This window comes from Pristis pectinata, chromosome 19, assembly GCF_009764475.1.
Source record: "Pristis pectinata isolate sPriPec2 chromosome 19, sPriPec2.1.pri, whole genome shotgun sequence".
Classification (NCBI taxonomy): Eukaryota; Metazoa; Chordata; class Chondrichthyes; order Rhinopristiformes; family Pristidae; genus Pristis; species Pristis pectinata.
Window position 1 is genome coordinate 10881148 of NC_067423.1, and position 144179 is coordinate 11025326.

General features: G+C 43.1%; 1 long non-coding RNA gene across 3 annotated transcripts; it reads right to left on the bottom strand.

The window, feature by feature from the left end:
• Positions 1 to 26063: 26063 nt before the first annotated feature.
• Positions 26064 to 108737, bottom strand: LOC127580514 (uncharacterized). Of its 3 annotated transcripts, XR_007957831.1 has the most exons (5): positions 108648 to 108737; positions 97553 to 97660; positions 78897 to 79067; positions 43548 to 43621; positions 26064 to 26348 (listed from the first exon to the last, which is right to left on the bottom strand). It is a non-coding gene; the product is annotated as an uncharacterized LOC127580514 (long non-coding RNA). The 3 variants fall into 3 exon arrangements; XR_007957832.1 differs by lacking the exon at positions 78897 to 79067; XR_007957830.1 differs by lacking the exons at positions 26064 to 26348; positions 43548 to 43621 and adding an exon at positions 72346 to 72645.
• Positions 108738 to 144179: the final 35442 nt, after the last annotated feature.

The following is a 144179-nucleotide window of genomic DNA, read 5'->3' on the forward strand; positions in this document are numbered from 1 at the left end:
ACTTGGCTGCTGACATTCGGGACTTGGTGGCTAAAATTCAAAAAACAAAGGACCAGCTCCTCCAGCACCACCTCATGGGGAAACTGGAGGGTGTTTGGGTCTTTTGGTGTGGGTGGGGGGGGGGGGGGGGTGTGGAAGAGAGATGGTGGGCCACTATCATCCACTGGGCAACTGCTCTCGTTATTATTGTGGTCTGTATATTATGCTGTGCTTGCCAGGTTATCAGGAACCCATCTGCCTTCCACTAGTACTGTATACTGACATAGTTTTAGGCTTAGAAGTGCGTGTGCGTGTGTTTTACCCCATTGCGATTTTCCCACACTATCAACTGCGCGCACGTTATCCCCATTACCCTTTCCCTGCGTTTGTCTTTTGTAAATAAGTCATTTATCTCTAAGACTCTATTCAGTCCTTGCCTCAGACCTTGAATCTGTTTTGCCAACCTTTATGCCCTGTTCAAATGGTTCACATTGCCATTCACTCCAAACTACGAATGTCAGGGTCAAGACTGGTCTATTATTTTTAGTAAATTCATGAATGACTGTTTTGCAATTTTGCAAAGTGATATTGGTTCTTTATACACATTCATGAAGCAAAATATTTCCAACAGCCATGGGCATTCCTGATGTGCACTTTGCCAATTCCTTTATGAAATAGGTACGACAATTAATGTGCAAGTTCCCCAGTAATATACCAGTCCCACACTGCTCATCAACTGCTATCAGGATCTTGCTAAACAAAGCAAGATGCTAGAGTCTGACATGCAAAATAACATTTCTCTTTTGTTTATATATGGGGGCTGCTTTGCTTCACTTATACTGCAAAATAGAACTTGGTAGTAAACACTACTGCACAGCTTCCTACCAGAATATTAGCAGCATTTTACTGCCACAATTGCACACCTTTCAATATGCCACTTGATCGCACCCAATGCAAATAAATGCTTGTGCCTTTGTCAATAATGCAAGGCAAGTGCAAGTTGCCACAAAGCACCACCAATTATTCCTGTAGCTGTGTTTTGGTTTATGTTTTGGTTACAGAGGCAGAGTAGCGAGGAAATAAATAACCCACAAACTCTGCACCTAATTTCCTTCCAAGTCAACGTGCTACATTTTCCAATAGACTCTTCGTCACAATCCTATCAGGATCCACTTCCTGCAGGAACTTACTTCACATAGACCACAGTGAAGCTTACAAGATCCTGTCCACTTGAAAGAAAAAGCAATACTCTGCAGCTAGACAGAGCCATTTTGATCTTGGTTAAGTTATTAGACTAGCAGCCAGAAACAACAACACTGACCCAGAGAGACAGATTCAAAATCCTGCACGACAGTTGGGGAATTTAAATTTAGAAACTGGTATTTAAACATAATATTCATGAAGCTATCAGATTGTTGGAAGACCTATTTTGATTCATCGCTACCTTTCAGGAAATAAAATCATTCAACCTTGCCCATTATGGCCTGATGGGACTCCTACCCCACCAATGTTGCCGTCTCTTCATGGCTTCAGTGAGGGAACAATTGGAGCTGGAAAATAAATGCTGGCACTGCCCATGGCATCCACATCCTGTCAAGGAATAGATAAGTCCTAGGCTGGCATCACCGTGCTAGGATTAAGATTTGGTCTGTTCTTGCTGACTAATGAAAGGTATACTTGAAGGGACTTCAATGAAGTTCACCAAATTGATTCATAATATGGCAGGTCTGGTGTGCAAGGAGTGATGAAGGAGACTAAAGACCATCTCCAACCAGGGGACACAAGCCTCCAATTAAGTTGGACATTCAGGACTGATAAAGAAAAATTTTTTCCACTCAGGTGGTGAATCTTTGAAATTCTGCACTTAAGGCCAGTGGAGGCTCTTTGAAACAGGAATTTGGTTACAATGCAATCATTGTGTAAACAATGCAGTCATGATTTGTAAACAGCCCAGTCTGCTAAAGCAACAACATTACTGTCATATTAAATGGCACCAATTGACAAACCAATGTTGATCTGGGCACCAGATGTGCAACTCTTCATACAAGATCCTTTCACCTCCAACAATGCAGCATCCCCTTCGCACTGTGGCATCGGTTGTGTCTCTAATAGAGCACGACAGCACAGTACAGGCCCTTTGGCCCAATGTTTATCCTGCTTTAAGATCTATCTAACCCCTCCCTCCCACAGAGCCCCCTATTTTTCTATCATTCATGTGTCTAACAGTCTCTTATTAAATGGCACCAATTGACAAACCAATGTTGATCTGGGCACCAGATGTGCAACTCTTCATACAAGATCCTTTCACCTCCAACAATGCAGCATCCCCTTCGCACTGTGGCATCGGTTGTGTCTCTAATAGAGCACGACAGCACAGTACAGGCCCTTTGGCCCAATGTTTATCCTGCTTTAAGATCTATCTAACCCCTCCCTCCCACAGAGCCCCCTATTTTTCTATCATTCATGTGTCTAACAGTCTCTTAAATGTCCCTAATGTATCTGCTCCCACAACCTCTGCAGGAAGTGCATTCCACACACCCACCACTCTGTGTAAAAAACTTACCTGACATCCCCCTTATACCTTCCTCCAATCACCTTAAAATTATCCTCATGTTAGCCATTTTTACCCTGGGAAAAAGTCTGACTGTCCACTCGATCTATGCCTCTTATCATCTTGTACACCTCTACCAAGTCACCTCTCATCCTCCTTCTCTCCAAAGAGAAAAGCCCTAGCTCACTCAACCTTTCCTCGTAAGACACGCTCTCCAATGCAGGCAACATCCTGGTAAATCTCCTCTGCACCCTCTCTAAAGCTTCCACATCCTTCCTGTAATGAGGCGACCAGAACTGAACACAATGCCCGTGGTAAGGTTTGAACCCACAATCCTGAGGGAAGAAAGAATGCCCCCAATGAGCCAAGAACTGCAGACAACAATGTGCACGCTTGTACAAAATTGTTTAATAGTATTAAACATCTTACATTTGTTAGTTCTGTTGAATTCCATTGGTACATGTAATGATCAGTCTAATTCCCAGAAGTAATGGGAAGGGAAAAACAATGCGGCTATTCTGGGAGGCATTCTTCTTCAAGATATGTATCACTGCTTTCAGACTGAAGACGCTGTGTTTCCCCAATCATTATAACCGATTTCAAATGGTGCTAGATAAATATATAGACTCTGAACACCAAGAGAAATCGGTCATCTTCTAAAAGGGGAGATGGAAGTCGGATGGGGGCAGCACATCCAGGTGGGAGATGGGGCCTTGGCCCAAAAACAAACAGATTTCAAGCAACAATAAGCATACACGTCAAAGTCCGAGTATAAGCAACATTTAATGTCACCGAGTACACTGGCCACCAGATACTCCATTCACCTGAGAGCAGATACACCTCAATAATTACCAACACACCACAACAGGGGAAAAGAAGTCTGGAAGCTGCTCCAATTAAACTTCCCGTTTTACGTACCTGAATTTACTTTCATCCTTTGGCCAATGGATTGATGCCTCACCCAGGACACAACCAACACTGATGAGAATCAGTGCAAGTTCCCCCACATATCCCCGCCCTTTTTAGATGGAGTCTAGAGGCTCCTAGCAACACAGCCAGCCAGTAAGGTTGCCACTACAGTGCTCCCAGCTTGTTGAAGTAGATTCATGAAATACAACTCCCTGACAGCATGTGTCCCTTAAACATCCAGGAATGTATGTGGGAATTTGTCAAAGTATTCCAAGCAGAAACAGGAGTAAAGATGAAAGATGAAGCAGGTTTTATGAGTGAATAAAAAGCAGGCAGATTCCCCAAAGAGCTGCTCAGTCCATCTGCCAAGTAAAAGTAGGTCAAATTCTTTACTGCACAAAACATGCTTTCCCTTCACCACAATGTAGTTAAAAATTAATAAAACACAGAAGCGTAAAAAAATAAGCTGTTCCCAATGTTCAAGTGAAATTAGCTGTTGAAGTGCACAGAGAATGGAAATCTATGGCAAGATCAACAGGAAAATATGCAGCTCCATCTATAGGACAGTACATCACAAATCTCTGTATTTGCAGCCCTGCAAATGCCTCAAATCAGCGGCCAAAAACATAACTAATTCAACCTGTCGGTACTGCAGTTCTGCTCCACAGACTTCAGCTCTGCACCGCAGCAGGAAGCCGCTCAACCGTCCCTTCAACGCACTGAGTGTGGCACTCTTGGGACCTGTGCCTTAGCCTATGAATGCATGCAAGGATGTGGGCCACAAACATGCAGACATACGACTCCCAGACGTCCACAACACAGGCTTTGTATGAACCTGCCACTTCCACCCTATCAGTTTTTGATTCTTGTTCATCTATCTTCTTAACTGGGCACCTCAGCTGCCTCCATTTGGACTGCCTCAGATCAGACAAGAGTAAGGATGTGACAGTGAAAATGGGAGGGAAAGGGGGCAAGAGTATGCAAAGGCAGTTCAAGCTTGGAAGGAAAGAATTACTGGCACAGTTCATTCATGCAAGCTTGTCCAACACTTTGTTTGGGTTACAATGAGTGCAGCAGGACATGCAGCAGTGAAGCTTTCCTACTGCTACAGGAATCCTTTCATTGTGAATCCAATGCCATGCAGAAGGTGGAGTGTCATAGAGTCAAATAGCACTGAAACAGGCCCTATCGGTCCATGCTAACCAAGATGCCCATCTAAACTAGTCCCATTTCCTTGTGCTTTGCATATCCCTTTAAACCTTTCCTATAAATGTACCTGTCCAAGTGCCTTTTAAATGTTGTTACTGCACTTGCCTTAACCACTTTCTCTGGCAGCTTGTTCCATATATGACCACCCTCTGGGTGAAAACGTTGCCCCTTAGGTTCCTATGAAATCACTCTCCTCTTCCTTAAACTTATGCCCTCTAGTTCTCAATTCCCCTTGCTGGGTGATTGTCCCCATGCTTGGGTGTGGGCAGGGGTTGAGTAAAGGTGAAAATAAGCCTATTGCCTGAATTCTGCAGCAGTAACAACTGCAGAACTGCAAGTGTTTACCACCACAACATGGTAAAACTGACATCACCTATGAGACTTGTGCATTAAGGCGTAGAAATATATGGTCCTAATGTGAGCAAATGGGATTAGCAAAGGTTGGCATGAACATGTTGGGCCAAAGGGCCCCACTTCTGTGCTACGACTCCATGATGTGTAGCTTAACATGAACACCAACACCATGTCAGCAACACAAACAGGTACAATTATTCAACCTCTCTTCTACAGACTGCATGATCTTGAAGCCTTATCCAGCGCAATCGAGAAATATTTTTCAAGGTGTTTAGTACTTCAGTCTACTTCAATTTTGTTTGGAAAAAAATTGTGTTCTGTAAAATACTTAAAACATTAGCTGAAAGTTGTGTTCTTGCCATCCAGTTTAATGCCTGTGAGAATTCTTCAATGTGATTGGCTGCTCAGCCAGCTTCATGACGTCACAGTCACTGGGTGCCAAGAATCATTATGAACTGCCCACCGACACCAGGCTTTGGAGAGAAGTTTAAGCCAGAGATCACGGAGGCAGTTTTCTTTGAGGTCAGCGATGACTTGCTCCATCGCAAAATCTAAGCCAGGCTCTCAAAAATCACCCCACTTTATTCCCTCCATTTTGACAGTTCTGAGAGTTTCAGCACAGACGAGTTTAAACAGCAGCAAAAGTGCAGAGTTAGTTAATAACCCCTCCATTGACGACCATACGTTTCTCCGGTGCATTATTTCATTTTGGCCTTCAGGTAGAGCTCTCACAAGAGTGATGAACATCTTTCTCCAAGAACACTGATTTCAAATGGTGCTAGACACTGATCAGTTAAATCTAAACCACCATATGGAACCAGTTTCCTGGAGAAATTTTGCTGTTGTTGAGCACCTTCCAAGATAAAAAAAACACTTCGTTACATAACACTAATGGTCATCCCTAGAAAAGCAAAGCACCAAAAAAGATCCAACATTAGTGAAAAAAAAACTAAGAAATGGCACACAGCAGAAAGCAGCAACTGGCTTCAATGAGGAATAAACATGCGAACTTGGAACAGAGCTGGAGGGCGGGACAAATTATTCACTCCCCCCTCTATATACTCAGCACATTTCTTCAAGTGGGTGAGGACAACAGGCCCCAAACTGCTTCTGTGCTACATTCAAATCCACAATGCCGACTTAAAGTAGGGTTTCCTGATCAGCTGCTGACAACCCTGGATCAGTGCACTGTTTCAACACATCATGGGAGTCTGTGGAGCTTCTTTAAAAAAAATAGAAGTTAGTTGTGATTTCTTTTTACAAACTGCACTGTTCTGCTTTGTGTAGTTGCTCACCTGTCAGGTAGTCATAGGGCTTCAAGCTTCAGACAGCTGTAGAAAGGATCCTGTCATGGAGAAAGGTGTGCTGCAAAAGGTGTCTTCATATGACAGAGTGGAGAGAGATGGGGTCATATTGAAGAGCCACCCAGGAAGGAAGGCTTGCCTACAAGTGGACCCATGTGGCTGCTTGAAGTTCGTACAGAATGAACTACAAAATAGCTGTCAGCACACAATTAAACACAGTTACTTCAAATGGAGGAAAGATATTCCTTTATAAATTATACACATTCTAATAATCAGTTGAATTATTAAGTCTCAAGAACAGCATTAATAAATTCAGTCATTTAAAACAAATTATTTAATACAAGATATAAAGGATTGAAACTAGATTCCACTTTAATGGCATTTAACAATTACATCCAATGTTAACTTTCCGTTTACCTTCAGAGTTAACTGGACCAGGAAGGGTCCCCAAACCCAGGAAAGGTGAGGAGTGGGTTGGCTTTAATCCACTCTGGGTCAGGTCTGGCACAGTAAAGCACTCAGACCAGAGTTGTGTCAGTGAACAATGGAACTTGTCACTGCGCCCAGGGAATAGCCAGCGGCCACTGACAATCGGCACTAGAGCTCAGCAGAGACCAAGGGAACACAAAACCAACTGGCAGAATTGCCCATGTGACTTTATAACAAGGAAGAATATTGGGAATTCATGCCAGATAAGAATGGATTGAAGGCTCCCTTGCTTCCAAGGCATGATATGTAGGCGATATGTTGTGACCAGTGCCAGATATTGGCAATAGTGGGAGTACTACCATATTAGATACAAACTTAAAAGTGGAGGACAAAAACACCATCTTTTCTGCTTGTACTTTTCTGATGCTATTCATTCACATCGACTCTTGAGCAAAAAACTGCTGGAGAAACTCAGTGGGTCAAGTTTCTGTGGAGGCAAAGGGATAGTCAATGTTTCGGGTTGAGACCCTGCATGACAGAGTGGAGAGAGGAGACAGCCAGGAAGAGGTGAGAGGGAGGGATGAATGAGACAGGGGCTGGCAGGTGATAGGTGGAACCGGTGAGGAGGGAGATGTTGGGCAGATGGGGAGGGGTAGAGTCGGGCTGGTGGATGATAGGTAGAGGCATAAGGAGAGAGAAAAAACAGTAGATGGAGCCAGGAGGGGGAGGTACATGGAAAGAGGAGGATAGAGGTAGATACAGAGGCTAGAAGGTGATTAATAGCAATACAAGAGGCTGCAGATGCTGGAATCTGATAAGTGATGTGCAACCAGGTAAGGGAGTGATAATGGGAGGATTGAATCAGTTGGGGGAATGGATGGGAGATGCTGGTGTAACGGGTGGGTGAGAGGCAGATGAAACCAGGTAGGGGAGGGAAATAAAACTGGGTGATGATGAGGGGAGGAGGGAGTGCCTGAAATTGGAAAATTTACCGTTCGCACCATTTGAAGACAACCCAAGCAGAACATGAGGTGCTTCTAGTTTGCATTTTGCCTCCCCATGGCAGTGGAGGAGACCAAGGACTGACAAGGTCAGTGTGGGAGTGGGAAGGGGAGTTGAAACGACATGCAACCAGGTCAGGATGGCCACTGGACATGGCATAGGTGTTCTGCAAAACAGTCGACACTTGGTCTTGATGTGGAGGAGGGTCTACATAGTAGTAGAATTGGGACTTCCTCCTGATTTCTAGAAAGACTGATCTGTTTTGTCCTCTTGGAGGCCAACTGGTTTGCAATGGATTTGCAGAATATCCTTCAATATGGTATAAACCTTCATCTTCAGAAGTGACACAGCGGCAGGGCTAACAGAACTGCCGCCTCAACTCCAGTCAACTGGGTTCAGTCCTGACCTCTAGAGTTGCCTGTGGGGACATTCTCCTGGTGAGTCCATGGGCTTCCTTTGGATGCTCCACTTCCCAAAAAATACATAGGTTGGCAGGTTAATTGGTCACTGTAAATGGTCTGTAATGTGCAGATGAATGGTGGAATCTGGGTAGTAGCTGACAGGAATGGGGGAAGGGAGGGAGAGAATAAATTGTTAGGTAGGACTAGTGTAAAAATGAATACTTGATGCTTAGTGTGGACTTTATGGGCCAAAAGGCATGTTTCTGTGCTGCACCTCTATGTGACTATGAGAAGGAACCTTGGTCCCGATTAACAATGGATGTTTGTGGATCTTCAAGATTCCAACGTTAACCGCAAAAGAAAATAAAAGAATGTTAGGACTTTGAACCTGTGTGGGAGTATTGGCATAAGAATGTTTAACTTGCATTCAGGCACTCCCTTTGTCCGCAAATTTTAATGGCGTCATTAAACCATTCAGTAAAAACATGTTGATACCTGCTAGGATGGCCTACAGACCAACCACATGCAACTGCTCATACGCTCATACTCAAATAAAGCAGCAATGAGTACGTAAACTACGCTCTACAAACAGATGAAAGAAATAAAATAACGAAGGATGTGCAACGGTCTTACATTAGACTTCATCTTATAAAGAACATTTGAGAGTTATTGCAGCTTCATTTGTTCCCCTCTTCCCTCCCAATGTCCAACACTCGGACTTTTAAACAACATTTTATTAATTTGTGAACTGCATTCAAGAGTTTTATTTTTGGCTAGAGCTGGGGGAGAAAAACAAGAGCAACAGTTTCAATTAAAAGGGAAGCATAGATTAAAAGAATGGGGTACAAGAAAAAACCTGGAGCAGGAGTAGACCATGGACTCTCAAGGCTGCTCCAACTTTCCATCTCATGGCTGCTCTACCTCAAGACACCTCTTTGGTGCCAGTTCCCCACTGCCCTCAATTCCCTGATCTTTCAAAAATTTATTTACTTCCTCTTCAAATACCCCCAGTGATATAACTGATAGGGTGAGATAAAATAAGTTAGAATTATGGAGAAGTAAAGCACAGGTAGAGACTATTCAGGCCATTGCACCTATGCTGGGGATAATAAAAACAATTTAAAATAATCCCTCTTTGCAGCACATTGCTCAAGTGCTCATCCAGCAGCTTCTTAAAAGAAATTCAGTTCAAGATTTCTACCTCTGCTATCTTTTTGGGAATTGAACTAAATTTGGACACAACCTGCCTACTTCTCCATGGAAGAGTCTGCCAAATGGAGCTTCCCTATGGAGAAGAGGAGATCCGTGTAGGAAAACAGAATGGAGGGATATGGGTCACGTGCAGGCAGAAGGGATTAGTTTCATTTGGCATCATGGTCAGCACAGACAGTGGGCTGAAGGGCCTGTTCTTGTGCTATTCTATGTAACAAAACAGTCTTCGGATGGATTAGCCCACCTCTGAACCGTCAACTAGGGGAGAGATAGAGAGTGTCTGCGAACAAGCTGTCTCCGGATGTTTTGTTTGCATTGTACAGTAGTTAATTCCAGCATATTATTGAAGCCAGGTAGTACTGCTGATTTGTCTCCCCTCAATTTGATCTTGGAATTTGGGACAAGTTGTAACAGCCCTGTGCATAACATACAAATCCTGTCTTAAATGAAATCATTTTTCTGAAAATGTGTGAACAGTGACAGTTGAGGGCAGAAGCACAGTGAAAGCAGTTCACAGCAAACACTTTCACTGATAGTACCCGATCCATGCAATTACCATGGGCAAGTGATTTTAGTTCTGGGAAAATGCACAATTGGAAAATGCAAGGAATGTCTTGAGATTGTTTTGTATTTCCAAATTCCATTTTGCTTCCTAAAAAAAGCAGATGGAAAATATTTTTGTTAATAAAATTAAAGAGATACCTACATTCAATGTTTTTATTGTTCGTATCCCAAGAGACAGAAAAAGTTCTTTGCGGTTGTATTTCTAAAGCCAATCCTTGTAGCCAAGCCTCAGACCCACAAACTTAAAAATGAGGGCTCACTCACGACACAGCTGACAGACAATTTCCACACAACACACAAAGTGACCCTTTCAACATGAATAGCAAGCATCATTTCCTCGCATGATATAACTTCTGATGTTCCCCCACCATTCTCTTGATACTATTTGCAAACTGTCTCATCATGCCAAATGGCAGCACCTGTTATCAAAGCAAGGTGAAGCCTTCACACTCCTAAAGTCAGGACGTCTGATGAGACAATGCAAGCTGTCTATGAAATGCACCCATGCTCGCTCTCTTGCTTATAGATCTAACTGACAGATCAAACAATCCTCACTAATGTTTTTGAAGAATTTTCAAAGGAATTTCAAGTATGAAGTGACAGTCCATTTGACTTTCACTCCACAGAAAAATAAAATTCACCTCAGGAAGGAAAGATCTGATGCATGACCTCTGTATGGAGAAGGTTACTTCAAACTGCCTTCTTCGTGGAAACCTAAGATATAAAACAGGAAAAAAAAGTCAACACAATATTCCAGAGCAGTTGATTTGCCAATTACCATGAAGCACCTGAAGATCTCTTGAGATTTGCATGTAAATAAATCCAAAAATATTGCAGGGGAAAAAAATTACTTTGAAGGAGGAGGTTGATTTATGCTATTCATTCTGTCCCCAGAGGCTTAATCGAGTGTGTGCTTAACAGGGTGAATACACGTGTAAAGATATGCAGAAAAACATCATTCTGTGCCATGGTTGGCAGAGGGAGGTACTGATACAAGCCTTGGCAACAGAAGCTTCACTCTGCCAACAGGTAATGAACTCCTGCTAACATAACAACGGTGCACTAAATATTAAACGGGGGAGGGGAGGGGGAGCCTTCTACATTGACCTTTATAAATTAAGCTTCTAGGATTAGGAACAGAGCAACTCTAGTTACAACTCTGCCTGAGGAGGCAGACTCACTTTGAAAAGCAACGGCCAAAAATGGAAAAGTGTTGGAAAATAATGAAGTCAGGTAGAGTGCACTCTCTCTAGAGAAAGACCAAGCTTATTTTTCAGGTGGGTGACTTGCCAGAATCTGAAAAGATGGCGTTGTGACCACGCAAGCACAGGTTGAAAGACAACATGTTAAGCATTCTATCATCATGACTAAAGTCTGTCATAACTTTCATTTTCCTCTGCTATTTTGGGTAGGAGTGTGGAATTTTCTCCCCCTGAAAAGGGGTTTTAATACAATCTCAGAGTTTTAGGGTCACCGCTACTAATATACATTTAAGCTTCATTTAACTCACTTGAATTTCAATTGCCTAGCTGCCAGAGAGAATTCAAATAGTCCAAACTTCTGAATACCAGCCCATAATTTAACCTCAGTGCCATACAGATGTTGCTTGACCCACTGAACATTCACAATATCACATTTCCAGCACCCACAGTATTTACAACACAACTAGGAACAGGATTAGCCTATTGGGTCCATCATATCTACTCTGCTATTCAGTAAGATCATGGATGACCTTTTACCTCAGCAGCATTTTCCTGCACTTTTAACTTCATTTATTAAACTTCACATCCCTCAATTCCCTTAATATCCAAAAGTCTCAGTTTTAAAATATAAATCAGCAACAAAACCCTCCTGGGTCAGGAATTTTGACCGTTCACCGCCCTTTGGGTGATGAAGTCTCTTCTCATCTCTGTCCTGACTTGCCGACTCATTGAAACTGTGACCCCTAGTTCTGGACACCCCACCCTGAATCAAACTTCAGGTACTGTAAGAAATACCAGCTTCACAGCAGCATGTATTAGAGATCTTGCATTTATCCAAATCTCTGACCTCAACGCATTCAAACTGGTTGTGTAACAGAGTACGATTTATTTTTAAGCAAACAGAGCAACTGGCCTGAACCAACAATAACAGTGGCTGATTAATCAGCTCACTTATTCTTTGGTGACATTACCTGAGGAAACAGCTTTGGTTGGAACACCTGTTCTTCCTCAATAGCACCTTGGAATCAGAGACCCATCACATGGAAAAGGATGAAATGGCAGTGTCAGGCCAATACAATGTTTCTTCAGCACTGTTCTCGGCTTGCATTTCGTTCTGAAAGTCAATTTGAAACTTGACCCAGAAGTCAGAATGGGACCAACCAAACTTAGCTAGCAGATGGTTACTTGCCTCGAGAGTTGGGGACAAAGAAACAAAGCACTAGTTGACCATTTAGACCATCAAGCCCTTTTTTTAAATAAAAGGATGTTGTTCATGGGAATGCTCGTGTCACCGGCAAGGCCAGCTTAGAATGGCCACTCTTAATTGCCCCTGAATTAAGCAATGATGGGAGAGTGGATACAAGAAAATGCAGATGCTGGAATCAAACTACAAAGAACAGTACAGCACAGGAACAAGCCTTTCTGCCAATGTCTGTGCCAACCATGCCAAGTAAAACTAAATCTCATCTGCCTGCATTTCTTTCACGTCCCTGTGTCTCGATGCATCTTAAACACCACTAACATATCTGCTTCCACCACCATCTCTTTCAGTGTGTTCCAGGCATCTACCACTGTGTTTAAAAAAAAAACTTGCTTCACACATCACCCTTAAATTTTCCCCTTCTCACCTTAAAGCTAAGCCCTCTCGTATTTGCCATTGGTACCCTGGAAAGACACCGACTATCTGCAAAAATAGCAGCATCTGTGGGAAAGGAACGGTCAACATTTTGGGTCTAAAGTCTGCATTGACTTCTTCCAATGAAGGGAGATTTACTCCTCTGAAAGTCATTAGTGAACCAAATAGGCTTTTACGGCAATCCAGTGTCCCTAATCCAAGCCTTTTCTTCCAGTTTTTATATTCTGTTAACAGCTTAGGTTTAGTCCACAGTGGGAATTGAATCTGTCTTCAGGACATTTATACAGCCTTAGGGATGAGGTGTCCAATTAGATAACCAGTATGCCACCCACTCAGAGAGACCTTGGCTGATCTGTGACCCAATTTCATGCTACTTTACCATGTTTTACAAAACATCTTTCCAAAAAATGTTTGAGGGGGGATAAAAAAAAGTTACGGGTGGGGAAGGCTATGAAATGCAAATGAAAGCAGGGTTTTGGAGTGAGCATTTAGAAGGATTTTGCAGAAAGGAGTGTAACCATTGGAGTATGGAGCTGAAAGCTCAGCATCTCAATATGGTGCAAAGGAGGGTTCAAGATGACACATTAGCCTGCAGGACAAGATTTCAGAGGGATGTAGAATTCAGAGTCAGATGCCTTGGAGGACAGCTAATGGACATCGGCAGGCTAGGGTTTCACAAGGAATATTAACTGGAAAGCAGAGGTCTGGATGCATTCATAAGAGGTGGAATTGTAGTGGGCAAGGAAAGGGGCTTTGGAGTAAATGGACTGGAGTGAGGGGAGGGAGGAAGTGGGTTTCAATGGCAGGGCTGACACTGGAATGGAAGAGAGTGAGGTGGACACAGCATAGAGCATGGGTCTTGAAACTCTGATATCCATGGATAACATCCGCTGCTGAGTCAGGCCCAAGCCAGCAGCTAGAATGGGAGAGGAAAAGACACTGGATGCAGAGCTTTGGATGGGAGTCAGCATTGCCACTATTTTGTTTGAGAATATTCTTGATAAGACGTGAATGGCAGATAAGCTGTCAGTGTGGGCACACTAACCACAGAGGTGCCTCCTAGGTATGCACACACCAAGTCCCAACTGGCCAAGAACAACAATGATTGATTAATCAGATTATTTAACTCTGTGATATGGGCAGAGGCAAGAACTCTGTTTGCAATGTCAACTTCTTATATGATAGCACAAGCAGTTGCCACATGTAAAAGAGTGAAAACGCCATCGAAAACCCCATGCAATAGGCTGCAAAACTAGCTGAGCAAGAGTAGCTCTCCCAATGCTGGGAAGATTCAATGGAGTACAAATCCAGCAGCAGGCCAAATAGTTAAGCAATAAATAGTTTGCACCACCCCTATGTCAACGCAATTGGTCCATTCATTCAAGCCACTGATTGTCTGAAGGTTTGCTCCATTTGAAAGCACCTCCTTTTGTTCACAGGCTGCAATGCGGGCTGCCTGCCGACATGGTGTGGCACCTTTCATTCCTCACTGACGCAAGGATGTATTGATTCCAGTGTCCTTGTGAGATGACATGTCACAGCACTGCCTGCAGACACATAAAACCTCCCTTCTGCGAACTTACATTTCCCTTCAGTATTCAAAACCGCCTTCAAAAGAAAGACGATGAACCAACAATCCATTGAAAACATTTCTAAACACCTACTCTCCACCCCCAGGCTAACAGCTATCAGACTGCCTGATCCATTCGCTGTGATCCACAAGATGCCAAAAAGGAATGTGCAACGTCTCAGCACTCAACTACACCCAGAACAACATTTCGCCTTGAGATACAGCTTTCGTATAACATTTGCGTGCAATACAAATACAAAGCCAACATTAATCATCGACAATTTTCTTTGAATTGCAATGCCATCAGATAATACATGGAACTGTCCTTCCAATGGAATGGAACTAGAATGCAAAGCAAGATCCCACATTGTCAACTTTGTCCCTTCCAACCAAAATGGATTAAGGTAAAAGGAGCAACACACACAAAATGCTGGAGGAACTTAGGTCAGGCAGCATCTGTGGAGGGAAATAATGAGTCAGCATTTTGGGTCGAGACCCTTTCCCCACCTGAAACACAGACTGTTTATTTCCCTCCACCGATGCTACCTGACCGGCCAAGTTCCTCCAGCATTTTGTGCATTTTGCTCCAGGTTCCAGAATCTCTTGCGTCTGAAGGTAAAATGAGCCAATTTCAATACAAAACAATTAGTCCTAGACTCATACAGCACAGAAATGGGCTTTTTTAGTTCACTGGGTCCACGCTAATCAATCAACCCTTTACACTAATCCCATTTTATTCTGCCCATCTTCCCATCAACTCCACCCAAATTCTACCGCACACCTACACACCAGGGGCAACTTAGTGGCCAATTAACTTACCAACCTGCGCACTTTTGGGATGTGGGAGGAAGCCAGAGCACCTGGGGAGACATCTGTGGTCACAGAGACAATGTGAAAACTCCACACAGACAGTGGCAGAGGTCAGGATTGAACCCAGGTCACAGGAGCTGAGGTATCAGCACTACCAGCTGCACCACTGCCCCAAATTTTTCTCTAAACCATGTGTTAATTCCACAAAACATTAAGGTGACAAAGGAGCAAGATTTTCAAACTTTGTGCTAGTGATCTCATCATATGATCATGATCTCATTTTTAAACTCATTAGAACAGGCCAGATTAAAAGTGACAGAACAAAAGGGAGAGAGAGAGAACAAGAGGGAGAGAGAGAACAGGGGAGAGGGAGGGCACGGAGGGGGGGGGTGGTAAGAAAGGGGAAGGGGAGAAGAGCACGAGATCATGGATGCTGGGGTATTTCAGGTAACTTGCATCCCCCTCTGTTCCTTGCTCTCTGATCTACCCAAATCCTCTCACACACGCTCTTCTTTCCAACACTCCACCAAACACAGCCCCGTTTCTTTCTCCACCCGGTTCCATCGACCAACTCTCCCCTATCCCCTCTCCGCACTGTTCCCTTCCACCCAGCATCCCTCTCTCATCTGGTTCCACTCGCCACCTTTCTCGTCAGATCCCACAGTCTACAACCCTTGCTCATCTCCACCCCTCCCTCCCCCAACCCGCCCATCAACCCTTCCTCACCTGGACCCACCTATTGCTTGCCAGCTCCCGCCTCACCCCTTTATACTGGCCATCTCCCCTCTTCACCGAGCCCTGATGCACGGTCTCCACCCAAAACGTTGACTATCCCCTCTGCCCCCACAGATGCTGCCTGACCCGCTGGAATTTCTCCAACAGCTTGTTCTTATTTTTGGATCAAGGAACCTTCATTCGCCCAGCCTGGCGTTGCACCAAATGTATTCATTAATGGTGCTTTCACTTCACTCAGTGTCAGATCAGAGATGAAATCTCATTCAGAACTGACCACTGCATTCACAACTCCAAATGACCTTGAGATCAACTGCTGGACGGACAACTGGACAAACCACCTACCTGCTCCTTGTTTACTCTCTGTACATCTTCAAATGGATGGCACTGCGGCAGTTGTTTTTTTTTGGGGGGGGGGGGGGGGAGGAGGGTGGTGGTGGAAGAGTGGGAGAAAGATTCATTTCCAACACCCTTTACGTGGCATCCAAGTCACTTCACAGGAAATGAAGTACTTCTTTAGTGGAGTTACCATTTTGATGTAGAAAATGTTGCCTTTATACACAGCACGCTCCCATAAAGTTACAAAGACCAGATACTCCACTTGTTGAGGGGCAGGACCTGAAGAGTAGCTTCTTGTGTTTCCCTCACAAGTAGTGCTGTAGGGTCTTCACATCCACCTGACCATGTCTTGGTTTAACACATCTACTTATGTTAGCACCCTCGCAGTGCCACACTGCAGTTCAAGTCTCCAGAACTGGACTTGAAGTTGGAACCTCCCAGCTCAGAAGAAAACAGCGTTACCTTCTGAGCCAAAGTTGAACCCCAGTACTGACATACAAGGAACAATAAAGCCAAAATATTGAAAGGTAAGCAGTGGAACTGCCAAATCTATTAAACAATCAGGACATTCCTACCTTAAAGGCCACATTTCCCATGGTTTTCCTGTTACTATTCAGGCTCAGAAGGGGCTGCATGTTACAATAAACAAATGAGTTCACTACCTTGGAACAACAGATCGAGGGGAGAGAGATCTTTCTCATCCCCATTTCCATTTGTGTGACAAACACAATCCGGTTTTGTTTTCAACAAGTTCATCTGACAGTGAGTCCGGAGTTAGTCATATCCCCAAGGAGTTGGGACATGTTGCTGAGGATATTGCTCATCTTTCCATTACCTCAAAAATTCTTTGTAATTTATCCAAGCCGTTAGTTATTTGTTTTAACAGCCGAACATTTAACTCAAAGTCAAAGGAAGGTTAGCTATGCTCTTTGTCGAAGGGTGGGTACACATTGCCACTGGGACAGTGCATCACCACAACACCGTCAACAAATCAGAAATTTTGGTTTCAAATGAATTGTAATCCATTGTTCTGGGCATTGCTCCAACCCCATCAGGGACTGGTATTTTGAAAGAAAACATGAAACTTGCTAAGAAAAGAATCCCACCCTAGCTGCCTCTTTCTCTTCACATACCAGTTGGGATCTGGTGTTTCCACCAGTGCTTCTGCAGATCTGTATCAATGGCTTGAATTTGGTAACACATTGCAAAGGGAATCAGATGTGCAGTGAAGCCGAGGGGCAACTGGATTGAAGGAGGCAGCTTATTCACAAAAATAAAGTTTGACAAAGTACGCTGGTAGGCAGAAAATTAGTAAATGAAATTTAATGCATTCAAGAGTTAAGTATAGGAAAAAGTAGCAGCAACATGCACACACCATTAAGGTGAAGTAGAAAAGGATAAATGACCAAGGGGTCTGAGCCCAATTTATAATGTAATATACCCAATATAAATCAGCAACCGAGGCACCCGACAGAAAAGTCAAGTGAGAAGCAGCATTAAGTGCTGGTCATGTGATCACAAGGGAGGGAAGACAAGAGCCACACGATGAGTCAGTGCCATAGCATTCTGGAACAAAAGGCACAAGGAACAAGATTTTCAGCCTGTAAACACAATATGTTAAGGCAAGGATGTGGCAAATTATTATTCCACAGTAATGTGTATGACTAGGACTGGGAATGAGAGTTCAAAATAAAACAGGAAGTTTAGGAATACTATCTCAGAAGTTCTCTCAGCATGGTGTTCAACATGTAGATTGAGATATGGGAAGTGGAATAGGACAGAATAGAAACACTTCAAAAGCAGGCTGCTTTCCATCGCGGCTACTCTGACATTCTGCACGATCATAGCTGATTCCTCCAGCTCACCCCTCCCTGCCTTTTGTGTTTTGAAATCTCCTTCAATATATCCAGCCATTTGGTTTTCACTGCCTTAGAACACACAATATCACAGCACAGTGCAGACTCTTTGGCCCATGATGTTCCTACCTTGTGCTAGAAACTTCCACAGGTTCACTACCTCGGAATGAAGCCCTCTCTCACCTTAGTCCTAAATGCACCAGCTTCTACCTCAAGTGTGAGCCCTGGTTCAAGAACCCATAGCGAGGGGAAATGTTCTTCCTGCACCCAGCCTGTCAAGCCTGGTCAGAATTTTGTGCATTTCAATGAGGATCCTACTTTTCCTTCTAACCTCTTGTGAACACAAGCCACATCAACCCAGTCCTTGCTCATACAACACTCCCACAGTCCCAGGAATCAGTCAGGTGAACATTCTCTGCATTCCCTCAATGGCATGTGTACCTTTTCCTTGGTAAGCAGATTAAAATTGCACACAATATTCAGGTATGGCCTCACTGAGGTCCTGTATAATAAGATTTCCCTGTTCCTCTGATTAAAAACCTCGGTGTGAAAGCCAACATACAATTTGTCTTAACCATTAAAGCAGTTCCATTGACTTAACTTTGGAAGGGTCTGCAGAGTCACTCTGAGAAGCTGAATTGGGACAACCTGAACAAAGGTCCCAATCTATAATTAACTTGTGAACACAAACCTGCTGCACCTTTCTGAGAAATATTTCCTTTCGATAAGTGATGAAGTTATTACAATACAGATATGCAGGCACTATCTGATGGTAAAACTCTGGAATGCAGGTTGCCAGTGCCAAGACAGTCCCGGCTTTTAAAATAGATTTCATATTTTCTGAATCTCTGGAAGATCTTGGAAATTTATGTGGATGAGGACATGGTGACAGATGCTGGTTTGGAATGCACATTGTGAAAGTGGTTCCCCCCCCCCACCCCCATAGGATCTGATAATAACCAGCAAGACACCTCTTTGGAATTCCTTCTGCCCTGCATGGAGTCTGTGTGGCCTGCCCACACTGAGCTGTTCCTCAAGAAAAGCAGCTGGGAGAACATCCCCAGAGGTTGTAGGATTTCGAATTTTATCCTTGAATTAGCAGATGACGATGAGTATTTACGCCTTAATTTAAGCCCCTTCACTAAACTCCAATATTACATCACTGACAAAACCATTCTGAAAGAAAACTTCAGTACAAATGCAGCAATATAGCAGTTTGTATCATGTGCACAATTCACATCTCTGCCTGAACTTGCCATCCTAAGCCTTATCCACACCTGCACCAAACTGGAACAGAAGCTGCCTAACCCTGCTGGATATCTCTAACATGTTTGGTTGAGGTTTCCAGCATCTGCAGCTTTTGACTTTTCAAACACTGGGCCTTCTTTTGTGAAACTTAAGCCTTCCAATAATGCCTAATACTTTGAAATTTCCATCAGATGGATTATTAAAAATATTAAAATACATCTTGATAGGTCAGGTTTAGAACATAGAACACTACAGCACAGTACAGGCCCTTCGGCCCACAATGTTGAGCCAACATTTTATCCTGCTCTAAGATCTACCTAACCCTTCCCTCCCACATAGCCCTCCATTTCTCTATCATTCATGTGTCTAAGTCTCTTCAATGTCCCTAATGTATCTGCCTCCACCACCTCTGCCGGCAGTGTGTTCCACGCACCCACCACTCAAACAAAAACTTACCTCTGACATCCCCTTTATACCTTCCTCCAATCACCTTAAAATTATTTCTCCTTGTGTTAGCCACTTTCGCACTGGGAAAAAGTCTCTGACTGCCCACTTGATCTATGCCTCTTAATTTGTATGGCTCTATCAAGTCACCTCTTATCCTCCTCCTCTCCAAAGAGGAAAGCCCTAGCTCACTCAACCTATCCTCATAAGATATGCTCTCCAATTCAAGCAGCATCCTGGTAAATCTCCTCTGCACCCTCTCTAAAGCTTCCACATCCTTCCTATAATGAGGCGACCAGAACTGAACACAATACTCCAAGTGTGGTCTAAACAGAGTTTTATAGAACTGCAACATTACCTCACTACTCTTGAACTTAATACCCCGACTAATGAAGGCCAACACACCATATACCTTCTTAACAACCCTATCAACCTGTGTGGCAAACTTGAGGGATCTATGGACTTGGACCCCAAGATCCCCCTGTTCCTCCACACTAAGAGTCTTGCCATTAACCTTGTATTCTGCCTTCAAATTCAAATCTTCCAAAATGTATCACCTCACACTTTACCGGGCTGAACTCCATCTGCCACTTCTCTGCCCAGCTCTACATCCTATCAATGTCCTGTTGTAACCTACAGCAACCTTCTACACTATCCACAATACCACCAACCTTCGTGTCACCTGCAAACTTATTGACCCACCCTTCCACATCCTCATCCAAGTCATTTATAAAAATCACAAAGAGCAGGGGTCCCAGAACAGATCCCTGCGGAACACTACGGGTCACCGACCTCCAGGCAGAATACGCTCCATCTGCAACCACCCTCTGCCTTCTACGGGCGAACCAATTCTGAATCCACACAGCCAAGTTTTCCTGGTTCCCATGCCGCCTGACTTTCTGAATGAGCCATGAGGAGCCTGATCAAATGCCTTACTAAAATCCATGTTCACCACATCCACTGCTCTGCCTTCAATATGCCTCGGCACATGCTCAAAGAATTCAATCAGGCTCGTGAGGCACGACCTGCCCCTCACAAAGCCGTGCTGACTGTCCCTAATCAGCCTATGCTTCTCCAAGTACCCATAAATCCTGTCTCTAAGAATCTTCTCCACTAATTTGCCCACCACTGAAGAAAGACTCACGTCTGTAATTCCCAGCATTATCCCTACTCCCTTTCTTGAACAAAGGAAGGACACTTACCACCCTCCAATCATCTGGCACTACTCCTGTGGCCAGTGAAGACACAAAGATTATCGTCAAAGGCTCAGCAATCTCTTCCCTCATTTCCTGTAGTAACCTTGGATATATTCTGTCCTGCCCCGGTGACTTATTTATCCTGTTTTTCAAAAGTACCAGCACATCCTCTTTCTTCACGTCAACATGCTCTAATGTATCAGCCTGTTGTACACCATCCTCAAAAATGTCAAGGTCTTTCTCACTGGTGAATACTGAAGCAAAGTATTCATTAAGGACCTCCCCTACCTCTTCCAACTCCAGGCACATTTCCTCTTATCCCTGATCGGTCCTACCCTCACTCAAGTCATCCTCCTATTCTTCACATACAGGTAGAATGCTTTGGGGTTTTCCTTAATCCTACTCGCCAACCCCTTCTCACGCCCCCTTCTAGCTCTCCTACGTTTACTTTGGTCAGAGCTAGTATTTGAGCAAGGATTAATGCTACTAATTTACAGTCTTTTGTAGATAAAGTCACATTACTTCATGAACAGTTATTGCAAAAGCTTCACCTTTTTCTTGGATCTCTCACCTCCACTTGCTAAGTTCATAACACTGTACTACACCTACCAGACATAATGGAAGAGGAAGAGAAAGTCCTGCATGCCTCATTCAATATAAAAAAAGACATATGATAGCGAGTCACTTACATGATTTGAATCCAAGTTAACCATATTAGTAATTCCTTCCTGTGGAAAATTAAGCAAAACCACACCAATTGCAAATATCCAAGTCAGTGAATATTTTTATGATGAATCGCTTCCTAAAGATACAACTTTCCAGGAAACAAATTTCCATCCCTCTTTTGCCAAAAATAAATCCAACCTGAATCAAACTTGAGCAACACTGCGCTGCAACAGTTAGTGTTGTTGCCTCATAGCTCCAGGGACCCATGTTCTACTGTGAGGCTTCAAGACAAGTGAGATATAGAGTGGGCAAAACTTGGCAGGTGCAGCGTTACGAGGATAAATGTGAAGTTCAGACTGATACATTATATGGACGAGCAGATCAGCTGGGCAGACAAGTGGAAAATGGAATCTAATCCAGAAACAAGTGAGGCAATCCCTTTGGGAGATACAGCAAAGCAATGGGATAAATGAGAGGATATTAATGACATGGTGTTTGTCCATAGAAATAGCACAATAGATCAATAAGGTGGTTTAAAAAACTCATATGGGATGCTTTCCTTTATATGACCAAGGCACAGAACACAAGAGCAGGGAGGTTATGCGAGAACTGTAGTTACACCACAGCTTGAGTACCAGAAGGATGTGACAGCACTGGAGATCAGAGTCAGTTGTACAGCATGGAAACAGGCCCTTCAGCCCACCACATCTATGCTGACCTGTTTGCCCAACTGCATTAATCCCACTTACTCGCAACAGGTCTGTATCCTCCTGCGCTTTGCCTATTCAAATTCCTGTCTAAATAGGTCTTTAATTTAGTGCTTGTAGCTGATTCCATCACTGACTCTGGGAGCATGTTCCAGATACCAGCCACTTAAAAAAAAAATCCCCCTCAAATCCCCTGTAAAACTTCTCACCTTAAACGTATGTCCTCATTTTTGATATTGGAAAAACTAAATCTTGTAGACTTCTATCCAGTCACTCCTGCAGCCTACTTTACTCCAGGATAAATAAGCACAGCCTATCCAATCTCTCCCCACAATTACAGTCCCCCAATCCAGGCAACATCCTGGTAAAACTCCTCTGCCCTCTCTCCAAAGCAACCACATCCTTCCCATAGTGTGGTGGGCAGAACTATATGATCCAACTAGGGTTTTGTAAAGTTGCAACATAAATTTCCAACTTTTATATTCAATGCCCTGATCTACGGAGACAAGCATGCCATACACCTTCAACACCACTAAACCCACTTACAGGGAACAATGGACTTGAACCCAAAGGTGTCTCCGTTCATCAACATTCCTTAGCGCTCTAATTACCATAGATGTTCTATCCCTATTTGACTTGCTAAAATGCATCACCTTGCACTAGTCAAGATTAACTTCCATCTACCAATACTGAACCCAAATTTCCAACTGATTTATACCCTCAGAAAACCTTTCTCCAATACTCTCTCTACCCTGATACAAGGCTCATTAGCTTGTAGTTACATGGCTTATCCCTGCTGCCCTTAAATAATGGAACTACATTAACTATCCTCCACTCTTCTGGTAGAGCTGAGAAAAGATTGTTGAAGCTGTTTTATTTTTCTTTGAAGTGGCCAAGGGGAGACTGAGTATAATCAAAGTTGCATGGGATAGAAACTGGCCCTTCAGCCCACCATGTCTGTTCTAACCTTTTTGCCCATGTACACTAATCACACTTGCCCACGTTAGGACAACGTTCTTTAATGCCCTGCCTATTTAAGTACCTGTCTGAATGCCTCCGAGGTGATTGCATCTAATTCCACCACAATGAGGACACTGAGGAGTGATCTTATAGAGGTGTATCGTGAGGGGCATAGATTCACCCTTGTCTTTTTCCCCCAGGGTTGGGGAATCAAGAGGGTAGAAGGTGAGAGGGGAGAGATTTAACAGGATCCTGAGAGGCAACTTTTTCCACCCAGAGTGGTCAGTATACGGAATGAGCTGCCAGAGGAAGTGGTTGAAGCAGGTACATTAACAACATTTAAAGAAGGTACTTGGACAGGTACATCATCAGGAAAGTTTAGCGAGGGCTATGGGCCAAATAGGACCAGCTTAGTAGGGAATCTTAGTCGGCATGGACCAGTTGGGCCGAAGGGCCTGTTTCTGTGCTGCACGACTCTATGACTTCTGGCAGATAATTGACCACAAATTAAGGTGTATAAAATTATGAAGGACTGAGAAACAGTAAACAGGAAGTATCTACTTCCCTTGGTAGAAGAATAAAAAACTGTTGTGACACAGATTTAAAACAAATGATAGGATTAGAAGGGAGCATTCATGTTATTTCATATTTCATAACATAAAGGGCCACTTAGCTCACGAAATCTATGCCAGTGCTCAGTAATCAAAGCAAATCTGTTCCCATCATTTATTCTCTCTCACATGCCCACCAACTTAACCCCGATTCTCAGTCACTCACCCACAGAGCCCACTCCATTTCCCTTTGCAAACTGTGCCCTCGGATCTGCATCTTAACTCCATCACCTTGCTGTGATATCTCAAAGCTTTAATGCGATGGCTGAACAAGTTTATCTGCACTGTACTTTCAGATGACCTAAGCAATGCCATGGTCTGCGTCCTACTGCTCATCAACCTCATCCTGATTTTAGTGTCACCCGCTGACACTAAGGGACAATTCGCAGTAGCCAATCAGTACATCTTTGGGATATGCAAAAACATAGAAAACTCCACACAGACAGCACCCAATGTCACGATCGAACCTGGGTCCCTGGAGCTGAGGCAGCAGCACTACTGCTCAGACTTGCACCACCTCAGCCTCATCATTTGTACAAAACTGACTAGGTGGTTCAATTGCCCTCCAGAGGCAGTCTGTAGCTGGTCTCTTTACAGAAATGTCTCTCTCCATTGGAACTAACCTGAGTAGGCCAGTGCTGTCCTTGTGCCGATCACCCAGGTTGCAGAGCTTCAGCTTCTTGGCAAGACACACACAAATTGCAACAATGAGGTTCCAAACAAAAATTTCTGACTTCTGTCACCTTCCATTCAACCTGACAAACAGCAGGCACAGCCTCTGTTGGCTTAACACTCCTTCCTTTCCAAGAACCTGATGGGCCTTGGTGCTCCACTTCCCTTGGCACATTAGTTCATCTCACGTATGAGTAGTCTGACAAATCTGATATAAATTTTTACCACCCCACCCACCACTTCAAAATGCAGTGATCAACATATCTAAACAATACCTTGAAGACCTGCAGGACCATGGACCCAGTGCTGGAAGACAGGATGAGAGCGGGCTCCTTTTTTGGACAGGAATGGACACGATAGGCTGAATGGTCTCCTATTGCAACATAATATTTCTGTGACTAAAGCGCATTTTGTGCTAACAGGTTCCACACTTGGTCAGCCTCTTATTAAAGAACTTGTTTGGTAAAGCAGCTATTTGTACTAGAGCACAGCACACACTCTGATCCCAAAATTATCTTCCCCATTCCTAGCTGTTTGGACTACAGTTCAACTGGGAGCAGAAGTGACCAGTTAGCACCAGAGGGGCATTTCAATTTCAGACTAGAACATTTACGATGCAGAAAGGAGGTTGTTCACTGAGAGTGCAGGTTGAGAAAGAACTGCCCAGCCCAATTCAGCCTTCCAGTCCAAAACCCTGCGAGTTGTGCCTCAAGTACACATCCAAGCATTATTTGAATATGATCTGAGATAGAAAGGAAAATAGAACTAGTGGACAAGGCAAAAGCCCACCTCCATTTAAGCATAAGAGAGACTGGCAATAAATTTCGCCTTTCCCAAAAACTCCCATAATTTGAAGCAGATAGATGTCCATCTCAGGATGACACTTAGAGATGAGACTCACTGATGGAGAAAGACGAGTCTGCTGTGTTTCTGAAGAACCAAGTTAATACCTCCCACAAAAGGCAGCAGTGCACTGCTCAACAGCAGTTTATTGTCAAGCTGGCAAGTGTTAAATACAACACATAAATTGCACATCTAATTGTGCACAAAATGATTCACTGAAGAAATCTAATCTTCCAGCCACCCACACTATGAGCTTGGTCAAACATAACACAAGTTTCTTGCTCGAATAAACATCGGTGAGGGGTATTGTTTGAAGCCAAGATGACTTAGTAGCAGCTAAATTTCCAATCAAACAGGCAAAACCTTAATCCAGAAAAGATTTACAGGCACTTTCCACAACAGTAACCATTGTAAAATAGTATGCCTATTTGGAAATGGGACACCAGTGTGTTTATAATTTGGAATTGTATCGATTTCACCATCAACAAATGAGGCATGCCATCACTTGACATTCTCAGAAGATCCACACTGCCATTCCGGTACCTCAAATCAGAAGAGAAAATTCTGTGGTTTCACTGGAGAGGTTTCAGCATCAGGCCCTAACCCAATTTCATTCATTCAGAACAAATCTGCTTTCCAACACAGCACTGCCTCTAATAAGAGCAACACATCTAACATGCATGGGACTTAGAAGAAAGACAAACTAATTTCTGCAATGCTGAGAGATCAAAGTACCCCAAGGAGCTTTCAAAGACAAGTTAAATTATGGTGGATTCAGAAAAATGCTGTCTCTTCCTGGCATACCTCCTAATCCTTCTTCCTGTGATGATAGCACATTCCAGCATCCACGATAATTAAGGACAGTGCGCATTTTAGACCCAGACTGAGGGATGCCTATTGCCAAGATCCAGCTGTGTCACCTTGTGGTTCAGTACCAGAGATCTGTTGAGAGAACCAGCAAGAGTAATTATATTTCTTTTTGAACACAGCACCCTCCTATATTGCCTTTCGTCTCTTATTCTTAAGCTCAGAACAGAGGGAGTGCTGCTTTCATCAACAAGAAAGCACACACCCAAGTGGGAAAAACAAAATTCTAGCCATGCATGCGTAGCAGTGGGGTTTCTCCATTTAAGGCAGTGCCATACATCCACTTAGAGCAAGGAAATTTTTCTTCTGCATTAGATTTCTTCCCCTTTCCCACCCAAGGACTGTGGTTCATTCTTGGATTCAGCCTCCCAAAAGCTAGCAGTCATTCAATAACTTCCCAAAATTCACACACCGATCTCCAAGTGCTGACCAAACACTGGTTCATGCAGGTGGTGAGGGGCTTTGGTTGGGATGAAGAGGATGCTTGGTGAAAAGATGCTAAAAGCTGGCTTAAATGCTGCCATTTTCTGCCACCCAGAAGCACATTTCCAAGGAGGAACTAGGAAGTATTCACAGGCTAGAAATGCAACCTTCGTGTTTAATCTTTTCTATAGTCTACAGAACAACAACTTGAACTCGAATGTCGAGGCCACAAGAATCACACAGCACAGAAATGGGACCTTCAACCCAATTGGTCTACGCTGGCCAAGATCCCCATCTAAGCTAGTCCCATTTGCCCACAGCCCTCCAAATCTCTCCTATCCATGTACCTTTTAAATGTTGTTAATGTACCTGCCTCAACCACTTCCTCTGGCAGTTCATTCCATATACACACACCCCCTGCGTGAAGTAGCCCCTCAAGTTCTTATTAAATCTCTCCACTTTCACCATAAAGCTATGCTCTCTAGTTCTGGATTCCCTTTCCCTGGGATAAAGACTTGTGCATTGACCCTAATCTACTCCCCTCAATTTTTATACACTTGCACAAGATCACCCCTCATTCTCCAATGCTCCCATGAGAAAAGTCCCAACCTGCTCAACCTCTCTCCACAACTCAGCCTGACAACATCCTCAGATTGGCTCTGCACTCTTTCCAGCTTAATGACATCTTTACAATAGGTAAAACTGAACAATATTCCAAAAGCAGCCTCACTAATGCCTTGTACAACTGCAATGTAATTCTTGAACCGGCTATGTGGCCACGATTAAACAGTTTGCAGATGACATGAAAATTGCTGAAGAATATTTTCAGGTTACATAAAGATAGCAGTGGATAAGACAGGCAAGCAGAAAAGAGGAAAATGTAATTCAATCCACAGAGGGTGTAGGGAGAGAAAGTCTGAAGATATCACCAGGATTCGAGATACTTTTTTGGGGAAGGGAGAAAGAAATAGGTTTGTTGAGGTAGGGGACATTTTCCTTGGAAGGATAAAGAGAGAGGAGATTTAAACAAGGTTTAAGTTAAGGAGGCTTAGACATGGTCAACAGGAAAGACAATTCCCTTGGCAGGAGAGGTCAATGACAAGGTGGCACAGGTTTAATTATCTGGTAGGAACACTGGAGGGAAGTTGGAGTGTTTGCTCCCTGCTCCCACAAAGAGGGGGGCTTTCCAACTCTCTCCCTGCAAGGATGGTGCAAATATAAACAAATCACATTCATAAAGTATTTGAAGATCCATACTCAAGAAGGCCATGGACCAAGATCCAGGAAGTGGTAATAACCCATATAGCTCCATCTTTGGCCAGCAGGACACTAATGGGCTAAATGAAGTCCACAGCCCAGACAGGAACAAGTGTGAGGTAATGTATTAGGACACAGGTATATATAAGTGGTAAGATATTGAAGCATAGAGGAACAGAGACCCTTTGGATTGCATGCCCACAGTCCTTGAAGGTGCTAGGTCAAGTCACTAAGATGACTTCAGCGGCAGAGGGGATATTTAACTTTGTTGGCCACAGCACAGAAATAAATAGATGAAAAAGTCACACCAGGATGCGTACAAAACAAGTTGGGCTACAGTTGCAGTACTCTAAGCTCTATTCATCACATTTCAGGAAGTACATTAACACCAGAGCGGGTACAAGGGAGATTTATGAGGCCATTGTCAGGGTTGAAGGAGGTTTATGAGGAGAAATTGTCTTTGTTGCAGCAGCCGTCTTTAGAACAAAAGAAGTCTGAGCAAAAATTTAATCAAGGCATTTTAAATTGAGAGAGACTAACACAGGGCAAATAGGAATTACCTGCATCCCTTAGCAGAGGTCAGTAATCATGAGAGAGAGAGAGAGATTTACAACAGTTGGAAAGATTAAAAGGAGAAATCTTCTCGCCCGAAGAGAGATGGGGAACTGGAGATCCCTGCCTGAAGGGGTGGTGGCAAATGGAATGTCAACATATTTTTAAGGCAGCAAACCCAACGGTTGCTTTGCATAGAAAGCACCCAGAAGAAAAATCCTTTCATTGGATTATTTCTCTTATGAATGAACTAACTCCTCACTGGAGTTTGGTGTACAGGTCCAATATTACCCACAATGACAGCTGCATTCCCTACATTGCAACACTAACTCAACACTACTACAGCGACTGTTAAATGCTTTGCGATATCCTGGGGTCATTAAAAACAATGTGGAAACTTAAAATACAGCAGCTCAGTTAAAAGCTTCCTTACAAGAACGAGATGCCATCCCTAATTGGGCACAACATGGAAGTTCAAATCAGAAATGTAGTCCGCAGGTAAACAGTTCAGAGGAAAAATGAAGTCCAACGTAACAAGGATCTAAAACATATTATTGATCACAATGAATAAATCGACGAGACTGATGACATAAGAGTGCTTTAGCACAGCTACTGCATAGAAAAGCTTCATTGTTCAGAGACGTGCACGAGGAGGTTTCAACACCAGAGCACTACAGATGAATTTGTTGCAGTTTTTTCCATCCTCCTTCAGTTGATGCAAGAGATTGGGTGACTATGTCTGGGGGTAGGGAGGGAGACGGAGAGGGAGATTAATCAAGTGTCCATGAGTAGCTCTCACAATGTAGTCTAAATAACTGCTTGGGATGAAATTGCTGCTTTCAAAGAGAAACAGTTAACATTTCAGTTCTGATCAAAGACTTGACCCAAGATGTTAACTCTGCTTTTGTTCCCACAGATGCAGCCTCACCTGCTGAGTTATTTCATCCATAACAATGCCAGCTCGCTCTCCAAACAGCTCTGCTACTTTTTGAACCAACTTAGCAACAATACTAAAGCTGTCTTCACTGCGTAACATTAAATTGAGAGCAATTCTTTTGAACATTATTGAAAGTCCAGTTTCCAAGTGAAGTCTGGCAGTTATACCACTAATCTTGGCGAGATGCTTCAACTGACTTCAATACTTTGTACAAGGCTGAATTAGATTGCTTGAGGAAGACAGATGGGTAACACTGTGTTCTGCTCTCCCCACTGAAGCTTTAGAAGCAACATTCCATCTTACAAACTAAATACGTGTTTAAAACCTCCAAAAGAACTTGCAGTTGGTTCCATGCCTTAAGTGGCTCACACAACCATCACCTACCCAATTAAAGCCAGTGGAGTAAAGAAAGGGGCAATGGCAGTGCAGGTGAGAAAATGCCTTAGGGAGAGGAGTTCTGGTGTACAGTTACCTTATATGATAGAAGAGCACACAGCGAAGCACCCATGGATTGGTTCCAGTATCTTTGCTTTCCTTGAGATATATTAATGATTGGAATGTGGATGTGCAGGCCAACAGTGCAAAACTTTACTTAATTGTTGCCATCCCTTGGACAGCTGTTACTGAAATAATTCTTAGTAGAAAACTCCTTTTCCTTTACTGGGACTACGGAGGGTTGCTGAACTACATAATAAATTGCAGATGAAGTATTTTTGTGTGTGCAATACTTCTCAACATTAGAGGACATGCTAAGCACGTTAATTATATTCTCAGACAACAATGATTTGATATAGATTTAGTTGAGAGAGAGACCTTCCCTTAAGGATGGAAAACATTATTCAAGTGTCGTATATTTCACACTGAAGAGGTTCCATAACTATTTTTGTCATGAGGTCTCAGTTTTTTGTAGTAATAATAAACCTTCAAAATTTGACATAAAATGGCCCAAAAATACCATCCAATGCCAAGCGCCATCTTCCATAGGCCTTCAACACACGCATTCATAGGCTCTGCCAAGCTAAAAATTCCATGCAAGGCTTCATCATATAATTCTTTAGAGGCTTTCTATACAACCTGCATGCGATTTCAGTATCTTGCCAGAGCTGAGATTGCCCAATTCACCCCCAAACACAAAACTGAGCAGCAAACCAACCTGCCTTCCATATCTTCTCCTGGGTCATCTGTTCATAATATTTTGTAAATTCATTTTTCAGAGTGCACACACTGCTAACAAAGCCAATATTAACTGCCCACATCTCAATGTATTTTATACCTAGGTCAATAAAGGGCAGCAATGACTGATCCCTACATCAAGGCTGCATTTGACAGGTGTGACATCAAGGAGCCCTGGTGAAAGTGAAGTCAATGGGTACCAAGGGGATAACGTCCCCAATGTTTGTAACCGTACCTCACATAATGGAAGATGGTTGTTGGAGGCTAAGACTCTCAGCCCCAAGGCATTACCGCAGGAGTTCCTCAGGGCTGTGTCCTTGGCCCAACCATCTTTAGCTGCTTCATTACGATTTTCATTCCAACACAAGAACACAAGTGAGGATGTTTCATTCCATTCGCAAATCCTCAGCAAATGAAGCTGTCCATGACTGCATGTAGAGACAACAGACAACATTCAGGCAGAGGCTGATAAGTGGCAAGCAACAGTTCCACCTTAAAAGGTCCAAGCAATGACAATCTCCATCAAGAGTCTAATCATATATCCTTAATATTCAATTGCTTTACCACCAACAGTCCCCCATGCTCAACATACTGGCGGGGGGGGGGTAGTCACCACTGACCAGAAACTCAAATGATTCTAACATAAATACAGTGGCTACAATAGCAGGTCAGAGCATGGGCATCCTTCTGCCGACATCTGAAAGCTTTTCCACCATCTACATAAAGGGCACTAGTTAGAAGTGTGATGGAACACTTGCCATTTGCTTGCAGCTCCACCAATTCTAAGCTTGACATTACCCAGACAAAAAGCAGCTTACTTGCCTGACACCTCATCCACCCCAAATATTCATTACCCTTCCTGTCCCTCACCACTACTGCAGAGGCTACCATGAGTACACTCTATAAAGTGCAGGACAGTTACTCATCTAGACTATTCCAACACCACCTCCCAAATTCTCACCTCCACCATCGAGGGCGGCAGCAGGTACTCTGGACCACCACCACGTACAGCTTCCCTTCCAAGTAGGGACACAATCCTGACTTAGAAATGCATCACCACCTCACCAAAACCAAGTGTGCACCATCACCAGAACTGCTGCAATGGTTTTAGGATGTGGGTTATCACCAATCACCTTGGGGACAATTAGGGACATGCAACAAATTTGAGCCTCGCCAGCAATGCCCAGATCCCAAAAGTGAATTGAGTGTTTAAAAAAAAAATAAGCCTACTGCTGGAGTTCTGGTCAATCATACTACAGGAGAGATATAAATGCACTGGAGAGGCTGCAAAGAGCAATGAGGATATTGACAGGCCTGGAGAAAGTCAAGTCAAAAGGTAGGGCCCTGGGTGTTGTAGAACAGAGGGACCCAAGAGTACATGGTTCCCTGAAAGAGGCATCACAGGTAGATAGTGTGGCGAAGGCAGCTTTTGGCACTCTGACCTTCATCAGTCAAAACACTCAGTATAGAAGCGGGGAGGTTATGTTGCAGATGTACAAGACATTGGCGAGGCTGCATTTGGAGTATTATGTTCAGTTTCCGTCATCCTGCTGTAGGAAAGATGCCAGTCAGCAGAGAGTGCAGAAGAGATTTATGAGGAGGTTACCAGGACTTGAGGAACTGAGTTAGAGAGAGAGGTTGAGCAGGCTAGGACTTCAGTCATTGAAGTGTAGGAACTGAGGGGTGAATGCGGGTGTATAAAATCATGAGGGGCATAGTTAGGGTTGGGGAATCAAGAACAAGAGAGCATTGGTTTAAGGCAAGAGGAGAGGTTTAATAGGAACCTAAGGGGCAACTTTTTCAGCCAGAGGGTGATCCATCTATGGAATCAGCTGCCATGGGAAGTGGTTGAGGCAGGTACAATGACAACATTCTAAAGACATTTGAACAGGTACATGGATAGCGAAGGTTGAGAGGGATATGGGCATCTTGGTCAGTCTGGATTGGTTGGGCTGAAGGGTGTTTCTGTGCAGTATGACTATGAGAAACCTTATCCTTGTAAGAAATTGAGGGGTGTGCTTCTTGGAGGATTTAACAGGTGTATGGAATTATGAGGAGCCTCGACAGGGAGAACATAAGGGAGCTATTTTTCTGAGCGGAGAGTCAATAATTAGATTTGGTCATCTGAAAAATGATTGGATGGCATTGAGAAAAATATTTCACTCAGTGTCTGGTCCAAAGGGGTAGAAGTAAAAACCCTGAGCACTTGAAGAGCCACAGCCTCAAGGACTGTGGGGCAAGAGCTGGAAAGTAGGATTAACCTAATGCCCACTTCTAGCCAGCTTGGACATAGTGGGTTGTGACTGAACTTCTCCAATTCAACAGCGTTCCCACAATGCTGATGTGACGGGAGCTCCAGGATTGAGACCCGGTGATAAATGAACCACAATGCAATTCTGAATGAGGTCGATGAGCAACTTGGAAGAGAACCCGCAAGTGGTGGTATTCCAATACAGCTGCTGCCCTTTCCCCAGACGGTAGAGTTCACAGGTTTGGGACGAGCTGTTGGAGTAGCCTGGGCGAGCAACCTTTGTGATATGACTCATTTAACAAACATCGCAGTCACCTGATATGGGGCCTAGTGGCCCACATCAGAAATTCAGGTAAGTCTCAGACTTACCCGATGACTCGGGGAGACTGTTTGGCACTTTAAATATCTGTTTCACACCTACATTAAATAACCCTGAAATTATTGAGTCATTCATGAATTTAAGGAACAGACATAAAAGGTGGGTAAAACCCTGCTTTAAGGAGGTAGTTCTTGACATCTCAGTGTAGATGATGCAAATAATTTCTGGACAGACCTTGGGGGAAAGAAGGACTCAAGTCCTTTCAAGCACCTATGAAGGAATGTGACAGAAGTAGTGAATGCAATTGGACAAGATATTTTCTATGGTCCAACACAACATCCTCCATGATCTCCAGTTAAATTTCTAGGAAGTGTTAAAACATGCAGTAACTTCTGAGGCTGAATTGTACTGTTAACATTGAACCTCCCAAGATCTGATAAAATGGTACCAGGGAGCTAAGAGCAGATTATAGAGCATGTCACTTGAGAGAAATGGAACTTATGAAGCAAGCTTCAGTTTAAGTCACAGAGGTGTTGGTAACAAATGCTTATAAATAACAGCCAATAAACCAGCCAATGACTACGAATCAAGCTAATACAATGGCATGGATTTAAACTAGAGTCATACAGCATTGAAATGAACCCTTCAACCCAAAGTCCATTTACACAGATGCCATTTTATTCTCGTCACATTTCCAGCCATTGACCCTATAATCTACCGTGGATTATAGGGTCCAGTGACTTGGGTTGAATCCTGACCTCCATTTACATTGGCCAATTAACCGATCACAGGGAGAACCTGGCAAACTCCACTGAGATGGAACCGGAGGTCAGGAGTCAACCCGAGTCACTGGACCAGCTGCACCGCTCTGTTGCCCGAAGGAACAAATGTGGTTCAGGGTTCAATACTCTGCTCAAATTTAAAGATGGATTAAGTTCAAGTGTCACCTTGGTTAAAGACATATATGCAATTTATAAATAATGTAACGTAATCTCCTTGTTCCAAAAGGCCTCAGCAATACAAGTCAGACAGGAGTTGATGTCCTCAGCCAAAAGCTCCCATTCCCTCAAAAATGTTCACTGGCTGGAAAGGAATTCAGTAAAACTGTCCGATGTATGCTCAAACAGCTATGATCTATTCCCTTGGTCAGCATATGCGGCGTCAAACCGTGAGTGGAGTCAATGAAAATTTGACTTGGATCACTACTGGCTCAGGAAAGTAATTGCAGCAACCAATCCTTTGGTTCAAAGACAGACCATTTCAATTACAGCATCACCCAAATTTTTAATGATCCCACTGCAATCTTGCCCCTCCTCATTGCCAACACCCTCTATTCCTGCAAAAAATCTGCAGTTCCTAATTGAGTTACTCCATTGCTTCCTTCACTCCACCTTCAACTACGGGGCCACAAACTATAGAATTCCTCCCCCTCCCTTTGGATGGATTTAAAAGGGATTTCTGTGGCCTTGCCTTTTTCTGCAATTTTATCAAGTGTTGTTCAATAAAGCTCCTGCATTAGGAGTACCAGCAACTTCCATGTATTATACTCTGTCTATGCTCAACTGGGATCCCACAAATGTACAGATCCCACTAATCATGAATTGGTATTTTGCTGGGACATGCAACGATAAGCATTGGTGTGAGGGCCCAGAGAGAGTGGAATTCAAGAGCTTCTGTGCATTCATTGGGATAAACCACATTTATCAATGTGCTGTGTCCTTGGCGCACAATTGCACTAGCTATTTTTAATGCAATTACTGCATTGTTTATGACAATCTGCAGCTGAATCCCATGAATCTTTGCCATCAGTGTTTACATGCCGCGTCAAATTAACAGATGGTGGTGTGTAGCACTAAGCAATTGCTCAGAAGTCAGTGAGAACTCTGCCTATTACAGACTTCTCATGCCTATTACATTCAGATTATCAGGTTGTCTGTGTCTCTCATGACGCTTGTCCCTCAAACCAGAGGATTCAGAAACTGAGGAGGAGGAAATGCTCTTGGAGTAACCTTTCCCCCAATTCCATCCATGTGTTGATGATTAACTAGATTCAGTCCCACCAAAACCATGAACCACAGTACGGCTGATCCTGAATTCCTAACAATCGAGTCAATAAGCACACAGGCATACCACTGAGGCAGTGGCTCCTTTCAAACCTGCCTGCGTTCCTCAAGGCTACTGTGAACAATGTGGCTTTGCAGATGACCCATTTACTGTCATCTAACTCGCTATGATATTGTGTTTAAAAAATGTTGCCAAACACCAGCACCACCTGCTACTCTCAGTAAACGATAGGCAGAAGTCTGGCAGTTCCTTAGGAATCTCTCTCATGTCTGTGGCAATTTTGTGCCATTCATTCTTTCACTGAGGTTTTTAAAAATCCTTGTCTTCATCTCAAAAGACCAAGCTCATTTGGAAAATATTAGCATTTTAATATACAAATTATATAATAATTCTTTAAAAGTGTGCACATAATTGGGGGTGGGGGGGTGGGGGGGGGGAAATCGAGATTTACTTAAACTGGTTGTCAATAGGTCTTACATCCATTTCAGAGGTTGTATGCAATTCATCTTCCATGAACAGATATGGTAATGGAGGTTAGTGTAGATGATGTTAAGGACATGGTGAGACAAAATGTCGTACAGCACAGGAAAAGGCCTTACGACTCTTGGTGTATTGCGTGGAAATTGTCTCAAACGTCCTCAAAATAATCACGGGACTAAGGACAGCACTAGAACCGGTATAGTCCGAGACCCTATGAAACAAAGCATCCCGCAGGGCACTAGTAAAATCAATCTTTACACAATGCTGCAAAAGCATGACCATCATAACAAAGATTAGGAGAAGGGGATAAGAGAGTTACGCTGATAGATCTAAATGAGGAGAGGTGAGAGAAGGCTTGGGTGGAGAACAAACTGATTGGGCCAAATAGACTTTGTGGCATATGTTCTCTGGAGTCCCACAATACCCATTAAAACAGAGCATTCATCAACAGGCTGGGTTTCCTTCCTTAAACACTTGCCTTGAAATTCATCCCTAATCAATCTCCAAGCATTTCCATAAATGGGAACAAATTTCAGAAACAAACATAAAGCTACTACCATGTAGTCCATTCATTGCTGTATTTCTATTTACAATTATACTCCAACATTGAAACTGTTCATGGAATCTGAAGCCATATTTTCTGGATCATGAGGCCAGTCCCACTGACTACCACTTCAGTAATGACGACCACAACACACCCACACAAATAATTCAGTAACCATTTCACTGCTAATTAACTCAAGTCAAATAAGTGTACAGGCAATTCAGCACCTTGGAAGGTTAGGCATTCCGTTGAAGTGCATGTAGCAGCACATGCTCAAGAAATTCTTGGCCATTTCCACAATCTGTCATTATAATTGGTGATATAGAACTATGAGATAAATAAGCTTTCACTGCTCTAAGTTATTAAACAGAATAAAATTACAAAATGTTGCAATACAAAAGGTTCTGGGAGCCCTCGTACATAAAACACAGGAGATCCAACAAGTAATTAGGAATGATAGGGAATGTTGGCCTTTATTGCAAGAGGTGTGGTGTATCAACATAGGGAAGTTTGATGCCTTTTTAACCAGCCACCAGTGGACCATATCTGAACTACTGAATATAGTTTTGATCACCACATTTAAGGATGTGCTTGCATTATAAACAGTGGAGAGGTAATTCATTAGGTTGATTCCTGGAATGAAAGGGATGACATATGAAACAAAGTTGAGCAGGTTAGACCTATAACTCACTAGAGTTTAGAAGAACAAGAGGTAGTCTTGTTGAAACAGAAGATTTTGAGGATTGACAGGGAGCATGATGAAAGCACGTTTTCCCTGACTTGATCAAGAACCAGGGTGCATAGTTCCGAAATAAGGGATTGCCCGTTTTAATACAGAGAATGAAGAACTTCAAGTTTGTGAATCTTTGGAATTCCCAGAGAGCAGTGGAAGAGGATTCAATGAATATATTCAAGGTGGAGATCAACAAAGATTTGAACTATAAAAGGGAGTCAAGTGGTATGGGAAGAGTGGTTAAGTGGAATTGAGGTCAAGACTGGACCTTACTCCATGCAGAGCAGCCATGAGGGGCCAACTCACCTATTCTTGTTGCTTATATTCTAAACCGATAAATGCTGCTGAAGCTGTAAACAAGTTATGTTTTCCAAGGAGTTATATACTTCATGCAAAATAGCACAAACTCCCACGAGATGCTTTTGCCCAAAACCACAGTGTTTTACCTACAAGTCCATTAGCCTCATTATTTGAGATGTTTGGCATATTGTTCCTGCAACTGGAGGTGCAAGGTGAGCCGCAGATTTTACACTTAAGTGTTTACAAGCACGATAGTTCCGAGCCAGTGCACAGATGCAAACAAACCTGTAATCACACAGCACTGATAATTCATGGCACTGGTAGAGGAAAAGCAGATCTGGGTCTGAGGGACAGGTGACTGGAGTAAGTAACCACAGGATCATCCAGCACAGTTGAGTGAACGTTCATCATCAAGAGGAACAAAATGAAAACCGATTTGGAACATCCAGGGTAGCAATTAAAGATAACGTTTATGGAATAATTAATGGTTCCTGTCGCAAACCCATTTGCCACCACTCTGTGGAGCTATGCTCCCAGGGCTGTGGGAATACAAATACTTGTATTTGTATACAATTTGTCAATGACATCATTGCTAAAATATAACAGCCTCTGCATCAGATGTTCTGCTGGGGATCAAGAGACAACAGAAAGGCCAATTATGACAGAAATGAAGTGTTCTTGGAAAATGAGTCTGATATCTCCTGGCCAAGTGCCCCAATCCTTCCTAATTCCCCACTCTCTTCCCATACCACTTGACTCCCTTTTATAGTTCAAATCTTTGTTAATCTCCACCTTGAATATATTCAGTGAATCATCTTTCATTGCTCTCTGGGAATTCCAAAGATTCACAAACTTGAAGTTCTTCATTCAACCTGGAACATAAACACTTCCTCACTCCACAAAGCTGCAGAGGATTTCTAACATTCATGGATTTAATTTCCAAGACCTCCTTTGTCTGATTAACGTTGCAGTGAAGTTCCCTGGGAGGTTCTTGCTACATTAGAGGTGCTACATTAATGGAGGCCGTTGCTGTAATTATTTTTTTTATATTAAACAGAGAGGAAAGCTGTAGGCACAGCGTGAGAGCACAAGGTGAGTCGCAGCTTCTGCACCAAGTATTCGGCAAACTTCCCATCTCCAAGCCTCTGCTCTTTTCTGCTGCTCAGGAGGTTACAGAAATACATTGGCACTCCGAGTGATCTGTATGTAGCAGTGCACGATCACTACATTAACACCACCAACTTAAATCTCTCAGAGGTGAATACGGTCAGGGGAGGGGTGGTTTGGTGCAAGAAAGGGGTGGCAGGGAAAGAGGTAAAAGTCACCCACTTCACAAGGCAATGTGCAGAGGTAGCTCCACTTATTTCAGTGGCTGCTTCCAGTCTGCAACAACACCTGCCTAGCAACGCTCTGCTCATCAGGCAAACTGTTCTGCTCCCATGCAGTGATTACATCTTCTCTTCAGCCAAATTACCCGACAGAAGTGAGAGAATATTTCCCTGCATGATATCACACCTATGCTTCACACCTCTCCCAGGGCTTGCTGTTACTGAGCATACTCAAGGACTTGTACCAAACAAAAAAAAACAGGTACTTCATAAATTAGGTAGTTGGAAAACTGGTTCAAACTTTACCAAGGCCAGCTAAGGAATGCGTATCAAAAAAAAAATCAGAAGTGAAGAGTTTGCATGTTAAAGAAAAAGCTACTTGTCATCAAAACAATTGGTTCAGCTCCAGTTCACAATTCCTCCAGCTCCTGTGCACGTTGCTCCAGATTTCCAGCATCTGCAGTCTCACATCTCCATCGGTTTAGTAACGTTCATTGTGGAAGAAATCCTGCCACTCTAACCAGTTCTGCTTGCACGTGATAGTCTCACACTGACTCCCTCAACGCCTTCAGTGAAATGGATGCACGAACAACTCAACTCCAAAGCAAGCTTCTCTGCACAATGAGGGAGGAGCAGGGAGGTTGGCTTTTCCAGCATATCCTGATAAAGAACAGTAATGACTTCACAGAAGAGAGAAATGAAGCTAAACATCACTGCCTTCGCTGTAAAATAACTACCACTGTAATATAGGCTTTCCCATGAAAAACATAATGGGATATTACTGCTCAGCCCCAGAGTTAGGAGAAGATGGGAGAAAATGAAAGAAAGGGTGAGCATTTACATATTTTATGATAAAAAAGCATTTATCAGCTTCACTAATGAGATACAGCAAGATACAGAGGTCAAAGCACTAATACAGTTACCACTATACCAACTTTCACTGGTTGATTAAGTTCTGCTCTCAGTCTGAGTCAAACCCTCAGAGCAGTTGTGTGGGATTAATCATGCAGTTTATAAATTGATCCTTTTCATTTAATTTTCTATTCCAGCAACTGAAGCTATTACAACGGGGAAATGATTCACTTCACAAAATCCATGATAAATTGTAACTCAATGCCACAAAGTCATGTGCTAAGCAAAGACCAATATCAGACCCTTGAATCATCAGCCCCAAAGATGACTCGAGGTCAAGGATTTCTTTTAGTCTATTCTAGTGGCAGACTTATTTCCTGTTAGAGGCTTTTCAAACTTTTCCTCAAATTGAATCATAACAAGAAGAACTTTGACCCACTTCATTCCCCTCTTCTTTAATACAGTACCTGTTCTCTCCATCACAAAGTCACACCTGTCAAACAGCATATTCAATGAAATGGCTCAAGATTTTACTCGCCTTAAAAGAAAATAATTTTGGAATTGTCAATGTCCTTTGACCACTGTTTATAAGAGACCCATTAATCAGGGTTGGATTTGGACAATTCACTGATGCTTGATAACCCATTGTCCTAATACACTGCAAATCATATGGCAACAATCAGCGGTCAATGATCCACTTAGGTTTTCTCAAGAGCACCTCAGTGTAGATCTAAATGGTTAGGATTCAACAGAACATTAATGCATTAACTCAACCAAAGAGAATCACACAAGCTAACTGCTGCAAGTTTCACAGGCTGCTGGACTTTTAAAAATGTGTTAAAGGGGAGTGTTGGAAACAGTGCAAAATAATCATCTCACTGGAATTTTGTTTGTTGTTTCTGTTGAAACATCAATTTCCACATCTGTGGGATAAAATTATGGGGGCACTTCTCCACCTGCTTGACCACATTACTTATGTCGTCACCATTTACAGAAAACCAGACATGACTTCAGAATGCCCTGGGAGCTGTCTGGGTCTGGGAAGTGGCCCATACGGTGAGATTTGCCAGGGTCTCCCCAGCTTCATGCCAGCTTACAGAGACATTCAAAGTCAAGGCCTCACATGCTATCACCACAGGAACTTAGATCTCAACTTGGGTCTTCTTCACTGATGGGACACCCAATAGGCTTGATAACATGAAAATACGAATCAGCAGTGGAAGGTCACTCAGCCCTCAAGGTGTGGCAGAGTGGCCCAGCTGTTAGAGTTGCTGTGTCACAGTTCCAGCAACCTGGGTTTGATCCTGACCTCGGATGTTGTGTGTGTGTGTGTGGAGTTGGCACATTCTCCCTGTGAGCACATGGATCTCCTCCAGGTTCTCTGGTTTCTTCCCACATCCTAAAGACAAGCGAGTTAATAGAGTAATCAGTCACTGTAAACTGCCGCCCAGTGTGTAAGCGAGTGGTAGAATATGGGGGGGGGGGGGGGAGTGAATGGGAACATAGGGCAAGTAAAATAAGGTTGGTGCAGGCAGATGCTGGTGGCCAGCATGGATTCAATGGGCCAAATGGCCTGCTTTTGTACTGTATGACCTGTATAATTCTATGACTCAAGCCTGCTCTGCTGTTCTAAAAGTTTTCAGTTCATTCGATTGTAACCTCAATCTTGCATTCTTATCTACCCTTAGGAATCTCGCACCCCATTGCTCATCAAGAACCTAATTCTGCCTTAAAAATATTCAAACACGTCAGATTCAGATAGCCGCATGAATGAGAGAAAAATGGAGGGCTATGTGGGAGGGAAGGTTTAGATTGATCTTAGAGCAGGATAAAATGTCGGCACAACATAGTGGGCTGAAGGGCCTGTACTGTGCTGTAATGTTCTATGTTCTCACTGCTTCAACCTCCATGAGGAAACAAGATCCAAAGACTCAAAGCTCGAGAGAGAAAAACAAAATCCCCTCATCTCTGCCTTAAATGAGTGACTTTTTTTTTTAAAAAGTGATTCCTTATTCTAGATGGTACCACAAGGGAAAACATCATCTCCACATCCACTGTGTCAAGAAACCTCAAGTTACAAGCAGTATGCTCAAACGTCTCCACAGGAAGTGTGTTGTTCCATTTTACCCAGCCATACCTGGTTGGCCACACAAACAGCACAAGGCTCAATTTCTGAAGCCTCGGCAGCTGAACGACGACAAAGCAAGAAACAAACTGCGGGAGGAACTCAGCAGGTCAGGTAGCATCCATTGTCTCTCATTGTCTTGGTGAAGCAGCCAGCATAATCAAAGACCCCACCCACCCGGGACATTCTCTCTTCTCTCCTCTTCCATCATGTAGAAGCTACAGGAGCCCGAGGGCACGTACCACCAGACTTAAGGACAGCTTCTACCCCACTGTGATAAGACTATTGAACAATTGTCTTATCCCTTATACAATGAGATGGACTATGACCTCACGATCTACCTTGTTGTGACCTTGCACCTTATTGCACTGCACTTTCTCTGCAGCTGTGACACTTTACTCTGTACTGTTATTGTTTTTACCTGTACTACATCAATGCACTTTGTACTAACTCAACTTAACTGCACTGTGTAATGAATTGACCTGTACAATCGGTTTGTAAGACAAGCTTTTCACTATACCTCAGTACAAGTGACAATAATAAACCAAAACCAATATTCACAGTGTTGCTATTTAGAGATGCACTGGACTATTGTTAGTGGTGCTGCTGAATGGACTAGTAATTTCAGGGTGTGGACCAAGACAAATGAAATGGTGACTTTACAAACTGGACAAAATTATGGCAATGTCATGCACTAAATAGAATAGAGAAGTATTTCTTTTAAAAAAAATTACCCTCACCCCTTCAGTTACCCATTGAAGGGAGTCACTAGTTGAGCAAAGTCTCGTTATTTTGGCAAGGAGGCTAGTTTAGGATTCAGTTTCTTCAAAATTGTGTCTTCCATCTGTCTTTTGAAAGGTACTTAATCAAGCCTCAAATCCTTGTGGTGTAGAGACACACGCCTCAGCTTCCGTCAGCCAAGACCTTGTGGCATCTTGATCCAGTTACCACAAATCCCTGTTGGAGGGCTGCAGGATGTTGATTTGAATGGCTCTTCTCCAAAGCAGTGCATACTCTAACACTGAGCTGATGCAGGAAACATCAACCAGACCAGTGGGTGTTGGAGAAGACGTTAATGAAATCAGACTGAGTTTTGCAACTAGTCCCAAATCTTTCAATCCCTCCAGCACTAGTGTTAGCCTGATCAGCATTCCTTTCCTTTCCAGACCATTAAATAACCAAACCCTTTAGGAGGACTCCAAAACCTCTCATACTACCCGAGTTCAAAGGCAGAAGTGATCTGTTTTACTCCTGTTCACCTCCTGCAGAAGCAAGCAGGAAAATGGGACTAATTAACTATCCCTTATTTCAAAATAAAACATTCTACTACAAAATAAGTGATAGAAACACCCCAAGTTAACTTTTCATTGCAAAGCATGCCAGCAAATTCCATATACAAATTAAATCCCTTAACCTGGAATTTGCAATGGATTGAATGGAGGTAGCTTTCCTTATTTCCCGAGGATCAATACAGCTTTGTGGTTAGGAGAACAACTATACATGGAGGACCACCAGGGACAGGACCACAATAGGGATCATCCCACATACCATTTTGAAACCAAGGACTTACTAAAGCATAGCTTATACTGGAGTTCAAACAATGCCTTTGCTTCTCCCACATACACTCTACTGAGATTCAAACAGCAGTGTACTTCAGCCTACCAGGTCTGCAGTCTGATAGGAATTCTCTCAGACCTGGCATTTGGAAGCCAAATGCAACCTACTTCAGGGTCACTGTGATTAAAAACCGCAATTCATCCTCCCTGTGCTAACTTGGATTAATTTTCAACCAGCGTTCAATCCACAAAGTCTGCAGGCAACTGCCGATTAAAAGTCAAGACAGGGGCATATTAATGGATGGCCATTTTCTACCATTACATGTGGGTCTCCAGCATGTTACAATTAATCTTTAGGACAGAAAATCAGAGCCACTCACCTGCCATGCATCACATTCCAGCCCAGTCATTTATCACATCTTCCCTTCCATTTCAGCACCGTGAATGGGACGGCCTAGAGTGAGAAAAGGATTCAGAGAATTCACTGACAAGTCCCCCAACATGTTTACGTTACAACTTCTGCAGATTGTTGGCAGCTCCAGATGAACAGCAAGCTGTGGAAACCTACAAACTTGCATTAACATTACTTCTGTTAAAACCTTTGCAGACTAGAGAATTATCCCAGACAGCATAAACTACAGTATGCTCAGCTTATGACATGCCCATTGATTGAACTAACATGGCATAATGCCCAAAATAATTAGGGGACGCCGATAGACTTCAGCAAACAAAACTGTTCAAATATGCAATAGTGAAATATTTTCCAAATTTGGCATAAAAATGTGCCAGAAATAAACGATGTACTGTCGTACAGAATTATGCAAATGGTAAATGCACTTCTGCCAAACATGTCAACACTTGGGCACCCAAGAAATCTTGACTCTAAACTTCTTAAGTGCAGCAACCATGACCCTGAAGCAAACAGAAACCAAGTTCTGTTAACTTGTAATAGAATAAAAATACACATGAATTATATAACCACTAGGTTCCCTGAAGGTTTCCAATGGCCAGCATTCAGAGTGCAAGGAAACATGTGACAGTGAGATTTATGTACAGCCATAAAGTGCAAGGGAAGGTTGGGTGGCAAATTTTATTTGAAGTACTCGAAGTCTACTCACTCAAACTAGCCCACACTAATGAAATGAGGCTCTGTGTAGCCCAATCTCTGATTGGGGATCAATGGATGGGCTCCCAAGCCAATGCAAGGACACAGGTGTGCAACATCCAATGGCAAGGGTGCTTCACCTCAGTTACTTTTGATCAAATAGCTCAGGAGATAGAGAGACAGCACTGAGGAGTCTCAATCACTTTCCAGTTGAACTTTGTCCAATTTCTTTGTCCTTAAGCTTTCGTTCAGCTTTGTCCATGCCTATCTAATGGCAATAAACTGGATTCTTGCAGCCTAGAGCATGCACAATTCTTTCACCAACAGACACCATCTACATTGTGTGATAGTATACTTGTTCCAGCAGTGAACTTCAGGTTCTGGAACTAAAATTCTCATTTCTAATGTTAAACAAGCACAATTGAACTCCCAGATTGAACGTTCTTTAAACAGTTTTGCTGTCCATCACAAAGTTTGCAGGATACACTAAACATTGTGTGTGCAATTATGTATTGAATTATGTGTGCAAATATGCTCATGATCTGATGATTATTGTTAAGAAACAAACAAACTTTGGAATGATGACGACGACATGCACATTGATAAGTAATATTCAATGGCTGACAAAGAAGCTACTGGTCACATTTGGTGCTCTCAATCTTACTTCTCAGTCAACTGAGTAGAAATTGCTCAGCACAGGTACAGGGAGAGCCAAGGTGGTTCTTACCAATGGCAAGACTTGTTGGAAGTTTCCTTTCTCACACCAGCTAAGCTACAAATACAACAACCTGCATGATTTTAACTCACACCATGTTAAAACCAAGATCAAACTACTTATGCCAACACATTCTTCACCGGAAGGCGGACAAAAAGTTGCTTGAGAGCTGAAGGAATCCAAATTGGTGAAGGTGCACCCAGCACAGCAGCAGCAGAGCCCGCTACCAGCCTCTTAGGGTAACTGTCATTCATAAAGGAGGTCCCATTGCCCAAGGTTTGCTGGAGAAACCAGCCCGATTTTAGTTTTACAGGAGGCATTGCTTGGTTTGGTTACATGTTCCACCCACTGTACTTCACCTGGAACAGATCGGAACCACTGGAAAGTGACACTAGGGAGCAAAATGCAGCTCATTTCACAGCTCTCAGGAAATGCAACAGAAGAACTCCAGCCTTGCTTATGAGACTTCTACAACAGGTGCACATCAAATTATACTATTTCATTGCCACAAGGCTTTTTGCGTTCACCTGAGAGTGGTGACGGGGCATTGCTTTAATGTCTCAAAGCCATATACTGGAATTGAGTCATAGGTCCAGAATGGATTAACTGAATCTAATATTCCAATGTTTGAAAATAGCTCTTATAGCTTTACAAATTTGCTCTCTTCACTGGAGAGATTAACCACCACAAGTTGACTGCCTGATACACTCTGAAGCTTTGGAGTACGAGGGTAATATAGTGCTGCATTTGTCTGACGCAATCTGGAAGCCTGATTCATCCCTCCGTCACTATAATGGCAACCAATTTGGAGCTAAAGACGCACATCCTGTACTGAAAAGATTGTGCATCTCAGTTCTAGGAAACATGCGTTACAACACCGATTAGTGTTATTTTTACAATAAGTGATGTCAAACTGAATACACAAATTAATCATAATCCACAAAGCAACATTCTCTTTTAGAACAACTGGAGCTTTGAGATGTGCAGGGGATTTCCCATTTGTGTGTTTTCCAATCTATAAGAAGACCTTTTCTGCATGTTCTTGGAATGAGATGAAATTGAAAGTTTAAGACCTGGGGGAAGAATAAACAGCTGCCACTCGCTCAACCTAGCCTCTGAAAACCAGACTCCACTCCTGACCCATAAACAATGAAAAATCAACATCAAGTAGAAAAGTCCCTCAGAGGAAGGAAAATGTAGTGGGAGTATTTTCTGATCAAAGTACTCCTCCAGCTCTAGAGTATCATATCGACTTCATTCTGAGAAATTGATGATCTGCTGCTAATTAGTTTCTGCTTGGCCATTTCAGAGGATGATCGCTCGTATCTCAGAGGAAATACCATTCACTATAAATCCCAAAATAACCCCAAGTTAGCAAGTACATGGCTAGCTCATCAGTGAAGGAAAATTGTATACATTTATATGGCACCTCCCGCCATCTTTCACTCGTCCCAAAGCATTTGGCAGCCAATGAATTACTTCCAACGGTAGGTGACTTGGTGTTATGCAGTAAATGCAGCAGGCAATTTCAGCAAGGTTCCATGAAGAGCAAAGCAAGATAATTTTTTTTTAAAATATGGACGCTGGTTGAACGATGAACAGTAATCAGGGGATTGGAGACCTCAAAACAACAATCTTCCACATCTTCCTGAGAATCCAACCAGGACCCAGAGATTTGCAATATTTTTAAAGAACGATGACACGTGAATCCTAGCTTGACGATAGCTTAAGCTACGACTGTTTCATTTGGAACAGGTGGTTATGATCATGTATCCAATTCTGAGGGGGCTGGAGGGAGAAAATAGCAAGGATTGATTTCCCAGTGGTCAAAGACCTGGGGGGCAGAGATTTGAAGTAACTGGCACAAGAAATAGAGGGAGCTGAGGAATTATCTTCTAAGATAGTGGGGATCTGGAACTCATTGCTTCTAAGAGTGTGGAGGCAGAAACCCTCGTCACATTTAGCAAGTAATTGGATGGGTGCATGAAGAGCTGTGACCCGCAGGACTATGAATCAACTGGTTTAAAATTGGCATTATGCTAGGTCATTCTTTTAACTAGCGTGGACAGAATGAGCCAAATGGCCTCCTGTGTCAAGGTTTCTTTCTCTGATAATCCAGCACTCCCTCAGCGCCAAGGATTCATCTGGATTCCTGTGCTCAAGTTGCCAGAAGAGCACTTGGATCCATATGTTCCAATTCAGGAGGCACAAAGGAAAACTGGAGGGAAGACTGCTGGAGAGGAATGGTTACAACTTCCCCACAACACCCAGGTGAGCAAAACCAGATTGAGGTTAAAAATAAAACTCTTCTGGGATGCAAGCAGCTCAGCCCACAACAGGCTGCAGAACAGGAAGGAAGAGACAATCCAATGGAGCAAATATTCAAACACTCACAAAATATTTCCTTAATACCCAATTTTAATCAAGGCTGCCTCAACAGCACAGAGATTTGCAAGGACCATTTCCTTGTGTGTTTGAGAACTAATGAGGGGCCCAGAACAAGACTCACCCAGTTAAGTACTTGCTTGCAATTAGCAGTGCGTCAGCAGCAAGGATCAGTTCCTATGTCAAAGCAAATATTCTAAAAGGTTTATACTGACAACCTTCACCTGAAGCTGCTGGCACACAGTTTGTGACCCAGATTAGATTCCAACCTCCAACGCCATCTGTGTGAAGTTTGCTTGTTGTCCCTATAATGGCATGGGTTTCCCATCAGACGCTCACCATTCCTCCCACATCCTAAGGTGCCGGCTAGTAGGTTAATTGGCCACTATCAGTTACCTCAAACGCTGGTGGGAGAATTAGGCGAATTGATGGGCATGCAAGGTAGAATGGATAACTGAAAGATAAGTGGAAAAATGTGGTTGGTCTGAGAGCCAGCATAGACTTGAATGGGCTGAATACCTCCTGAGTCGTAAGAAAATACAAAACACGAGGTATTACCAGGCAAACATACGTTTAGATGCACAGCCTCAATAAAGGGACATCCCTTTAAAACTGACACGAGGAATTTCTTCAGCCAGAGGTTGGTGGATTATCGCCACAGAGGGCTGTGTACTTAAGGCAGAAGTTGATAGGTTCTTGATCGGTAAGGGGGTTAAGGGTTACAGGGAGAAGGCAGGAGAATGGGGTTGGGGGGACAAAGAAAAATCAGCCATGACCAAATAGTGGGGCAGACTCGATGGGCCAAATGGTCTACTTCTGCTCCTCTATCTTGTGGTCTTATGGTCTCATTTCAAGCAATGATGTATATCAAATTAGGAGTACAATTTAACAGTGATCCCAGCACAATGCAGGTAGCTGTCTTTGAATTCCTGTTCAGTGAGCATAATATTCCAAGTTCCAGGTCTCAGTCTGTGATGTCAATTGAAGAATATAGGTGGAAAGTCAACTGCATCCCAAAGATACAAAAGGCCAAACAAATTTTATATTTTCAAAAAGAGTACAGCTCCGTTTCCCTGGTCAGATAATATGATGTGGAAGGAAATATAGACGTATTAATAAAATGTAACTCTAACAATACCAATTATAGTTACCATTACATCAGTTACCTCACTTGTTCCTTCTCATTCTATATGCAGACTGCCAAGTGCACACTTCTCATTAGATTACGATTGGACTATTCAAGACTGAGAACAACGTTTGCAAATGAGAGAGAGAGATGATACGGAATAGTTATATTTAATGAAGAACTGACCGTGCATTTAATCTGTCACATGCCACCATAATGTACCTGTTGGAGTGGAACTCTATTCAGAAAGGACAAGAGGTTCCAACTTGCAGGAACACCCAGCCCATGTTGTTAAATAGACATATTCATTTCACCATCTCATTGAGCATGTTAATCCCACACACCACGGTAACCGAATGGAGTAGGGCTTCTGTAGAAGTTTGAGATAATTCCATTCAAATATTGACAATACAACCTAAAAAAGGCATCTATTTGTTAGATAACAAGTGAACAAATCCCATTTGAAGATGGGAACATGAAGCAATCTTAGCTCAAGTAGTCATTGTTGACAATGATTTGCAATGAACGGAGTGTAGAAATGATAAGCCAGAGTACTGTTACACTTCACGTACACCAAACAACCACCAGACCTTTGATCTGTTGGCAAACAGTTGTGTACCAATAGCCACATTTCAAACTGACGTCTTTTTAACTCAACGCAACTTTTTAATCAGTTCAGCTAACCAGATCTCATTTACACCAAGACTGCCAAAAATTGGTGATAAATGTTGGGAAATTGAGAAAGACTTGCCAAGATAGGCCAAGGGAGACTGTTGAATTTGCAGCATTCTATACCCTTTGAGATGGGACTGTGCTTCGGAGCCATGGAGTGAAATTATTAAAGACAAGAATCAGAAAGTCCCTTCCTCATCAGAAAAGCTGTCCATTAGCAGAGGACTCAAAAAAAAATAGCCTCAGTAGCATTCAAACTCACTACAAAACTGCGCCCATGATATCCTGACCCCAGCGTGCATGCAAGAGTGATCTTGGACTGCAATTGGGGCCCTTGTGCCGGGAGTATCAGATGTGCATCAGACCAAGGGATTCCGCATACTCCACGGCTGCCAGAATCATAAAAATCAATCAAAATTTCCATGACATTTGCTTAGCAAATACTTTGCATTTCACCTTGATCAAACAAGCTAAATTAAGGCAGCTCAAGACAAAGGAGCCCTTGTACCCAGCTATAAATAACTAAACATACTGACATTAGTGCTGGCATCACTTTTCTATTAAGTCAATAGTTAGTCTTGCTCACATTCACACTGCCAGGGCAGATCAGCAAGTCCTATAGACACCACCTCCTGCATTGTTTCTTGCTGCGTCAAGATTAGATTACTTTGCTGAGTCACCTTCACTTTCAGCACAAAGCAACTTGCAACTGGACGACACCCCCTTCAAAAAAGGTCTGAAAGCAGAGGGTCTGTGTACAACTCCAAATGACAAGCCTACTTCCTGTTTGGCACCTGACTACAAAGTTCAAAGGGGAAAAAAAACAATCGTATTTGCAGAAACCTGCAGTCATCAATAAAGGCAGCTCAATCCAACTGGACACTGTCGAAGTACGAAGTGTTCCTATGGCACCCGCCCTCTATTCAAAGTCAGCCGAATGGATCATTATTTTTTTTGTACCTTTGCATGCAGTTCACAATTTACAGTGTTTAAAATGGATTAATGCACTACGTGTCATTTTTGGGCAGTCCAAAATAGACTCTGGATTAACAATGTGCATTCCTGTCCCTTTGTTAAACACATTACAGCATTTCAAGCTAATTCACAGCACCACAAACTGACACAGAGATACACGAGGGGGCTATCAGGACCAGTGGTGGTTTAAGCAAGAATCCAAAAATAAACGCAGATGCTGGGAATCTGAAATAAAAATGCTGGAAACACTCTGGTCAGGCAGCACCTGCAGAAGGAGCAAAAATTAAAGGTTTCAAGTCTGTGACCCACCTGCCTCAATCTGCCTCTAACCCCCCGAGGCAGATTTGGTCTCACTTCAGATTTCCCTTTGTACTATCCATCCCACCCATACACCACCTCCGCAACTTAAAATTTGCTTCCCAGTTCTGACGAAGGACCTTGGACCCGATACGTCAACTTTCCTTTCCACAGATCTGCCTGACCTGCTGAGAGTTTGTGTTTTTTTTACTTTGATAGCTCAAGATGTCAGTTTCACAAAAAGTCTTGTTGGAGGAGAGGGTAGAGAACGACAAAAGACTTGTATCCGTAGATCCTGAAGAGCAAACCACCTGCTAGTCTAGTTAAAATAGAAACAAAACCTCCCACACCACATTAGGTTTCCAACAAGGCCCACTTATGCAGAAATTAAGTGGGCAAGAAAAATGGTTGTTTCTCTAAAATAAAAAAATCAATCCCAGCAACAACCTCAAATTAGGAACTGCAGCATCAGCATGTGAAACCTAATGTGCATGCTGAAAATTGTGTTACCTACTTTAGCAGAAGCATTAACCTTTTAAAATGGTTTAGATGGTAACTCAGCGCTATGGAGTTTGAATGACAAAACTGCGCAGGTTCACATATTTTTGACAACGGCATGCAAGGTCGCACTCAACTCCAAGTAAAGCTTCAAGACAAAGTGCAGTGTTGACTCTGACAAACTTTTAAGAAGTTTCACTAGCCTGGGGAGGGCAGCACAGGGTAAAAATGCTCCTGTAATCAACACAATGTTAATTTATGGACTGACCACATCAGTGCAGTTCCCTTTTAATGAGATCTTGCTCTATGAGTAAACTGAAACTACAAATGTTCCATCTCTTGTCTTTTTTGATCACTGCTGCTTTTCCTGGAGCTTGCGGTCTCAAGAATCATGTTTCATTGAGTCAGTTGGCAAACTCCATCTGTTCCTGCCTGTAATGAGGGCGCCACTTCTAACTGCCCACACAGGCGTCAAACAAGGGGAAGCAGAGTCTGTGACTTCCCCAGTGTGGCTACGCTAACTACCAGTTACCAACACATCTGGTGACTTCCCTTCCTCTCGTATGGTGGGGGCCACAAACTATCCACCCCCCATCTCACCCCCCCCCCCCCCCAACTACCTGACTGACTGCATTCTCACAAGTTTCACTGTGGGACGTTACCACATGTGCAAGAGACTTTGCAAAACACCTACCATTAGCCACACAAGTGGCAAATGTTCACATGACCAGGCAGGGGCTGGACAAGCAGCAACATCCTATATAATCCTGTATGTCGTGTGAATTTTATGTCAGTTACTGGATCTGCCAAGGACCAATATTTACCATCCATATTCCCAATGATCTACAGAACTTAGTGACCACTTCACAGGGCAGTTACAAGTCAACTGCATTGCAGTGGGTTTGACCAGGGGAAAGGAAGGCAGATTTCTTTCTGAGTGGTCTCATTTCCATGGGTATCATCATTGTAACCAGCCATTTCTATTCCAAGTCATATTTAATTACTTAAATTTAAATTCCCCCACCAAGTTAAACCCATGCCTCCAGCTCACCAGTTCAATCACACTACATGGTGTGTGTGTGTGTGTGTATATAAAAACAAAAACAGAAAAATAAGAGGGTTCTTCAGCCTGCACGTCACCCCGTCAGAAAAATTAAACTGGATTCATTCAGTGACACAGCAGTTAGAGCTAGTGCCTAGGGTTCCACCTGATTATATGGAGTTTGCATGTTTTCCGTGATCCTGAGGGTTTCCCTTGGGTGTTCCAGCTTCCTCCCGTATCCCAAATGTGTTCATCAAATGGATAGTCTAGATTGTCTGCAGCGTAGGCATGCGGCAAAAAGACTGTTGAGTGGGTAGGGGATGCAAGAGAACAGATTGTAGGGAAATAAGTGGGGGAATGGAACAGATAAGGATTACTGAGAACCAGCAGAGACTCCACAGGCCAAATGACCTTCTCCTTCATGAGAATAATCTGAAAGTATGAAACATGGAAACTTAGTTGAAAATATTATGGACACTTAGCATCACAAGTTGCCTAATCCACTCAAAATTGTGAATGGACTCAAGTCCAAAGACATTCCTCATACAACATTGCACCAATTCTGGCTTTAACAAAGGTGAAAGCAAACTAGTATAATGCATAAGAGTTGCTGATGCAACCAGCGCAATTGATTAAAAACTGGCAACGTTAACTACGTTAACCAATCGATAGAGATTTACTTTCGCCCTTGGGTTTGAATGATTAAAAATTCCCAGCTCTCAGAGACTGTTCCACAAATGGGCTCACACAGAACTTGGTCCACAGCAAAAGAACATTGGAAACATACTTCCTTTATAATCACCTGTTAACACATAGGGTCAACTGAAGATGATACAGGCAGATAACGCAACCGACAATACATCAGCATCAATGCAAGTGTTTCGTGACAAACTTGCAGCACATTAATGTTATGCGGCACACGGTGAAAATATAACAGCCCTCTTCATTTATGTTGAGTTTCACTCTGATTGTCTAGCATGTCAAATGTGCTCAAGAAGTGACTTTGCTATTCCTTAATTCTTATTACCAAGTAATTCAATCATTCCCAAAAATCAGCATTTTCGCACTTAGACCTCGGTTCCCAGAACTAGTGCAGTGAAATAGCAATCAACGGCTAACGTACGACAACCCTTGGACAGCAGCAACATGAGCAATACTCCTATCATTCTTTACAACACTGGCACCAACAGTACACACAAAATAAAGAGGACAATTTCTGTTGAATGTGCATTGAGAAGATGCAAAGTTACCTTTAATAGGAAGTTTGTCATTTCAACCCTGAGCATGTTCTGCCATTCAGAAAGGTTGGGGCTGATCAAGAGGAAATTGAATTAGTGCTGGGTTGCAGATCCTGTTCCAGATTTACAAGCTCTCATTATTTCATCAAATTCTTCAATTCCGTCAGGTGCCCAGCAAACAGTGTAGATTTGGTGCAGGCTATTCCCCAGTTATGCACTTAGTATCCATAAGGGCACGCATCCTGGATTCCACCTCGAATAATCGAAGGAGAAACCACCTCTTGATCCTGTTGCAGCCACTTGTAGTCCTAGTATGCAATGTTTAAACTCTGAGATGGAACAGCTGCCCATCTCCCAGGTCATCCTTCCCCAACCAAACTTTGTCCCAGTGGCTTTGGCAAACGGTTTCCAAGCCAAACTATACGAGAACGTTTGGCACGGAACAGGATTCAAGTCTCGAATCAGTCTCCCAAGTCTTGGCTGTCACGATGCAACTACAATTCAAAATTTTAAACAGTGCGGCTGATCTTCTTTCAGAATGAATTAACAAGAGACAATACAGCAAGCGAAACCCAGGCTCTCAAATGTTCACCGCCAAATTGTGTATTAAAGGCGTAGCCTCCATTACTAACCCTCGATAACTTCTCAGACACCTAGAGGTGCGACTCAGGTTCAGCACTCTTCTATTCTGCCTGGTGAGTAAGTGCCAGCTTATCACTTGCGGCTTCCCACTTTGAAACAGCTACAATCGTAATATCAACAGGCGGGAGACACTGGGACCTTTGCTCTATCTCCAGTTTTGATCTTCTCAACCTCAACAAATGGGAACTGTTGCTTTTATTGTATCTTGGATTTTTATGCAACAGCAAGCAACTTTTAAGTTTGAAGTTTAACTCCCATCAAATCATGAGGGGACTCCTTTACTTTAAGGAAGATACGTCAAGCCCTTGCATAAATGCCCAAGATACCTGGGCATAGAAATGAACTGATTAAATCTATGCAAATACACAACTTTCTTCATCATATGCAGTTTAAAAAACCTTGCTGTTGCACATTGACCTTCATTTTCAACATTTTAAAACAACGAGCTTGAAAGTATCTTGCGACTAGTAGGAAACACTTTACTCGATGCCTCTCCACTACGGTAATTTTGATATTTAAAAGTTGAGAGAAGAAATGAGTTCTACATCTGGTCAATGCATGGTAATGTTGGACTTCAGTCCACTACTATGAGTCCTTTTTCATGAATGGAGCTAGATCAGAAGGAAGTCGTTCGCTCGTCAGTTCACCATCACATTTCATCCAGCCCTGCCGCTTCTCACCCAGCTTCCTGCACACTCGTGAGGGGTCCCGCAATTAAACTCCAGCAACTCTCTCCCAATCTGATGTTTCCAAATATTTGGCTTTTGGCTGAAACACTGCCTTATGCTGCAGACCCACTGATGCGGTTAGTCAAACACTTAGCACTGCATTCCTGAGCATTCGATTGAGGTTCAAGTCCAAGCTAAACATACACACATGCGACACTTTTTAAACTTTATTTTGATAGCCATTAGGAACAAAATCCCATCAATTGTAAAAATCATATTCAAAGTACACAAGGACTCTTTGCCACTCCTCCTCCCACTTGGCAGATCATTTTATTGAAATTAAAGTTTATAATCTTTTCCTCCTTCTGGAGAGCCTGTATTCTGAAACAGGAGACTATTTAATTTGACAGGAAATAAGAATCTGATTTCCTAAATTTGCATAACTCCCTTGTAACTGCATCTTGTGTAATGTTTCCACCACAGAGTTAGCCTCCTAGTTCAAGCAGATTGCAACAGCTTACAGCAAACTAAGTAACACAAGCAACATTTGAGTATTGTACCAAGTTCAAACAAACAGGCTCATACAGCGAACAGCCACGCCAGGAGTTCTGCTCTGCCTGCAAGCTCACTTTGATTTAAGTAAACCTGACCGTAATGCAATGGTGCTGAGAGAGAGCTTGTGTGGCAGTCCTTTTAAGAAAACCTTTAAAAGTGAAACTGTGGTGTGAAGTAGCACGACAAAACAGGGAGAGGAAAAACAATTCCAGAACGCTGGCGTGCTTACCTTATTGTTTGGATCGTTCCAGCAAGCAGTTTAATTCACACGGAACACTTGATTTTGGCTGTTTTGATGCTTCAGGAGGTCCTGCACTTCTTAAGACTGAAACCAGACTGTGACTCATCCTCCCTCTAAATGGCTGCAAGATAAACCCTACTGCTTTCGCTGTTGCTTCCAAACTCTATTCACCAAACAAGAAAACTGAAGCTGACTTGATGCACATAATAAATATATTAGCCTCAACCCTCTGACAGAACATCCTGAAAAAGGAGCTGACAACGTGGTGAGTAACTGTAGTCCCAATGTGAAACTAAAATGAAATTATTGTATTACAGGCAATGATTCATCACCACACTGTACATTGTGCAATCTCAAGACCTCGTGGTTGAGTCAAGCTTTGCCAAGGTGCTGGAAAGAGAAACAACCAGTTTGCTGAATTCATCTGAAGGGCAAGTGCGCACAGCTTCTGACAGAAAGGATTTCCCATGCGCACTGGGAGCAGGCAAGGGTGGGAGGGGAGCTATGGCTTACGAAACACCACTTCATCTATTACGAGGCACTAGATTCCCCGCCAAAACCCAGGAAGCCAAATTGGGAGGGCGCTAGAACATCGCCACCCAATATACTGTATAACAAGGGTTGGTAGCTCATTCAATGACTGCTGATTGCTTATCACTCCCGACCTGACAAAAGGTATCTTTATTAGTCACATGTACATCGAAACACAGTGAAATGCATCTTTTTTGTTGGGTGTTCTGGGGGCAGCTCGCAAGTGTCACCATGCTTCTGGCGCCAACATAGCATGCCCACAACTTCCTAACCCGTACGTCTTTAGAATATGGCAGGAAACCCACGCAGACACGGGGAGAATGTACAAACTCCTCGCAGACAGCGACCGGAATTGAACCTGGATTGCTGGCGCTGTAATAGCGTTACGCTTAACTGCTGCACTACCGTGCCTGCCCTTACACTACCGTGCCAAACCTCTGCACCTTGGAAATTTATTTACAGCCTATACACACGGTTTGCTAAGTCAGACCCCAAGTGCCTTCTCACACCACTGTGATCCTTCTGGTGTCGGTACTCCCAAGGTGCTGCTGGGTGCAGACTAGAAGGATTTGGACAAGTTAGCGTAGAAGGAACATCAAGTTCTGGGATGGAATCTGTATGCATGCCAAAACTTCATTTAACTGTTTGTTCACCATCTCATTAATGTGCCATTCCTCTTAATATGTGGAGTTAATAACCATTACAGCTAAACTCCAATAATTTACAATCCTGTTTGAAAATCCTCTGGTTAGAATCTGGCTCACCAGGTGCTGATTCCTATGCTCCTTCGAACACAATGGGCCCTGGTTCCCACACTCACTTTAAACTCACCAGGGCTCCAGCTCCTACACTCCTTTTAAGCTCACTGTTCACTGGACATTTTATTATATTGTTGCCTGCGTAAAAATGAGAAAGCTTGATTTAAATGTGCATTGGATTATGAATCCGAATAGCATCAAATAGAGAGAGAAATCTGGAGACAAGAGACGAGAGATGCTGGAATCTGGAGCAAGCTGCTGGAGGAACTCAGCAGGACAAGCAACATCTATGGAGGGTCAGTCCAGATGAAGGGTTGCGACCCATAACGTCGACTGCCCATTTCCCTCCGAAGATGCTGCCTGACCCACCAAGTTCCTCCAGTGCTTGGCGTGTTGCTTAGTGAGAAAAATCTGTCAGTCCAGCACCAGTCCAGAGTATACAATTTAATACTTTTACTCTATCAAATATTGTCTTTTCCCCCCACATTTGTTGTAAACAAAGCCGCACGACCATAACCACAATTCGCCTGTAATGGATTGTGGGTTTTATTTCAAGGAATTAATAAGCTTCTTGGGACAGGGCAGCAGTGGGCTGGCACACTCCTTTCACCCAGGATCAAAAGCAGCTTAGATTGAAGCACTGAAAGACTCCTTTCTCTGCTTCTATAGGGGACTTTTGTGGAGTGGCATTGAACAGTTACAAACCAACTCCTCGTGAGAATAGAGCCACAACCCAAAATAGTCAACACTTGGCACCAACTAGGACCCTGGCCATAAGTAATGGCTGGCATTGGAAGGAAAATTTCACACTGATACACGAAAGACTCAATCCTAAAGCTTGAAATCCATTGATCTTCTAATCCCAAAAATGGTTCACCTCTCGGCTTCGAAATAGTCAGAGTTAAAGTGGGTGAAACATTTGCTAGTTTGGGAATGAACACCGTTCACATTTTTTAAAAAATCAGAACTAACATGAGTAAGCAAGGAATGCCACACGACTTCTCTCTTTAACACCAAGATTTGCTATCCAATCTCAGATGCACAAGCAAATCCTGTCAGTCCCTTTCTCACTAATTTCCAGCAGAAATCCTTGTGATGCTCTTCCACGCTAACTACTGTTGAACAATAACCTTTAGAACCACAGCACAGAAACTGACCCTTTGATTCACAATGACCATCACATTCATCCCACACTACTCACATTCACTCTCTCCACAGTCCCATAAACCTAACTTGGACAAGATTCTACCTCTCACATACATGCAGTTTACAGCAGCCAATTAACCTACCAATCCACACGTCTTTGGGATGCAGGAGGTAACTGAAGCACTCAGAGGAAACCCACTCAGTCAATGGGAGAAGATGGAAACTCCACGGATACAGCAGCGGAGGTCAGGATTGAACCTTGGGGCACTGCAACTTTGAGACAGCAGCTCAACTAGCTGCACTGCTGGCACTGTTAAACATATTTTAAATTTCCATTTGAAATGACCTCATTGCTCTTTAATTCATCCTATAACTAAACTGATTTTTGCACTGTTCTATTTATCCATGAAACTCCCCTATTTGGCACAATCCCCTTTACTCCCAGTCACAGCCAAGTAATTGCTGTTTGCTCAAAGTGGATTCAAGTAACTCCCACTGCTTGTCTGTCGTTTGAGCTAACATTTCTTCCCCAATCAAGCAGGTTGGGTTCCTCCTCACTCCATTTCACCAGATCATTTTCAACACAGTTCCAGTATTTTGGAAATTTGGTTTGGGTAAATAGCTCGAAGGCTGCCGATAAACCCCTCCAAATTTTAATCACTTTCCAATCAATCGTCAAATCAAATCCCCCAAAAGATTTACTAGGTTACAGTGGGAAAAGTCCAACCTGCTTATAAAAATTGTTCATTTCACACAAAAGGTGCACATTCAGAATAAAGGTTACAATTTTAAAAGTGCCTTCTCTTCCCTGACTTGTGTCTAATGCTTTGTACATAGGATAAAGCACGAGGGATTTCCCCAAGAATTACCGATTTGAACTATGTATTTATGTCGTGCCTTTCAAAACCTATGGTCATCTCAAAAGTACTATACAAACTATTCCCTCACAATCCCCAGGAAGTGGAGGATGTCAGGCCTGGGATCTTGCAACAAATTGCAAAACAACTTCCAAAATTTGCATAAACTTTCTATTGACTCAAGGTGCCAACCACCATGAACAATTCTCACCTATGCAAATCTGAACCTGCATTCACAGTGAGTCAGAACACTGGAATTTATTGGAACATCACAGAATTTGGGAGTCCTGGCATGATTGATGTGCAGAGCAGTTTTTCTACCCGAATAGTAATAAAAAAATCAGCTCAGTCTACAAGAGTTTGTAGGCACATACAGTGAGACTTCAGGAGAACAGCAAGAAAGGTACTTTAGAGAAACCAGCCCAAATTCACCTCTGCCATCCAAGATCTCCTGCTTATGGCGGGGAAGGATTTCATAGCAAGGGAAATACATTAACAGAAAGCAAACACTGGCCTGAGAAAATAAGTTTAAAACAGTACTTTTAAATTGCAACATGAGAGACGACATAGAAATTTCAAATGTTCAGAGAATAATAGGCAGACAGATTGAAGTGCCAAATTTGCACCCTAAAGTTCGGTCAAGAATTCATTCACCCATATCTACATTCTACAGGAGTGGGAGCACGTTTACACTTTAGTGCCCGATTGGTCCAGTGCGTTTGACATGCGCCCTTCCAGTGCTGTACCATTCTAAATTGAGAAGATGTTAGTCTCAAAACCAAATATCGAATGTTTGGACTAGTCACTTCATACGCTGAAATGTGCAGAAGTAATGAAGGAAAAATAGATTTACATAATGTCTTTCGCAACCTTGTTACCTGAAAGAACTTCACAGCAAAAGTACTTCTGAAGTTATAATAGAAGAGATTCCGCAGTTCACAACATGTCCACTTAATACTTGTTTACAACATCGAATTAAGTAGCTCTGCCTCAAATTTATACCAATGCAACCTCAGGAACATGGATGTTTTTGCCTGTACCAAGTGTCTAAAGGTACTATTCCTCCCTGGAAAAAGGTATGAAATTGGTTCTCAAAAGGGAAGAATTTCCACACAGTTCTTGATCTCTACAAATTAACTTAAATGCATAGAAAACGGTATTGAAAACTCAGATTGACATGCAGGACAAAACACTGGGGAAACAACTTCCTGTAGCATAAGTCACACCGACAGCAATAGAATCCCTGAGCTTCATAGGGCTCCATTTTGAGAGAGCTGGACAGAAGTTGGGAAAGTGGCTTCCAAATGTGTTAGTCACACAGAAAAACGCCATGTCATTAAAGCCGCTTGTGAGTCAGCTAATGATGTATCGGGGGTTATGTCAGATTGGAGCTCATACAAGAATATCTTTACTGATGATCTAGAACATCCAGAGATGAGGGGTCAGGATGACCAAGGCTTCATATCACTTCAAGCTCATGGAACCAAGCGTGGGTTAGAAAGGAATACCTCCACTGATTCATTTTTAAAATTAACTAGGCATTTGAAGATTCCTGCAGGAGAGGCAGGAGGAAGGAGAGAAAAGAATGGCAACAGGGACGACGCAAGGAAGAAACACAGGGAGAGGGAGCCAAAGGGGGAGTGTTGCAGAGGAAGGGTGAACACAGCAACGTCTGCGCAGTGTGCAGAACTGGCTCAACACCACGCACCTGAAGTACTCCAGAGCAGTCTTCCAATCCAGCAGCTCCCGAAATCTTGAGCCAATGTACCGGGTGCAGCGGATACTTCAAGCAAACACCACAAATCCTCACCACACCTTCCACAGGCGGTTCTCCTTCCTACTGGTTTCTGCACTCAATGGAGATGTGAGGACTCCCACTTCATTCGGATAATTTCCCCAGTTATTTTCCAAATACAGGTATTCGAGTTAATATGATGCCTTTCAGAGCTTAGGGTCTTTGCAAGTCTTTCTGCAAAGTCTGTTCTCCGTCACAATAACAAAAAGATTACACCTGATTAGGCAGAGAACAACTTTATCATTGAATGACAAGTGGATAAACCAATTCGCACGGTTCAAGGATGTGAAGACAAGAAACCATTTTGTGCACATCTATCCTAATATCTAATACAGCATCTGTAGCCAGAACACCAAATTAAATTGTGCTTCTTAGATTTGAAAGTTGAACATAGCTTGCAAGCAGTCCACATCAAGCCCTTACTTTCTGGTGTTCCCTGAAGCAACTGCAGCCCATCTTTCTTTTGCACTTCACAACCACTTTGACTCCTTTCACATGTGACAGCAAATTGGCAAGACCAATCCTTCAATGGTAGCACTGACAGACAAACACTGATAAAAATAAAATCGGTTGAAAGAACTCAGCAAGTTGAGCAGGATCTGTTGGGGCAAAAAGGACTTGTCCACGTTGAGTCAAAACCTGATGTTGCGACCCAAAACGTCAACAAATCCTTCACCCCCCTCATCACCACAGATGCTGCCTGACCCACTGAGTTCCTCCAGCAGACTGCTGCTGGAGATACCAGCACTTGAAGTCTAGTCTCCCCAAATGCTGCGATAACACAGTTAACACACTTCCCCGAAATCTGCTCTTACTTTTGAATAGTCTTTTGGATTGTCGTTCATGAAAAGAACACTGCTTTCAAAAACCATTGCAATGCAAATACCAAGAGCTGTCTGCTGCTAGAGACCAAGAGGCTCCAGTTCACTGGTGCACAATATTCTGTATTAATCTGGGAAGCACGGAATAAGTTGTTTGTATTTCTTGGTCATTTCCCAGACTAAATCTGAATAGTGCAGAAACACTACAAATGGATCACAACCAAACACTGACAGACAAGCAGGGCATAAATGCAGGTCATACAAACCAAGCGGTCCATGCTGATGCTTGTACTCCTCCTTCTGCCAGTCTCAAGTCCCAGTAAACTAAGCTTTCAATATATTCCCCCTCATGGCTACAACTTCTCTATAAATATCTCAGCCATTGCCAATGTGATCAAGAAAAGTCACTTTTTGGGAAGAGTGTGAAGGCCCACGTTCTTCCCTTCTTCATTAATGGACCATAGAGTCACTGGAGCTTGAATCTGAAATACCCGATGGCCGAGAATGAGATCGATGCTGTAGACTCACCTCAGTAGGAAAGGTGTCAAGAGGTGGAGGTGTCAAGAGATGGGAGGGGAAATGCACACCACTTCAGGTAGATCACCCCCAAATTCAATATAGTGCCATCAAATAAGGCAACAAGATTTTTCATCGAGGCCTTGCGGTCAGAGTCGTACAGCACTGAAACAGGCCCTTCAGCCCATCACATCCATGCTGACCCTTTTTTGCCCATCTACACTAATCCCATTTACCTGCACTAGGTTTGTATCCTATTTAAGTGGCTGTCTGAATGCTTCTTAAAATGTACTAATTGTGTCTGATTACACCACCTTCTCTGGCAACAAGTTCCAGATATCACTAAAATAAGTTGTCCTTTAAAATACCTCTCTCTCACTTTAAACCTCGTTTTTGATACTTCTATCATAGGGGCAAGATTTTGACCATCTCCTCCATCCTGCCTCTCAATCATACACACTTGTTTAATGTCACCCCTTAGCCTCCTTCACTAGGAAAGTCAGCCCAGCCTACCTAACCCCTCCCCAAAACCCAAGTCCTCCAATCCAGGTAACACCCTGGTGAATCTCTTATGCACCCTCTCCAGTGCAACCACATTCTTCCCATAGCCTGACAACCAGAATGCACACAATACTCCAAGTTCTGCCTCACCAGTGTTCGGTTAAAATGCAACAGTGTCTCAACCTATATATTCTACACCCTGATCTACTAACGCAAGCATGCCACATGCCTTCTTCACCATCCCATCTACCAGTATTGCCACTTTTAGGGAACTATGGACTCTGGCCCCTAGATCTGTCAGTTCACCAACATTCCTCAGCATCCTATCATTTCCTGTATACGTCCTAGCTCTAACTTGAGATAAAATTTTATCTGCAATGCTCCGCTAAACTTTCCACCTGATCCATATCCTACTGTAGGCTTACATAACCTTCCTCTGTAAACCACATCACTGCCAACTTTCGTGTCATCCACAAATATACTCACCGTATCTCCTACATACACAACCAAGTTGTTGATAATGCATCAGAAACAAGAATCCCAGCACTGATTCTTGCAATACACCAGTCACAGACTTCCAATCGGACTATCCTCGCACCACTATCCTTGGCTTCCTGTCCCCAAACCAATTTTGGATCCAGTCTTATTGCCTTGAATCCCACATGCCTGGACCTTCTGGATTAGGCAATCTTGTAGGGCCTTGCAAATTAAAATGCGACACTGAACCACGAGGAAATATTATTGACAAATGACCAAAAGCTCGAGAAGTTTTAAGGAACATCTTCCAAGAGGAAAGAGTTGGGGAGTCAGATGGGAATTCTAGAGTTTGGGTCCGAGGTAAATGAAGACAATGGGGATGAAAGAAATTGGAAGTATTTGCAACTGGAATGGGAGGAGAGATATTTAGAGTCAGCATCACACAGCATGGAAACAGGCCCTCGGCCCAACTGGTCCATGCCGACCAAGATGCCCATTGAAGTGAGCCTCGTTTGCCCACGTTTAGTTTCTATCCTTCAAAAACTTTCCTATCAGTGTCTCTTTAATGTTGTTAATATACCTGCCTCTCCCACTAAAGGTTGAAGAGTTAGAGAAGATTTAATGGTTAGAGCAGGATGCGAAAAAGACATTGTGGGTTTTATTAACAAGGTACCACTCAACTGACATGCTGTGCCAACCAGTGAACACAGCAGTGATTGGTGGATGAGAGTGTGAATAAAAGTTCGACAAAAAAAACCTACTCTTTTTAAAAAAAGTTACTTCCACTTCTCTCCAGTATTTTTGCGATGAAATAGGCCACTCCATTTTCAGGCTCTATTGCTGATGAACTTGGGGTGATTGGATAATGAAGTCTAATTGGAGAGAAAGAACTGAAGGGAAGAATAGTCTGAATATACTTGAATCAAAAAAGCAGTTTCACAACTCACTTAGATGTCAAGTGAAAGGCCACCTTCAGCTCATGGTTTCTAAATGAACAATTATCTAAACTGCAACTCACTGTTTCAATCCGATACTTCTCATGTCTGCTTTTTTACACTCTGGATATGACACAAATAAAGAATTACTGTATCATTTCATATCAACTAAACGGTCGAAAGCCACAAAGCCGATGGAAGGATTTTTTTTTTAAGGTGATTGAAGAGCTTCCATCAATCCCAGGCTCAGACTCAAGACAACATCAGGCTATTTTTAATAGAAGTTAATTTATAAAATAGGGCACCAGGGTTCTCTCGATAGCTGATTGAGCAGTCAAGTCTTGGAGACAGGAGTCTCAACTGTGATCTCTAGTGTGTCCTGAGTTGCCCGGTGTCTGTTACATTGGTAGAAGTGCTGGAGGTCATTTTAAGTTAGAAACGAATGTGCAAGCTCCTGTCTCACTATCCTTCAAAAGTTTTCCTCAGAAAAAGACATTCAGGTCTCAGAACCTAGCAAATCAAGTTAATATACAGAGATTAGGCATTGAAATAGCTATTAGAACCATAGAACAATACAGGCCCTTTGGCCCACCATGTTGTGCCGACCTTCAAACCACTCCTAACCCCTTCTTCTCACATAACCCTCCATCTTAAATTCCTCCATATTGGTAAGATTGAGGGGCTGAATGGTCCCCTCCTGTCCCCATGTTCCTTGCTAGAAGCTAGCACCTACACTAATTGCACAAGAAACAGGATGGCTCAAACAGCTTCTCCTGTACTCAGTCTAATCTGTTGACACCCAGCATCAACCAGTGCACACCAGTAACTTGTGCCATATACTGTTGTTATGCATCTTTAGAACTGTACAGTATTTGTGAAAAAACTGATTTTTGGTTGGGGGGGTGCGGGCGGGGGGGGGGGGGGGGGGGGGGGGAGAGGAGGATGGCAGAGAAAGATTTTTGAAACCCTCATCTACTTATGACTCAATCCTGCACTGATGTTCATGAAATTCTTAATGCACATTGATAATTAAAATCACCTTTTTTGGTACAACCCCTCAACACTTCGGCTGAATTATAGAGCTGGGGTAGATTGTGACAGCAACAACCTCAGATGGGGTAAACTGCCACCTCGTAAGAGTGAGACACAGTGTAATATGCTGATGGATCAGGCAAGAAATTCAAATGACATGAGTTTTCACCTTTGATTGCACCATCTCCACCCAAGTTGAAATAGATCTCAGAAATGGACAGTAATCCCAAAATGCCTGTGGTTGCTTAGAATCCAAAGAACACGTGGCCCCGGGAGTTCTGTAAGGGATTGAAATTTTTATTTGGTGAATAGAAAAACTAAAAAGAAACTCCAAACTAACTACCATTCAATAAAGATAGACAGGTCTCAACAACCACAAGGAATGAAAATTCAGATACCCTCAAAACAAACAGCAGGTATATCTGGAACTTGCAGTACCTGGGCACTTGCCCAACAAGTTTAGAAAGATACAAGTACTTGGATACCAACTTACAGAATAAAGTGATAATGGTCTCGTGCACTGATGAAATGCTTAAGTTTATCAAAGAGTGGGATAGATTTATGCAGCAGGAGACCAAGTTTGATCAGTGAACTCCTTCTCTGTACAACATATTCTAAAGGTCTCTTCCCTGGGACTAATCATGAGTGCAAGCTCTTCAGTTACATTTCCTGTCCAATCTCTTCTACAGAGTGACTCAAGTCCCAGGTTCCTCAGCAACTCTTCCTTACCCGCCTTTATGAAACCCCTTTTCAATGTGTCTCCCATCCTAGATGTTCCCTCCTCAGCCATATGATGTAGGCAGATATACAATGTTTCATCCATCCAATCAATCCACACAATTCAAAACTCCCTGTTACGGGCTCAGGCTCTCGGCTTCGCACACTAAAAAGGGGAACAGAAATGAATCCATACTGTGATGCAGCACCAGAATGGATGAAGATCTGAACGGTATTCAGATTTAGGCTGCTCAAATGAAGCAAGATTCACATCACGCATGTGCTCAATGCCTTGACAGGTAATGGAATTACTACCATCAACTCGATCATCAACATCCTGTGGATCACCGCAGACTAGAATTGGACCAGCCCCATACATAATGAAGCAAATGGAGAGAAGTGAATCAGATCCCAATACTCAAACCTTTCCACCTTCTACAAGAGTCAAGCGATGCTCTCTGCTTCACTGGATGAGTGGTGCTCCAACGAGCACCTCAACCCCAAGGAGGACAAGAAAGTGGCTTTATTGGATTCTGGTCTATCACCTTCAATATTCATCCCCTCCATCATCAATGCTATGGCTGTAGAGTGCACCATCTGATGGCACGTCCCAACCACGAAACATTAAGCATGCAAATGGACAAGGAGAAAAAGGCCAAGGAACATTCCCACCTGCAAGTTCAAGTCACACACCACCTTATAGTGAAGATGTCTTTCATTGGCACTAGCTGCCCCTTTAACAGCTGGAGTGCTTCACTAGAAACTGTAGCAGCTCACCTTAAAGGCCATTTATGGATGAGTAATAGATTCTACCCTTGCCAGTGATGCCTACAGCTATAATAGAAAGAATCAAAAAAGGTGGAGGAGAAACCAAGTCATACCTTGATGCAACACAGGATCTCGTCTGAGAAATTTCTAACTGTGAAATTACTCGTGAGATGAAGGTGTTTCTCCATCCTCTTAACATTTTAGAGAGCTCAGGTTTCTAAAAATATTTCACAATTGCTCATTTGCTGCTTTTATATCTCAGCACCAACTCTTTTCCAAGACACGCAGAACTGGGTTTTACAACAAGCAGAACCAAATCTCCACTTCTTATAACATCTACAGTTCCAAAGGAACAGTCTTTGTCCTGATAAGTCAATATCTTCCTGTGCACATCAAGAATCAATGCTGTTGCATCAGCACAAGGCAAACTGTTTAACAATCAGGAGGCTGCCTACTTACTCCACAAGTGCACAGAAATTGAAACAAGTAGATTACACTTCAGGAGTGTTATAATGTAGAAGAAACATTTAACTGCTGTGGGCAAAGAACCTGCAAAACTTAACTGCATTGATGCTTGTGAACCATGGTCTCTCTTACACAGAAAGAGCAAGCACAGGTCAACCAGCCAAGTCTGCTCCATCTGGAGCCCAACTCTACTGTTCCCTCTCCACACATGATGTTCCCCCACTTGATTTCATGGCCTTGCTTTAACTTACCCAGATAGGCAATGGGGGTGGATGGGGGGGGGGGGGGGGTGGGGAAGAAGACAGGGAGGACCAAGTTAATTCAATCCTTTGCCTAACCCAATTGTAAACTGGTTCTTTTTATAGTAGAACGAAAATCTCATGTCCTCAATGTTATCTGACACGTTTACTTGTCTCATCTTGAATACTGACTGACGCATGCAGAGTGGTTTGTTTGCTCCCCAGTCCATTGTTCTTTGCTCCACTTGACACCCTACATTAACAGCCATTTCTGCTACATTTAAGCACTGATTAGAATAATTCATTAATGAGAAAAGAGTCAACCCCATTGGCTTGGAGGAGGCTATCCTCAATTTATTTTGCAGTAATTTGTGACCAACAGCTGTGCAGAGGTGTGAATATTGTCAAGTGTTGATAAAATATATAACTAGTGACAGTGGCTATTCTAGGTCTTAAATTTCACAAACACTACAAATAGCAGAAGTAAACACAACCTTCAACGAGACATCCTTTCTAGTCAAATGGAATGGTTAACTGCCTACAGAATGAGTGGTGCTGATAGAACAGCTCCTGCTCAGGTTTACCACTGTTGGCTCTCGAGAGCCCCATTTCACTTGCCCCACCATCAAACAGGGAATGAGCAATGTGTTTGCATAGTGAAAGGCTTCACTTTGATGGCTAAAACTTGCACTTGGCACCATAAAAACTCACATTTTATGAACCTGCAGTAGTAATGTCAGAAGAGATATCCATACTACTGAAAAATATCCTTCGGGACAATACATGGAGCAAAACTGCAGCATGAGTTTAAAAAGTGACATTTTAAAACTGAACATGTAAACAAGCATCGACTAGACCATTGCACTGTAGTTCTGAAAATCCATGTAATACCTTAAAGGATCCTTGGTCCTTTTAATTCATTTAGTTGATTCCTTATACAGAAAACTGTGACAATCTACAATTGACTTGGAAAAATTACACAAGTGTGGAGTACTTTGAGCAATGTTGCTCGATGTATCTACTTGTATAAAAATCCTCCAGGAGTTTCCAACCTTAGCTTGCTACCAACCCCGTCCAAACTAATAGGAAAAGGATGAAATTCAAAATAGGGGTTGTGTCGCGTATGTAGGCTGATTGGATCAATGAGGATTGTTGGGAATTTCAGTGCAACTCCCTTATCCACCACATCAAAAATATTTCTAGTGAAACATCAGGAAAAGTAGTTTTAATTATTTAAACAAATTCAAAGTACATAGAACAAACCATAATGGCTTAATCTAGAGGATTTGACTGCAATGAGGGAAGCATTTTCAAATAGGCTGACTTACTGCACAGATAAAATTCATACCACACTTCCAGTTTCAGTTTCACTCAGCGACAAGCATATTGGTCATCTCGTTACAGTACTTTGGAGAGAATTTTGGGGATTTGTATTTCAGTCGCTATAAACTTAGCTCCACTTTCTAAATGTGGTCACCAGGCTTTTTGAAATCTTAAATGACTGGCCTTCCTGAACCAAAGTCATAGAAGAGAGGTCATTGCTTATAACATTTTTCTCGTTTAACTCAACATACACAACATGATGCATTAAAAAAAAATACACTTTTAACATTTGAGTAATGGACTCTAAAGATTTTAGACGAGTGAAAACATAACAAAAAATTAGATTTTAATCATGGAGACAAGAGACTGTAGATGCTGAAATCTGAAGCAACAACCTGTTGGAGGAACTCAGCGGATCAAGCAGCAACTGGAGGAGGAAAGGAATCGGTGTTTCAGGTCGAAACCCTGCATCAGAACTATACACAGCACGTTAAGTGGATGCCATGCATAATACTAAACACCAAATCCAAAAATCAGGACAGTTGCATTTAGAAATCGTTATTGTGGTTTTTGGGTGTTAAAAACCAACCTGCATGATTAACAAAATGGGAGCTGCTTTCTAAAGAGAAGGGTTGGGGGAGTGACTGTCATGTCATTTGCACAGTTCTGAGATCTTCCTGTGGCAGTCCTGCAGATGTGGGAGAGCTCAATGGGGAACAAAGAGGACAGGGAGAGCAATGGGCTGCGCTTGGGGGAGAGAAACAAGTTAGGAGACAGGGAAGCTTGTATTGTTCTCTCAGGGAAAAGCTACTCCCGATTATGGAGATCTCATCCTCCCCTGTGGCCATAGGTGACTACAAACCCCTACCAGCGAGATCCATTAGCTGACAGGTTGGTAGGGTCTATGACTGATGCTGATTTCATACATGTCCAGAGCAGTCAATTTAAAAGCGAGATGTCATTATTTTTGCCATGATGTACGAACAGAAGGGTAACTAGGGAGAGAATAGGAGCCAGAAGAATCAATGTGGTTGTTTGTGTGTGGAGCCATGGGAGACAGGTGATCTCTGAAATAAATACTTCAATTATATTTACTGTGGAGCATACCATGGAAGCCAAGGAATTCAGGAAAGAATAGTGAAGTCCTGAAACATAACCACATGACAAAATAGATGGTGAATCAGGATCTGAATTACCTCAGAATCAGATCACTGACATAAGATGTGAAATTTTTTGTTTCACAGCAGCAGTACAGTGCAAAGGCAAAAATCCATAAATTACAGAAATAAGAAAAAAGTGGAAAAAAGGGATAACAAGGTGTTCAAGGATCATTCAGAAATCTGGAGGGGAAAAAGCTGTCCCTAAATTGTTGAGTTTGCATCTTCAGGCTCCTATATCTCCTCCCTGATGGTAGTTATGAGAAGGCATGTCCCAGATAGTGAGGGTCCTTAGTGATAGATGCCACCTTCTTGAGGCACCGCCTCTTGAAGATGTCCTCAATGGTGAAGAGGGTCATGTCAATGATGGAGCTGACTGAGTTTATAACCCTCTGCAGCTTCTTGTGATCTTATGCATTGGAGGCTCTGTACCAGGCTGCTGCTGGCACTCCAAAAAGTGCATGAAGTTAGATAAATCCCTGGAGTATCCAAGTGTATCCAAGGACATGGTGTGAAGCCAAGGAAGAAATTGCTCGGGCCCTGGCAGAGATATTCTTTTCATTATCAGGGCTAGATCAACTGGGAAAGTGGGCCAGGGAACAACAGATGAAATTTAGCTCGATAAGCGCAAAGTGTTGCACTTTGTTAAGTTAAATCAGGGCGGGGCATACAGTGAATAGCAGGGCCCTGGGGAGTGCTGTAGAACACTTTCCCTTGAAAATGGCGACGAAGGTAGACAGGGTGGTGAAGGCAGCATACGGCATGCTTGCCTTCATTGGTCAAGAAATTGAGTACAAGGGTCAGGAGGTCATGTTACAGCTGTACAAGGTAAGCACACCACACAAAGTAAAGTATTGTGTGCAGTTCTGGTTGCCTCGATACTAGGATATCATTAAGTTGGAAAGGGTGCAGCAAAGATTTACCAGGGTACAAACTTAAAGCAACAGCAAGCAATAGACACTGTCCCTTCATAGGATGCTTCAATAAATTTCTTGCCAACCTCTTTGTGACCTCTCTCAAACAATGTTCTTTGGCTAGTGAAGCTCAGTGATCAATTTTTTTTTTGCTATTCATTACACTAAACCAGCTTCAAGTTGGTCAAATACAGCTTTGGGTAAACTACAACTACACCCCATGATCAATGGATCATCCTCCAATTTCCAACACCATCAACGTGATGTCCCCACCAGACAAGTCTCCCTCTTGCCTCCCCCTTCAGAAGTTTTTTTTTTAAGGGGCTGGTTCCCTCAGCAGCACACTCTTCCACTCTACCAACAGCAACTCCCGATGCAACTGCAGGAGATAGAACATCTGCACTTTGACCTTCCCAATATTCAGGGGCCCACAACTCCCTCCAGATGAAATAGCAACTCATCTGTACTTCTTCCAATCTATTGCATTGCATTCAGTACTCACCGTATCATCTCCTCCGCATGTGCGAAACTGAACAGGTCGAATGACCTCCTCAGTTCGTGCTTCCAGTCCCCTGTCACTTAAATTCACTATCCCACCTCTGGTCTGACCTTATGGTCTTTGGCCTTTAAACTCTTCCAATAAATCTTTTTGTAGGTGTGTGGAATACATCCCATCTTCTACCTGAGCATGTTACAATCTTAAGTCAAATATTGAACACAATTTCAGGTAACTAGTCTTACTAATTTTATCAGAATTGGCCAATTCTGCATCAAAATTGACTGCAATTTGCATCAGAATTGGCCAATTCTGATGCAAAGATCAAACTGTAACATCAGGTCCATTTTTCACCCCCCACCCCCCCGACAGATGCTGCCCAAGGTACAAGCCTAGCTTATATGCTCTAGTTTCTCAAGAGGGCTTCAATCCTCAAGCTTTTCACCTGGATAACAATATTAAAGGATCCCAGCCAAAAACAAAACAGTTTACAAACCTAGGATTAGACCTCTGCAGTACTTAAAAAAAAGTGCCACACTGCCAGAAGTCCCATCTTTCAGATGCATTGTCAAACCAAGACCACATCAATTTTCTCCAGTGGCTACCAAGAGTCTGCGGTACTCTGGAGAGAAGTGCGCTCATTGCATCTTGAGCAACATTACACCCCACAGCAAGCATCCATAAATAGTGATATCTGATCAAACCTTTGCTGTTGGGGAGATCTAGCTTTGTGGAAATTCATTGCCACATTTATCTCACTTTAGATTTCAAAATGCCTCTGATTTTTAAAGAGATATACAGGAGGCTCTTACATAGGCACCTGAATATGCAAAGAATGGAAGAATATGGATCATGTATAGACAGAAGGGATTAGGTGTCAGTTTAGTTATACTTCAGCACATCATGGGCCAGAGGGCCTGTTCCTATGCTGTACTGTCAAGCTCTTTCAACATCTTGACAGTGTGGAAACAATAAATCTTAAACATACATTGTTTCCGAGGACTAAACCAATGCTATTATCTGCCCATTATGTCAAGTCAGACTAATGAGCGAAGGACATCATTTCTTTTTATTTTTCCCAAACTACCTTTTCCTTTCATTAAAGCTACTGTCTTTTGTAAAAGAAAATTATTTCTTGCCAAGTGAGCAGATTTTCAAATGTCTTTATTAAAATGACATTATTTGCAGGTTAACATGCACTGATAATTTTCCCACCTAGTTTTCTCAGTTGGTAGATATAATTAACTTTGAGTGCAAAATTCACAACCAGAAGACAATTTTTAAATCCACCGCTGCTTGCAGCATTAGCCTTGAGTTTTGACCCTTCCAATTTTCACTGCTCCCAACCCCTCTTATCAACCTTAATGATAACATGACCAATGCAGAAAACACCACTGTGGCAGCCTTCAAATAGTCTGATAGGCTGGAACACAGCCCAGATAGTTTGATAAGATTTCCTTGCTACAAAACTAGTGATAGCCCATTGATCATAAGGTGCAATCAAGTAATAAATGGAGTTCCAAGTCAAATCAATTGTACTTAAGCTGTGAATCTGAAGCCAACACTGTTGCAGTTAGTGCTAAATTCAAAAGATGTTATCAAGCAGAAACTGTACATTTACCAAGTCCCAGAGGCCTTCTACATCATGGACTTATTGAGTTTTGTTTAAACTAGTTCTTTGTGTTGAGCACTCCTGCATTCAAGTTTGATACACTCATTTAGTGCGTGCTTTTCAAAGTATTCTCATTTTCCACTTGACTTGGACATCTGCGGACATTGAACTCTGAAGCCTGTGCCCAGCAACTTAATCGAGGCTGCCATGAATTTGATTCTTGGATTGTAAATAAAAACCAACTGCAGATGCTGGAAATCTGAAATAAAAACAGAAAATGCTGCAAACACTTAACAGATGTGGAAAGAGAAAGAGTCAATGCTTCAGGTTTGTTAGTCCTAGTCTGAATCCTATTCATCAAGTCTCAGAACATTCCCTCCTTCTGTTGCCAAGACCTTACATCGCATGGACTGATTCGAGGTGGTGCATCCAATTGACCAAAATCAGTTTACATCCAAATACCCTGCCGACTGCACTGACAGGGGTAAAAAAAAAAATCCACATAATCAAATTGAAATTAATGCATTCGGGGAGACTGGAAGGAATTTAATCTACTTCAGTAATGCACATCTGGTATCCATTAGCAGGACTTTACATATTTTAATACAATTCATGCTGAAGCAACAAATCTCCATTCAAAAGAACACAAGGGAGAAAAGCTTATTTACGAGAAAAATTTGGACATCGTGCGGTTAAGCACACAACCTCAAGATGCTCAGCAACATTCATCAGTCTAATTCTGAATCCAATTCATGATCACAAGCTCAACTAAATTGGGTTGCTCATAATATTCCCCAGATATTTCCTTTTGACCCTAAAACCTTAAGAATTCATCTCCTTCTGCATTGCATGGGCATTGAACCGTCTGGATGAACCGCATGGAGAGTGCGGCAAATGCGCATGCCGGTCAGTCGATCGTCCAGTGGATCAATGGCACAAATATGGCATGCGCACGCCTATATGCACGTGAGCACTGGCTGGCCAATCTTTCGGTGGAGCAATGACGTCCTCTGATGCGCGACTTCACTTTTGGTCCAGGACTTGGGAAACTTGCGTGCTTTTAGGTCTCCACAGACCTCGTGGATCTATGATTGCAAGTTGCTCAGTTTCTGTATTTTGATTAATATGAATCAGTTAAAGACATTTATTCTACTGCAACATTGTCATACTTGCTCCGTGCATATGTAACAGGCATCTAAGAGAAAACAGCAAGTTCAGGTACTTCCCCATCCTTAACAATGGGGGTGTACTGCATACAAGTGCTGAAGACATTCAGAAGCATGCTCAGCCACAACTTCCAAGCAAAATCAGATGCCAGTCTTCAGCTAATTCATTCACAACCTCAAGAGACAATCAAGAGCAGTGGATACAGAAAAGCTACAGGTCCAGAGAGCATTCTAACAGTTAGTATTGAAGACTTCTATTCCAGGTCTCAGGCCAAGATGCTCCAGTACAGTTGCAACACTGCCATCTGCCCTATAAATGAACAAAACTGTCCATATACATCCTGTTCACAAAAAAAATAGAAATACGTTTTTATCCAGTTCAGCCTGCTCTTAAATAAGTAAGAGTGAGGGAAGTTATGGACACTGCTATCAAGCAGCATGTACTCATCACCCACATGTTTGGGTTTCACCAGGACCACTCAGCTCCAGACCTCTTCACAGCCTTGGTCCAAGCAGTAACCCAACAGCTGAATTCCTGAAAGCGAGAGCAACCATCATTGACAAAGAACATTGATTAAACCAAAAGGTCACTGGGGATCAAGAGTAAAGCACTCCATGATTAGGGTCATACCTCACACAAAGGAAAACAAATATAGATGTTGTATGACCGATCATCTTGCTCAAAGGACATTACTGCATATTTCACACCGATAAACCCGATCCCGCTGGATTTCCTCAGAGCAATGTCCTATGCACAACTACATTCAACTGCTTCCTTCCATCACATGTTTAACACTGTTGATATTCACTGGCGAGTGCACCATGTTCAATTCCATTTGTATCTCCTCTGCAAATAAAGCAGTCCACATCTGCACAGAGCAAGACCCAGACAACATTTGGTTATGTACTCAGGAGCAACAATCATGCCACAAAATGCCAGGCAATGACTGTTCCAGCAAACCACTGTAGAGAATACATAACATCCCGGAGGTCACTAATGATCAGAAACACAATTATTACGGTAACAAAAGCAGGTCCAAGGTTGGGTCTGCTCCAGTGAGTGACTCACCTCCTCACACTCCAAACCTTTCAATCATCGACAAGGGCACAAGCGAGGAACATTGAATACTGTCCATTTGCTTGGAGGAATGAAGTGCAAACAGTTCAAGCAGCTTTAGGACCACACTAAACATTCATTTACTCAGTGTCAGATGTGGGAGTTCCCAGAGTTTCCTTGCCTCCGGGAGGGCTACGTCTGCGCCCGGTGTGTCGAGCTGCAGCTCCTGAGGGGCCGTGTTAGGGAACTGGAGATGCAGCTCGATAACCTACATCTGGTCAGGGAGAATGAGGAGGTGATAGAGAGAAGTTATAGGCAGATGGTCACACCGGGAACATTGGAATCAGGCAATTGGGTCACAGTCAAGAGGGGGAAGGGAAAGGGGAAGAGTCAGGTACTAGAAAGTACCTCTGTGGCTGTACCCCTTGACAATAAGTACTCCTGCTTGAGTACTGTTGGGGGAGACAGCCTACCTGGGGGAAGCAACGGTGGCAGTGTCTCTGGCACAGAGTCTGGCCCTGTGGCTCAGATGGTTGGGGAAGGAGTGAGGAGGGCACTAGTGATAGGGGACTCTATAGTTAGGTGGGCAGACAAGCGATTCTGTGGACGCAGGAAAGAAACTCGGAAGGTAGTTTGCCTCCCAGGTGCCAGGGTCTGGGATGTTTTGGAGCGCGTCCAAGATATCCTGAAGGGGGAGGGAGAACAGCCAGAGGTCGTGGTACATATTGGTACCAACGACATAGGTAGGGAAAGGAATGAGGTCCTGAAAAGAGACTATAGAGAATTAGGAATTTGAGAAGTAGGACCTCAAAGGTAGTAATTTCCAGATTACTGCCTGTGTTAAGCGACAGTGGGTATAGGAACAGAATGAGGAGGTGGTTAAATGCGTGGTTGAGGGATTGGAGTAATGAGCAGGGATTCAGTTTTCTGGATCATGGGGGCCTCTTTTGGGGCAGGTATGAACTGTTCAAAGAGGACGGGTTGCACTTGAATCCCAGGAGCACCAACATACCGGGGGGGAGGTTTGCTAAGGCTACTGGGGAGAGTTTAAACTAGAATTGTTGGGGGGTGGGATCTGCACTGGAGAGACTGGGGAAGAGCTGTTTGGCTCTCAAATAGAGGAGGCTAGGAGTAAGTACCACAGGCAGGTGATAGAGAAGGGATGTGTTCAGACAGGCTTGAGATGTGTCTATTTTAACGCAAGGGGTGTTGTGAACAAGGCAGGTGAGCTTAGAGCTTGGATTGATACTTGGAGCTATGATATGGTGGCCATTATGGAGATTTGGATGGCTCCGGGGCTGGAATGATTGATTCAAGTGCCGGGTTTTAGACGTTTCAGGAAGGACAGGGAGGCAGGCAAGAGAGGTGGGGAGTGGCACTGTTGATCAGAGATAGTGTCACAGCTGCAGAAAAGGTGGACGTTATGGAGGGATCGTCTACGGAGTCTCTGTGGGTGGAGGTTAGGAACAGGAAAGGGTCGATAACTGCGCTGGGTGTTTTTTTTAATATATATATAGGCCGCCCAATAGTGACAGGGTTATTGAGGAGCAGATAGGGAAGCAGATCCTAGAAAGGTGTGAGAATAACAGTTGTTATGATGGGGGAGTTTAATTTCCCAAACATCGATTGGCATCTCCAGACAGTGAGGAGTTTAGATGGGGTGGAGTTTGTTAGGTGTGTTCAGGAAGGGTTCTTGACACAGTATGTAGATAGACCTACAAGAGGAGAGGCTGCGCTTGATTTGGTATTGGGAAATGAACCCGGTCAGGTGTCAGATCTCTCAGTGGGTGAACATTTTGGTGATAGCGATCATAATTCTAATCTCTTTTATGTTAGCACTGGAGAGGGATAGGAACAGACAGGCTAGAAAGGTGTTTACTTGGAGTAAAGGGAATTATGAAGCTCTCAGGCAGGAAATTGGAAGATTAATTGGGAACAGATGTTCTCTAGGAAAAGTACAGAAGAAATGTGGCAAATATTCAGGGGGTATTTGTGTGGAGCTCTGCATAGACATGTTCTGATGAGACAGGGGAGTCATGACAGGATACAGGAACCGTGGTGTACGAATGCTATAATAAATTTAGTCAAAAGGAATAGAAAAACATACAAAAGGTACAGAGAGATAGGTAATGTTAGACATTTGGAGGAGGACAAGGCTAAAAGGAAGGAACTTAAGAAAGAGATTAGGAGAGCAACCCCAGGTTGCTGTGGGAGGCGAGGGAGGAGATTGCGGAGCCTCTGACGATGATCTCCGCGTCGCCCACGGAGACAAGAGAGGTTCTGGAAGATTGGAGGGTTGCGGATGTCGTTCTCTTATTCAAGGAGGGGAGTAGCCCAGGAAATTATAGACCAGTGAGTCTTACCTCAGTGGTCGATAAGCTGATGGAAAAGATCCTGAGAGGCAGGATTTATGAACATTTGGAGAGGTATAATATGATTAGGAATAGTCAGCATGGTTTTGTCAAGGGCAGGTCCTGCCTTACGAGCTTGACTGAAATTTTTGAGGATGTGACTAAGCACATCGATGAAGGGAGAGCAGTAGATGTAGTGTATATGGATTTCAGCAAGGCATTTGATAAGGTACCCCATGCGAGGCTTATGGAGAAGGTGAGGAGACATGGGATCCAAGGGGACATTGCAGTGTGGATCCAGAACTGGCTGGCCCACAGAAGGCAAAGAGTGGTTGTTGAAGGGTCGTATCCTGAGTGGAGGTCGGTGACCAGTGGTGTACCTCAGGGATCTGTACTGGGACCCTTACTCTCTGTGATTTTTATAAATGACCTGGATGAGGAAGTGGAGGAGTGGGTTAGTAAGTTTGCGGATGACACGAAGGTTGGGGGTGTTGGGGATAATTTGGAGGACTGTCAGAGGTTACAGAGGAATATAGATAGGATGCGGAGTTGGGCTGAGAAGTGGCAGATGCGGTTCAACCCAGATAAGTGTGAAGTGGTTCATTTTGGTAGGTCAAATACGTTGGCAGAATATAGTATTAATGGTAGGACTCTTGGCAGCGTGGAGGATCAGAGGGATCTTGGGGTCCGAGTCCATAGGAGGCTCAAAGCGGCTGCGCAAGTTGACTCTGTGGTTAAGGCGGCATATGGTGTATTGTCCTTCATCAATCGGGGAATTGAATTTAGGAGCCGCGAGGTATTGTTGCAGCTATATAGGTCCCTGGTCAGACCCCACCTGGAGTACTGTGCTCAGTTCTGGTCACCTCACTACAGGAAAGATGTGGAAGCCATAGAGAGGGTGCAGAGAAGATTTACAAGGATGCTACCTGGAATGCGGAGCATGCCTCATGAAAGCAGGTTGAGGGAACTCGGCCTTTTCTCCTTGGAGAGACGGAGGTGTGTAAGATGATGAGAGGTATTGATAGGGTAGATAGTCAGAGGCTTTTCCCCAGGGCTGAAATGGTGGCCACAAGAGGACATAGGTTTAAGGTGCTGGGGAATAGATATAGAGGAGATGTCAGGGGTAAGTTTTTTTTACTCAGAGAGTGGTGAGTGCGTGGAATGGGCTGCCGGAAACGGTGGAGGAGGCGGATACAATGTCTTTCAAGAGACTGTCAGATAGGTACATGGAGCTGAGTAAAATAGAGGGTTATGGGTAAGCCTAGTAATTTCTAGGGTAGGGACATGTTCGGCACAGCTTTGTGGGCCACAGGGCCTGAATTGTACTGTAGGTTTTCTATGCAGTCCACCACCAGTGCGTACAGTCTACAAATTGTACTGCAGTTATTCACCCAGGCTACATCAACAGCATCTTCCACCTGCAAATGCTACCATGAATGGGGACGTGCACTGACACTGCAGAACAACCCCACCTGCGTAGGCCCCTCCAAGTCACACATCACAACTGAGGAATACATCGCTGGCCCTTCATTGTCCGAGTTCAAATCCTGGAATTCCCTCTCCAACACAACTACCTTCTCCAGGGAGGTCTGCCGTTGGCTCGAGGAGACTCTCTGCCGCTTTCTACATCAACCTGGGATGGACAGGAATTGCCAGCAATGTGCACATCCCAAGAATGGACTGAAAGAACTGGCTTCCACCACTTAAACAAGATCTCACGTCAGAGGAAGCCTGGACTTAGTTTTACAGCCACTAAACCACCTGCTGCAGTTGAGGTGGGAGGTGCAGTCCAGAAGTCACCAAAGCACTGCTTCACTAATTCAACTCCCTTGTACTTACCCAGATTTGAACTGCTCCACTAATGCTGCTCGTGCCATTGGCTGCGAATTCTCTAAATTCTGGAATTTCCACTGTCGATATTACTCCTCAAACTTACCCTTGAACAAACTGTTCCTCATCTCTTCCAACATCTTTGTGGGTGTCAATTTTCCATGATGATAGAGAGCTGCTGCTAACCTTGCAACTTGCATGAAGTTGTTGCTGTCTTGCTCAATGAGAATTCATTTGCCTCTCATGTCCAGGAAGAACAGACTTGGTGTTCAGAGACCTGAAGGTTGGTCAAATTCAAACAAAAAAAAATTACCACCAATATTGTGGAATTAGCCATCTCAAATCAATGTTCATGTGTGTTTCACATGAGACAGACAAGTAAAACATACCACTTCATGAGTTAGTATTCATCAAGCCCAGAAAGCAGCGTCACAAGTAATGTGATTAAATAATCATAGGAGCCCATCTCTAAACATCTGACTCGGGTGATAGATACAGGGAAAACAGGGCTAAGCCATTTGAATATGCTTCCCCATTCAGTATGATCATGGCTGATGATCCAAACACTATCCCCACATCCCTTCATCACAGAAACTATATTTAACTCCTTCAATATATTGAATGCTTGACCTTGAGATTACCAGAGCAACTGAGTAAAGCAAACTCATTCAACCGATGGAGTGCCTTCGAACCTTCGTCTTTCAGCCCAATGAGTTGTGTGCCCAAAATATTCAGCAGGAAAAATCAAACCAACATAAATTTCAGCCATTATAACAATTTCATTTGCTTTCCCATTTGAAATAGAGTGCATGGGGGGTAAAATGCACAACTCCCAGATACTTGGAGGATAATCCAGAATCCATCTGGCTCTGAAATGGGCAGTCCCACCTTAAAAAGTTCAAAGATCTGGCAATGTGAGCAACTGTCACATGTAGAGAGTGTCACAAACTCCACGTCACTGATTCACCTCCCTTGTCATAAAGGGATTAAAAGTCACCCCACCCCAAAGCAGCTCAAATAATTTTATGCACAGGCAAAAATACCATGGATGCTGGGAACCTGAACTAAAACCAGTAACACTGGAAATATTCAGATCAGGGACCATCTGTGGAAACAGACAGATCTAATGTTTCTGGTTAACGACCCCTCATCAGAACTCCAGTTCTGAAGATCATCACCGAGACATTGGTGCCAATTCTCCACAGCCACCCTCCTCACCATGGATGGGGCCTGCAGGGTACTTCTAGCATTATGTTTATTTCAAATAATTGTACATTTCATTTCACTTTTTTCGGGAATTACATGTTACATTTTGAATAGTTTAGGTGTCTGTTGTGGCGAGACTGGACAATGCAGTGAAAGGATGCACATTATCTCTGCAAATGCAATGTTATCCTCAAGATTAACGTACAGCGTGACCAGCTGACCAAATCCCTTTCATAATCCCATCGCCATATAATCCTTTTTTAAAAATAAAACTGCAGTGTCTCATTGCCTTTGTGAACAAACTCATCTGCTTTAAATGTTTATGTGGCAGAAGAAAGGAATCTTTTATTTCAGAAGGCCTGCAATTTATTTCCAAGTTCTTAGAGGATTTTGATCAAGGCACCCACCTAACCCATCACAAGACTGCAACAATTTGTTCAGACTTGACTGGAGAGAAAGCACATGCCTCACATCCCACAAGCCTCAAATAAATTACCTCAGTCAGGACAAATATATCACCAGAACACTCAAACTTCATTTATAAATTCACCAATGACACCACTGTTGTTGGTACAATCTCAGATGGTGACAAGGCAGCGTACAGGAGTGAGACAGATCAGCTGGTTGAGTGGCGTCACAACAACAACCTCACACTCGACGTCAGCAGGAAATTGACTGCGGACTTCAGGAAGGGGAAGCTGGGAGAACACACACCAGTCCTCATTGTGGGGTCAGTGGTGGAAAGGGTGAGCAGCTTCAAGTTCCTGGGCATCAACATCTGAGCATCTATCCTGGGCCCAACACATTGAAGCAATCACGAAGGCAGCATGCCAGTGGCTTGACTTCATTAGGGGTTTGAGGAGATTTGGTATGTCAAAGACTATTACAAATTTGTACAGATGTACGGTGGAGCGCATTCTGACTGGCTGCATCACAGCCTGGTACAGAGCCTCCAATGCACAGGATCAGAAGAGGTTGCAGATGGTCATAGAGTCAGCCAGGTCCATCACGAGCACAACCCTCCCCACCAGAGGACATCAAGAGACAGTGCCTCAAGGAGGCAGCATCTATCATGAAGGACCTTCACTATCTGCAACATGCCCTCTTCTCATTACTACCAACAGGGAAATGGTACAGGAGCCTGAAGACCCATACTAAAATCATTCAAGAACAGCTTCTTCCCCTCCACCGTCAGATTTCTGAATGATCCCTGAACACTACCCCATTATTCTTTTTTTTTGCACTTATTTATAGATGTCTTCTGATTAACTGTCTAAATACTGCATGCAGAGAGGAAAGAGACTGCACAACACTGAGCAGTGCAAGATGTGAAAGAAAAATGAAATTATGCAGAGGTGGTAAGAAAATGGATTTAAAGCAAAGATATCCAACATTAAAAGCAAAAATGACAGAAGTGAATGTGATGAGTGACACTGCAGACCAAGGGAATCAGCAAAAAGGGGTTAAGCACGGCAGCACATCCAGCTGCCTCCAAACAAACAGGCATACTCGGGAGGTATCCGAGTTGTCAGGAGATGAATGACAGTGCTTTCCACCAAGTGTTGACCAAGATGCCCAAAACAAACACTATTCTGAGCTTGTCATGGAAAGATTTCTAGACAGAGGAAAAGATTTCCATACATGCTCAAATCATTCTTGAAGAAATGCAACCTCCTCCCCAACTCCTGGGAATGTGTGACCTATGATCATTGAAAATGGAGGAGTATTTAGGATGGCTTTAAGAACCTCAAGGCCAAGCATTGGGAGCACACAAAAACCTTGCAGAGTAGCAGACAACCTCACACTACCCATTCACCCACCACACCTGTGGAGGAGTTCACATCCTGGCCTCGTCAGCTACTCTGGAACCCATAAAACCAGAGAATAAGTTCTCTTCAATTTTGAAGGACTGCCTAAGTTATGAGATGAAGTTGTCGCCATCAAGGTCACAAAGCCACATTCCACAAATGTCTGCAAAGCTTTCATTAGATGCAATAAGCTAGAACAAAAACACCAATGCCTGAGACCCTTAGTCACCATAACAGCTGGTGATCCTACTACTCATGCCAATCATGTTGGAGAAGTGGTGTCACTCCCAGTTTGCTCCTGAGTAATAACTGAAGTATTTCTACAGGCTGTTCCCAAGGATACATGTGGAGACAAAGTGCTGCTGGAAGATCATCAGCTCAGTGCAAGACTCTTTGGCCTCCCTGAAACTTGGCTGCCCAGCACAGCAAGATGCCCATAAGGGAATGCTGCTGACTGCCCTATTCCAGGAGTACGTGCCGAGGGAGGCACTGAAGCTTGGTGCAGCCAATGCCCTGTGGGGAATGACCACAGTCAATACGCTTCTTGACATGGAAGGGCCAAGTCAGGTAGGGAAATCCCTCAGACAATGAAAGGGTGCATCACCCCATGGGTGGCAATGGCACTATGGGTTTCAAAAAGGATTAACACTACTGAATGTATTGACCAAATGACACCAAGAATGTGAAGTGTTTTGCACTTATAAATCTTTTGGTATATCCAAGATATCTTTATTAGTCACATGTACATCAAAACACAGTGAAATGCATCTTTTGTGTAGTGTTCTGGGAACAGCCCACAAGTGTCACCACGCTTCCAGCGCCAACATAGCATGCCCACAACTTCCTAACCCATACGTCTTTGGAATGTGGGAGCAAACCGGAGCACCGAGGAAACCCACACAGACACGGGGAGAACATCTAAACTGCTTACAGATAGCAGCCGGATTTGAACCTGGGTCACTGGCACAATAATAGCTTTACGCTAACTGCAGCACTACCGTGAAGTTTATTTTTGAAATAAAATATTGCACAGGTCAAATTGTATTAGTCTTACTTCTTAGCACATAATGCCGAGTTCTGTACCATTCACAAAAACATGTGGACCACACGATGTTAGTAGGCCCTCTCCCTCTTAAAGGTGAAAAATGACCAAATATACATTGGTTTTATCCAAGAATGAATATGTGCAAGTAATTCTTTGCTGCAAAATAAATGGGAGACGATGTTTAAAGAAAGGGGAAAAAAAAGTAAAAACAAGCCAAATGAAAGTAACAGGAAAGAGGGTCGCAGAAATATTACCAGAGGGAGTGAAACATTTATGGAAGGATTTCCATACAGGGCTGAATCAAGTGCTTCAGCTCCGCCTACTCTGGCTACAAGCAACCCTTGGGTGTGGCTTTCAAATGAACCTTATCCTGCCAAACAGGAACTCCATATTAACACGACACATGGTGAATAACACTTTGCCCACAAAACTGGGAAACCACCCAAAAGGGGTTAACATTAGTTTAACTGGGTACATAACAGGTTTAGGCTGCAAATCAGCACTGATTGGACAAAGCAGGCTGGAAGCATTTCAGTGTGGTTTCATCATCCTTTAATAGAAGGTGAAAGAGTTTGACTTCATTCACGTGTTTACGTAAAGCAATTAGGATCCTTTTAAAGGTAATAGTGAGGATTGATGCAGTCCTGATCTCTATCATTGCAAGGCAATGGGTTAATGATTGACTGGCGATGAACCAGGCTTGTTAGTTATCACAGGGACCTGGGGAGAGGGTTGACTTTGACTGATAAAACCATTCCAGTTCCCCATGACCTAAGAGTCACAATTGGCCCTTCAGCCCACGTCCATTCTGACCTGTCCATCGACAGTAATCCCATTTGCCCGCATTAGGACTCTATCCTTCTATACCTTGCCTATTTCAGTGCCTCAAACATATTCTGTTCCCATGAAGTATCCAGGATCAATGGACATTAGCTAAAGCAGTAACAGGAAAAGAAAATACACTCCCATCAGCAAGATCCCCTCACTAAAAGCTAACCCTGCAGCAACCTCAGGAGACATCTTGATCTCCCATTACCATGTAATGGCAGTGGTAATTAGTGAGCCCAACTCGTATAGGATGGAGGACACATTGGAAGGATTGTGTCCTGCATTCAAGGTACCTGTCCAAGGATGGACTTGTCTATTTCCAGATCTACCCTTTGTTAGGTAGCTGGGACATTTTCCACAGTTACCAAGAGTTAGCACCAGCAGTCATGTGAACTGTGGCAGTTTATCCATTCCACCACAGGAATATACAGGCAGCATCAATTCAGCTGCAGTGGTGATGCCAAATTGCTGACCTCCTCAATTAGAGCCAGGCAGCAACACTCTCCTTCCATCTCTCTCAAAGTCAATAGCTTGTCTGTAGCAGGGATTTTCCTCCCCATCAAAGTGCACGGAAACCAGAGTTACCACACCACAACATGGCAACACTGGTTTACAAAGCTAAGACCATAAACACCTAAATGAAATGGATCAATTTCAAAAGTCAATTCAACCAAAGTAAATAATTTTTTTTAAATCACCAAGGAAAAGCGAATAATGCTCAAGGGTTGGTTGAGTACTTAGGAATGCATTTCTATTATTTGTTAAAAGATAGCAGCCAATTTGCCCATCCCTCCACATACCATGTACAACCTGCCCAAGTCACATTTAATCAAATAAGTCATGAAATGAAAATTACAATGTAAATATTCCTTGATTTGCAAAGTAACAAAGCAGACCTCAGCATCCACTCACATGGCTAAACACTAATTGGTTATGGTAATTTCTCTGGAAAGCAACACACCATCAAGTCCCAACATTTCTTCAGTTCAGTGCACACACATCCATAACCTCTAACGCCATTATGATGCTCAAACATCCCTAACCAGTGCTATGAAATACTGCATCCATAACTAGTAGACCATTCAAGGCCCTCCATTCTTAGTAAGCTGCCTACATCTCTACAAGACCACTGTGTATAATTACTTCAAAAAGCATGTAGTTTTAATTTATTAAAATTAAAACTGAAATACAAATCCTGGAAATACACGAGGAGAAATAGCATTGAAATCAATATTGGACCAGTACCAAATACCAGGATTTAAAGGCGATTGGCTAATGTTCATAAATCAGTGCAAAATAAGTAATTAATGGTGGTTAGAGGGGAAGAGGGGAAAGGAGAGGAACAAACACTCAGAAGGACCAACTAGCATGGTAGAGTGATGAGAATCTGAAGTAGTAACTCTGCTCATAATTAAAAGAATCAAAAAAAGGAAACAGTATTGCAGTGGTCCAAAAATATTCCCATTCTGATTTGGCATGGAAGGACAAAACCCAAGGATGTCAGACTAGACCACACGAGTGCATCCAAGCGGATAGCTATCCAGCACCATGATATAAGCCTAGAAAACAGGTTGCTTTTCAACGTCCCACGATCCACAGCAAGTAGCTGACAAGGGGGTAACCCCAATGAATAATTATAACCAATACCAGGAAAAGAGCAAAGATTACTATCCGGGCAGTCCAGGAGCTCAATTAAAATGCAGCATTACACATTAGTGGGAAATAAATTTGTACATCATTGCTTTCAACTCAGGTATCACAATGAGGCAGTGTTGAGATTACACTTCCATTCCATAAGGAACAGTAAACTGGAGCTGGCTTACAAAAGGGAGAGGCAGGAAATCCGCCACCTTGTCCTATCCGGGCAGCACAGTGGCAATAAGTAGCAGAGCTGCTACCTCACAGCTCCAGTAGCCTAGGTTCAATCCCAACCTCTGGTGCCGTGCATGTGGAGTTTGCATGTTCTTCCTGGGATCACATGGTTTTCCTCTGGGTGCTCCAGTTTCCTCCTCCTTCAAGACATGCAAGTAAGTGGGTGAAACGGCCACAATAAATTGCACCTCGTGTCAGTGAGGGGTAGAACCTGGGAGGAGTTGATGGGAATGTGGGTAGAATTGGAGTGATTCAGTTTAAATGGGTGCTTGGTGGTCATCATGGAAAGGGCCATTTCTGTGCTCTAAGACTAAACTCTAGACTACATGTGCCTGCAGAGAACTGCCCTCTGAAGTAATCTGGCAAGCCATCAGAAATGGGCAACCAATGCTGGCCTAATCAGTACCAGACTTTTTTTCTACGAACAAAAGTCTCCACGTTACACATCTGCCACCCACTTGCCCACTCACTCAGCTGGGCTAAAAGCACTTGCACGCTCATTGCATCCCCCTCAGTTTACTTTTGCAGTAAGGTTTGCATGGTAGATCAACCATTCTGTGGAGAGAGAAAGAAACAGCCCACCACTTTCTGTTTCAGCTGAAGTAACAAGCTGCAAGTATTCAAGAGCCACTCGAGCACACCAGTTCGTGAGCAGCGGGTTGGGATGAATACCGCATGCTATTGTAACGACATGCAGCCGCCACCTGCCTCAGCGATAAAGCTTTGGCTTTCTGGATTTTACAAACATAGGAATAACTAAAACGTTCTGAATTTATCCCAACACCAGTCCAAATCCCAACAATCCACGGGGAAATACAAGTTCCCACCCAGTCCAAGTCAATAAACTGGCTTATGCACGGACCCTGGTGCTTTATCCCACTGGAAAACTGCATTCTGTGCCAATCGACTATGCTTGCACTGTAAACAGGATTTCCATAAATGCTATTATACCCATGGAAATAACTGCATGACCCACTTCAGAAAGAAGGTACACCTTTAACTAAATCTATTCGTCATCTGCAGTTATTTTAGATGACAGAAACAAATCTATGAATTGGTTTCCAAGGGAATGGGACCAGTTTGATTGCTTTAATCACTACCATTTGTACTGACAAGACACTCAAAATGATTTGGAGTGCTTTGTTAGTTTCAACATTAGTCCTATTCACTCTCAACTCTCCATGGAAATACAGACAAATCACTCGAAAGACAAATTAAGCTCTCTTTTTGAAGAATATTTCTTCTCAGATTCATCCCATGGATTGATGGGATCCAATAGTGACTTTTTTCTTCTTCATCTTATTAAAACAGCAAGAATGAGAAGACTGATGTACTCCATTTCATCATAAGATTTTCAGCAAACAGAACCAAACCAAAATGCGGACTTTTGCCTCCACAGATACAGCATAACCCGCTGAGCATTTTCAACATTTGTGTTTTCATTTCTGACTCCCAGATTCTGGAGTGTTTTACTTTATTGTCCTGATGTGGCTCACTGTCAACTATTTAAATAAGCTCCTGTAAAGTGCTTTGGACATGACAACATTAAAGGCATCTTTATTATATTGTCATTTCTTTTTATTTAAAAAAGAAACAAAGAAGACACCAATTAGGTCATTTGGAAGACTCATCTTTTCCAGAAAGCACAGATCCATCTTGCCTGATAACAATCACATTGTTCTTCTAGCTGCTGACACCCAAGTCTAATCAGGTGCTTTCCTCAACTCTCAACATGAGGTTAATGTTGAACCAAAGTCATTGTTTCATCTTCCTAATTCCACAAAGTCAAGATTTTCCTTCGTGACAGGGCGGTAGAGACAAAGTCAAACTACAATTTATCGTTACTGCTGCTTTCTTTGCATCATTTGACTCAAAAATGTTGTTTCGGATTCATCAAGATGTTCTCTATTATCCACATATTGAGATGAAGTATTCTTGTATACATGTAATTCTTCAATCAGTAAATCCCAATAATTGACTATATTCAAACACTCCGCTTTTAATTCAAGCATAGAGCTGTTGGTAAATTTCTTTAAACATATTTTACTTTAGTAATGTTCATTTTCTTCAACCATCTGTCTTAAGGTAGGAACTTGCCCAAGATCTCTGATGGTTCCTTCTTAAAAGTGTATGCTTCACTTCAACCAATCTGTAAAAGCAACCTACTTGGCTACGTTAATCTTGACAGGCTTCTCTTAATAAGTCTTTCAAACCAAATACCTGGACTGCACCGGAAAGTTGCAATGTACAACATACCATGAGAATACAGAAAGGCTTCAATGTGGTGGTTAGCCAAGGACAATAAAAATACTTAAATTTCTAAAGTACCTTGCATTAGAAAATTAACTTGCTGTTGATGGGAATTTGCTCTGCGTATTACATCCAACTACAAATAAAATAAACTATTAGCTGTGAAGGTCTTTGGAATGCTCCAAGGTTTTGACAAGGTGTTGTATGAAGTTCTCTCTTTAATTAGGGCTCTCTCACACACATCTCCAACTCTGCTGTTTTACGATGGCACAGTGACCCAGGTTCGATGCCGAATTCGTGTGGTGTACGGAGTTTGCACGTTCTCCATGACAGTAGGTTAATTTCATACTCTAAATTGTAGGTGGGCGGCAGGTGAATAAAGGGGCAATTGACATACATGCAAGAGCAGAGGTTACAGGGAAATAATGGAGGAATGGGACTGATGAGATGGCTGAGAGCTAGCATGGCCTCGTTAGGCTAAATAGTCTCCCTCTATATTGCAAGGGAACAAAGTATGTAAAATTTAGTTCCCACAAACACTACTGTCGACTTGAGGTTTAGTTTTTAATTACTGTAATTTTAAACACAAATATCCTGCAAGATTCTTCCGCCGGGCTATTGTCATCCAGTTATTAGGTATCCATGTTTACAAAATTCAGCCCAATACTAAAGTATCTTGGAAAAATTAAAACAAGGCAGTTAGGAGAGCCAAGGGGAGACGAGGAGAGAAAAGTGTTCACCTGACAAAGTGGCAAGATGTCAAAAGCTTTACATCTATACAGGACTTGTATGTGGACTTGAAGAGGTGTTGGAGGGTGTGATGAGGTGAGGTAGTTGCTTTTTTAAAAAATTGATAAAGTCATTATGAGCCAAATAGCCTCCATCTACAGAACCAATTTTTACCTTTTAAAGAGTGAGTTTTAAGGGTTCCCCAGCCGCAAGATAAACTGTAATTCAATGGAACCACAATGTTAAAAAAAATTCAGGCCCAACGCATTTCTGAAATCTTGTCAAAGTGGCTTTGAATGATACCAAATTGCAAGATATGTATTAAATTTCTGGGAATCAGGTTTCCCTACTAATAGTTAACATCATTCATTTAACACAGGGGATTTCCACCAGTGCCTTGCCAGTTCACATTCTATGGGCTCTACTTTTTCTAATGCTAGAACTACAAATCTGTTGCCTTAGCAATGTCTAAAGAATTAATTCAGTAGGATTTGATCAAAAAGACTTCAAAAAGGAAAAGAGGGGGAAAAGAGAGAAAGATGTGGGCAAGCAAAAACCATGCTTTTTGTTTTAAACACTGAGAATGGTCTCTCTTCAATGGTTATTGTCACATCTAAAAGTACAGTAATAAAGCTACTCCAGATATCTCTTACAGGGGATTTCTAAGCATCAAGAATGTTTGAGCAGAATGTTTGAGCAGAAAACCTGCACAGAGGTCAGGCAGAAAAGCAAATGCAGTCACAAATTCACTGTACCCTGGTAATCCAATGGCAGTTCAGGCAGATCATGGAGCTGTGAAGCATTGCAATCAGGCAACACTCGAAATGGTAACCATATCACACTGAGGGACAATGAGAGGCAAGGTACAGCACTGAATTCGGTTTAGCATCTGGATCACAAGACAATGCGAAGAGAAAACCGAAGACAAGAAGCTACAGGAAAAAAAGACCTGGCATCAGAAAGGGTGGACATTTTGGAACTGCTCAGAGGACATTAATCCAAGAGTCTTTAAGTGTCTTCAAATGTCCACAACATGCCAAATATATGCTGACCTTGATTTGCTAATATATTTAGACTTCATTTGCACAATTTTTTTCCAGTGCTTCCAATTTTGGTATCTTACAGGAACAAGTGGTCCAGTTCCTCGATGCCACCCAGTTGACAGATGAGTAGCTTCACCCTGTTTGAATTCCTTAACTCTGTTTGATTGAGTGGTGACAACTATGCAAATAGTCTCTTTATTAACCCATCATTTGACCCGCTAATCAAATTCCAGTGAATCCACATAACCCATTCCAAAAACACTTTCCTGGAGATGTTGCAATCACAAAAGAATTCAGTTAAAGTCCAACTCAAGTTGTATTTAATAACTTGTCTTCCACCGTTTTGTATCTCAATGAGGTGGCCAACATTCCATCAGCCCATTTAATTCCTTGTAAACTCATTAAGTGAATGCAAGAGTATTCATGGCTCATCAGAACAGGGAAACATATCAACTTCAATCTGTGGTGCAACACACCACAGAATAAAAAGGGAATTTCCACAGCTCCAACGTGGATACAGATCAACAATTTGGTTAGTAGAACAGCCACTATACAAATGTCAAAATTAATTTTCTGCCACTAGCACGAGCTGAGAGAGATGGAAGAAACCCCCAACCATTTTCCTGGATACTGAAGAAACCAGCATGTGGGTTCTGCAGCTTGCAAGTCACAAGACATTGATGCATTATTTAATGACTCAGGGAATACATCAAGTTATTTTTAAATCATTAGGAGAAATTTGAAAGCCTTTCAAAAGGTGGCAAGATGGTGCAGCAGTTAGTGTTGCTGCCTCAGCTCAAGGTACTCTAGTTCGATCCCAACCCTGGGTGCTGTCTGCTTGGAGTTTGCACATTCTCAGTGACTGTACAGTTTTCCTCTAGGTGTGCCACTCCCTCCCACATCCCAGAGACAAGCTAGTAGGATAACTTGTTATCCAAGTGGGAAAAGAATTAAGGGGAAGTTGAGGGCACACGAGACAGAATAAGTTGCAAAGCCGCTGGAGAATAAGTCCAGGAAGAATGGAACTAAAAGGGTGTGCTTTGACACACGAACTGGCAGATAGTCGAAGCAGGGAACTGCTATTGTTGGCACTTCAATAGGAGGAGAATCAATAGTTGCCCCTGAAACAAGGAGATCTGTTAACCAGCAGCATGGTCGAAGCAAGGCACTCATTTTCAGTGACGGTATGCAAGTGCCGTCATTTGCTCCGGCAAGACTTGCCACTCTTAACCCAACAAAATTTCAAAATACTCGTCGCAAGGACATCAGGTTGCAATAAAAATGCAAAACATTCGATCTCAATGGTTACCACGGCGACCATTCTGCCAAGAGGAGCGTGACGCAGAAGGACTTCTGACTGCCTTGCTCTTCTTTGGGAGTACACAATCTGTCAAGTAGCTTTTGATAAGCTGGACTCTTGTAGAGTCCTCAGAATTTTATGTAGTTAAATGGCAAGAACCATTCACAGAATGAATGTTGGTAATAAGCAAATAGGTTGAGAATCACAAAGGACAAAACAAACACCAAATTTCCTTTGATTTTCCCCACAACTGAAATAATGAGTTGTCCCACGATACTTAAAACAGATAAATATTGGGAGGTTATTGACTGGTCACTGGCTTTGCATTTGAACCTCGTCACCACTGGCTTGACTCCATTCTGTTCCTTCTGACCCATGAGTGATTTGAAGACACTTGCCTTCTTCCTGAAACTATGCTTCTTGCAGAGTGATCAGCAGATCTCTTCATTTCAGGGGAATCCATTGATCCTGCTCCTACTGAAATGCAAACAACAGCAGTTCACTGCACTTGCCTTCTTCCTGAAACTGTCCAAACCTTCTCCCCCCCAGCTGTCAGAATTCTACAAGACTCTGGAAATTTGCCAGCCATGGTTAAACCTGGACAAACAGGTTAATGAAGCTGGCAAACACATTTATATGAAGTTAAAGCATATAAAATGCCAGCTCACTTCCTAGGTGCTCTCAGTATCCTGCCTCTATCAAATGCTGATGTGGGGGGATTCAACATTTTCACTTTTAAACTCTGATCCAACCCCAGCCCTTATTTCAAACTCAGACCGATGGAATGAACAGGTCTCTTGAAGAGCCACATGCTACACGAGGTTCAGCGCATCCCCAAGTCACACAGCCAAACCCACCAACTGGTTGACGACCAATCAAGAAAGCCACGTGATAGCTCACAGGTGCCCACTGACATCCTGTCTCAATTAAAAAGCCTTCAAAATTTCAAATGGGGAGGAGAAGGCAACTTTTTTTTTTGTTATTTCACTGCGAGTGAAACAGCAGGGGCCACGTGCAGAGAGGTCATGAATTGCAAACCACCCACACACATGACGCAAGTACAGAGGTTCTAAGAAAAACCACTCAAATCTGCTTGAGTGACAGCCTCTTCCCGCCAAAGCCAGCGGTACCAATTCACAGCGACTCGACTCAGAAAACAGGAAGCTCGCGCGCGCACACACAGCAGCCATTCCACTGGCACTTCGACATTGCCATGGGAACCTCCAGCTCTAAACTTGGACAGGCTACAAAAGGAGCAGTGTTTGGCAGCGTGAAGCTCACATCATTGCTTTCCATATGCCCATTTAAAAATAAAACTCAAAACCACTGTCAACTCTACAAGAGTGGAAAAGTTATTTTTCTTATTAAAACCAAATAATGTTCACAGAACCAAAAGCTTTTTGTCTTGAAGGCACAAATTTACTTGCCATTGGTTTCTCACATACATAATCAAGAGACAGATATGCTACAAATAGATGTCAAGTTTAGCTGTTCTGAAACAAAGCCAAATTATGCAAGAGACCAGCAAGTAGAGTACTCTCTGAATGGTCAGGATTTAAATATATTCCACAGCTTCAAGTGGGAGCATCACTGATGTGAATCACCTACTAGAATACTGAAGCAATTCAATCAAATATTACTAATGAGACAGGGTAATGAGATACAACAATAGAGACCCTCCTTGATAACCATATAGCTTATGCGTTATACTTGAACTCGTGGCACTTGGATAGTATTTATCTATTAAGTCAACAATAGAGAAACCATTCCACTATTATTTGGTGACATCTGTAAAATGTGAAGGCTAAAAGGATAATAGAATCAGAGTCATTCATAGGGTCACGTAGCACAAAAACAGGTGCATCAACCCACCAAGTCCGCACCGACCATCCAGAACCCATTGACACGAACCCTCTTATTCTCCCCCATATTCCCATCAATTTCCCTCCATTCTGCCACTCACCCACACATTAATCAAGCACTGTAAACACGCACGTCTTTGCCACGTGTAGAAACTAGAGCACTCGGAAAACCTTGAGTAGAATGCGCTAAACTCCACACAGAGGACCAGAGTTCAGGAGCTGTGGGGCCACAGCTTGACCAGCTGTGACACCCTGCTGCCCGTAACTGCAGGTTGGAAACTTGAAACAAATACAGAAGAGATGCTCCCCAGTCAAGAAATTTCGACACAAGACTCCAATTAGCTGAGCGCAGTCGCGGCTATTTTATTTCTGTATTTCCCTTCACCTGATTCTCTTTTCTCAAAATAGGAATGTGTAATGGAAAAATCAAAACAAAACTGGGTTGCAATGCACAGAGAGTTGGTAGTTTTTGCAGATCTTGTTTGGCAACACCCTAAGGCAAGAATACATTAAACTATTTTCACTAAGTAGTGAAAGGTAACAATATCAGCTCAGCCTCAAGATGTCCCAAAATGCTTTCCAGCCAATGATATAACTTCTGACCGAAAAGCACAATGTACAACTACATCCTAGAAAACAGGATCAGGCCCACGAGATTAGGTTAGAAATTTAGCTGGCCATTTTGGTCAACTTTGTTTTTATTAAAACTTTAAAGAAAATCAGGCTGATTTGAAGGCTAAGCTTCTTGACAAAATGCATACCAATTCAGTTAAGTGAATGGAAGAATCTTAAGTATTGACACCCAGCCACTGCACAATAGGACTGCTGTCCAATGAGGTGATAGGAATCCTCCTTTGTAATTTACAAATAATTTTTGACAAGTACCAAAAATACAAGCCACAATTCTTAAGCCACACATTACCCACATCTCACCTTGAACGTGCCAAAATGAAGCAAATCTCCTTTCATTATGGTGGAGTAGGTATGGAGTGGCAAAACACAAGATGGACCACTTGTCTAGCTCTCAGACATGTCAGTAGAACTGTAGATCTTCTGTGCCTTTGCCCTGTCCCATATATACACACATATATAAAAATGATGGATCAATACAGATTAGAGATTTAGAATACAAGATCAAGAGATGTACAAAATTCCAAGGAGGAATGACAGGATACATACCAAGGTTGCTGCTCCAGCTGTTCAAATCAGCATTGGAGGCATTAGGGGGTCACTCACGGAAAATAGAGGGGAAACTACTTTACCAGAAGCAATCTGCAAATCTCAACCCGAGAGTGCTGTTGTTATTCAGTCAAACAAGTTAAAAGGTAGAGTTCCAGAGAATTGGGGACATGAAACACAACTGGAGGATGGTAGGGAGGTGAGTGGGAGGAACCAGATGAGCCAGGGTCTTCTCAAATGGTGGAGACATCGAGGGGCTGTGGTTAATTGCCACTTTTTTCTTGCACCGTATTTCCTTCCAAAGTCTTTGGCCGTGATCCATCACAACACACTGATTTGTTTCAGCCACACATTCCCAACCAACTCTGAACACTGGGCTGGTCTACCTTTCATCCACCACCAGTAAGCACTCCTCCCCTGCAAATGCCTCCCTAATTGTCCAGTTCGATAGCACGCTTCCCCTACTTGCTCAACCTTCCTTAAAATCCCGTTCACCTTTGGATCCCCAAATAGTTCCCCATGCCAAAAACATTCCTACAGAGCGCAACAGCAAAACAAATATTTTGTTTCACTGCCAAAGCAACAGGAAACGATCGACTGCTCCTCCTGTGCACAAAACCACCTGCAGCTTGCATCCAAAGAGTCTGATCCACACTCAAATAGTACTGGGAAGCGTACTTGAGAACTCCAAGGTATAGGACTGTGGACCCAGTGCTGGAAGGTGCAAGAAACAGCAAAATAATTCCATAGCTCTCAACCATCTTTCTATAAATACGCTGCCTATTACACAAACAAGAGCACACAATTAATACATGTGAAAATACTGAAAAGAGTAGCACTACCAATTGTGCCGGTTTGAGCCAGGTCTTTCAAAAGAACTATAGATGACCGGTGTTTTTATTGCATCCTATGTTGTTGACAAGATGGTGCTCAAACACACGTCAGCAGTCAGCGAAGGTTACTCACAGGATTTCCATATCAAGTGCAAGCTCGTCTGAGTGCGAAACCCATCCAGCCATGAACTCCCTTTCTGCCACCGTATGACTATTCTAATGCCTCGTGCCCATCGTTCCTGTGGACTTTCCGAGCAACATGACCACTTTTGCACCAACGGGTAGCGGGATGTGGAAGAAGTTGGATGAAAGTCTGCCAAATTTGAAAATGTTGCCCTGGGAGTGGTGGACAATGGGTTCACCCAACCAGCTTTATTGGACTTCAACCTCAATTACAGAAATGAAACACCACACTACCCTTTTCCAGTGTCCCGCTTTTCAAACTTGGTTTTATACCTATGTAATGGACACATGCTGGTATCAGCAAAGGAAATGTTTCTTTGAATACATACTCACATATGAATAGTTCTTGGGTTACAAGTTAACAATTTGAAATTGAAGTCTTTTTCTCAGAGCCCCCTTCACCTACCCACCACAGGTGACCACTTAAAAGTTTTCACTATTTTCTGCACACCACCAAACCACAAATCGCTCTATTTTATTCAAAACCACATTGCTGCACTGCTTTAAAACTATCAGCATCTGTCAACTACATCAGTTGACCTATATCTGTCAATTCATTGAAATTAAATTAAGAAAAAAAGTTACACAACAACAACATTCCAATAGATATAGGTGAAGGGGATGAGTTTTGAGAAATATACCACAGATCCAATAGAAATGTTAAGAAATCCCATAGTTATGGTCAGGTGCATTGCCAACACTAAAAACTAGAGAGAATGGTACCAGAATCAATTTACTACCAGCTCATTAGCCCACTCCTACCATGTTACAATTGCCCATTTCCTCAATATATCAACATCATTCACAAGTCACTCAAATGTGCACTGCACATTGCTTGTGATCTTCCAATCACTTGCCTGTCTTGCATCGTTTTTTGGGAACCAATCATTCCCATTCTAAAAACAGGCTCCGTGCACATTCCACTGGGCTCAAGTACCTTTGCTGCTTTTACCAGAGAGAAAGTAAAATTTCCTGACTACAGGATGTGGGCAAGCGCAGCGCACAGGCACAAAATACTTCAGCATACCCAGAACAGTTCATCACTGGGACCATATCACGAACAAGCCCTTGAGGGAAAGAACAGTAAAAAGTCTTGCCCAAACTGGATTGCAGGGAGGAAAGATATTCTTGCTCCACCCTTCAACATAAAAGGCAAAATACCATTACCACATTGTAGCGCGAGGATGTTTATTTTGGCAACTGTTACCTAGTTGTTATAGTAACCTTATACATTCTTGAAACAGAAATATGTGGCACACAATTTCTGTCTTATCTACAGCAGCTTACTGCTTGCTAAAATACAAGTGATCCCACAGTTGTGGAGCATGCTGATGGCTACCATTGGCACAATAATGGATCGCAAAGGAATACCCTATTTCCTCCCCAGTACTGAGCTTAGGCATTTAGTGCAGTCAAGTTGACTGTTCCATCCTGCTCACAGTGTGATTTGCTAAGTCCCTGCATATTGGAGTAGGCCTGGTAACCAATACTATGAAGTGGATAACATCAGTGTAATTACTTCACAGGCCATGCAAGGTGAAGATGGACCTTTCCCCTCACATTAACTACCACCAAATACTGCACTCAGCTTTCACTGACAAGCTGCCAATCCAAACCCATCGACATGCAGCTGCAGTCTCGTGGTCACCAGAACCTTAACGTGAAATGCAACTCAGAATCGCTGTGCAGTTGAACATTGTGCCTCTTCACATCTATGACCCAGCGATTGTACTGTCAGTAATTCATACCAACAAATACTTAGACTCCTCCTCACCAGGCATGGTTTCAAGGAACTCCTGCTGGTCTCAATACCCTACCACGTCAAATCTAAAAGTGATAAGAAATGGAATAAAGCCTGGTCTGGAGATACTATCTGACACAAGGGACTGTTAAAACCCAACAAGGCCCAAAGTCAAGTTTATTGTCAAATGCACAAGTACATGTATATGCATGTGCAGTGAAAAACTTAATTGAAGCAGCATCACAAGCACATCACATCAGATATGCAATGTTCACAGGAAAAACAAATTAAACATACATTTACAAAATTATACAAGGACTCAGTTACAACAAAAAAAAGTTCATTGTAGTGCAAAGTGGTCATAGTGTTGCTATACTGACATAGTGATTAGGGTTGTGCAGGTTGGTTCAAGAACTGAATGGTTCAAGGGAAGTAGCTGTAAATAAACCTGGTGGTGAGAGACTTCAGGATTCTGTACCTCCTGCCCAATGGTAGCTGCGAAAGGTGGCATGGCCTAAATGGTGAGGATCTTTGGGATTAATCAGTCTCAAACAGGAAATGGGTGCTGTGGCCACTAATGCATCAATATCAAATCAGACCTCACCCTCTCAACGTCACCATCCAGATCAAAGGGGACTACATCATCACATCCTGCCCTCAATACAAATTCACCACCTATATCTGAGATTATTTCCCTCTTCAATGTTCCAGTCAGCTGTGCATAGAACTGTTGCTCACAGAAATTGTATTTCAGACATAAAATTTGTATAAAATCAGAGACAAATTATTCCCAATCATTCATTAGTTTACATTCTGATGATGAAAGCTGCGTCTCTAAAAGAAAAACGACACAAACAGCTACTGACTGAATCTAGTTACTCACCTGACAATAGAATCTCGCTGCTACAGTGAAGCCTTCCTCCGTTAGGCTTTTGCTGCCTTCACTTTCCATCATCTCCCAGTTAAGTAATGAGAGAAAACGTGCCATGATCTATAATGAAGCAAAAAATGGAAAAGATGCCATGAAGTGCATATAATATGTGCTCTACATACCGACAAGGACACCCTAATCGAGGAACTTTGCCAACATGTACTCCACTCAGGAACAAATTACATCAGGCAATGTTGATATCAAGAGGCGAAATGTTTTAAACAAACGGGTGAAATCAGAAGTCTCGCAGGGTTTGCAAACACAAAAATCATTGACTATTTTAAGTCTGTGCCAATATCTATGCAAAGTAGCTTACCGCAGTTGTATAATTCTCCCATTTAAAAAAAGATGCAATTTTCATAAAATAAGAGCTGTCAATCTTGCTGAACTTCGCAGAACAGGAGTAGTTTGGCTATTTTGTCTGTCCGGAGAGTGACTACTTCTGAGCCAAATGCAGCTCAGAGGCCTACAGCTAAATAGGCTGCAGCCTCCACAGAGTGGGTGGCTGATGAATTTGCATATGAATTATTTTTCCCACCCACTCAGATTAAAGTACATATTCCGACCTTTTCTTCGCAAAGGAAGTCGAATTACAGTAATAAAACCAGCACATCAATCCAAGCTACTGTAATTCCAATAAAAGTATCTATGTACATTTGCTTTCTACAACACCTTGCTGTAATTAATAGCTTGCAAAAACAAGACTGCAACACTTTACTGAAGGTTGGCTTCTGATGCATACAATCTTATTCACAAATTCTAAGCACTTGTTTGGGCTCAAGACAATTTCACAGAATCATTCCATGTTTAAAATGTAGGGGAAGGCCATTTGCCCTTCAGCCTGTGTCTTCAGAGCATCATTCCCATTCCATTACAGACGAATGTCTATCCAACTTCATTAAGACATTGACCAATTTAAGTCTCCAGCTCCCACCATCTCCAGAACCTACGTGCATCATGCAAACAAGAATTGCCTCTCATTCCTTTTGGATCTCAGGTCGAAAATGTTAAACTTGAGTTCTTGGTCTTTTAAGCACCTGCTAATAGAAACAGCTTCCCTCTATTTATCCTAGCTAAACGTTTCATCATTTTGTAGACCTATGTGCCTGCTGAGGTACGCACCAAAGCTTAGGGCAGGCACCAGTCTAAGGTGTTACTGCCACTGGACACGAAGGGTTGGATCAGGCACAACAGCCTCTCAAAAACACTTCGAGGGTGTATTGTTTAAACAGGAGACAAGTGATATGGATGCATTGTGAACAGAACGTATTGATTTAGACAACAGACAATAGGAGCAGAAGTAGACCATTCGGCCCTTCGAGTCTGCGCCACCATTTTGAGATCATGGCTGATCCTCAACAATCAATATCCTGTTCCTGCCTTGTCCCCATATCCCTTGATTCCCCTATCTATAAGAAACCTATCAAGCTCCTTCTCGAAAGTGCCCAGAGAATTGGCCTCCACTGCCCTCTGAGGCAGTGCATTCACAAATTCACAACCCTCTGGGAGAAGAAGTTTTTCCTCCACCTCTGTCCTATATGGCCTAGCCCTTATTTCTTAAATCATGCCCCCTGGTCCTGGACTTCCCCAACATCTGGAACATATTTCCTGTCTCTATCTTGTCCAATCCCTTAATAATCCTGTATGTTTCAATCAGATCCCCTCTCAATCTTCTCAATTCCAGCCTCTCCAATCTCTCAGCATAAGACAGTCCCGACATCCACGGAATTAACCTCGTAAACCTACGCTGCACGCCCTCTATAGCCAGGATATCCTTCCTTAACCCTGGAGACCAAAACTGTACACAATACTCCAGGAGTGGTCTCACCAGGGCCCTGTACAAATGCAAAAGAATCTCTTTGCTTTTGTACTCAATTCCCCTTGAAATACAGGCCAACATTCCATTAGCCTTCATCACTGCCTGCTGCACTGCTCATTCACCTTTCAGTGACTTGATGAACAAGGACTCCTAGATCCCTTTGTATTTCCCCCCTTACCTAACTCCACACCATTCAGATAATAATCCGCCTTCCTGTTCCTGCTCCCAAAGTGGATAACCTCACACTTATCCACATTAAACTTCATCTGCCAAGTATCTGCCCACTTACCCAACCTATCCAAATCACCTTGAATTCTCCTAACTCCTCTACACGTCACGCTGCCACCCAACTTTGTATCATCAGCAAACTTGCTAATGTTATTCACAATGCCTTCACCTAAATCATCGACATAGATCGTAAACAGCTGCGGTCCCAGCACCGAGCCCTGTGGCACCCCACTAGTCACGGCCTGCCATTCTGAGAAACATCCATTCACCCCTACCCTTTGTTTCCTATCCGCCAACCAGTTTTCTATCCATGTTAATACCTGCCCCCAATTCATGAGCCCTAATTTTACCCACCGATCTCCTGTGCAGCACTTCATCAAATGCCTTCTGAAAGTCGAGGTATACAACATCCACTGAATCTCCCTCGTCTATTTTCCTGGTTACATCCTCAAAAAACTCCAGTAGATTAGTCAAGCATGATTTGCCCTCGGTAAATCCATGTTGACTCGACCCAATCCTATCATTGCTATCCAAATATGCTGCTATTTCATCCTTAATAATGGACTCTAGCATCTTCCCCACCACAGATGTTAGGCTAACTGGACGATAGTTCCGTTTTCTCCCTCCCTCCTTTCTTAAAAAGTGGGATAACATTAGCCATTCTCCAATCCTCAGGAACTGACCCTGAATCTAAGGAACATCGGAAAATGATCACCAATGCATCCACAATTTCTAGAGCCACCTTCTTTAGTACCCTGGGATGCAGACCATCTGGACCTGGGGATTTGTCAGTCTTCAGCCCCATTTAGTCTACCCATCACCATTTCTTTCCTAATGTCAATCCACTTCAGTTCCTGTGTCACCCTCTGCCCTTTGTCCATCCTTACCTCTGGGAGATTTCTTACATCTTCCCCTGTGAAGACAGATCCAAAGTACTTATTCAATTCGACTGCCATCTCCCTGTTTCCCGTAATAATTTCACCCGATTCGGTCTTCAAGGGCCCAACATTGTTCCTAACTAACTTCTTCCCCTTCACATAGCTAAAAAAGCTTTTGCTATCCTCCTTAATATTCCTGGCTAGCTTGCCTTCGTACCTCATTTCTTCTTCCCGAATTACCTTTTTAGTTAAATTCTGCTGCACCTTAAAAATCTCCCCAATCTTCTATCTTCCCACTCAGCTTGGCTCTGCCATACTTTTTCCTTTTTAACACAATGCTATCTCTGACTTCCTTTGTCAGCCACGGTGGCCCCTTTCCCCTCTTTGAGTCTTTCCTTCTCTGGGGAATAAACTGATCCTGCACCTTGTGCATTATTCCCAAGAATACCTGCCATTGCTGTTCCACTGACAATTCCGCTAGGATGCCCGCCCAGTCAACTTTAGCCAGCTCCTCCCTCATGGCTGCATAGTCTCCTTTGTTCAACTGCAAAATTGACCCTTCTGATTTGCCCTTTTCCCTCTCCAATTGCAGATAAAAACTTATCATGTTATGGTCACTACCTCCCAATGGCTCCTTTACTTCGAGTTCTCTTATCAAATCCTGCTCATTACACAGCACTAAATCCAGAATAGCCTTCTCCCTGGTCGGCTCTCGTACCAGCTGCTCCAAGAATGCATCCCGGAGGCACTCTATAAACTCCCCTTCCTGGGGTCCAGTACCAGCCTGACTTTCCCAGTCCACTTGCATATTGAAATCCCCCATAACTACTGTGACATTACCCTTGCCACATGCCAACATTAACTCACTATTCAGCTTGCACCCAATATCCATGCCACTGTTCGGAGGCCTGTAGATAACACCCATTAGGGTCTTTTTTGCCCTTACAGTTCCTCAGTTCTATCCACACTGACTCTACTTCTCCTGATTCAACCTTGCAAGGGACTGAATCTCATCCTCACCAACAGGGCCACCCCACCCCCTCTGCCCACCTTCCTGTCCTTACGATAGCATGTATACCCTTGAAAATTCATTTCCCAGGTCTGATCTCCCTGCAGCCATGTCTCCGTTATCCCAACAACATCATACTTACCCATTCGTATCTGAGCTTCAAGCTCGCCTACCTTATTCCTGACACTCCGTGCATTCAGATATAGGATTTTTAACCCAGTTCTCTTCTCTCCGTTCGTATTAATGTTCTGAAATTGTGTAGTTCCTATCTGTCCTCTACCCTCCATCTCGCTATCCTCTCTCTCATTCTGGATCCCCTCCCCCTGCAAATTTAGTTTAACCCCCCCCCACCCGCAGCATTAGCAAACCTTCCTGCAAGAATGTCAGTACCCCTCCAGTTCAGGTGTAAACCGTCCCGTTGGAACAGATCCCATCTTCCCTGGAACAAATCCCAATTATCCATAAACCTGAAGCCCTCCCTCTCGCACCATCCCCTCAGCCACGTATTAATCTGCCTAATCTTCCTATTCCTCTCCTCACTCGCATGTGGCACAGGTAGCAATCCTGAGATTGTTACCCTGGATGTCCTGCCCCTCAACTTAGCACCTAACTCCCTGAAACTCCTTACGCAGGACCTCCTCTCTTTTCCTGCCCACGTCGTTAGTCCCTACATGGATCACAACATCTGGGTTCACGCCCTCCCTCCTGAGAATAACCTGAACCCGATCTGAGATATCCCGGACCCTGGCACCAGGGAGGCAACAGACCATCAGGAATTCCCGATCATCCCCACAGAATATCCCATCTATCCCCGACTATAGAATCCCCTATCACTACCGCTCTCCTCTCTTCCTTCTTGCCCTGAGTTGAGGGTCCACTCTCGGTGCCAGAGACCAGACCTCCGCAACTAGTTCCTGGTTGGTCATCCCCACCAACAGTATCCAAAGCGGTATACCTATTATTGATGGAGACAGCCACAGGGGTGCTCTGCTCTCTCTGCCTGCTCCCCTTCCCTCTCCTGACAGTCACCCAGTTAACTCTCCTCCTGTCTTATCGGTGTGTCTATCTCCCGATAACTCTTATCTATCTCTGCCTCCGCCTCTCGAATGATCCGTAGTTCGTCCAGCTGCTGCTCCAATTCCCTAACTCGGTCTGCTAGGAGCCGCAGCTGGATGCATCTTTTGCAGGTGTGGTCATCAGGGACAACCGTGCTGACCCTGACATCCCACGTACCGCATACTGAGCACGTCACTGCTCTGTCTCCCCCATATCCTGCTCCCAGATTAGTTACAACAAATCAAGATAAAAAGTACCCACCAGACCTTACCTTATATCTCAGCAGCACGTACTCAGGCTTACCGATTTGATGGCGCAATGAATGTGTTCTATTGTTTCTTACATTAATGATTAAAGTTATTTTATATCAAGAATCTTGTACTCCTCTCCTCATACACTTCTGCTTTACCGCTTCTGAAAGGACATTCATGGCCAGCAGGATACACAGTGACCAGGGTTTGAATATGCAGGGTACGGAAGGACACGGATCATGTGCAGGCAGAAGGGATTAGTTTAATTGGGCATCATCCATGGCACAGGCATGGTGGGCTGAAGGGCCTGTTACTGTGCTGTTCTATGTTTGCAAATCAAGCAAAAGAGAAGGCAGTTGCTTTTAAATGCATCTTCTGCAACTTCAGGTTGTCTCAATGTTCTTCACAGCCAAAGTACTTATTGAAGTGCAATCACCATTGCATGTATAAATGCCAGATAATCTGTTTTGAGTAATGCCAATTAAGGGATAAATACTGGCCAGGACAGGAGGCAGCACCATCCATTCTTCAAAATAGTGCCATGGGACTTTTTAAAATCTCCAGAGACTTCAATTTAATAGCTCATCCAAAATGCACATCAACACAGTTGTTTACCAAGTAATTTAACATGGAGACATGCAAGCACAAACTAAGTGAGCGCTGTCAAACAAAGCCATCCAACTTCACAAACCAACTTCAAGTCCAAACAATAGTGAAGGAATCTTTAGATTGAATGGTTAAACCATAAACTGACTCGATAGAATACAAGTTGCCAAAAGTTGCCCAAATAAACTATCGCACCAAGGCTACAAAGGAGACTGGTAGAAGAAAAATGAAAATTGATCACACTACAGCACTCGTGGATAACAAGCTAACAACGGATGAGTGAAACAAGGAACGAGTCTTCATAACCTTTGCCTTGAGATACACGAAGAACCAAAATCAGATGCCCTTTTGAAATAAGAGGCCATTCAGCCCCATCAAATCCATACCAACTGTTACCATTCCTCCACTAATTCCCACTATAAACTACTCTCCCACGAATTCTACCACACATCCAATTGGCCAATTAACCTACTATCCCACTTCTTGGTAATGTTGAAACAAACCAGAGGAGCTGGAGGAAACCCACCTAGTTATGAAGAGAGCAGGCAAACTCCACGCAGAGCGCCCTAAGTTAGGTTTGAACTGGGTCACTGGAGCTGTCAGGCAGCATCTCTACTGGCAGTGTCACTGTGCTGCAATGACCTTGCTACATTGTAGAGTCCTAATGGTCCTATTTCCACACAACCATGAACTCTGTTCATGCGCTATTGTGCAACTGATTGGCAATTATATGCACTTCTACCAGGTCAAATAATTTTGATGCATTTAATCTCGCAAACAAATCAAGGTACTTTGGAGATGCAGAGAAAATGGTCAGTGTGTCTGTTGATAAGAAGGCTGCTTCTCCAATCCTTCCCACTTACTGCAGATTCGTCAATATAAAGGCCATTTTTTGTCAAATCCAAAAGCAGAGGAGTGAAGGGTGCCAACTTCACTACAAATTGGTTCAGATACCCTGTTAAATCTATTCAGTACATATCATGTCAGTAGGACCATTCAGTACCAAGTGACAAATTTTGAAAATGTGTAATGAAGCATTTTGAACAGAATTTCAGAGAAAAGAAATCAGCCAATTTCACTTCTATTGCAACCTTCACCCTCAGAAGTCACTTAGAGTCCTGGAAGGGAAATAGTGAACGGGGATCCATATTTTCCCCCGATTCTTTGCCCTGGCACTCGGCATGTGAACACATTCAGAATGCCAGTACCTTCATGAGAAAGTGAAAGTCACGCAACGAACTGCACAAGAAATGAAACCCAAGAGAATAGTTCCTTTTCAGACAAGTAGAACAGTCAATTAACCACCATAATGCCAAATACAGCTGCCTGAAACAACTATCCATATCTAGGGTCATTCGTGTAGAATTAGTCCTGGGGTGGGAAATGCCCCTCATTGCATACTGACAACTTAATCCCTGCAACCCCAAACCAGAAGGGTGCATGTGGTACAAGGAGTACCTTCAACAGGACTCTACTGGCTTGAGCAACTCAACTTTGCCTTCAAGGATGATTAAGGATGGGCAATAAATGTTAACCTTGCCAGTAAAGCCAGAATAAATAGAGGCAATGAAGTGCACTGTAACTTCAAAGGTTGAAGTATCTCAGTGTTGTCAACACAAGAGCAAATCCTCGTGGAAGAAGGGTACCATCACTCAGGGACAGGACTGACACTATCTAGCTTATAAAAAACATGCTGCAAAAGGAGATCGTGGCTCCATCTAGACAAGTGATTTGAGCTTGAACACTGCAGGATTTTGGCTAGTTGATCAACAGTCCCCTCGGGCACCCATCCGAATCCCTCAACCTCAGCTGTGCCAAGCTCCGCTAAATGTTACAACTTGATTAAACTGGCATGCGTTATCAAATGTGGACTACCAACAGGCAAACAAAAATAGAGAGACTTAAGCCTGTTTGAGTGTACAAAGTCGACCATGGATGTCAAGCTACTCCACTGACTGAAATAAATCTCAGTCATTCCTCAGCTGACAGCACAGCGAAAGATTTTTGAAAAATGACTAAACACAAGATCTTCGAATCTCAAAGCTCACAAACACAGCAGCACTGCCAATACTGCATCCAAGACAACACCACTACTACATTGTTCAGCTTTCAATTCCTTAACTAGGCATCTTATCATAGTGAATAAAATTCCAGAGTAATGATTACAAACATTTGAAGCTTCAGTCATCTTGCAAAGATCTAGGTTATTACAATTTCATTCACGCAAGGAAATGGCTTCGTCATTTGTCACTTCCTGTGCAGATCCATTTCATTCCCAGCAACGGGACAAAATTCCAATCAGTTGATAAGTTGAATAGCCCAATGAATCAGTAATTAGTGCTGGTTCTTCTGACAACTCCAAGTAAATTGGGTGGCAGATAGCAGAACAACTGCCTCAACACCAAAGCTCCAAGATCAATCCTGACCTTGGGTGCTGTTTGTGTGGAGTTTGCACCTTCTCCCCACGATCACGTGGGTTTCTTCCAGGTGCTCCAGTTTCCTCCAACATCCACAAGACACATGGGCTGGTAGGTGAACTGGCCACTGTAAATTGCCTCTAGTGTGTTGGTGAGTGCTGGAATCTGGGAAGGTGGGGGGGGTGAAAAAAGGAGGGAGGAATTGAGGATGTGGTGAGAATAATTGAGATTAGTTTAGGATTAGTGTTTTAAAACACCAAGGGTGATTGATGTACAGATTTGGTGGGCTGTTTCTAAACAGTACATCCATGACTAAATGGGGTAAGAATGTGTGCAAAAGTGTACAACTAGAACATAACATGCAGCCTTGAGTGTTTGAACAAGTCAGTTGTGGCTTATTCGAGAAACCATAAAATGTGACACAGGAAGAGGCCATTCAGCCCATCATGCTTGTGTCAGCAGACAGCATCCGCTTCATAACCCAGCAGGTCACAGCTCCAAGTTCACATCCAAATCCTGTTTAAACATGCTGGGGGTTTCAGACTCCTATCACTTTCTGGGTGAAAAATTCCTTCAACTCCTACCAAATACTTGAAATCCCTGCCTTTTTGGATGGATAGTGTAGATGATTGCCAAAGGATACAGTACTCTAGGTCAGTTGCAGTTATGGGTGGAGAAATGGCAGATGGAGTTCAATCCAGCCAAGTGTGAGGCGTTGCACTTTGGGAGATCAAATGTAAAGGGACCAAAACACAGTTGATGGCAGGACCCTTAACAGTGTTGCTATGCCGAGGGATCTTTGTGTCCAAGTCCACAGCTCCCTGAAAGTGGCTGCCACAGCTTGATAGGGTGGTAAAGGCAATGTATGGCATGCTTGCATTATTAGTCGACGCTGAGTTCAGGCGTCAAGAAGTTACGTTGCAGCTTTCTAAAACCCTGGTTAGGCCCCATCTAGACTATCACATTCAATTCTGGTCACCCGTTATGGGATAGATGTGGAGGCTTTGGAGGGGGTGCAGAAGAGGTTCACTTGGATGCTGCCTGGATTAGAGAGCATGTGCTTTAAGCAGAAAGTTGGACACACTTGGGTTGTTTTCTCTAAAGCAGCAGAAGCTGACAGAAGTTTATACAATGAGGGGAATAGAGCAGATAGCTGCCATCATTTCCCCCTCACCCCACAGTCAATATTTCTAATACTGGAGGGCGTGCATTTAAGGTGAGGGGAGAAAAGTTCAAAAGGAGATGTGTGAGGCAAGTGTTTTTTTTTGAAATAGGAATGGTGGGTGCCTCGAATGCTCTGCCAGGAGTGGTGGTGGGGGCAAATACGATAAAGGCATTTAAGAGACTTAGATAGGCACATGAATGTGCAGAAAACGGAGGGATATGGATATTGTCTAGGCAGAAGCGATTCATTTAGTTAGGTGTTTAATTACAAGGTTAATTAGTTCAGCACAACATCATGGGCTGAAGGGCTGTTGCTGTACTGTTCGATGTTCTAACCCATCGTTGTCTTTCCACAGACAAATGAACAATTCGTTACAAGATTCCTCGTGTTGCTCTTTGGAGCTTCTGAAAAATCTTTCTAACCCATCCTGCTGTTGAATGTTGTCCAACTCATTGACTGATGGCTTAACTTTATGCAATCATCAGCTCCTTAAAAAAGGTAATGATGGACATACAGCTCACTGTTTTAACTTGCTGACAGCCTAGGCATTACATTCTTTATAGGGTGATGAAAAGAAAATCCCTTCGATCCCCAAAACACTGTCATGGAGTCATAGCCTTTGGCCCAACTTGTCCATGCCAACCAAGTTACCTACTCAAGCTCATCCCATTTGTCTGAATTTGGCCCATAACCCTCTACACGTTTCCAAAATATGCACCTTTCTAAATATCTTTTAAATATCGTAATTGTACATGCCTCTACAACTTCCTCTGGCCACCAACTTGTGTGGGAAAAACTTGCCTCAGGTGCCCTTCAAGTCTTTCCCTTCTCACTTTAAACTGATGCAGTCTAGTTTAACACTTCCCTATCCTGGGAAAAGCAATGATCATTCACCATATCTATTCCCCCCCAAATGATTTTTATACCCCTCTAAAGGTCACCCTTAAGCCTCCTGTGTGCCAGGGAAACAGCCCCAGCCTATCCAGTCTCTCCTTATAACTAAAGCCCTCCAGTGCAAGTAATATCCTTGTCAATCTTCTCTGCACTGTTTCCAGTTTAATGACATCCTTCCTATATCTCAGTGACTGTAACTGCACACGAAACTGCAAGTCTGGTCTCACCAACATCTTGTACAGTTATAAGATGTCCAAACGCTTGCCCCTGGATTATTCCAAACCTCAGCTGCAAGATAACTGGTCAAGCATTGAGATCGGCCCATGGAGTTTGACAGAGCTTAGCATCTTACAGATTCCAGAGTGAGCATCAGATAAAATAAGCTCTCTTTAGTCATATGTACACTGAAACTGACAGTGAAATGCACCTTTTGCGTAGAGTGCTCTGGGGGCAGCCCACAAGTGTCGCCACGCTTCTGGTGCCAACACAGCATGCCCACAACTTCATAACCCATACTTCTTTGGAATGTGGGAGGAAACCGGAGCACCCGGAGGAAACCCACTCAGACACACTGAGAACGTACAAATGTCATCAGGAAAGATTTTAATCTCAAAATTTCAAAAAACATGGCCTGACTACAAATTTTCAGAATTCCATGGGGTTGAGACAAATGACTCAAATACCAAAACATCAACTCTACTCAAAAGATGTCAGAAGAACTCACATCAGGCAGCATCTGTGAAGGGACATGGATAGTCAACGTTTTGGGTCAAGACCCTTCATCTGGACTGAGGCTCAGCGGGTCAGACAGCATCTGTGAAGGGAAATGAACAGTCGATGAAAGTTCTCCAACCAGAGTTCCTCCAGCATCATTTGTTGCTCCAGATTCCAACTACACTTGTTTTAAAGTGATTTTCCAGAGGGGTGGGGTGGGAAGGGAGGAGTGGTACTATTGGTATGAAGTGGAAAATTGGGATTCCTTAATTGGGTAACTCCTCTGTAGCACTGGTGGGTTTCTTTGGTGTACTTGCAGCTGTCATTCAGCTTAGGATGGAAGAAGTGAACATCCTTTACCACAGGGAGCCATTCTCAACCTGAACAGCAGTATCAAAGACGTAGATGGTATCTGGTTCTAGAAGGCACATCTACGATCATTACCACACTTTAAACAGAAATAAATCCATGCAAATTCATTTTCTCTGTATAAAAATAAAGTGATATAGAGAGATTCAAAATTTTTTTTAGTCCTCTTCTCTATGAAACTCCTAACTATGAATTCTTTCATCTCAAGTATTAACCTCTAACGATAAGCTATATAATCCTGTCTCAACAGGAAGCCAAAATTATAATGCAGGATCATTATCAAACAAAACTCTGCACATCTCTTTGCAGCTGGGTGTGGTCGAGTTTGAAGGAATGTTTTAACTAAGTAGTGAAGGTCAGAGGCTGAGAGATCAAGGAAAAGAATATCAAATCCAAATGCCTATGTGGTTGACAATGCGATTGTGGGACCAAGAGTGAAACAGATCTCCCTGCTTCAGGGATGATGGGTAAACATGACGACAGTCACCTTGGTTCACACTGACACACAGGGAATGGAAACATTTCAACTGTGGCGGATGATGAATTTTGAGGGTGTGATGGAAAAGATTTAGAATGATTAAAACCTGGTGGCGAATATTAAATGGCAAAGTATGCTGCTGTAGCCAAATAAATACACATAATGGACATCTTTGATGAACATATAATGGTTCCATTGTAAGCTAACTGAAGAACAGAACATTACAGCATAGTACAGGCCCTTTGGCCCACAATGTTGTGCCAACATTTTACCCTGCTCTAATATCTATCTAACCCTTCCCTCCCACATAGACACATGAATGATAGAAAAATAGGGAGCTAAGTGTCTCTTAAACGTCCCTAATGTATCTGCCCCCACAACCTCTGCCGGCAGTGCGTTCCACACACCCACCACTGTCAAAAACTTACCCCTGACATCCCCCTTATACCTTCCACCAATCACCTTAAAATTATGTCTCTGACTGTCCACTTGATCTATGCCTCTTATTATGTACACCTCTATCAAGTCACCTCTCATCCTCCTTCTCCACAAAGAGAAAAGCCCTAGCTCACTAATCGTATCCTCATAAGACATGCTCTCCAATGCAGGCAGCATCCTGGTAAATCTCCTCTGCACCGTCTCTAAAGCTTCCACATCCTTCCTATAACGAGGCGACCAGAACTGAACACAATACTCCAAGTGTGGTCTAAACAGAGTTCTATAGAGCTGCAACATCACCTCGCAGCTCCTGAACTCAACCCCATGACTAATGAAGGCCAACCATACGCTTTCTTAACAACCCTATCGACCTGCATGGCAACCTTGAGGGATCTATGGACCACAGAATTATTTTGGCAGATTTCTGAAGAATACAAGGGGGAGGATCTCTAATTTTCACTTTGTGTCAAGAGACACCATATGAAATTACATAAAGGACAAATAAATGGATAACTGAGAGAACACGGATACACATCTACTGGAAAAGTTAATATTGAGATTACCAGTAACTTGAGTAGGTTTATTTGTATCTCCCAAATACACAAGAGCCATCAGCAGATACTACTGGAGAAACATCAGACAAAGTGTTGAACAGGTAAGATTTACTATCAAACCAACATAATGTTATACTGCATAAAGATTGAGGGCTTCAGTAAGATACTAAAGGCTGGCTCCTGAATTATTAGTAACCTTCAAGTGCCATTTCTCTATTGAAATATTTCTTTTGCAAAATCGTTATGCCGAGGACACTATCATTACAGTTACCAGGTGACAGTTAACAGACACTTGAACCAACTTCGCTTGAAGAAACTCACCACATCTGCCTTGAATACTTCCAAACTGCTTAGAAGCTGCTGTTTGAGTGCCCTATTTGGATGGGGAAGAGGTGAAGGAACAGTTCTCTGAACAGCTCTTCAAATACATTTTTAAAATAGTCCAGAATCTGGAGAGTGTGTTTATAGAATGGAGACATTGTAGTACAAGTACATAGTTCCTTCAAAGTGGTGACAGGTAGAGGGAGATGAAAGTGGCCTTGGGCACGCTTGCCTTCATCAGTCAAGACAGAGTATGTCATGTTAGAGCTGTACAAGACCACACCTAGAATATTGTGTGCAGTACTGGTCACCATACTATAGGAAAGGTATGAAGAAGCTCAAGAGGGTGCAGAAAAGCTTCACTAAGATGTTACTGAGACTGAAAGGCTTGACTTGAGACTGGATACACCTGGACCATTTTCCCCAGAGCAAAGGAATCCGAAGGGTGACCTTAAGTTTAGAAAAAAAAATCACAAGGGACAGAGCCAATGTGGATGTTCTTTTACCAAGGGTAGGAGAGTCTAAAATTAGAGGGCACAGGTTGAAAGTGAGAGGGGAAAGATTTAAAGAGGACCGTGAGGGGCAAGTTTTACCGCAGAGGGTGGTGGGTATGTGGAACAAGCTGCCAGAGGAAGTGGTGGATGTGGGCACAATTACAAGGTTTACAAGACATTTAAACAGATACATGGTTAGGAAAGGCTGAGGGGGATATGGGCTGAATGGGACCAGCTCAGGGAGGCACCCTAGTTGGCATGGATGGGTTGGGCCAAAGGGCCTATTTCCAAGCTGTACAACTATATTACATTAAACACAGTGAGACAATGTAATAGATTCCGATAAAGCTCGAGAAAGAGAAAATGCCTTATGAATCTCTGTCTCTCAGCTGAATTATCTGGAACTAGGGATCACTATTTCAGGATAAAGGGATGTGTTCAACAGAAGATGTGGCATTGGAATATTGTTGGAGTGCATGACTGCAGTAATGAGGGAGGATGTCTTAAAAGGCTCTTCGAATGGGGCCAAATGGATAGAGCTTTGGAACAAGGAGACAAATCACTTCACTGGAGTACACTACAGGCCTCCTAATGGACAGTTAAATAGATAAATCACAGAAGGACACAATCAGAAAGGTATTACGGTAATAAGGGATTTGAATGTCCCCATTAACTAGGATTGCATTTGTTTGGAAGGCCTGGGGGTGGTGGAACTTTTAAAGGGCATCAGGGGAGCCGTGTAACTGGATTGACCTACTGCACATGGGGCAGTACTTGACCTAATCTTGGGGAATTAAAACAGGAGGTGCTGGAAAGACTCGGGTCAGGCAGCATCTGTGAAAAGATAAACCGTGAACATTCCAGATCGAGGACACTTAAATCAAATGGGGGGGGGGGGGGGGGGGGGGGAGAGAGAGAGAGAGAGAGAGAGAGAGAGAGAGAGAGAGAGAGAGAGAGAGAGAGGTGGGGGGGGAGAGAGAGAGAGAGAGGTGGGGGGGAGAGAGAGAGAGAGAGAGAGAGAGAGGTGGGGGGGGAGAGAGAGAGAGAGAGAGAGAGAGAGGTGGGGGGGGAGAGAGAGAGAGAGAGAGGTGGGGGGGAGAGAGAGAGAGAGGTGGGGGGGGAGAGAGAGAGAGGTGGGGGGGGAGAGAGAGAGAGGTGGGGGGGGAGAGAGAGAGAGGTGGGGGGGGAGAGAGAGAGAGGTGGGGGGGGAGAGAGAGAGAGGTGGGGGGGAGAGAGAGAGAGGTGGGGGGGAGAGAGAGAGAGGTGGGGGGGAGAGAGAGAGGTGGGGGGGAGAGAGAGAGAGGTGGGGGGAGAGAGAGAGAGGTGGGGGGAGAGAGAGAGAGAGGTGGGGGGAGAGAGAGAGAGAGGTGGGGGGAGAGAGAGAGAGGTGGGGGGAGAGAGAGAGAGGTGGGGGGAGAGAGAGAGAGAGGTGGGGGGGAGAGAGAGAGGTGGGGGGGAGAGAGAGAGAGGTGGGGGGGAGAGAGAGAGAGGTGGGGGGGAGAGAGAGAGAGAGAGAGGTGGGGGGGGAGAGAGAGAGAGAGAGAGGTGGGGGGGGAGAGAGAGAGAGAGAGGTGGGCGGGAGAGAGAGAGAGAGGTGGGCGGGAGAGAGAGAGAGAGGTGGGGGGGAGAGAGAGAGAGGTGGGGGGGAGAGAGAGAGAGGTGGGGGGGAGAGAGAGAGAGGTGGGGGGGAGAGAGAGAGAGGTGGGGGGGAGAGAGAGAGAGAGGTGGGGGAGAGAGAGAGAGAGGTGGGGGGGAGAGAGAGAGAGAGGTGGGGGGGAGAGAGAGAGAGAGGTGGGGGGGAGAGAGAGAGAGAGGTGGGGGGGAGAGAGAGAGAGGTGGGGGGGAGAGAGAGAGAGGTGGGGGGGAGAGAGAGAGAGAGGTGGGGGGGGAGAGAGAGAGAGAGGTGGGGGGGGAGAGAGAGAGAGAGGTGGGGGGGAGAGAGAGAGAGAGAGAGGTGGGGGGGAGAGAGAGAGAGAGAGAGGTGGGGGGGGAGAGAGAGAGAGAGAGAGAGAGGTGGGGGGGGAGAGAGAGAGAGAGAGGTGGGGGGGAGAGAGAGAGAGAGGTGGGGGGGGAGAGAGAGGTGGGGGGGAGAGAGAGAGAGAGAGGTGGGGGGGGAGAGAGAGAGAGGTGGGGGGGAGAGAGAGAGAGGTGGGGGGGAGAGAGAGAGAGGTGGGGGGGAGAGAGAGAGAGGTGGGGGGGAGAGAGAGAGAGGTGGGGGGGAGAGAGAGAGAGAGAGGGGGGGGGGAGAGAGAGAGAGAGGTGGGGGGGAGAGAGAGAGAGAGGTGGGGGGGAGAGAGAGAGAGAGGGGGGGGGGAGAGAGAGAGAGAGGTGGGGGGGAGAGAGAGAGAGAGGTGGGGGGGAGAGAGAGAGAGAGGTGGGGGGGAGAGAGAGAGAGAGGTGGGGGGGAGAGAGAGAGAGAGGTGGGGGGAGAGAGAGAGAGAGGTGGGGGGGAGAGAGAGAGAGAGAGGTGGGGGGGAGAGAGAGAGAGAGAGGGGGGGGGGAGAGAGAGAGAGAGGTGGGGGGGAGAGAGAGAGAGAGGTGGGGGGGAGAGAGAGAGAGAGGTGGGGGGAGAGAGAGAGAGAGGTGGGGGGGAGAGAGAGAGAGAGGTGGGGGGGAGAGAGAGAGAGGTGGGGGGGAGAGAGAGAGAGAGGGGGGGGGGAGAGAGAGAGAGAGGTGGGGGGGAGAGAGAGAGAGAGGTGGGGGGGAGAGAGAGAGAGAGGTGGGGGGAGAGAGAGAGAGAGGTGGGGGGGAGAGAGAGAGAGAGGTGGGGGGGAGAGAGAGAGAGAGAGGTGGGGGGGAGAGAGAGAGAGAGAGGTGGGGGGAGAGAGAGAGAGGTGGGGGGAGAGAGAGAGAGGTGGGGGGAGAGAGAGAGAGGTGGGGGGAGAGAGAGAGAGGTGGGGGGAGAGAGAGAGAGGTGGGGGGAGAGAGAGAGAGGTGGGGGGAGAGAGAGAGAGAGGTGGGGGGAGAGAGAGAGAGAGAGGTGGGGGGAGAGAGAGAGAGGTGGGGGGGAGAGAGAGAGAGAGGTGGGGGGGGAGAGAGAGAGAGAGAGAGGTGGGGGGGGAGAGAGAGAGAGAGAGAGGTGGGGGGGGAGAGAGAGAGAGAGAGGTGGGGGGGAGAGAGAGAGAGAGGTGGGGGGGAGAGAGAGAGAGAGGTGGGGGGGGAGAGAGAGAGAGAGAGGTGGGGGGGGAGAGAGAGAGAGAGAGGTGGGGGGGGGGAGAGAGAGAGAGAGGTGGGGGGGGAGAGAGAGAGAGAGAGAGAGGTGGGGGGGGAGAGAGAGAGAGAGAGAGAGGTGGGGGGGGAGAGAGAGAGAGGTGGGGGGGGAGAGAGAAACTAGTTAGACACACAGGAGACTACAAAGGTTGGAATCTGGAGCAACAAAACGATCTGAATGAACTCAGGTTGAGCAGCATCTGCGGGACAAAAGGAATTGATGTTGTTTCAAATCAAAACCCTGCATCTAATTAATCCAGAAACTAGTTAGTCTAGGTAGCAGATTGGGTGTGTGTGGGTATGTGTGGGGGGGGGGGGGGTGAGGAGAGGATGAGTGAAACAAAGGGTATTTTTCTGATTGGCTGAACTAGGATGATTTAACGTGCCACTTAAAATCCAGATTAAGCTTCTTTGTGTGTGTAAAGTGTTGATAATGGCAAGGCCGTGGAACATGCTTGGCAGACCAGACTATACAAGAAAAACAAAGCCAAAAAAAGGAAGAAGTGGAACAAAATGTTGGCAGGCAAAAACGGCTCATAAAAAGAGAGAAAAAGTTACACAAAGTTGAGGAATTCAGTATAGAGTCCCGAAGGCTGGAATGTACCCAGATAGAAGCAGCAATTGCAAACATAGAAACTGCTGGAGGAACTCAGCAGATCTGTCAACATCTGTGGTGGCAGAGGGCTAGTGGACAGTTTGGGTCAAGATCCTGCATCAGGACTCAAAGACTAGTTGTTCCTCAAATACAAGCAGGATACAGAAAAAACAAGTCAGATTGGGATGGATTGGCCTCCTCTAGTCTAGAGATTGGGTGACTGCTTCGCAGAGCACTATCATTCAGTCTGCAGGACTGACCTTGAACCTCCAGCTGCCTGCCACATGAATTTGTCATCTTAGTGACAGTACATGTCATTACTGTAAATAGATAGAACAAGATGCCAGAGGAACTCAGGTCAGGCAGCATCAGTGGAGGGAAATGCACAGTTGATGCTTCTGGTTGAGACTCTTCATCTGGACTGGTCGATGTTTTGAGTTAAGCTGCAGACTCCTGCATCTGCAGTCTTGTCTCTCTCTCTTAGTATCAATAGGTACTTGACAATCAGCATGTGCACTGAAGGGCCCGTTTCTATTTTGTTTGACACTGACTCAAAACGGGGAGAAAGAAGAATTTCCTCTCCAAGAGAAATGAACATCTGGAGTTCTCCACTCTGGAGGGTGGTGAAGGTGGAGTCATGAAGTATATTTGAGACAGGTTTTTGGACTATGGGGAATTCAAGGTTAGGGATGATGCAGCATATTGGAGGTTGGGGGCAAACAGCAGATCAGTAATCACCTTACTCTAAGGTGAAGCTCAAGGAGCCGTGCATCCTATTCCTGCTCCTATTTCTTAGGTTTTTGTGCACAGTAAACAGCTCAAACAACAGGCATCAAATTGCAACTCCACATCGCTCCATTAGTTCCTGTCAATACAAGATAACAATGCAACTGAGCAACTTTCACAATTCTCTCCGAAGTAACTACAAAGCAGCCACCTAAACCTTGGGTTCCTGGCCACAAACATAACTGATAGCAGAGAAGAAACAAAAAAAAAATCATACACCTTCAGGGAAGGTAAACTAAGCAGTAATGTCACTAGCAAATAAAAGCCTGTAGTTTCTGGCCAGGAAGTCATGAAATTTGGTTAGAATCAAATCCAGAGGAAATATTCACAACATTTGGGAGACAATACTTTACATTCACATAGTCACAATATTTGACAGCAATTCTACAATACTTGCCCCTGAAGCAATACCAGCTCATGAAGCCAGCCTGTTATGATCGCTGGAAGGACAAAACATCTCTGATGACTGCATTTCTTTAGTTGAAGTGGGGACTGAAATCAACAAGTTTAGATTCTCGAGGACATGGGCACCCCTGGTCACATGACTAACTTTCATCACCTAACCACTGACCAATAGTCCCAATGCTACAATAACGCTTCCCGCAAATGAGCGGCAACTTCACCGGGACGCCACAGGACAACCCCAAAAGTCACTTACTAAGAGATGCAGCAATAGGATTTTCTTCCTTAAAGTCTGCAAGCAGTTGAGCTGATGCCGTGGCACGTCCTTTTCTGCCGCTAGTCTACTTGAGCCTCGAAAACCAGCCCTTCATCTGATCTCACATCAGAACTTATCACGTCATGATACAAAGTTCTGTTGAGGGGAAGAAATTGGGTCACAAGATTAAAGTCTCCCAATTAATTTTAAAAAAAACAAGAGCAAAGCTGGCAATTTCCTAAACCCCATTTCTCCTCTCACCTAAAAACCTCAGCTAAAAGCCATCTGACGGAAGACTGCTAGGTTTCAATCCTTGAGCTGCAGTTCATCTGGGATCTGTGACCAGCTCCACATTATTAAAAGATGGCATCTACCCACTCAGACTGATAGTAGAAATAGCTGCGAGGAGGAAAAAGCATAAGTCGTACATATTTTTCCATATAAAATTAGGCTTGACAGAATGTATAAAGTGAAGTAGTGTTCATCATCATGTGCACAAGTACAGTGAGGTAAAGGTACAATGGAAACACTTGCAGCAGCATCAATGAGGACATCGATATCCACAACACACTAAACCTAAATTATGAAGAGGAAGGAACAACAGACTGTAAGAGAGACACTGGTGCAAAAACAGATGAGAAAGATGAATGCAATATTCCTTAAAGAAATCTGTATTTTCACATTTGTTAATATTTCATTAAACCTTACTTGAGGCAATGAAAATGTACATTATTATTACGCAGTGCCTTAGCAAATATAGACATGGAATAAGTTTCTTTTTCTTATTGACCCAAAGATAGGGGGTAAAACAAGTATTTTAAATACAATGAACATACACTTCCTAAACTGAACCCCAAAAATGAGAAGCAACCAACACACTGTTGTAATTGATACAATGATGTACCTTTTCCCCATACTCCTTAATATCCACGATGAAGTCAAATCAAATCTCCTCTTTCCATACCGGAAACTATAAAGCCATAAGAGATTGTCTCTTCTCTTGGCATCTCCTGAAACCACCAGTTTTTGGTGGATTACACTGTTACTGGAATGGACCAACAGCTCCCGACTGAAGTGGTAGATGAAGAATTTTCTTCAGACTAACTCAGTGAAACCAAAAATCAGTCTTCGCCATACTTCCCTTTCAGCTGGCATCAATAGATAGTACAAAGTATTTCACTATTTGTTGTTAATTCTTAAATCTATTAATTATGGGGGTGGGGGAAGAATTGTTCGTCAAACCAAATGGAGATAAGGGGAGTACAAAATATCAATTCAAAACGCTGGAAGCATCCAGCAAGTCAGGCAATAGGAGAAACAAAAAGTTACCATTTTATTTGTCAGAACTCTTAGTTCCACTTTGTTGAACGTTTCCAGAATCTGCACTACAGTATTTTTGGATGGACATCGGGGATGTAATGGACAATGTGTTATTTTGGTTTTTGAAAAGAACTTCAATGAAATATGCAGTGCCAAGGATGGAAAGTTGGGTAATGGAAAACAAACAAGGAGGTATGGTTAATGGTTACCATTCAGATTGGCGCAAGATCAAAAGGGGTGTGCACAACTTGTCAGTGCTGGGTCCACTACTTGGAACAGTGCAGCATTATTTTGAAATGCGCTGATGACACAGAAGGTAGGGGTGCTGGCAAGCTGTAAAAGACTTCAGGAAGACAGACAGCTTCGTAGAACAAGCAGAAACATTCCAAGGGAGAAGTGAACTTTGGGAACAAATAGGAGCCTGGAAACTTATTCCAAGCAATAGTATGAAGTGCAAGATACAACAGCAATAGCATGCTCAACTCTTCTAAACACAGGAGATGAATTTCTAGGCAATTACATGCAAAATATGAAAAACTGCATACGCTTAGGTTAAGAGGTGAGAGATTCAGAATAGCTCAAGGACTTTTTATATTTACCCCAAGGGCAGTAGGAATCTGAAATACAGTGCCTGAATGGGCGGCGGAGGCAAGGATCGCACACTTGGAGAAGCACTTGAATCTCCAAGGAATGGAGGACGATGCTGATAGCAGTATTGCAGTCCTTATTGAGGGCAATGTTAAATAAGGCAGCACTGTGGCACAGATAGCAGAGCTCCTGCCTCACAGCTCCAGTGACCCGAGCTCAATCCTGACCATCAGTCGTTTGCTATACTTTACACACACTGTGATCATTAGTTTCCTGTTAGCTCCCCCATCCCAAAGGCACGTGGATTGGGAGGTTAATTAGGCACTGCAAGTTGCCTAGTGTTTAGCTAAGTGTTAGAATTGATGGAATCATGCAAAGAATGAGATCAAGGTAGATCACTGCTTGATGCTTGGGCAGAGCTTCCATGCTATGACTACAATAAAAATTTACGTCACAGGTTATAAACAGATTCACCAGCACTGGAAAAACTATAGCTACAAGGAGAGAATCACTACTGGCCCCATTTTGAAAAGAGAATATCAAAAAGCTCGAGAAGGTTACTGCAGTTGAAAATGAAGCCGGCAGTTGGGAGTCAACAACGAGGTCAACAGTTGAAAATCACCACAGAGGGAGGAGGGATTTGCATTGATCTACTTAGACTCGACAGATGAAACTTTGCCACAAAAGTGGTTAGAAGACAACTGGAGGAAAATAAATGGTAGAGCAAGATGCACCAAATGAAGGATTAGTTTTGATTTGATCTGGCAAATCAAATGACAATGCCAAGAGCTGTCACCGACAATGGCTTCACTCCCTGCCATAAGCTGATTGGGTTCTGTGGGAAACATTTTATTTGGCTTTAAAAATACTCCAGAATGTGTCATCAATGGCAGAATGTATCTTAACATCTAAAATTCAAATCCATTATTTCCTCCCAAGGGCACCATGTTAAACTGCTCATCATTCTCCTTGTTCAGACAAGATATTGGCACAGAAATAAACAGAGACAGCTTTCAGGAGGTTAACTATCGTTTTGTTCTACAGAAAAGCAGCTTGGATCGCAACCTAACAGCACATTTCTAAGTAGTCAAACTGGCAAAAGAATAACAAAAAGCATTACATAAGCCTGAATACATGCTGCAACACATTGTGTGGTGCCTATAAATACAACCAGAGCGGAGTATCCACGTGCACACCGATGTCCAAGTCCACTCAATTAAGCTTCATTACCACGGGACCCACCACACTAATACTGACCCATCTCGAATCAAACGTTTCAAAGTGGCTACTTAACATTTCCACGTTTTGATTTACCGATTTCAAGTCCCCTATTTTCTTCAGCCAACTCCACCTCTTTTCCAGAAAATTGCTGGAGTAAAGCACTTACTCCAGGCCTCTGTTTGCACACCATAATGGCCATTACAGAGCAAATCAGGCTAATGGCCAACACAACTACACCCTTCTTCCATCTACAATCTTCCTTTGCCTTCTCCCGAGAGTCATGTTGCACACAGCCTGCCCCCAACCTCCAATTCCCCCTCGCACCAAGGCCAGCTTCCCATCCCTGTTCAATGCATTATGCTGTGATACCAAATTGCATGAATTCCTTCACTGTTTCTCAAGTATGGACTATTTCAGATTTTTAAACAACAATATGGTCATAAGTTAAAAAGACAGAAGCACGAAGTGTTAAATCGCAATGGACAACAATTACTCAGTTCCTCTGCATTCTTTATGCATCAAAAGTCCATGAAATGAAAAAAAAAATCATGACAGGGATTCTTCCACTACTATTTCCCCGAGTCAGTGCTATCTTCAAAAACTGGCAACTTGCAAGCTCATCTCCAGTTTGGATGAAGTTTTCATTGGAAATCAATTTACTCCTGCAAAGTTTGGTCTTCCAAGCCCTCCTGAATCTCCCCTTTTGGGGCAATTCAGAGCATCACTGCATAATGACTCAATGTTCAGTTCTTTCCTCACACTTGGAGCACTGAAAGTGACCATTCATCTCTCAGTTCATAGTCTACACATTTAGACGATTTCCAAGTTGCCCCCACATCAAGACTTCCTTTCTGGGATTGCATTGCATGCAGTACATCTTGACATGAACAATCCACCAACACTTTTTTTCAAAAACAGACCAACTTGTACTATGGAACATTCATTAGTTTTGTTTTCCCAACAATTAAAGGATTCTTCTCTTCCATTTTACACCCCCACCCACAACTTTTCCCCAAAAGCAACACCGTTGACAAAGATGCTTTCAATGTGACATACTTACCTTTTATAAAGGTGGCAAGAGATTGACAGTAGCAATATATAATGAAGGATTTGGAATTGCATTTGCAACCATCAACCCTGGTCTGGCTTCCACGTGAAGAATGACACATAATAAAATGGATCACAAACCAGAGGTGGACAAAATCTCGCACATCCCTTCAAGAGCTGAGGCGGCACAAATACTTATTCTGATCATTACAAGACCCATGCTTATTCTCAAACATCTGACCCAAAAGACAAAAACAATTATTTTCTGCTTTGATTAACTGCACTGTGAATGTATCCCAGTTAATCACAAGCCATATTTTAGCTTTCACCCTGCTCTTTCAAAGTTGAAACAGCACTACAAGTTCAAGAGACAAGAGCAAGAAAAGAATAGATGCCAAAACTATACCACTCTCTGATCCCGATGCCCATCCAGTGTAGTTCCACATCAGTCAGCAACTATCCTCCTCCCCTCAATTCCACCACCAAATAAAATCCCTCAAGTTGGTGTTACACCCTAACTACAAATATTTTCAATGGAAATCAGTTTGTAACCCTTAAAAGTGAAGAGGCTGCTGTGCCAAAGATCAACAGCCCAGTGCAGTATTCAGAATCAGGTTTATTATCACTGACATTGTCATGAAATTTGTTATGCAGCAGCAGTACAGTGCAAGATATAAAAATTATTTTGTTACCAAAAAGTAAAATAGTGCAAGAGGAATAATGAGGTAGTGTTCATGGACCATTCAGAAATCTGATGGTGGAGGGGAAGAAGCTGTTCCTGAAGTGTTGGATGTGGGTCTTCAGGCTCCTGTACCTCCTCCCTGACAGTTGTAATGAGAGAGAACACGTCCCAGATGGCGATGATCCTTGATGGATGTCACCTTCTTGAGGCACCGCCTCTTGACGTCCTCAGTGGCGGGGAGGGTTGTGCCTGTGATGGAGCTGGCCGAGTCTACAACCCTTTTGATCCTGCACATTGGAGTCTCCATATCAGGCAGTAAAGCAGCTAGAATGCTCCCATTGTACACAAGTAGAAATTTGGTAGAGTCTTTGGTGACATAGCAAATCTCCTCAAACTCCTGATGAAGTAGAGTCACTGCTGTGCCTTCTTTGCGATTGCATCTGTGTGTTGGGCCCACGATATATGTTGACACCCTGGAACTTGAAGCTGCTCACTCTTTCCACTGCTGACCCCTTAATAAGGACTGATGTGTGTTCTCCCCACCTCCCCTATTCCCACAATCAATTCCTTGGTCTTGCTGACCAAGCTCTGGATGATAGAATTATGTTGACCAAAAATTGTTTAGGGCAGAAGCTGGAGTTTCCTAGCAAACCGGCAGACTGAGAATAGAGTAATGAAGAAATACATTAAGTTTTTGAAATGGGGTGATAAAATGGGAGCAGATTTACTATTTGAACCGATCCACCTTCCATTAAGAGGGAATAAAAAAACCCTTTTCCAACGCACATCAAAACAGAAGATTTCAAAGACACCTAATATCTTCCAGAAAATGCCGGGATTAATGGTTGACAGGCAGATTGCTTGCGGTCCCTTACTACACCAAGTCGAACCAGTGAAGCGCTGCATGCCATTCTATCACAAGCCTTCAAACACTTCGGTCCTCAGATTCACGGAATGGGGAAATGCAAATAAAAACTCCAAAAAACACATACCTTTATGGACCAAGGACAAAATACTTGCGTCACAGACTGCTTCCAGAAAATAACGCAGGATGAACACTGCCGAAAACGGTACAATTTTCAAAGCGCCTGTCATCAAGTGATATAGAATGGGAACAGGCCCTTCGACCTAATGTGTCTACTCCAGCACCTAACTAAACCAAACCAGTTTTGCAGTATTAGGTTGATCTGGGGTTTTGAATGGCGAGTACGACTTGTAGGTCATTCACACTTTACCTGAATAGAGTGGATGTGGTGAGGTTGTTTCCTTTAGTGGTAGACTCTAGATCCAAGTGCACAGCCTCAGAATAAAGGGACATCATTTTAGACCTGAGAATGAGGAGGACTTTCTTCTGCCCGAGGGTGGTGAATCTGCGAAAATCGTTGCCACAGAGGGCTGTGGAGGTCAAGTCATTAGCTGTATTTAAGGCAGAGATTGATAGGTTCTTGATTAGTAAGAGGGTTATGGAGAGAAATGCAAGAATAGAGTTGAGAGAGAAAAAGTCAGCCATGGTTGAATGGTGGAGCAGACTCAATGGGCTGAATGGCCTAATTCAACTCCTATAATCTTATGGTCTTTACCAAGCAACACATTAGTGTGGAAATACAGGTTGAAATATAGTTCTCTATTCTGTGATTTTTTTTGTTTGCTGTACAGGCCCTTGCTCTTTTTTTTAAAACCATAGTTGCAACCTCCTGTCACTTGCCCCCACGATGTACCTGCCAAGTTCTTAAAACTGGCCAATTGGTTCACGTTCAACTCCCCCAGTGAAACACTGATTTGCACACTGGCCAACTATCAGAGGATTCGCGGAGTATTCGCAAGGTCATTTGAGGAACACTTTCCCTGACAAGACCCTTAGCTGATGCTCTTCCAAGCTACAATAAGGTGAACACTTTGTGATGAAACCAACTTCAGTCTCATCCAACAGGGTTCTGGCTTCCTGGGATGAAATACATTAATTTACAAAGCATTTCTGCCCCATAGCTTTACTTCACATGCCAAGCTTGCCTTACTAGTCATTTTTACCAGCAGGATATGCTGCATTTCCTGGAGCAGTCAGAAAGTTGTTTGATTAAAGGCATATTGTTGACCATTAAGAATGGAGAGTGGGGTGCGCATAGGTGGCAAATGGGAAGTATGAAGCAATGGCACATATTTAATGATGAAATATCACTTACACTGTCAGTTATACAGCACAGAAACAGGCCCTTCAGCCCAACTGGTCCATGCCAACGAAAACTCCCATCCAAGCTAGTCCCACTGGCCCATGTCCCTCCAAACCTTTCCTCCCCAGGGCCTGACTGCTCACTGTGGAAGTCCTATCCCGAAGTTCAACACCTCGCACTTATCTGAACTCCATTGCCATTCCTTGGCCCACTTACTAAACGGATCAATATCCCACTGTAATTCTTGATAACCATCTTTACTATCAATGATACCACCTATTTTAATGTCATCTGCAAACCTACTAATCATTCCTTGTAGGATCTCATCCAAATCATCGATATAGATGATAAACAGCAGCGGGCCTAGCACTGACCCCTGGGGAACACTAGTCACAGGCCTCAAGTCTGGGGAAATAAAACCTTCCACCATTACCCTCTGCTTCTCACCGTCAAGCCAATTGTGCATCCAATTGGCCAGCTCTCCCTGGATCCCATGCGATCTAAATTTCAGCCTACCGCGTTGAACTTCATTGAAGGCCTAACTGAAGTCCACATCTACTGAACTCCCCTCAGCAACCTTCTTAGTTATTTCACAAGTATTCAAATTTGAGAGACATGATCTCCACGCACAAAGCTGTGCTGACTATCCCTAATCAACCAGTCTGGTTTATAGTTCCCAGGGTTTTCTTTGCAGTCCTTCTTAAATCAAGGCACAACATTAGCCACCCTCCAGTCTTCCAACACTTCACCTATCACTAACAACGATGCATACGTCTCAGCCAGGGCTCCGCAATTTCTTCTCCAGCTTCCCATAGTGTTCTTGGATGTACCTGATCAGACCCCAGAGATTTATCTACCTTCACACATTTTAAGACATGCATCATCTCCTCTTCTATCACCTCACTTTTGAGAGCCTCCCACTTGACAGACATCCCTTTGACGACAAACAACCGATCAATTTTTGCAAGTTCCTGTCTAATATCAGCAGCATTTGCCTTGCCCCAGTTTAGAATCAACTTGTGGACCAGATCTGTCCCCTTCCTTAACTCATTTAAAATAGAAGTATTGCCTCTGGTCCCAATGTGCTCCCCCACCCACTGATGCCTTAGTCACTTGTCGAACCCCATTTCCCCAAGAGTAGGCCAAGCTTTTCCCTCCCCTTAGTTATACAAGAAATTGGATTAACTGAACATGGCTGGACATTGGGAAGTTGGGTAGGAACCAATCAAACCTCTGGATGAGAACAGCAAGCTCACCATTCTTAAAGCTTGCGGAAACTCTTCCTAGATTGCACCAATCCTCCCTGGGGACTGGGAGCCGTTGGGACTTTCCAACATTAAATCATAAGCAAACATCAATCTGCATTTTGGAAAAAGGCAATTCTTAAATCTATTACCTCAAACTTCCCCACAGTTAAATTTTAACAAGGATATTGTCAAATATCATTTGTTAAATTTTAACACATGATATTTAATCATTTATCAAGAAATACAAAGCACAATGCTGCAATCCTCCAGAGTATCTGGGAATTAAGCAACATTCTGGTAATGTTCATGCATCTAACATTTCCATGCCAGGACACGAAACAATTAAATGGATGAACATCTAACAAAAATATTAGCACCATCTCTCCCTCCTCCTCCCCCCGAGATGCTGACCGATTTGCCAGCATTTCACATTTTTACTTCACATTACCAGTATTAGTAGATTTTGTGCTGGTGAGCCAGAAACCTACATCTTGGAACAGTAAATTTTAACTACTGCACAGTAAGAAAAACCATGCCAAAGCAACGTGTCCCTTTCTCCATTTCAAACCCGTAACTGTTCTCAGCTCCACCCAGTACGTCAACCACCTGAAACATTAACACTCTCTCCGTGGATGCTGTCTGATCTTTGGGCATTTCCAGGACGTCTAGTTAAAAATCATTCTTACTTGGACATCAGTCAACTGGAAATGACATTGAACAAGCAGTAGAATCCAACTGTAATATTGTTAATTGAGACCCAAAATTAATTGCCTCCAAATTTCTGATAGTTTCAACCATTCTGTTCCACCAAACCATCCCAAAGTCAATGAAGAAATCAGCATCCCAAATAAGATCCTTTGAAACATGGCAAACAATGGAATGGGAGAAATCTGATGGTCGTGTCTGGTGTCATATCTCCGACTCAAAGTTACTTTACTCTCAACAACCCTGCAATGCTGGTGTAGGATAACAATCTACCCAAGCTGTTCTACTTCTACAGATCCTGAAGCCAAGCTTAAGGACTGCTGTTAAACCACAGCAAATTGCATAACATTAGTTGAAGGCATTTGTGACACAAGTCCTTCAAAAGGAAAAGACGAAGCACCGAGCAGAGACCCGAAACGACCAACGGCAAACAGTGTGCAACTGTACCCAATGCATAGCAACTCAACGAAAACGACTCGATTCAAAGACTCAATTTTCAAAGTCCAATGAACATTTTTAAGCCCAATCAACTGAAGACCATAAGGGAGGCTGTGAAGGGAATATGCAAATCAATTCAATTTGCCTCACTTGCTCCACAACAGCACCATTCTCTCATCCTTCAACTCTTACTCGGTCATTACACAGGCCATTCATCCCATGCCAGCTCTCAGCCTGTGCAATCCTCTCCAATTCCCTATAAACTTGCAACTTGATGAGTCTTAAATTCCGTTTTGAAACCAGTTGACTGCTTTGAAGAAAATCACAATGTCAACCAATCTGCTGATTTCAAATTACAAGATTTCTGATCCAGATGGAACAATTTGAAATCTTACATGATCAGCTTTAAGTTCAATTAAACTGCATTCCAAATGATTTGCACAAATGTTTTTATGTATTAACATTTTAAACTACAAAATGGTAAAAGATTTAAATCAGGACTTCAGGATGACACAGAGGCACAGCAGAGAGTGCTACTGCTACATAGCTCCAGCTCAGTTCAATGCTACCCCAGTGTGCTGTCCACATGGAGGTCGCACATGATGACCATGTGGGATCCCTCCATATCCCTAACACATGCTGGGTTGTAGGTCAATTGGCTACTGTGAACTATCCTGGAGTGGGTGGGTTGCAGGACAATTAGGGGGAAGTCGATTGGCACGTCAGAGAAAACAGTTTGTAGGAAATCAAGTGGGGGGATGGGATTGATGGGATTCTCCAAGAGCCAACATGGACTTGATGGGCTGGATGACCACCTTCCAGGTCATGAGAGAACCTAGAAATACGAGGGTTATTACAAGCAAATCTACAACACAGCTGTATATTAGTTGGGGACCTAATATGCCACATACCATGGTCCTCTCCAGCTTCAAACTGTGAGAGACGAGTGCCTTGGCTATAGGTAGTATTAAGCAGCATCATAATTGCTTTCAGCCTGGAACTGGTGAAGAGGTGGAGGTGGGGGTGGTGGCGGGGGGGGGGGGGGGTGGTAGGGTGGAATTGAATAAAAATCTCATCTCTCTCTCCATGGTTGAGCAAATCAACTTCTTTCAAAATGAGCACACACAGATAACTGGTGAATGTGTACAATCCTCCAAAGCCAACAAACTCACAACGAAAGGTTTACTGATGAACATTTACCACTTGGCATAAAAAAAACAGGGCACTGGATGCCTGTGGATGGGAGACATGTGGCAAGGGGTCAAATGAAAGAGGCAAACAAATTGGAGCAGGAGTAAGCCACCTGGCCCCTTAAGCCTGCCCTCCAATATGATCGTGGCTTAACTGACCCAAGACTCCAATTCTCTTCTGTGCATGTTCCACATCCACAATTTCCCCATTCTTCAATACTGTGTACTTCCTCCTTAAGTACCTCCAGTGATCATGCATCAACCACCTTCTGGCTTAGAGAATTCCAGAGATTCACCACTCTCTACGAGAAGAAATTTCTCTGCACTTCAGTTATCAATGACCACTCCCTTATTTTATAACTACATCCGCTCATTTTAGATTCTCGCATAGGTGGAAACAGCTCAGCATCTGCCCTTTATGATCTTACACATTTCAATAAGATCACTCTTCATTCTTCAAATAGCATTTCCTCCTCACTGACAATCAACACAGGCACACCTCACAGATGTGCTTAGCCCACTCTCTCTACACTCATGACTATGGCCAAGCACATCAAATGCCATCAATAAATGTGCCAAAAGACACCACTATTGTTGGTAGAATCTCCGATGGTGACGAAGTGGTGTACAGGAGTGAGGCAGATCAGCTAGTTGAATGATGTCACAACAACAACAACCTTGTGTAGGGAACAACCTATGTAGGGAAGACTGTGGAATTGTATGTGTACTTCCAGAAGGGGAAAATTGGGAGAACACACTGGTCCTTACTGAGGGGTCAGTGGTGGAAAGGTCAAGCAGCTTCAAGTCCCTTGGCGTCAATGTTGGAGGATCTGAGGCCCAACACATTGATGCAAATCACAATAGGCATGCCAGTGGCACTACTTCATTAGGAGTTTGAAGAGATTCTGTATGTCAAAGACCCTCACAAATTTCCATAAATGTATGGTGGAGAGCATTCTGACTGGTTACATCACAGCCTAGTACGGAGGCTCCAATGCACAGGATTGCTTGAGGCTGCACAAGATTGTTGACTCAGCCAGCTCCATCAGGGGCACCAACCTCCCCACCAGAAGACATTTTCAAGAGGCGGTACCTCAAGGCAGCAGCATCCATCATGGACCCTCACCATTCAGGACATGCCCCATTCTCGTTACTACCATCTGGGATGTGGTACAGGAGCCTGAAGACTCATTTAATTCAGGAACACCTTCTTCCCCTCCACATTTCTGAATGGTCCATGAGCACTACCTCGTTATTCCTTTAAGGCACTATTTTATAACATAGTGTAATTTTATGCCTTTGCACTGTACTGCTGCCATGAAACAACAAATTTCACATCATACATATCAGTGATAATAAATTATATTCTGATTCTAAACTCCAACACACTACAATTCCAAGACATGAACATTTGACTAGCAGCCCAGAACATTGCTGTTGGAAAAGCTTTCGGTCAAAGAGCCTTTCTGAAGGGAAACGATTTTTTTTAAATAAGGTGTTAAAAGAGAAAAACAACCAATATTACTTTTTAATCCAGACCAACACAGTTCAGGAAATCTTGCATCTCAATTGGGATTTAAATCCAAACCTAAAAAGGCAATGGACTCCATTGTGATTTTGTCTTTGGCAGCAGTGCTGAATAAAATGGAATGATATTGTATTAAGCTCTTACCAGGGTTGAAGGATTTAAATATGCAAAGAGTTAAAGCTTTCTCGCTGCTGCAGAGCCAGGGAAGACTGCTAAATGGTTGAGATTTAAACAAATCTACAGAAAACAACACGTTACAAGGGCTTTTCTCTTCAGAGAGGAGGAGGATGAGAGGTGACTTAATAAAGGTGTACAAGAGGCATAGATCGAGTGGACAGAGACTTTTTCCTCAGGGCAACAATGGCTAACACGAGCAGACATAAATTTTAAAGGTGATTGGAGGAAGGTATAAGAGGGACGTCGGGGTAAGGTTTTTTTTAAAAAAGAGGTGGGTGCGCGGAACACCGCCAGCAGAGGTTGTAGGGGCAGATACATTAGCAACATTTAAGAGACTCTTAAGCAGACATGAATGATAGAAAAATAGGGGGCTCAGAGAGGGAAGGGTTAGATAGATCTTAGAGCAGGATAAGATGTCAGCACAACATTGTGGGCTGAAGGGCCTTACTGTGCTGTAGTATTCTATCGAACTAGAGAAGATATTGCATCAGGAAAGATTAGAGTTTAGAAAAAGGTATTTAACACTCAATTCTTTCCCCAAACCGCTGAGAAACCAGAATCCAAATTTTCAAAAGTGAGCGAGTTGTTTTGACAAAAACACAGACTGGTAAGTGGAATTAGCATAGGTAGCTAATTAATGCAAAGGTAACCAATCACCCAGACTTTATGGACTAAATCTGTCCCTTCCCAATTCCTCATATTAAGAGAACGTCCAAAGGAGTGGACAAAGAGGTGGCATAATTTTAGGATAAGAACTGAGCCTTTAGCACGGAGTTAAGGAAGATTCTCTCAAGCAGCCAAATGCCAGTAAGGAATTCCATTCTGGTGTATGAGACAATAAACAAATACGAATCATTCAAGTTTTCTACCCGGAAGCTTTGGATATTGAAGGCTGACAAATAGATTTTGGGACCATGAAGAAATTTAAAGAAAATATTGTAAAAGTAAAAGTGGAAATGAGATATGGGATTGGCCAAGATATTCTGCGGCCTCTCCTCCTCTCTCACGTGCTTGTAACAAACAGAACACGGACCGTGTGATATCCTCCCTCGAAAATTCAAGAATGCTGTTGCAAACCACATGAAGTCCTTTTAAGTATTTCACTCTTGATCCAACTCTAACTCCTTTGCATTCATTACAGAGCAGGGAGGCTTGAACTTGGAAACGGACCTTCCCTACTCTCCTCTTCCAGCTCAAATGCAAATTTGCAGGCCTAAAGAATCCAGGGCAACAATTTTCATAGCCCAGGGGTTGGGGTCGAGAAGATGTGATGGCTGGCAGCAAAGTGCTCGATAACTGTCCCACTCCAACGTTATAACTTAAATTGCCCGAGTATCAACCAGTCACTGGAGAAACTACTTGGTCTAAATCTCCCCCCTCGAAAGCAGCATTGCAGAGGGAAGGACGGCCCATTAGGAGTGAAAAGACTTTAGGAGTGAAAAGGATGACTTACGCAAAAATCAGCCAGGTCAAAAGTAGTGCAAAACAAGCTGGAAATGCTCATGTTTCAATGTGGGTAAAAAATAAGATCTTCAAATGCACTCAATTTCTAAGTAATTGTCAGCATTCTTCCTGTTGCAAAATCTAAAATATTTGAATTAAAATTCTGAGAAGCTGCTTCGTTTTGACTAGAAAATACTCAAAGAAGTTGCATTTAAAACTTTGCATTTAGCACACAACTTTGGACTGGGAAAGCTAACTTTCTTCAGTCACAGGTGGAGCCGGACCTGTTGAGCATTTTCAGAATGCTGATTTTAGTATGAGCTACAAATACACAATAGTGGTGATTAAACAAGTGTTCAGAAGCAACTCATAACTAGGTTCAGATGCAGGAGCAGGTTCCAGAAGTAATCCCCATCAGTCCATCCCCATTTAAGGGAAGACAATTGAAATATGCATGTAAGACATTGAAGATTTATTTATGTGGTTGGATGAAAAGGGCTGATGTGCTGGCTTTAGTGCAGTATAAACACAAGCCTATATTCTGCAGCCTATATTCTATATAAAAACTTCAGGTGAAAATAGCTAATCATTTCTGCATCAGCAAAGGCTACAGAAAAAACAGACCACAAACTCAAGGTCTCCCCTAAAAAGCGGGTTTATTCTTCAGATCTCCCATGACGCAACTTGGTAAACAGAATGTACAACCCAATTATGCCAAGCCAAGTGTACGACTTCATCAGAAGAAATGGTCACACGTCAACAGCTAAACAGTATGTACAGAACAGCTGGCACACTTGTGTTACAACCACTAAAAGAGTAAACAACCCAAAGATAATTATTTCGTCGCCAATGCATCTGTTTGCTCTAAGTATTGATTTCCATCTCAGGGTGTGGCGACACTGCATTATCCTGCATTAACTGCACCCCCAGCACAGAAATTGGGGTGAATTCTCTTTTCTGGACTCATCCGTTGAGAATTCAGAGTTCAAAGCCAAGACAGCTGAGCAGGTCACACAAGAGCTGGCTGTCTTTCTGCAACACCACTGAAGATGACCTCAAAGCATCAGGTGCTGCTACATTCACATGCAATTTCTGATTAGTCAGTCTTAATTTAACCAAGGCTCAGACACTGACATGCAATGTTACATTTCCGCTCTGCACTTCAAAATAGTCAGAACTTGATCCTCTAAATTATTTGCCTTCAAGTCTGTGATTTGGCCCAATTTGCTTGGCTCCAATGCTAAAGGTTAGTCAGCCAGCCACATGCGAGGCTGTGCATTCCGTCTAGAGCTGGGTTAGGGCTGGGGAGAGAGCAGGTATGAAAATAGGGCTCTTCCACACAATGCAACCTCACAGCTGCATCTCTACCAGGTCAAGGAGAAGCCCTGTGGGTAAACTGCACGACTCCTTAGAATGCAACGCCCAAGTGATAGTCAGGTATCCCACGAAGATCCACATTCCCAAGGCAGAGCATAAAACACATTAAAAAGGAGAACTAATTGTTCAGAGCCTGTTCTGCTCATGTAGCACAACTGAAATAAACAAACATGGGCCTAAATGCATAGCTCCAAAAGAAAAGCTGTGCAGCTCAAAACCCTGAAGAGAGCAGTTTAGTGCACTCTTCCAAATGTCAGAGCGTAAGTCAGGGAATTGTCTCCTCAACATTTTGCGTTCTCTTACACTTTTCCACCTGTATTAAACTCCACAAATCAATAGTCATTTATAGTTAGGTTTTCACTGATAAGTTAATAACTTGGTTTCTCTGAAACCATACTACTTCAGAAGGGCTAATGTTCAAACTGCATTTTCTGTCCTTAGTCCAACAACCTCAAATACAATCGTGTGCCTTGACTGATCTACTTAGTACATCCTCAACGTCCCAGACTGAAGATCATGACATCTTCTAATTGGCTGTTCACAACTGCAGAGTCAGCCCATCTCCAGAATGCCAGCACAAACCCCCACTTGCCACTCATCTTTCCCCTTCAGCCCACAAGAACAGGCTGTGCTACTTGTGAAGACTGGGGGGTTATGTCTTACCAACAAAATCCCTGGCAAACTACTGCCAGGGTGTCCACCTCTAATCATATAGAGGTCTCCATGGACCCCATACACTAATGCCACCTCTGGGAAGGCGTCACCAACTTGCCTAGCAATGCCCCAGCTAATACTCCCATTCCCTCCCCATGAATGCTGCATCCATTCATCAGCAACACCCTCCTTCCAGCCAAGAGTGGTACTGGCATTGTGCCATTATGCCCTTATGCCCCTTCAAACATCCACACCAAAAGGGAAGGCTGTATTGAAATAGCAATGTCAAGTTTTGTTACACAGGAAAACATTGTTCTGTGAACTTTTTATTGATGTGCATGCTCGCTGCAACTTTAAGCTGTTAGGGTGACTGGCAATGCTGCGTTACTGCCAAAAACAATATGGAGCAGTTTCTAGGCCATGTAGATGAATAAAAGACATTGGCATCATCCACTGTTCCAATACACGCAGAACCATGAAGCAGTGTGGCATTCAGTGAACTTGCCCCAAACTGACAAACTTGTCAAAAACATCCTCCTTCCATAATATAACAGTCTGACTGGTTATAACCCAAAACCACAGTAACGTAAACCACTGAACAATTTACATTTAACTCCCAATCTTCTATGAAATTACCTTCCTAAAACAAGTTGCCAATTAATACCAAGTCTGCTCGCATGCAAGTGGGTGACACTTTCTAATCCCCACTTGCTTCATCATAAATTACGCTTTGCTAACATCAGTTCAGTCTTGTCCCTTTTGAAATATCCTTTTCCCAGAGTTCATACTGCATCTCAATCAAGATGCCAGAGTAATGTTTTCTAGTCCTTCAAATGCAACCCATGGATGTTAAAAAAAAAATGCTCAGTGAAGGAATCAATTTAAGAATTTTTGCATTAAATGCACGTTTCATATCTTCCAATCTCACAGCGGTGTATCTATTTGCAAGCGTCAAACTAGAGTTAACTATCATTTGCGAGTGAATCTCAATCAACTGGTGAGATGTGTTAGACTGACAATTGGATCCACCACAATTCACATCAGATGAGAAACTTCCATTTATAAGTAAAAGCACTCCACACACATGCTCATATTGAAAAGCTATTTCTTCGGTTGCTTTGTTGGCCACGAAGACTTGCACTTATAATAACAACTCTCAGTCAACAACTTTTCCCCACGTTTTCCAGCCAATGGGATCCTTTTCAAATGTCCGAATGCCCTCAACTTTTTACACTGAAGGAAATGCAAAACTTTGACATAACACTTGTTTCAACAGTATTTAATAGACATAAAACAATGATACAAGGATAACAGCAGGAAAACTGAATCTAAAAAACAACTTTTTTTCTAAAGCAAGAGTGAATCAGAGAGTCACAATCACAGCGTCACCCAGCACAGAGAGAGGCCCATATGATAGAAGTTTACCTGTGCTACTCAATATTCTTTTCCAGTGTCAAAATGTCTAAAACTAGAAGGCACACATTTAAGGTGAAGGGTGTGGGGGGGGGGGGGGGGGGGGTGGAGTTCAAGGTGCTGTGTGAGGCAATTCTTTAAACTCAGTGGTGGGTGCCTGGAATGTGCTACCATGGACAGCAGTGGAGGCAAATAGGATAGAGGCATTTAAAAAGGCTCATAGGTTGGCACACGGATGTGCAGAGAATGAAGGGATATGACCATTCAGTAGGCAGAAGGGATTAGTTTAGGTAGTCATTTAATTACTAGTTTAATGACTCCACCTACACTGATTCTCTATTATTCTCCCCACATTCCCATGAATCGCCTTTACTGTTCACCTACATACTTGGGGCAATTTACAGGGGCCAATTAACCTACCAACCCACACATCTTTGGGATGAAGAGGAAACACCATACAGAGCACCAACGGTCAGGATTGAACCCACGTTGCTGGAGCTCAGAAGCAGCAGCTCTGCTAGCTGCAGGAAACGCAGCAGCTGATTTGCACACAGCAAGGTCCAACAGCAATAGGACATTGACAGATCACTTGCTTTGTAGCAACTTCAGTTAAGGTATGATTATAGACCAGAATACCGGAGATAACCAAGTTTCTTCTTTAAATAGTACCAAAGCTTCTTTAACTTGCATCTGAAACAAACATTTCAGCTACAAGCCACTCCCTCGTAACTGCACAGTCAGCCTTTAACTCAAGCTGTATTGAACACAGCCCCTCCAAGGATCATTACTCGCCTGATGAACTTTGTTCAAATAAAGAAGGACCACCGCTTTGGAAGAGGTGGAGAAGTTGTGCAATAATCAGTTACAACACTAATCCTACATAAAATTTCATTCAACTTTTTCCAACCAGAGCACATTCTGCAAGCAAAACAAACTCACCAGGTCAAGCAATATCTGTGGAAGCAAACTCCAGCCATTCCACCTGGCTCCACAGACGCTGCTTGACCTGCCAAGTTCCTGCAGCGCTTTGCTTTTGGCTCCAGATTCCAGCATCTGCAGTCTCTTGTATCAGCATACTCTGCAAACGTGGCAGTTCCACTCTTAACCAAGGGGCAACTCCTGGATAGTTCAGGTACTTGGCAACAGCAAGTTTAAACAAAGTTATGCAAAGGTAAAACAAAGGTCATCATTGTGGGGAGATTTGGTCATCTTCCCTCCAACCTTAACACTCACTCATGGACTGGGTCAGTGACTGTGGGGAAGCCAAATGACTGAATCTGCACTTAAAAAAATCTTGCACAAGCTTAACCACCAAAAGCATTTCTCAACCATAAACAGCAGGTAGATGCTGAAAACGTGCATCACCAAGTGCTGAACACAAATCTACTTGGGCAACCACCAACTCTCAGCTACAGACCATCTCAGTAAACAACATAACTGAAATTAGTTAAACAAGTTCAAGCAAGTTAACACCCGAAATAAACACACTGCTTCTCCATTATGAAGGCCGATCAGCCTTGCCCAGGAAACAGGTAGGACAGTAATTACAGGGCGGCAACCTACAAAATTCAAAAGTCTAGCTTTAAGAGGAATACTGAAGTGCATGCCCAGACAGGCATGAAGAGCCCCATTTTAAATTCTACCATGTGGAGTCTTCATTCATCAATTTACAAAAAAGAAAGTGAAGCTAAAGTTGACGGGGTGTGAAGAATTAAGTTGAGAAGGCAATTGTCTCTCATCCTGAATTACTTCTTGAATGATGAAATAAGCTTCTATTAAAGTTGGTCTTTGTTCAACCCGAAATTGGCTTTTAACCAAACTGGTACAGTCACAGTGAGCTTTCAAGGGCAATTAGGGATTGGGCAATCAAAGCACCAGCCATGCTCACATCCTAAAAATGAACTCACACTGGAAAAGTGGTTATCTGGATATGTAACATACTGCACTCTCCGTAACTAACACTTCATCCTGCATTCTTGTTTTACCTTGTACTAGCTCAATGCGTTGTTGTAATGAATTGAAGTGTATGGACAGTACAGAAGTTTTCCCCACTGTACCTCAGTACATGTGGCAATAAGCCAATTTACATTCAGTCTGTTTGTACAATGAGTGATTTTCACTTAGTGTTTCCACTGTATCATCGTATTCAGTTTAGTAATATGCCAAACCACTAATGTTCTACTTAGAATTTTGCACAGGTACAGGCCGGTGTCAGCTCAATCTACCTGTACAGTTCTTCTGCATCAATTTAATTATTCCCCAGCGACTACGGCAGGCTTAATTTATTGTGTTAAAAGCACAAGCTTGTCACAGTCAGCGTGTTAGCCCATCACCAACGGACAAAGAAGGCAGAGAAGAAAATGTCACAAAGCCATGAATACATTTATCTGGTAAAACTCATTTTAAAGTAAAGCATGGTGATGATTGCATTCTTGTACCTCACTAACACTGTGAAGTTAACTCGCGAGTTGGCAACTTCAATGTTTCATTGAGGAAACATAGCAGCCATCTAATCTGATCTTGATCAATAGTGGCCAGGATGCTGGAACAACTTTCCTAGTCCTCAAAATAGAATCCGGTGGTCTTTCACCTGTATGTCACATGGTAAGTGGGATAGTCATTTTGTTTCTCATTCCAAAGAGACCTCTCACAGTACTGCACTGCTCAATACCGTGCTAGAGTCTAAGCTTAGGAATAGGTGCAGAATTCTCTGGAGCAGAGCTAGAAAGCGAAGGACAATGCTTTTGCTTGCGAAATTGCCCAACCCTGGAGTCACACTTCATACAGAAGTTGAAGACATCAACTCCAAGTTCACGTCACCTAATATTGCAAAGCAGCAACGTAATATTGTACAGCAACGTAATATTGTACTCATCTCCACGTACTCTGTTCAATGGAGTGTTATTTCTATTTCTGTCCCCTTCGATCAGGCCTGGCTTTCTGTACATAGACAGCTATGTATCCAAGGATGACGGATCAATCAGCAGCATTTACAACTGTGTTTTACAGTCACCCAGGTGTGGACGAGTAGTGATCAAGCTACTGCTCTGCATTCCGAGGCCTGGAATACTGATCCAGAAACGAGAGTTTAAATCCAACCTGAGCAGCTGAGGAATTTAAATTCAATTCATTAAATCTAGCTGGATGGAGAAAATGACAGAGTCATTAAAATCCCATATGGTTCTAAGTCTGAGGGAAGGAAATGTGCAGTCCTCACCCAGTCTAGACAAAATGCAACTCTGCACCCATAGTAATGTGGTGGATTCTTAAATGGGCCAGTTAGTCACTCCGATCGTGGACCAATTCAGGATGGAAAACAGTAGCTAGCACACAGTCATGCCCACACCCCCATAACGAACTCATTAAAATTCACAATACGTGAGAGATGGTTCGAAGTACTACGTCAGCAACACATCCTTTTCCACTTTAAGTATGCAGTGGTCAATATTTCCAAAGCAAGGCAGCAATTTGGATATTATTAACCTGTACAAAAAGTAACAAGTCCAATGTGGAATCTTAGTTACAAAATACAACTTCCATATTAAAAAGCAGTCCAATCCCAAACTTCAAACTACTTCAGGAATTTATAACAACATCAGTTCCCAAAAAGGGAAAATTTTCCACGGTTTAAGAAATATAAAAGTTAAAAATATTCTAAACACATTGCTCAAGAAAGCAGCCAGCTCATTCCCCTGTCAAACCTCAAACACAATATTAATGCAACTACAAAAGTTTACATTGAATTCTTTCAGTAACTAATTTCTTGGCATTTCATCCTCTCCTTTCTCCCAAATTTAGCAACTCTGACAAGGTGACGAAGGGTGGGGTGCTGGGGGGGGAATCCAACATTGTCGGCTACGAAATTAAGAATCCAGAGGAAATTTGCAATGCTTTAATTATATAGGCTATTCAAAGTGGAATTCATGGACTTGAGTGGGACACAGCTCAACATCTTTGTCTGCACTTGTCACAAATCAACTTCGGATGGAGAGTATAAAAAGTGCACATAAAACAGTGCATTCTTCAGACCCACTCTGTTCCAGTGCCAGGCAGTCTGTCAAGGTCAATTTCCTGAGCAAAGTTGAGTGAAGAGGTGGCATTTTAATGGATCAATGAATCATCTTGCATTTAAATTCTCTCACCCTTGTGAAGCTGGATATTTACAGAAGGAAGGAAACAGGATTTCAAGAGCACACTCCACCAAGCTGTGACACACTCACTCTTATTTCAAACTTAGATTGTTGCACAATTAATCATCTGAAGGCAGATGCTAAATACAGCTCTGCTTCAAGTATAATGGACAAAATACAAGTTGCTTTTCGATAGCTGGCTCATACCCAACTGAAGGAATAAATTCTGACCCTCACAGAATACTCTTAGGAAAATTGATAATGTCACATACCTGAATGTCACTAGAACACCCAGAAGGACCGGCATAACTTTGTTTCGTGGGATGTGGCAGCACAGCTTCCCTCCAGATTCAAAAAGATCTAGACATGCATTGAATCACCAAGGTATGAAGGCTGCAGAGCAAAGAGGTAAATGGGATTACCAAAGTACAATGGCCTGTTTCTGTGTTGCTCTAAGTTCACGATAGCAGACCAATAGATTGAAAACCTCACACTGGTACGTTCAGACAATGCAAGGATTAGTTATCATCAACAGGAATGTTAGGGTTTAAAAAAAAGTAATTGCATATCGAATGCTTTGGAAACAGGTGATATGTCTGTCCACGTAATAAAAGATGCAGAAACAAGGCTCATATTTTCTTTAACATGGAAGACCGAAGAAGTGAAATTCAATCCACGATAAGATGGTGTGTGCAGAGTGAGGATAGTAGGAAAATAGTGCTGAGGGGAGCAATGAGGAGGCAGAGATCATTGTTACTTCCTACTGGACTGGGAATTCCTTCAAGGAAATTTGTGTTTGGTTTGGGGATTCTAATCTTTGATCGTGCCTATGGCAGCTCAGTTGTCATGCTTATTTAGGAGAGGACTATTCACTCCACTGACAACCCAATGATTATTTGGATACTTAACCTGCTGCGATAATAGTACAGCAGCCGCTGTACTCTGTCACCGAACTAGTGACAAAAACAATCAAATTGCTTAATATCGGGGCACCTTGTTGGAACTTCAACTTTTGTATTTGCCTCTTGTCCAACTGTACCAAGCAGTGCAGCAGAGTCAGCCAAATGTGGGGACTCCAATGATACCACATCTACAGCCATTCCTATACTGACGTCACTACACTGCACAAACAGAATTAGTCGTCTCCTTTATTGCCATATCATTACCACCCGAAATTACATACAAGAAAGCAATGTTTTACGAGCATAACCTTTGAAGTGCCATCCAGTATGTAATATGAACCCTTCAAATAACCATCCAGTCCACTGGAAAATGTCAGTTTTCCCAACCCTTCAATGTTTTCCACAACCACACCAGTTCCATGTATAGATTTATCACCCATACACCAAGTTGCTTTAGCTGGCAGGTTTCACAGACAATGACTAACATTTTTTTTTCCTTAAAATCCTTTGTTAAGACAAGTAACATGAAATCTTTCCCTAACCAATAATTTGAAAACGTCATTAATTTTAAAGTTAGTCTTACAGAAATCAAATGCCCGAACTTGCTCATCGTAACAGTCTCTCACCACCCACTGCTTGATAAATAATATTTACATTATGGGCAATAAATGCTGGACTTGCCAACAACACCCACATCCATTCTGTAAACGAGTAAAAAAAAAATTCCACAAAATACCCTGCAGCAATCTAAATTCCATTAACACACCCTTCACAGCTTACTTTCTCTCAAACATTCTATATTAGAACATGAAATTATTTCAGTCATGTGCTAGAGTAGAACAGGTGCGCCGCACTGCAGCGTAAGCTGCCTTTCACACTGCACGAGCAGTGTTATTTTCATATTCTCCTCTCAGCAGCTGAACAGATTTGCACATGTATGCTGCAATGCAGCACCCTCCAACACGTGCCAAATGGGATTATTCCCTCCCTATTTCCCCCAACTTCTCTTAAATGATTGAAGAATACATCATGACACCCTGAAATAGTCCAAATTAAAAAGTACAAGAAAAACAATGAAGCTATCTCAATGATTATTCAACTTGAAAGTGTCTGAATATGAACGTACAAATCAATTGCTCAATTTTTATTTGAAAGCTACTGTAAAACGATATTCCCTACAAGGACACATACCATTGGTAGGCCTCTGGGTTAAAGATTGCCTTCACATTAACAGGATCAGAACAAGCAATTGACCCGACAGACTGACGAATTTCTCCCAAAGTGCAGTTAAGTAGCCCAGGTGCAAGTGACACCAGGATAAATTGCTTAAGTGGTTCACAGAGCCCTAAAATAAACCAGACTCTGGTTTGCTTTCAGGTTGGCTTCACCTGCTGTGCATTTCCTTTCAGATTTCCAACATTAGTACAGCATAAGTAATGGGAGTGGAGATTATTTGAACCTGCACTGCGATCAACATGATTGCTTTCATTCTAGACCTCACCTGCAACCCCATAATCTTGATGTCTACCAATCTATTGATACATCTTGGAAACACTCAAATTATTACCACAACCTAATGGTGTAGAGAAATGCAAACATTTGCCACCCTCATAGTAAAGAACTTACTCCTTATTGCAGTACTAAAAGGCAGATCCTTCACCCAGATACCAAACCCCTAGGTTTATGCACCCCAGCTAAAGGAAGAAGCTTCTCAACAACCATCCCAAACTCTGGGCATGAACACCACTTATTTTAAGATCTGTTGCAAATAGGCCAAGTTTAACTCAATCACACAGGACACTCACCCAGTGCAAGAACCAACCTAATGCATCCACACTGCACCAACTCCAAGGCCAAACTGCCCTTTAAGATGGGCATCTTAAGTGCCACAGATACAGTCCCACCAACTCTTGTAAATTTGCAATAAAGACTTTACTGCAAGTTAGCATGCAGGAGCAACAACATCCAATGCGACTTGGCCTTCCTAATCACTATCCTTCAATGTTACTTTTCTGCACCTTGTAAAACACCACCACCATTTCTCCTCAGACCAATAATCAACTCTTCTCTCCCATTTATAAACAAAATATTCTGCTTTGTTTCCAACTAGAAAAAAATGCCCTCATTTGTTCACACAATGCTCCCACCTTCTTGCTCACTCAACTGGTCTATATCCCCATGTAGTCACCTAGCATTCTCACAGCTCACTTTTCCACTAAGCTTTGTACTGTCAACTGCCTGCAGTGCATCCTGCCCTCTCATCCAAGTTCATTCCCCTCAGCTGGAAAGAATAGAGCCATCAGCACTCACACAAGGGACAACCCACCAGTCACGATCTGTTAATCGTCAAATGATAAATACTCCTGCTGTTTACTTCCATCAACCAATCCTCCCTCCATTTCAACTTTGTAAGCCTGCATTTTGTTTTAATGAATCTTTTAAATGGCAACACAAGAAAATCCTTTGGAAACTCAGATATGCCACATCTAATAGTTTCTCCTTGTTCCCACTGCTGGTAACATCCTACGATAGAAAATGATTTCAGCCAAAAAAATCCCCTTCATCGAATTCTGGAATCTACCTAATCAACCCTTGATTTTTTTTGTGCTCTGATACCATGCCCTTGGCATTTTTTTTTTGAAAGTGTTGACAGGCCAAATCATTACTGGTTACCCACTTTTCCCCCCTATTATCTCAATTAGCAATAACATTTGCAACCTTCCAATAGCTATTCCACTATCCAGGGAACGCTGGAGCCAAAGACACCATCTCAATTCACAACATCCTTTCCATATCACCAGTAATCTAAACTGAAACCCCCTGGCCATTACATGTAGAGTTTGTCATTAAGAATGCAAGTAAACCCAACTTTCAGGAGTGTGGTGTTATAGTGGTCAAGTTGAAAGGTCTAACCAGGGTTCAGGACCACTGATCCGAGAAACTAGTTCAAAACCCACCATAGCTGCTGACCAATTAAATACAGGTTTTTTAAAATAAAAACCGGCCTCATTAACGAGTGGATCATAAAGCACCTTTTGGTTCACTTATGTTCTTCAGGGAATAAAGTCAATATCCCTTAACTGTTCCTGTGCAAGTCCAAATATTGGATCACTAATACTGGCAGTACCAGTGACATGTACATCCCAGAAAATGAACAATTTCTTCATCAATCCTGCTTTTTGATCCAAAAGAAAAACAAATATTTTATCCCGCAAACTAATCCTTCACCCAGTGAGAGCTTGCCCAAATCGCATGGAAAATGACTCAAGAACTCTGATGGATTATCAGGACTTTCTGCTGAATGGAGACAGGCAGATCAGAAGGTCCAATGCTTTGACTGCCAGTTTACTCAGGTGATTTTTGGGTAGAGATTCCATACAAATCTAAACATCAGGCATCAGTTTCCTGATATTCAATGTGCGATGGGTTTGTCGGCATGAATACGAGGCTACAACAGAACTAAGTAGATCAGGGGTGCCCTCCTATTGAGCAGTATACTAATAGTCACCACCCAGTTACATACAAAGCCATCTGCACAACAAAATTTCATACGCAAGTCTGTGGTCAGGATAGGACAGGAGAAACCTTCACATCAAAATATCAGTTTACAGAAATAGGGCAATCAAAAGGCTTAGCAGATAGATGTTGAACCCAACTCTTGATCAGATCATACTAAGCAGCATCGATAATTAATTACCACACTGATGGGGGCTGCTATGCTGCTTTTTTATTCCTATAATCTAACGCAGCCAAATCCTCAAATGGCTGAGCATTTCCTGAAGGAAGTGGAAATATGGACAAGAGTTCCAGAACAGTATCCTTACAAAGGCATCCACTAGGATTACATGCAAAATTTATCAAGTCTCATACCCCTTAACTAGATTGGCTACCATTCAAAGATCATTCAAAGATTAAGTTGATACATCCACTTAACTCGTATCTGAACATTAAAAACAAATTTTGCAGAAACAACTTATTTTCAGCTGCCTGCCAAACTATTCTATATTCATACCACATGTATCCCCGGTCATTCTTTCCATTAATTTGGTGCAGCTCCTAAATGATTGGAAGCCCTCGATTTCATTAAGTCTTAAGTTTCTTTCCACTTCCCCCCACCCAAACAATGCTGCTCCTCCTCATTTATCAACACTGCCATTCAGAGACATGCCCCCCCCCAACTAGGTCACAAGTTGTCTCACACACAGACCACTCACATGGGTTAAGTCATTCTCGGCAATAAAATGGTTCAATAATCTCACAAAACAACAGCTGTATATTTTAAAAAAGATTTTTTTATTTAAATCGCCTTTAAGAGTAACTCTAGCTACAGAATTAACTTGCTGTCAATAAGTTTAGTAACACGCTGTATTTAATTGTTTTTCTCTACAACTGTTTTAAAACTTGAAGGGGGGGGAAAAAATGAATCGCTGCTGTGGTAGGGACCTTCCCTTGGTAGTATATCACGAATCTACCCGTTTCCCCAAAAGTCTGCAGTATTGTCATAGTCTGTTTTAAGTTGATAGTGGTTAACCATTTTGGAGATCAGAGTTGTCCAATGTTAATCACAAGTCTCGCATGACAAATCGGCAGCCCTGAGGTGACTCATTAGTGAAAGAATTGAGTGTCCCTGTTAAAGGAAAAGAGCCACAAAGTACATGATCTCTAAACTTCCACGTGATCACTAGCTAGTTATGGTTAAGATTGTCTGAAGATGGTTATGCCAAAATTAATGCCAACAGTTCATACGGTGCCACTGTAACTAAGCACATTAATGATCCCTAAGTGCTATTGGACATCATATACATATATTAAGGAATATTACAGTGAAGTAAAATTAGGTGAAAATTAACTCCAATTACCAGTCTTCGGGGAGATTTAACATGACCAAATGACAAAGAACAAATACAAGTGCACTTGATTTCTGGAAATACCACAAGCATGAACACTAGAAAATATTAATGAATTGCATCTGTACTGCAGCATTCATATCGAGGACTTCTCAAATGTAATACAGTGATGCCGTGTAGTGAAGTGGTATGGAACGGAAGCCATTTTTGAATAGGCAAATACAGCAGTCAAGTTGAACAAGATCCCGCAAGCAGTCAGCATATAAATGGACTAACCGCCGGCATCAGTGAATGGGATAAAAGTGTGAACTGGGAGAAGCCCACTACTTGTCAAATAGTGCTGCAGAGTTCCTCAGGTCCATCAATTCAGAACTGGACAAGTGGCAGCCCAGAGAGCTTCTCATACACTAAGTACATCACTCAGTGTACTTCTTCACTGAGTGATGAAGTACATCGACCTCTGAAAAATCAGCCATACTAATCTTTTATCAAGAAATATCAAGTTTCTATTTCTTGACGAGAATGATCTTTCCCTTGATGTGAAAAGAAATTTGGCAACTTT